Consider the following 144179-nt stretch of genomic DNA (forward strand, 5'->3'; position numbering starts at 1 on the left):
AAGCCAAAGTGTTTTGGTACCAGCATATTGAAGGACAATATAGCAGCCAGAACAAAAACAGAGTTTATGTTTAATGTTTCAGGTTCAACTCAGTAATGTGGTTGTATTGACACACTTGTATTGATATCAAAGCAAACATATAATAGCTGGGAAAATTTATAAAAACTAAAATAATGTTTTAAAAGCACATATTGATAAATGCAGATTACAGTGTTACAAGCAGCCTTCATGTTGTCCTTGGATTATGTTCACTTTTGTCTTTTTTAAAATGCCTAATTAAAAAACTAATCAAATATTGAAAGAAAGCAAAATACAATACAGACTGTTGTATTATGTAAGTCTTTACTATGTCATAATTCAATGAAAAACAAATGAGAGCAGCTTAAACCTGCCATGACTAAATGCAAAGCACTGCGATTAGTTGTCCCAAACTATCACATGCAAACACACACAGGTCTTTTAACAATAATGAAAACACACTACACTCACACCTTTTACACACTTCTTATTATGTGCATATGTTAATGTAGATTATCAAAAAGATGAAGGCTTGTGTGAACAAACGAATGAATAAATGATAAAGCTGAGTTGATGTGTGTACATAGTGGAACCATAGCCAATATTCTTTTCCAGGACTGTTGCCCTGATTGTGTCGAAAGAGGAAAGGTTGGAAGATCACACAAAACATTAAGATACTCCTCTGAGCACCATGAATTTCCACTACAGATTCAATGTAAATGCCGCCATTGGTTGTTGAAAATGGCGGCAAGAATTGCACATGATAAATTGCTGGTAAATCTTTTCAAGCAGAAAAGAGTGCACTGAATGATATGTTTGGGTGATTTCAAGCATTTAATGGATCTTTGTGAGAGGAGGAAGGATGATAATAACAAGGGGATAAATGTTAGAGGACTGTGTGCCATTCAACATCCAGCTTCAAAATGGAAGCTATTAAATGGATTCGATAAGTAGAGGAGGAGGAGGAGGAGGAGGGGAGGAAGGACAGATGATGAAAACTATAAAGAAAAGGTTGTTTGGAAAAATACCTGGAGCTGATTCGAGGGACTGGATGTGCTGTTTGGATAGACCAGAGGATTTATTTAATGGATGTTTGGAAGAAAAAGCAGGAGGCATGGGTTGTGGGATCAGGGTTGGTAGCTGCTTAGATGTAGTGAATGAGAGGAATAAAAGGAGGAGATGGAGTCTGATGTGACATAGATGGTGGTGCAAAAAGTGCCTCAGAGTGAATGGTAAATTATGTTTGGATTAAGGCTACAGCTGATTGACAAGAAGAATAAAGGCGAGTGACTGAAGAGGGCAGGAGGAGAAGGAGAGTTAAAGATGTTTGGAGGAAAAATACAACCGCAATGCATTTTCTGTTCTCTTTTAGTTTTGACAATGAAAGTGAAGCATTTTGAAAAGCTGGGACATTCATTCCTATTGGGAATTTAGATGAAAGAGAAAATCTGTTTGTTTCCATCATATTGGTGATAGAACTTTATTTTTTCACAATGATTTGTAATGGATGGAAAGTGGAGAAAAAGTATGTTATCCTGAAGAAAGGGGCGTCAGAGGGGAAAACGCACCTCTTGACAATGAAATGACCTCTTAGAAGTACGTTTCTAAGAGGGACTCTTAGAAGGTTGCACTTTGTCATTTCATTGGGAGGACTCATTGCATAAGTATAGTGCAGACACAAAAGGACATGTGTTTGTGCCTGCATTCAATACAGGCACAAACACATGTCTGTTCACATTGCAGGGACTCACCATCTGTTTGGGACAAAAACACTGTTGACAGTAAACTATTTTTCAATGCTTAAAGTGGTTATGCGAAAGGATTTTGGATAGACGTGGATGTATACTGCAACTTGAATGGTGGGCAGAGGCATACAACCAAGAGTCCTAAATTCTAGTTTCATAATAAAATCAAAAGAAATTGAATAGTCTACTAATTATGAATAGCCTGCTCTGATCTCTGGTGTTCTGGGCACAATGTATCAGGAAATTGTGTTTCTTTTATTATTCTTTAGAAAGAACAGAAGGTTTGAAAACTGTTTTTGTGCCAGTTTGCATGGCTTTCTGGTCTGAGAGATGATGTAACATTTTGAATAAATGTGTTTACATTCTGACATTTAGAAAAATTCAAAGATGTCTTTCAGGATAAAGCAGCTTTTGAAAATATGAGATGAAAGTGACATTTATTATTGTGTTTTTTGTTTTGATTAAGCCGTGCTGTGATTCATTCCCAGTTGCAAACATTGTATGTGTTTTATTATTATTACACAACGACAAATTTACATATCAACCACACTGTCCTTTAATGCTTCTCAAACTTGTTTAACCTAAGGCCCACTCTGAATTGTTGAAACATTTGCAAAGGACCACTGTTCTAAATAAAGAGAAAAACACATATAATGACCAAAAAAAGAAAAACATATATTGGGCTGTAAATATGTGTTGTGTAATGACCAAGACCTTCAGCCTATATCACTGCCTGCCATTATGAACCCAAATTCAATGCATTCAGGTTAATAATTCCTTACCATGCGCTTTGCTGCTTTTACTGGCACATGGTTGTCTACAAAATCACTTTTTCACTTTTATAAAACGATCCTTTTTGTGGCAAAACACAATTGAATTATGTGTCATGGTGATATTCAAAAGTAACTAGTCATTGAAATCATGTTTTGTTTGAATTACTATGTTGTTGTTTTTTACGTGAATTCTTGAGCAGATTTAGATCTGAAAAAAACATCCTCACTAACCATTTGGCATAAACCATTTGGTTGTTTAGAATAGCTCTTTTAATGTGTTTCATATATGCATCCTTTGATTAAATTTTTATTTCTTTGTATATTCATATAGTTGTGATGAGTAGCTCCAAACATCTACAGTAGCAAGTCCCCTTTGAACCACAAATTGCAGGCCCTGTTAAGTGAATATCAGGTCTGCTGGTGGTCTCATTTAATGATGTCGTATCTTTCATGCGACAGTGCTGTTGAAGTGATGAGGAAGGATGCTCCGCGGACACTGTTCTTGCTGGTATAATAAAGTTTATTACAAACAAGCAACACATGTCATGACGGACGTCTAGAGCGCCCGGAGGTCTCGAGTCGAATCTGTGAGCCCTGCCTTTCGGGCTCTTGCACCCCCTTATATAGGGTACATGTTTATCAACATTTGGGCGGGAGTCAAGACAATTTATGTGACTCCCTCATTCTACACATTTGACCTTTTGGCCCCTCGTATCCTGTCCATCTGCTTCCTGTATCCTATGTAAGACAGAAACACTTGGGGCCTTTGTTGTATTGTGCAAGAGCTGAAAATATACCACAATGACCATTAGTTTATTTGTTGTTGTGTGACTGTGACATTTTGTTTCAAAATTAAATGGATTTTTTAGCTTAAAAAAAATGATGGTGATTACCAAATGAAGCATGTGTTTGTCAAAAATAGACTTGGTCCAACACAGTTCTCATTATGCCCCTAGCAATGTAATTTTTGTTGTTTGGGAAATGAACTAAATTCCATTTTGTTAATGGAAAACGGGTAGGTGTAATCTGAAGTGTTTACCCCTCTGAACATACAGTTAGTCATCCTGACACATCCTGTATTGGTCACAAAATTTCACCCTGAAACTACTGTACCCAATGGTTACACACAACCACAGTGAAATCATCATTTAGAGCATACCTTCAGCTGAGGCCCCCAGCTTACATCATACGAGTCTTGTTTGTGTCTCCAGGCAATATAGTTGGTCAGAAGTGCGGTACGTTCGGTCATTGTGCCTGAGGCCTGATGATTCACAGAACTGCAGCTCAGCAACCGCTTCATTGCACTCATTTATTTCTACTTTGTAATATTACAGCAACAACCTCCTGCAGCCTTACTCCTGGTGCAGTGTTGTGAAGACGTGCAGGATGAATGAAGTGTATAAAGCAAAGCTCGTCTCACACTGACAGACTCTGAAGTGTTGCTTATGAGCTGTGTGTCGCTACGCATTGGTACAATGGATTTTTCCCAAGGCAAAGTTTTTTGTTTTTTTTCAGGGTGATGCAGCAGACTGAAATATTTGTACAGGATTATAAAGAGATATTTCAGTTTGGACCACACTAGTGCACTGACCAGCTGACAGACAGACCATCATTGCCCTCCTTAGAGCCTCCTTAGAGCTTAAAACCTAAATTGTTTAGCCTACCTTTCTCCCACAGGTCTGAAAAATGTTGCAAATTTTATAATAAATGCTTTTTGGCCAACAGAACTTTTTTCTTTTTTTTGAAGTAAGTTAGATGTTGTTACTATAGCAATCGAAGGCCGAGCATAGTTGAAGTCTATCTATATAACATGAAAGAAACATCAAAACACTATGTAATGCTCAACACTTTTGCCGACTTAATTGGGAGAAACATAGGATAATTTAGTCAGAATGTCCTCAGAACAAAGGAGATACCAGAAGGTTTTATGCTTTTAATGCAGCCAACAATAAAGGGAATATAAATCTTTGGGAACTTCCAACTAACAAGCAAAGACTGGAGTTGTGGTGTCTCTGAGAGTGTTTTGAGACCGGTCTTGGACTTCAAAATGTTTGTGTTGACAACAAAAGGACTGGTCTTTAGTGAGCTCATCAGATTCCATCAAAGCTGTTTTGTTTTGAAAATAACTTTATTCAAGTTTTATTTTTCAGATGTGAAATATGTCAGAACCATCACACTGGAGGTTTCTCTGTGTTTGCGCAGAAATATTTCACTGAAGTAAAAACTTTCTTCGTCCTCAGTGAAGCCTATAATGCCTCCTCCATCCTCCTCTCCCATCCTCCTCCCCCTCTTCCTCCTTCTGAGTCCCGAGGTGTGGAGCTACGAGGCTCCTGAGGATAAGCAGGATGTGTTTGCTAGAAAAGCCTGTCCTGCTTTCTTGACCTTCATCAATGCTGCCTACCTGGCTGGAGTCACAGTGGAGTTGCCCTGCCACTGCAAACCACAACAGGTAACTGGACCAACCATAAAGTAAACACGTTTGATAATATATATATAATATATATATATATATATATATATATATATATATATATATATATATATATATATATATATATATATATAAATATTATGGGACTGCATCTATGTATCTGTATTTTTTTTTCATCTTTAACCCTTGTCCATCCCTTTTATATAGTGCTCTGCTATCCTTGGAGGACAAAAATGTCATAAAATAATACGTAACAGTAATATAATCTTCTGCTTTAACTTATGCATAACTGCATAGCTGCCAAATATTAATTTATTTTATGAATGTATTCATTAACAGTCGATATGTATTAATAATTTCAAGGTTTTTATTTAGATTTTGGATTTCTACTTCAACATGACAAGCATTTATGTTTAAGGGTCTGTATTTACTTTCTGTCAGTTGATGGTATTCACAGACACTGCAACCAAGGTATAAATAGGAGAAGGAAGGTTCTTTGCAACTGTAAAACAGTTCAGTGTTTGCTTTCAGTCTGAGGACAATAGTCAGATATTGTTTTATGTTATATATAATTTATGTAGAATAAGCATCAGTTATGTTAGAGATTGCCAGTTATTAACCAAAAAAAGGAATACCATGATGGAAGTTTGCCTTTTCAAGGGTTTATATAGCAAAATGGCACTATTTATTTAATTAACTGAATTTTCTTTTAATGCAAGCATATTGCTGAGGTGCCAATCAGAATTACCACATTGTTGGGTCCCAAGATGTACGCCCTTGTTCAGATATCATTGGTCCAAAACACAGTATTCTATTGTTTGTTGAATGATGACTGTTCTGGAAAAAAAATCCAAATAAAAATCGGTATGGTGAACTGCAGGTCAAAGGATGAATCATACAGTAGCTCAACAACAACTTAATCCTCCTTCTGGGATACATTTAATCCAGTTTTCATGACAATACATATCATGGTCTATTATTAAATGGCACAAAGGGTGGATGTGATAATGAGAAGTTATAACATTGTTAAGTGAGTTATACCAATCAGAAACAAGTATTTGATTGATTTAATTAGCACAACATAACAGTGTAGGAAAACATGTCCAATCTTGTTTCCTTGTACAATACAAGCTGTGTAAATCAAAGCTGCTCTGCTGCTGCAATCCACAGCCGCTCAACAGCTTAACCAATAAGTAGGATTTGACAAATATGCAGAGGAAGAAATCAAGCAGTTAAATGGAGCTGGGTAAAAAACAGAAGAGAAAAAAAGAGAATGAGAGAATGTGTTGGACTTTATCCACAGCATCTGCTGAAGTAATTTGAGTTTCTGGTATTGATCAACTGAACAACATTATCGACTGTGAGAAGATATATTTTAGTTATTAAGTTCTCTGTGTGTTTCAGATCCAATCAGTTGTGTGGTTCTTCAGGAAGCATCTGGACGGCTCCAAGGAGACTAGAGCTCTGACCGATCACCATGGCAACAGGCTGCTGGACCCTAATTATGTCCCTCATAGTGGCGAGCTGCGGAGTCGATTCTCCATCCGTCTCTTCAGCCTGCTGATCTTTAGAGCGGGGCCCGACGACTCCGGCATCTATATCTGCGGTTCAGTCCACAAAGACTTTTTCTATGGTTACGACCTAGACATCCAGGAGGCACGTATGCTCAGCTTCATTACCAGGTGACAAGACGGACGCATAGTCAATAACTGTGACTTAATTGGAAATTGGATATTTAAGCTGTCAAATTTTTGGCATTGATGGTGAATGTGCTAATTTAATAAAAAGTACAATTAACTCCCTGCTGTCCAATGAACAAGAACCAACACCCAAGTCAATTCTAGTTTGGACATCCTTAGTGTGTTTCTGCAAACCTTATGGTTACATCCCATTACCACTGGAGACAAGATACATTTTTCATTCAGTTCACTGTTAACTGTTTCACATTTTACCTCGCATATGATCATGCCGATGGGCGAAAGATGGCGATAAGAGAGGCTTATGAACAACCAATGATCAGAAATTGGACAGCGTTATAGTGAAAATGTGTGTCCTATTTCTGTCTTAGTGAATGACAAACCCATGATGAACCACTGATTTAAGTGACTCCAATTCAAATGTGACACCCCTAGGCTCCCTTCTAAAAGTATAAGCAAGAAAAGGAAAGACAGAAAAGGACTCGGCACTACAAAGCCGCTGTACCGAGTCTACACCAGCTTCAGGCCCTGGTCAGTCTGCGATCGCTGTGGAGTAGCTGGAGAGCAGGTCCGTGTGGGACTCTGCTATGTCCACTCTCACTACCTGCATGTACGCTACAGACGGGCCAATCAGACAGTCGCTTCATGCGGCTCAGGGGCGGTGCCCAGGGCGTTTGGACAACTGAAGTGGAGCACCGTCGGAGCCAAGCTGGAGGTCAAAAGCTGTCAAGTAGCTTGTCAAACAGAAGCTCCTCCATCCTCCAAAATCTCTGCTCTGATGGCATTTCTTGGATACAAGTAAGCAAGTAAATAACTATATAAAGGTTCACATTAAATCAGGATATGGAGCGGGTCGTCCACATGTCCACATATTGAAGTGAACAAATGGCTCCCGAGGGTCAGGCCAGCTGCTATTGGTGTGAATGGGTGATTGAGCAGCTAATTGTAAAGTACTCTGGATAAAAGCATTTTATAAATGCAGCCATGTTATTTAGGAAAATGGCTGCAATCTAAGGGTACTGGGTTTTCTAAATTTTCAATAGTGTTGGTACTAAATTAGTCCATATTTAAGCCTCAAATTGTAAAGAAGCAAATCTATTACACCATAAAAAAGTTTTGTAGAGCCTTACCAATAGGGTTCAACATGTAAAGCTTGTCCTAAAAAATGCCATGAAGGGGTCAGTCAATTTAATGGCAAGGAATATGATCTGAAGAGTGTTCATTAACTGGAGAGCATTAATGTTCGCAATAAATGTCAGAAAAATCGATACATTATATTTACATATTTACATTTATTTGGCGTAAATCCATCCATCCATTTTCCATTAACTTGTCATGTCACTAAGAGTTGTTTGCTTAGAAATTTGACCTGATAAAAGGTAAATTGGGCACCAAAATCAACAGGAATTATACTCTGGGGACCATGAATCTGTCCAGATATTTTGTTCTTCACCCAAGTTTGTTGGAGTGACAAATTTTACTGCCAGCATTGTTAAAGTTGATTAGTGCTAGTAGGTCAAGAATGTGATTAATGATACATCCACCACCCAATGCCTGTTAAGACCTTATCATCAATATTTGCTTAAAAATAATGATCTATTATAAATAAATTGAGATTTCCTGTTTAATTCACTCTGTGTAATTACAGTTTGCAGAAGCAGTAAAACCTTTCTCCTATTCACATGATCTTGGTTTCTGTGTTTTAGTTCTGCCTCATTGCCAGTGTTTTACCTGAACCACCCTGCGGACCGTATCTTGACCCTGGGCTGTCCTGGGGCCCGACCTAACATGGCCGTGGCCTGGGACAGAGGCTTTGAACCCATCTACCGATCTGAACACGGGGCAGGTCGTAACCACAGCGCCACGCCCCCCAGGCTGCTGATAGACAAGGGACACCACTTGGTGTTTCAACCTGCAAAAACTGAGGACTCGGGTATCAGCTAATGTTTACTGTAATGAATTACACCTGTGTCACACAGTCAGGAAGTTTAGTGATTTATTTGTGTAAATCTTTCTCTATATATATTCTATTTTGCTGCTTTTCTCACAAGCTTCTTTGCAAATTACATTTTGAAGCAGTCAAACTATACCCCTTTGGCACAAAATGGCACCCTCTTCTCTTTTTTGTTTTATTCAAAGTTTTTTCATTAAACTAAGATACCCTTTTTTTTGTTAACTAGGTGTCTACTACTGCTGGCTGCAGGGTCACCGTGCTGCTGAGATACGTCTGCTGGTCTACGCCCATTTGGGGCGGCGACAGTCCGTGACATCACATCCTGACTTCTGGACAGCTCTCGAAACTGTGTTAAGGTCATATGTTGTCATGACAGCTGTATTTTGCCTGCTGCTGTTCGGCAGAGCTGGAGTTAGACATCTCAGAGACACCAGAGAAGCACATGAGGATTAAACTCATTTAAATATTATTACTGTGGTAAATGCTTTAAACTTGTCTTAATCAAATTCCCATTTAAAGTGAAATTTAGACTTCAAAAATTACATTCTAATGTAATTAAATTCACTTATTTTAACTTAAAGCTTGTAGATAATCCTTTAAGAACCCTTAATAAAGAACCCTTAATAAAGAAGGTTTACTGTATAGTCAATAATATACAGGTGAAGGTCATCAGTCTGCAAACTAAAACACTAGTGATAACAAGAGAAGCCAAAATGTTAATAACTAAAGTGATTTACATATATCTTTCATTATCACACAATGTCAGACCTTAATGCAGTTCTTGAGCATAATACTTAATTCTGCTGCATCAAGTTTAAAGTTTAAGAGCACCAATTATTACAAATATTTTTTCACTGGGAACCCAGACATTGAATTTACTGACAAAGACATAATTTATTGGATTTCTATCCTGTTCTAGATCTTAATGGACCTTTAGAATGTTAGAGACAAAAAATAGGCATTGAGAGTGCATTGAGTTGTAAAATAAATATAATGACTTTTCAGAAAGAGTAATTTTCTGCCTGCCTCTCTTACCTTATATGCAGCAATTTTTGAAATTATGTTTTTATATTCTCCATACAAAGAAGTAGGTGGCATGAGATTGGTCCATTTTATTGGATTGCGCACAGAGCCTTTGGAGGAAAACCTGGGCTAAGGGTTGATAAACACTGTCATAGTACCCGTTATCTCTGACTGGGGCTTTAGGCTTTGCCGAACTAGCTTTGTCGCACACATCTCTGATGCATCCTCTACATCAGTGTGTGAAGTGCTCTTAGGTGCACAGTTTCAGTAGCCCAAATTTGAGATGGCTCATTTGGTGTGAGGAAAGATAGATGTGCATTTCTATCCAGTTATTTTTGTGCAAATTAGATCCACCCGAAATACAGACAGAATTGCAAATGTTTGTTATTTTCCTCAATAGTTGATATTTGAATGTTTGTGTTTAGGTTGTTTTGTCAACCTTTTTAATTTGCTTTTCATATTCATTTTTATCTGAACTTTTATAACTTTCAACTTTATTTTCTCTGAAAGTGAAATATATAAGATTATAATGTGTGTGGCAGAACAGTTCAATGCAGCTTGACGATAAGCAGACTCAACTTGTTTGTAATAACTCTGGAGTTGTGTAGCACCTGCAGGTGTTGAAGTGTCTCTTGAATAACTTGGCGCTGCGATGAATAGAGGCAGAGAAATGAACAGAATCAGAGACAAGATATCTGGGTTCTTGCTGTTAGACAGAGGGGGCATCATATGTGTCCTCATTAAGACTTCTCTCCACCCTGAGAGCCAGAGGGATGAATACAAAGACACTTGTTCCTCCACAGCTGGAGCCTCCACTACAATCCCTGTCAGTTCACTTTCTTTTATTCCCCAATCCCCTCTCCATTTTCCCACCTAAGCCAATCTGAATTGAGTAATAAATCCCAATACGACTTTTTTTCAGCCTAAAACCAATGCATATGGGTATTTAGTACTGCTGTTGATTGATTCAGGTCGTAATCTTAACATTTTAGTGCAAAGTGTTTAAATACATACTTGTTTAAAAAATTGCATAGCGACTGCCCTCTACTGGTTGAAATCTGACAATTGCAATCAAATATTGCTATTGGCTGATCTGGAGGCAGGTGACGTATATGAAGGCAGCTCTTGTCACCAATCAACGCCCCTCCTATAAAACAAACGTATCCCAGCATTACAGTCTATGGAGAGAAGAGTAGTTGTTACTCTTTCAATTGGCCTGTGAATTGCTTATATTAATGGCTAGCAACCATATAGCTAGCGCTGATGCTAATAGCTAGCTCACACATCCCAGCCTGGCACGTCAACTCAAATTCACAAAAAGAGTTTACTGTTTTTTGTCACTTTAATCCTTTTACAGCACGCTCACCTACCCAAAATCCTAATAATAGTAAAAATGCCAGCAGTAAGCAATAAGCATTAGCTCTAAAAAATGAGCACAAGCTAACTAAATGGGTAACGACAATAATTTCATTTTAAAACATTAAAGGGCTGCTTTGATTCACAAGAGGAGAAATATCAAGTTCAGAGCCGTTTACACCAAATACAGCTATTAACCCATCTGTGGCTGTAGATAGTCGTCAATTGTGTATGAATTTTAGCCATGTCTTTAGGGTTGCAAAGCCGCTGTCAAACCGCTGTCAAGCGTTTTCTGCTGTTGTCTTCTGTGCAACGGAACTGAACTCAACAACAGAAACTGCTACAGACAACATTGATGCTGCTATTGAGGCTGTTCTAAATCGCTTATAAGTATCGAACGACACTGTGCTTCGATGTTTGGGAATGTCTGTTATACCTCTGCAACATGCTGGGTTGAGGGTCTTTGTTGGCTTACCAGGGCCCCTCTTCCCTTTTGATTCTTAAGCCTTCCTCATTGTGTCCATAACTACAATGTTCAGCTCCTACTGCCTCCTCTTTAGAATACATTTAAATCTTTAACCTTTACAAATAATCTAAAACATTTACAAAAATCCTCCCAGAATAGACGACGTGTCTATATGGGAACATTAACCCGACATCTCTGAATTGTTCCCTCATTGGCCTCTCTTTCGTGTTTGTTGAATTCTAGTTTATTTTATCTTTATATATATCAGTTTTAAAAATAGTCTTAAAATATATATATGACTTGTATGTTTGTGGGGTTTGCAACTCTATAGGCCCAGATATGCATAAACTGATTTAAATGATTTTTTTAAACGCAGCAATAAAAAAAAGTTGTCTAATCACTCTGTGAATGATTCTATTATCCATTCTACTAATTATTACAATTAATTTTCCACTGGGAACCCAGACATTGAATTTACTGACAAAGACATCATTTAATTGGATTTTTACCCTGTTCAAGATCTGAATAGGCCTTTAGAAATGGTAAATTAATACCATTGTCAGATGATAGTAATTGTACATCAGAAACTGGAGAATCCCTTTAGGTGGAGAAACTGTCTCTTCCTCTGACTGTTCACAGTTATTATCTTCTCATGTTTGATTCTATCCATACTCCAGATTCTTTCAGTTTATTAATCCTCCTCAATTTCTTTCCAATGTTTATGAATTATTTTGGTTTTACAGTAACCATACAATAAATCAGGGACTGATATACATCTGGGTTGAAATGGAACACCAGTTAACAGGCTCTGAAGAGAGAAATCCAATAGGACTCTGGGCCTCAAGTAACAGGTGTTAGAAGCCCTGCTTTTAAGGATTCTTAAATTAAGGTAATTATAATAAAATTAAATGTATCATCTGGGGGGCATGAATATGCTCAGATTCCATGGAAATTATATTATAAAATATATCAAAACTATGAGACATAAGACATAAGAGGTTTTTATTGCCATTGTAGTGATACAACGGAATTTTGTTTGGTAGCTCTCAACTAGCCAGCAGCAGTGAATAATAGAGGAGTTATCCTCTGGGGAGGTTGATTATCTATACCAGATTACATGACAATCTAGCTTGTAGATGTTGAGATATCTTGCTTTAAATGTTGGTCATCAGGAGAAAACCTGCTGGATCAACGTGATCACATGACCAACTTCTCCAAATTTGGCCAACAGGTAGCCAGAGCAGTTTCTGCCCTTGGCTTTATTGGCTTAAGAGGAAGATATTGCATCCCCTTGCCTGCCCTCTCAGGCCCCAGTAGTCTTCATGGTGCCCGAAGGCTCCTGAACGTTCCTATGATCCCCAGTCTCACAGGGAGCAAGGCAGGGAAAAAAAGAAAGAAAGGGATAAGGGAATTATTTAGGAATTGATATCAAATCATAGAGGACTGACAAGTGAGAAAATAAGGAAAACATTTTTTGAATGTTTGCATTACCTGCAAACATTCAAAAAAAATGTTGAGCTGTGGGTTGATCAGAAAACAACTTCAAAGGTACTTTAGTAATGCTCTTCAAGAGCCTTACTGGGACGGCATCTACTGCTAATTCAAAGCGACCCCTTTGTGCAGCTTTTGTGTATCACATGGAGGCCATGTTTTTGAAGCAAATTCAGGACTTTTCTTTGTCTTAGAGGTTAGCGCCAACTGATATTGTTTGCTGGAATGTATTAATTAATAATTTTCCAAATGCCTTTTTTATTGATCTTTTGAAATATCGCAGGCTGGAATGTTACAAAGGGAAACGGCCACAGTGCATTGATAAGAAGAATAGCTGAAATTCACAGGCTAGCATTGATGTTTGTGATCACCATTATACCTCCAAAACATCTTAGAGATAAACTATTCTTTGACTATGGATTAAAAATGGCCCATGACATGCTTTAAGAAAACGGAATTTTGTTGCTCATAGCACAGCATGGCGCAACTGTATCCACGTCAATGTTCACCTATTTTCTTGAGCATTTCTTCACATGTCCATCAGTCACATTTGAAGGTTTGTCTTCTCGAGGTGTTCATATGTTAAAAACAACACATTCTTACTACGAACTCTTCAAATACACAGGCTTAGTCAGTGGCCCAATGCTTTAAATTATGATGCTCTACGTACCACTCTAGCTTAAGTTTTGGACGTGTAAGAAACAGCGTGTCAATATATGCTCTACACATGCTTAGTGTCTTTTCAAAATAAAGTATCATCTGGAAGATAGGTTTAGGTAACACGACCACTTAAACAGGGCTTGGAAACAATCATCTTATATTGAAGTACCACCACTCTGCTGTATTGCAGCCTCTCTTAACTCGCTGTACTCTCCTGCTAGGCCGCTCTCTCTGCAGGACTGTTTCATATGCACCTTGCCTCGGAATATTTTCTCATTTGTATGGAGATGCCGTTCACAGCACTTTCTGTCTAGTCAAACTCTGAATAAAGCCGGAGGTCGAAGCTTTCAATTTACCAACAGATATGCATAGAAACCTTCACTTATGAGCTCTGGGTAGCATCCAGAACAAGGAGGCAAAACACGTTTTATTTCATTGCCCATCTTAGCTCACCCGCATGCATTGAATTTTGACACGACAGTGATGTGGTCAGGACCGAGGCCCTTCAGCAAAGCTCAACCCCTCGTATATTATCGCTTAATCCAGTCTGAGCAAGGCAAGCCTTGGTATCTCCCAGGAGAAGCTTGAAGAAGCAGGGAGGGTGAAGGGTGTCACTGGGATACTTTGCTAAGCCTACTGCCACCACAAACAGGAGTAGAATAAGAGGGAGGATGGAGCCTGGACATTTAAACATTTTAATGTTTTTCTAAATAGATGTGCTGATACAGACAGACAAATAGCCACAGAACACTAACCATAAAAACCTTTACTGTACTTCCAACATCATTTCAATCACCAACAATATGACAAGAAAGCTTACATTAATTGCTTATGTGCAGAGATGGAAAGAAAAAATGCTGTAAATGGGGGATGCTGCACTTCTGATGTAGAGACATTTAGGACACAATAGACTATATACTGTGTATAAACTGATTATTTATTGCTTACAATATTGCACCTAATGTACCTTTTCTCGCCACATGTCTCTAATCTAATCCTGTGTGAAGAAATATAACTGCTCATATGTGTTGGAGATGAATGAGACGCCGCCATCTCCCTCAGCAGCACCACACTGCTTTATTTGCTCCTGTAAGGTAACTTTCCTTTGAGCCGATTGTAGCTGGCAGATGGATGATGGAAAGAAGGCAAAGGAGACAAATTTGGACCACACACCACAGCCATTAATCAACTGGTTAGTGCATCCAGGCCAGCATTGTAGGATGCCGGATGTCTGCAGGATGATAAATGAATAAAGACAAGTGTCGTAACCTTGTTATGCCTCAGGAATACAGACAGAATATTTAAAGCCTACTGCAGCAACAGTATCTGCCGGCTAGTTTGCTGCTCCACCAAAACAAGGAGAAAGAATTCCACTTATTTCTCATCTGCTGCCACCATGTTGATTGTAGTAATTGGGATTAAATGTGAACACACTCATCGTAGCACTCTGTGGTATCTCTCAGTTAGCAAGAATAGCTTCCAGTTTGTTCAATTCAAACAATTACACTGTGTAGGGTTTAGCTGAAATTAGGGAAGCTGTGTATATATAATTAATTAAAAAAAAATCCTTGAAGAGTTACATTTAGCCCATACCACATCCTCATCCCTAAAAGACATGATCTGATGCCCCTACCGGCAGGACAACAGTTTGTCAAAATCTTTTTGAACGTTATTATCCCATTAAATAACATTTATCAGCTGTTATCACTACCATTATTATTATTCAAAATGGGTAAACTTCACATACCCACACATGGTTAAGGTTGTGAATTTAAGTACTTGATCATGATTTGGGTTAGAACAAGTATGTTTGTTAATTAACGTAAGTAAGTTAAGTACTCAATTTATGTTACATGAGTTAAGTACATTATTTAATTTAACTTATGTACATAACTTTAAAAAGTCAACAACATAAGTCCTCCGCTCTTGTCATTATTACCAAGGCCACTAACAATTTTGAACCTTCCTGCCTTACCAATAGATGACAATGCCCACCTGAGTCAAATAGGAGATAGTGTAGGGCCCTACCTCTTCAAATCTATGCTCCCAATGATAACTGATAACTGCCATCCGCTGATGGTGATGATGAAAATTCAAAACGGGTGTTGTTACCGCCTTCTAAAACAACCAATATGGCCCTTAAAACTTCTTGGGTAATGTAAGGGAAAGATGGTGGTAAAGTTTTAAAGAAGCCTTTGTTGATTTGGGGACGGGATGTGAACAGTGATCTCTCATGTTGTTGATCCAATCACTTAACCTAACCTCTTCCCCAGTACTACAGCGTTGTAAATAGAATAGAGTCGTATTCAGATGCATCAACATGGACCATTCAGTCCGGTTCCCCATGAAGATGTGAAGTTTTGGCCCAGGTTTATTGAGCTGCTTTATTGCTGTAGAACAATTATTTGCCACATCAATCTAATGGTCTAACATTGAGGGGTAAAAGGAATACAATACATTTATACTACTGGTCCTTTCAACTGAAACGACATGAAGAAGAGACGTAATTATCACAACGAAGAATTCAGAGGCGATATGCGTATCCTTCATTGAGAGGGTATCATAAGCCTGTTCGGTGGAAACATTCTTCTATAGAAAGCAATATATGCTGTATCTTCACAGTCACACAGAGTCTGACACAGAGTGCAATGCTACTAGTTTTCCCTTGGTGCATTGTACACTACTTTCAGCTTTTGCTGTTGTGACAGTATAACAAATGCGCCTGTACATGCACCTGTCCTTTGAGAGGCATTAGGTGATAACCTAATGCCTCTCATTACCCTAGGACCTAGGGTAATGAGAGGTTCTCCCTCAGTGACACTGTTAGCACCTAGGGCCTAGGTGCTAACAGTGTCACTGAGGGAGAACCTAACAGTAAGAGCTGCGCTTGCGAAACGATGCCCCTCCATTACTATGGAGGTAAATGCAATTTAGGTTTCTGTGGTGCTCACGGCAATAAAAAAAGTGCAGCATTAATGTCTTTCGGATAAACACTATCAACAATTTCCATGGGGACTACTGCCAAGGTGCTAATTCAAAACTTGTGACAGTGAGGTCTGTGTGCATCCAAAACAACTGGGACTGGGATTTTACCTCCAGTGGCAGACAATTCAAAACATGACCTACAGTACAAGTGCTTCTTTATAAGAACAGACAGTTGAAGTGGATCATCGTACAGCTCCTACAGAGCGCAGGGAAACCGAAAACACATACAGTCCCATAGTCCCATTTGTAATGATTGTTCATAATCTGCTCTGTATGCAATTTATTTGAATGTGGCCCCAGGTATTCATATTGATCATCAGCCTCCAGTTTATCTCTGCCCAACACGGTAACATCATAACAGCATTGAAAGTGCTACTTTACATAATCCAAGATCATTCATTAGATATAATACATATTGTAAAATGGTCCACTGTGTTGTGTAAATCACTAGCAGATACAGATATACACAGTTATATATATTCTTTTTTTTTTTTTAACAATTGATGACAATTAGTAAAAATGAGGACCTTATAGTCCTGTATTTGATATGTGATACCCTCTTCATGGATGCGTGATAAGGTGCTAAAATTAAAAGTCTGTATGCCAACAGGCCAGTGTCAAATAAATCCTCCGCAGAGACAATGAATGTCATGGACTTTCTTATTGCCCTGGAGTAATAACGAATCCTCCTTTAAGCTTATCTGTAGGAGCTTTCCTTTTAAAATCTAATCAGTGGCCCAGCTCTTGCTGTTTCATCACCCCCATATGATTGTCAGCACCTTTAATTTCCTGTCTGTCATTCCCTCTCTCCCTTCAGTTAACCTTGGCACCATCTCCTATTCATTTGCATTTCCTGTCTTTTCCTTCGTTCATCTGGCCAATCATTTATTCCCCTTCCTGTTTTCCAAGAAATGTTTTATTTAATGTATTTGATATTGTCTATGCTCCTTATTTTGTCCTTTCACCCCGGTGATGCTGCAGAGTAACCGGATTTGTCCAACATTAACAGGCAAAATATATATTTTTTTAAGCACAGTGAGAAAGTGTTTCAACAATTTAAGATGATGGGAAATTAATATTTCTGGATAATGAAGATGTATAAATTTGAACTTTTCAATCGATAATTTACTTTAGAATTCCTGACTCACTTAAAGTGGGTTTCTCTTATTCTTTTTAGGAAGTGAGATAATACAATTCTGGAGACAGAGTCTCTTTCCAAAGATGTATTCTATTTCAATATTATTCTCTGTAATTTGTTGTCTTTTCTCCAGCAGTTGTCTCCCTGCTGAGCTGCAGCACTAAAGTCAGACAATAAAAAACAAAGGGAAGCACAGCTCAGCGGCAGTATCGAAGGCAGTTTAAAAAAGAGATAAATTACTGGAGGAGGAAAATGCTTTATTGTCTCCCTCTCTCACATGGTTTCATCTGTTGTACTGGGCTTAAACACGGCATTTAAAAAATAAAACGTGTTTTCACATTTTTTGTTCTCCATTATATGCTTTTCTGACATTCTTTGTCTACTGTTTTCTTGTGATGTCTTCTGTAATACTTGAAGACATTTTAAAATGACATAAATCTTTTCATTCTGTTCTCTTTTTGTGTTTTCTCTTGACATCACATTCATTTTTCTCTCATTCCTTCGCTGTGTCACTTTATTTTCTGTCTGAGGTGTCTCAGTCCTTTTTCTGCCTCCATTTCTTTCCACCCTCATCTTTTCTCTGTCATTTCTTTCTCCATCACTTTCCTTGTTTTGCCTCTGCCTGCAGACATTTACAGCTCATTCATTATTTTTACCTAAACGTGATTCAAAGTCCAGTTTAAGAAAAAATATCAATCAAACATGTCTCTCCTGTTTGGCCCTCCATCTTCTTTCTACTTAATTTTTATTGTTAATGGTCAACCGTGGGCGTTGTCAATGATATTTAAGTGTTTCCTCTGGGCATTTATTTCCTTCTGCTTCCTGAGAATTTGCATCTAAATTAAACATTCTGACCGAACACAAAGGAGTCATTGATTATGCTGCTGTTATTTGAGGGGATTATTAAACAGGCAGAACAGAATGGGGGCTGAGGGGACAACTGTGTTGAACTGATTTTGAACGTAGCTTTGTTGTGGATGTTTTCAGGCTTATTTGATTTGTTTATTTTCTTCAACACAGAAATAGATTTTGCCCCTGCTTTACATTAATGGTGCACCACTTGGCAGATGTTTACCCACAAAGTGATAAAGCAGGTATACTCGTTCTGTATGCCAGGCTGTATGCTGAGAGATAATTTCGAAAAATCTATTGACCTTTACATTTGCTGTGAGATTTAACCCTAGCCGCTCCTCTTTACACATTTGGTAACAAAATTGATGCCGTCCCTGACACGTCCAAAACCGATGCTAGAGGGTTACCTAGAGTATCATAGTATATAGTATTTAAGTGCAGGCCACTGACCAAACGGCAGTTTTTAATGCCTTGGGGGTGAGAATGTGTTAGTGTAGCGTACATAGCAACATGCATGAAGGATTCTTACTGGTTCAGGGAATGAGAAGTGCGTGTGTGTCTGTGTGTGGGCGTTGGGTTTGCTTTGAAATGTTTTTCCTTTAATGTTGGGAAGTAAATAATGCAATTTAACTGTGTATTGATTTTTGGAAATTGACTGAAGCATTGTACAACAACAGCGAGGCTGTTCAACACACCCACACGCATCTTTATTCCCCAAGCCAATTATCCTGTATAGTTCCTGTTCTCTCACACACACAAATAAGACCATGCTTACTTATATTTTATTGGCTGACAGCACTGATGGTCGGCTGCAGGTCCTCCATAGATTTAATGTGATGGTTTAAGAATAACGAAGTATTCGCAGAATTTGGGGAGTAATTGATCCAGTGGGACATTGTTTATTAAAGACAGTACGATAAATTCTCGACCTGAAATGACCCTACACGCAAGGAAATGTGATTTATTACCATTTTGTACTGCTCACAATGACCCCATCAGGAGGTATTCTGGATATTTCCAAGTGGGAGGATATCCCAGTGTCAGCCCTAGAGCTGGAGGGATTATATATCCCATCTGGCCTTGCAATACCTCAGGATCCCCCAGAGAGAGCTAGTGGATGTGGCCGGAGAAAATGTTTGGGGTCATTGCTAAGCCTACTGCTACTAAAGCACAAACCATTATAAGTTCAAAAATGTATGGATGGATGGATAGAAGGATTGGTAGAGTGCCTAAGTACATTCATGCTCCCCGGAGGATGTACCAGTTCTATTTTGGGAGATATGGTTCCACCTACCATATACATATTGCATTGACTGAATGGATATTTTATCTGTTGTAGAGTCATGAACTCTGCTTTTTTGTAATTATCCACATGTCTGATTAACTTTGATTAAAATGACTTTTAATTAACTTTTGTCTTGTGTTGATTTTGATGGAACCTGTGGACGAAAGTGGTAGTGTTTCCATGTTCACTACGTCCTCATATATTCACTTACAAAACGATAATTTCACAGTCCGACCCGCAGTGTCCTGGTTCTGGTTCTCCCGTGCCTCCCTTCCCTCCAGCGACCCAGCTATATGACCTTGGCCACCAGCAGGGCTACACACGCAAATAATACATGAACACAATAGCACAAGGCAACCCACAACCACACACGTATTTTGCCTTGAAATTTGTTATTGTAACATATCAAATTACTGCCATTTGTGGCCTTTGTGGTAGTTCTATACATGTCATGTGCAGCAAAATATATCTTTAAGTGTCTTTAAAGTGTCTTTAAATCTAAATAAAACCACCAACATAAAACGTGAAGGAATGAATATCAGATGAAGTACAGAGCAACAGCTACGACGGAGAAACTCAAGTCGTCACTACATAACTATGCCACTATGTCACTACGACATAACTTGATTTAATTGGCTGATTTAAAAAAACATTTAAACTATTTCCAAATCATACTAGATGTTCAAAAACCATTCACTCCATCATTTTAAAAACAAAAATACTTCATATTAAAAAACACAATCAAGGACCTCAAGGGCCTCGCATTGGCTCAGGTTCCTTGGAACGTGCCCACTTTTCCCAGTGATCCATCTGTTAGTGGAGCTTCCCGCTGAAGTCCTTGTGGTAACTTTATTCTAAGCCAAGACCCAAATAATTGTGTTATGTTTGAGGTGGAGGTATCAAACCACTCAATTGCTCCTTTGCCATGTTTCTCTCCGTCCTGTTCATCCCTGTATCTGTCTTTCTGTCTGTCCTTCCATGTATGTCTCTCTCCCCTTATCTTCCTCTATCAGTCATTGTGCTGTCTGGCGCCCTGTTTAGTATTCCCCTCAGTCATGTCTGTCGGCTTACACTCAATCACACAAACAGACAGACACACACACACACACACACACACACACACACACACACACACACACACACACACACACACACACACACACACACACACACACACACACACACACACACACACACACACACACACACACACACACAGGCTGAAAGTCCCATTGGTAATGACTTGTGTTTTGTTTTCCCACACAGGCTACAAATTAGACGAACAAATAGATACAGACATGCAGTCGCATACCCTCACACACAGCTGAGCAGTTTGTCCTTGGCTCCATGGTTTAATGTGCAAGAGGACACATGTTATGGTCATGCCGGACCAATGTCACAGTCACTCTATATTAAGAGAAAGGCTTTTGCCGTCATACCGCAAGGCATCTGGGTCATTTGCACCAAGGACGTCTCTTTGAAAGGATGTGGCGTTCTGAATGAAGATTCAGATGGCCAGCCTTTCACTCTCACTCTCCTGCCAATTTTAAGATAGCATACAAATATTTTCACATCCAACAGATAATAATTTGGACAACTTATGAACTTTATTAACAGTAATTCACTGTACTTGTTAAAATATTATCAGATACAATAAAATAATTATCTGCAAGCCTATCATGTGCTGATCATCTAAGACTAAAGGTGACGAAGCTGGATGTCATCACTAAAAACTAAAGAATTTTGACTGACTGAACAATTAAACTAAAGCTCTCAAAAACAAAATTCAAAAAAGATCATTTGAATCTTTACTATTGCCACAACAGTAACAATTTTCCAGCACAGAAGAACTGATTAGGAAAAATTCTAGCTAACCGTTTGCCAACCATATGCAGTTAAGGAGCCTGACGTGAAGGATTATGACCGTTTTGTGCCGGTTGGTTTGCTGCTCCACATCATCAGATTTAACTGGGTTTCTGTTACATAAAGATGCAGTTTCAATATTTATGTAGCGTAATACAGCAAAGGATTAGGGAGTAAGAGGAGAGGAGATAAAGAAGGGGGGGTGAGGAGAGGAGGGAATGGGAGGTCAAGGAGGTTAGAGCTGTTGAAGAGGAGATGACAGGTGAGGAGTTAAAAGAAGGAGAGGTGATGAGTGTAATGGATTTTTGTTGGGGAGAAATAGAGGAGGAAGTGAAAGCACAGCGGTAGAATGATACAGTGAGATGACAGCATTAAGCCATGTTCAGAAATCATCAAGGTTAGTTGTGTGCGTACTGGTAAAGGATTTTGAATAATACAGTACATCTATAAGTGAGAAAGTAATCTTTCTTTATCTCTCTCTCTCTCTTTCCATTGACTTTTCTTTCCTGTCTTGGCCTCTGCCTTCTTCTCTGTACACCATAGATCGATGACAACATGTTGAACCAACAGAGAAGAAGAAGCGGGGAGGAAAGAGAGGCATTGATTTCTCAGCTAATTTAAGCAAGGTCTCAATAGGCAATACAGTTACAGTGTCTATAGGTTTATTTATCTCTTATTTCAGAACTATACACACACACATTTAAACTCCCAACTGGTCAAATAACGATGCTTCAGACATGTCAGCAACCCTGCATATCAAACTGTGGCGCTTTAGGTACCCCTCTAGTGTCAGCGTGGGACGTGTCAGGGACGGTGGGACAATATTTCGCTCGTTCGATGCATAGTGTCTTTTCAAATTAAGCCTTTGTGTTTTCAGGAAACATGGCTTACAAAAACTGCTTGGTTAGGGTTAAGAAAAGAACATGGTTAATATTAACTTCAATGCTTAACGACTCATTTGTCTAACAATACTAACGAGTCACGTAACTAAACATGACAAAATAAGTTTGTGTTGAGTGAAAGTCCTGTGTTTGTTTGACCTGTCGATCCTCTCCTCCCGCCCGCTCTACGCAGACTTCTGGGAGTAGGCTGAAAGCCTGGTGCAGCTCATACTGTCGGGATTTGGGACTGAAATCGGAGTGGCGATACATGGTCATAACACTTCTTTTTACATTTCCTTACAACAATGTCTCGACATGTTTAAACAAGATGCTAATACTTGGATAGATCCTTTTTTTTTTTTTAAACCCTATATGATTATTGACAGGCCTAAGTGGACTATTGCGCACTTTATACTATTTCAGTAGCCCTGAGCATCTAATAATGACATGAGTGGCTTTACATTGGAGTTAGTTGATAGCCTTGCGAGCACATACAGACGCTAAAAGGTGCCTCTGTGCATCTGCATCAGATGCTGAGGGCTACTGACCACGTGTCTGTATTTGCAGAGTTGGTAAATATAGTGAGCATAGGTTTGTTTGTCATGCCAATCATGTCACAAGCAAGAGATAAGAGAGAGCCTCCTGCTGAGACAGACTGATAGCATTACTGGACAATAATGGTGTGATGACAGTGTCCTGACAGAACGGATCACCCAGACTTGTGGTTTGTCACAAACCCCACTGTCAGTTGTCGAGTTCCTGTCAATCAAGTGTTCGGGCTGAACTAACTGACACACCCCGCCCTTCTAGCGCAGATAGATATTTTTAGATTTCTGCTTTCACCCTAATGCAAACTTAATATTAGCCAGCTAATGCCTGGAGTAACTGAGATTTCACTCACAATACAATACAACTGGGTAACTCAAAGTCCCAGTGAAATGGAAGTTAGAGCATTTTAGCTTCTGTACTGTGACATGTTTCACAGAGTACAGAATGGTTGGAGGGTGTACAATTACAAGAGGGATTTAAATCAAATCCTTCACACTTAATTGGACAACTAAGAAGTTGGCAATCTAAGAGGTTAGCATGATACGGAGCTACAAAGGATTGTTGACTCCACACACAAACCTGTTGTTAGATCAGGAGGAGGGCCTCCCTCCATGCGGCTATAGCGCTCTAGCTCTCCACTCACGCGCTGGCAAAATTCTGCAGGTTGTCTGGCGGATGTTCATCTGCATATACTACCCGCGCTGCAGTGAAACACAGACAGGGTTGAAAAGTTTAACTTGAATGAATTAGACGTCAGCCACATTGTTTTGGAAGTCAAAAACGTTAACTTTTTTTCCAAATACACATCTCTTCCATATCTCACCATATAAGTCTTTTTGCTACATTGATCCACAAATGGTGGAGTGCAGTTTTATATGCAAGACGTGGCTAGCTAATCACCCAAAGTCTCATTTGATTGGATTCTTTTTTGTAAATGCCCCTGAGTGCTGGATGAGTCATCGTACATTTGAAACTGTAACAGAAGCTGGAGACGCTATAACTTCCATTTCATTTGGCCTTCAATTAGACAAAAATAAATCATCACTTATGATTCACTGGAAGTGTGTGGCAGTGTCTGTATCTGCAGAGACCTTGCCCTCTGCCTGTATTTTTCAAATTTTTTGTGTTCAATATGTTTCTTGACTGCAACTTCTATTAAAACGTGGTGGCCATTTGCCAGATCTTAAGCATACATCAAACAGGAAGCCACAAAAATGGCGGACACAGCACAGAAAAAAAATGAAAATATGGTGAGGCGAAATAGCTCATTCCAAAAATGAGATTGAATCTGGGGTTGGCTTTCACCCGCTGACAGGGGGGCATGATTCTCTGACGTCGTTCAGCCGGGGAGGAGGGGCTAATCATGAATGTTGGGTTTACAACCCACCATTGACAAATACTCATTCTGTCTTTAAAAGACAATTGGCTAAATAAATCTAAAACAAAACCAACCAAATAAACCAACTTCTCAGTTAACATTATTTTGGCCTGAGCCATTAAGAGATACGTTAACTAAATGGAAAAGTCCTAATAACTTTCAGAATTTCCCATAACCAGAATCACATTCATTTAATTAAAAACACATCATAACTTCATCAGTCTGGTGGTCAGAGCCACTAGCCTTCTGTAAAGCTCATCACTGCTCCACAGGAAGAGGGGCAGAGCTGATGATTAGGTTTTGCTGTGTATCTGCCGGATTTTTATAGCTTGTCTTCCCCGGGATGGCAGAAATGTGATTAATGCAGCTTTAGAGTTATGTTAATATGAAATAATGTATGCTGAAATCACTTCGCCAAAAGGCAGTGTACAACCTTTCTTCCTAAAATAGTGATCCCTTCTGTTCCTACGGTTTTGGCCTCTTCTTTCCCGTTTTAATGTTTTTCGTGAAGAGTTTCATTATCAGGATAAAAGGGCTACGGGTGGAGTGAGTGAAATTAATGATTCCAATCAATATAAATAAAATTGACTTGGCTTCACTACTCACAACTGTTTTTAAATTTGAAAATAGCTCTTTTAAGTATCAAATTAAAAGCTATAACAACCACTCACTAAATGTTCCCCCTTACTCTGATCTGTGGGAGTTATTTGTACTAAATACTGAACCATGTTGCACTGACTGACTTTAAAGGTCTATTAAGTTCTTTCCCTTTTGGTAGCTGTCTGCATTGTCTGTCAATCAGCGTCCAGTTTGCCACAGTAATTAACTTTCTCTCTCTGTCTCTATTTCTTCTCTCACTCCTCTTCTCTCACTTCTCTCTCTCTTTCTCTCCCGCTCTCTTGAGACAGAAACTGGAGGAGAAACTGGAGGATCAACACAAAGGACTGACATCGATTTATAGCTGAGACCTGATGATGGACACTCACATCCACGCAAGTACACACACAGTGATTTGGTCTGAGTGAGTCATGCTGATAGCACTTAGAGCTTATGTGCTCTCCATGGTAAGGCTGTTAAAAGTAATACATGTTCAGGTCCGACAGACAAGAGAAGCAAATACATACAGAAGACATTCTTGAATGTATTCTAAACATTTTGAGGCTTTGAATGCTGAATTTCATGTAGTAATAAAGGAAGACATTATTCAGCTTAAATGGGCATCAAAAGATTAAGCACAACTAAACAGCAAGAAAAATTGGCCTTGCACAATAGCTAGATTTTTCATGGTTTACATTCTCCTGTTTTTCTTGAGGTAGTTTTATAACCAATTGTCTTATGAATCCCCTCCAAGGTCAAATCAATAATTCATGGTCATAAATCTGAAAGCAGGACTGTTTCTGGGCTCCAGAGAGGCTGACATTTCAGGGATACAGTAACGGCATATCTTCACTTGGATCCTCTAACATGTGGGTAGGATTTAGTGGCAACTATAGCCGTGTGACTGCAGAATGCAACCAACTGTCCGCTCACTCCTCCTTTTCCGAGACTGAGATAACGTGAGCCGCTGAGTCCAGCCACGGTTTTGTACTCAGTACTCAGACCACTGGTTGGTGCTCATTCAAAATTCATTAGGAATGAGATTTGATTTTATTGTATATCTGTATATATTTTTTTATGTCACCTATGCTGCCTTTGTAACTCTAGATATAAAGCAAAAGTATAGAGGATATATGTGGGTGTTGATTTGTCATTGATGTGTCATTTTGTCCACATCATTAACTCCATTCAGAGGGGACTAGTGTTGGGGGCTCAGTTCATTTCATTTCAACAGTCGTGTTGTTATACCAGTCCAGATCAGCCATGTCACCTTCAACCTTCAAGACACTTCAGCCCCAAAACCCCTGCTTTGTGCAGACAAACTCAAAGGCTGCTGTGATTAAACCTGCTTTCATAACAGCCAAAGACAAGACCTCAATGTTTTTCAAAGTTTGTGGTCTTTACTTGACTTAAACTGAGCAACCTCCAGACTCCAGATCAAGCTGATCTACGACCACCATTTGCTAATCTGCCATTTGTCAATTTGTCAAAGTCAAAAGGAATGAGGTTCATGAAATAACCAGAATCTGCTCCTCAGACAGTATTCATGTTGCAGCACTGCCACAAACACACTGGATTCTCCTTTCGACTATTCTGAGCTGGCTGTGGAAGGATAGGTTATACAGAAGGGATAAGGAAGAATATGATGGTGGAGTGGTCTAATGTCAGATTCAGATATTCACCTTTCTAGTTGGTTGTTTTTATAGGCCAACTGGTTCTAATGCAGAGTTTTGGTTAGAATATGTGAAACTCTGGTTATAATGACAGGCAAAAACCTTCCTTCTAGTTGACCTGAATATTGTCTGGTTTTCAAAAAAAACGTCCTTTATGTAAAAAGTTGATTCCTATAGCGGATGATCACTGATGATTCATACGGTTGATATGATTCCCCACATTACCCAGAGAAGTTGATCGTGTTTAATGGGATCAGACACGCACTCGGTATTCCTGTAAATTTTCTAATTTGACATTCATTTAAACTGAGTATCAAAGAGTTTCAGTTGTAAGGAGAGTTCATGCTACAGCTCTTTCAACTGCTTGATCAAAAGAAATCTTATGAAAACTTGCATTTAAAATGAATGTTTGTTATAGTGTGTTCTTCTCTGCCTACCGTACATGACTGTGTGTTATCTATCTATATATATATATATATATATATATATATATAAACATGCAGTATAGGCCTGTCAGTACAGTATACGTGTTATGGCATGCCTGTGCTTGAAGCACAATACATTATGTCCACGTGCATTATACGTGACACACTGTCGACCTGATTCTATAGTTCAACATTTGAATTCATCCCTTGCCATATACTAACCCTCCTGTGCCAGATTGTCTCATATGTTTTCAATTTAGCATCCCATCCATCATGATTCCTGCCTGCTTTTTTGTCCCTTTGCCTGGTGATACTTAGACATTACAACGTATATGTATCCTTTGAACATGTCTTTTTAATGTCTTTTATTTTGGCTTAATTGCCTATGAAGACAAGCAGCTGTTTGTACATAACCTGCTGCTCTCTCTTCCTCGACTTTACACCAAATGCGGCCCATGAATAAACAGCCGCATTTATGCCTGTAGTCCAGTAAGTTTGAACAGATGACAAGATTTAATTTGAAATTGAGCAGCACCTGTAAATGAGCTAATTCTCACCCTGTAAGGATTTTTGTAAAAAGATTTAGTCTCTTGTGATTTCGGTCAAAATGGTTTCTTCTAAGTCATGATTAAATTCCTTAATGAAAAAAACTACTTCTTTTTCTCATACTGTCGCATTCACCCTCTGTATGAAATGCTCCGTTTCAGCGCCTGCCTCTTAAAGCCCCCTTCCTGAAAAATCCCAGTCTGCTCTGATTTGCTTGCCCAAAAAATATGCTGCAACTTTGCAAAAGTTGTTCTCAAGCTGTGGGTGGAAAAACTCAGATGGGAGTGGTATATGCTAATGAGCATACCTAATGAGCCTAGGAAGGGGTGCATAATCTCAATGGCTTGTTGAATCACATTTCTGATCGAGGCAGCCCACAAAAAAACTGCCTGGGTTGTCTTTTGTCATAGTTTGTGTATTGTTATACACTCCAGATCCCCCAAATGTATGTGCACATCATTGAAAAAGTTAGTTTTTCCTGATATGTCCTCTTTAAATAAAAACTACAAAGCTTTAGGTGCAAAACTGCATTCATTCAATCCTTTGCCACCAGGGGGCAGCAGAACTCCACAACAAGCTGTGGCGATAGCGTTGGTAAGGATAAGAACTTAGCAAACCTAGAATGTTGTCTACCTAATAAATGTAACATATTCAGTCTCTTTTTTGTCCTGGTTTGGTTCTCCGTCAACTTTCGATAAAAACGCGTGGCTCTTCTTCACTTTCTGCACCAGCTACTTGCTAACTTTGTCTCTCTGTGGTTTGGTGCTGGTCAGGAAGTGTTCAGTGGTTTTGCCAGAGCTAGTTTGCTGAAAAATAGCTGCCTGCTGCTTGAAGCAGGGTTGGTGAGAGTGCTGAGACTGAACCATGATTTAAAAGGGCCCCAAAAAAGAGCTGCACAGGTTGTGGTATTCACCTGTTGGATACTAGATAGTGACACCTTTCCTTCTAGAAGCATTTGAATCAATGTCACTCAAAACATTGATTGCTGGGATCTGATTGTGTGCACAAGACTGCAGTTGAGTAAGTTAGTATATGACATCTGTCTGTGTTATTACACTCTCTCTCTCTCTCTCTCTCTCTCTCTCTCTCTCTCTCTCTAGGGCTGTGTGCTTAGCTGCCTCAAGTGTGAACAATTATCAGCAATCTGTGCCTCCAGTCTTTATCCAAACTCAACAGGGGACTTGCTGCATAAAGTTGTGCCACAGAAAATGTATTTAACACAACAGGAACAACAGAAATAAACAATCATTAAGTTAAAAAGGTTATTAGGAACACAATAGGAAAGGGCAGAGAGGAGTAAAGGCGTTTAAAAAGCAGAGAGTTGTGTGTATGTGTGTGGGTGTTGCGTTTCCTTTTTTGCAGAGAGCAAAACTTTCAAGCCGACAAAATCTGCAGGTCTGGGTAAAAAAAGACAAACTCTCATCTTTACATTGTTGCATTCAATTTCTTTGCCGGTCTGATATTACTAGTTTAAAGATAGATAACACGGGTAGGTTAGAAGTTTTTCATCATCAATATTAGCTTACTAATCTTGAAAACTGTTATTGAGTGATGAATGCTCAGCTGACAAATCTGCTACATTTGAATAAAAATGCCAAAATAATCAGGGCTGCTCGAATTGCAAATGAAAGGATCCCCAATAACACCAACGTACAATTTGATTTGAACATTCTCCTTTCCTCCTCTTTTCGTCCTAAATTCTCTAACTCCCTTAGCTCCATTCATTTATCCTTTGAAAAAAAACAAACTACCTCTTGTCCATTGTCCATATGCTACTTAGCGAGCTCGCTATCTAACAAGCTTGCTCACTGAGGTGACACGACTGAGTGAAACACGACACACACAAGACAACAACCCCCCCATTACAATGTTACAGTGAATTTAGAGCGAGATAGTCCCTCAGTAATAGGACTTTTGCTCCACTCAATTGCCAATCCAGCAAGAGGGGTCGGGGTTTGATGTGTGGAGTTTGTATGTTCTACCCGTGTCAGCGTGAACTCACTATGGATTTTCTGGCTTCCTCTCACAGTCCAAAGACATGTAGCTCCGGTTGATTGAAGACTCTAAATTGCCTGTAGGTGTGAGTGTGAGCGTGTATGGTTGTCTGTCTGTATATGTCATCACTGCGATAGTGTCTTGACCTGTCCAGGCTGAAACCTGCCTTCTCCCAATGACAGCTGGGATCGACTCCAGCCCATGCACTACGCTGAATAGCATAAGCACTTAAGATAATGAATGGATGGATGGATGGATGGATGGATGGATGGATTTGCCAATCCAGTCAGAGAGACTGCGGGGGAAAAACACAAAGATTACGTAGTGATGTCACTCATAGACTAATGGCATTTTCTTTACATGTAAACTAAAGTACTGGTTGGAGGTGAATTGCTGGCAATCGTTCCTTCTTTCTACCTCGTGTTTGTCAAATACAAATACAATTCTACATTCATTGTCCCAATACAAAACATTGATTTGTTTTGTCACACCACCTACTGAATATTGTTGGAAATACATCTTTGAATTGGATTGCTGTGCTTGGGTGTTTTTAAGTTTGACTTCATATAATGCATTTTTTTCGAGCAGTTTGTGTTTCCCTCCTTTCGTTTGATTCAGTTTCAGAGTCCTCAGCATCACCTGGTTTGTTATGACATGACTACTGGTTCTCTGTAGGCTCTTTCTCTGTGATGTCATCTGAGACAAGAGAGAAATTAACTGGGCATGGAACTTAATGAGACACATTTAGGGTCCCCTCAAGAATGACTAGACCTCCCCTGAAGTACAGCAATTAATCCCTTAATCCTGCAGTGAAACTAATCACTAAGGCAGCACTAAGGTTGTAATTTCGGGTAATGTGAAAGTGAAAAGTGGATCAGGGTGCTGCTAGATATCACAGGCTCTGTTGACCCTACCTGGATCGCACAGTTATAAAAACAACACAAACTGCTCTCGGTTTAGGTTCAAAATTCAGTGTATTGATATGCAGCTTTAGTGCTCCCCTGTGGTGACATAAAGCACTGCACAGGACATTCAACAAGTGGCAGGTTTAGTGTATTTAGTGGAAACAGCAAGGGCAGCCACATGTTCTACATTTTATAGCTTTTTAGCATCAGTAAGGCCTATTATAGACAAACTAACATACAAGACATTACTCCCATTTTGTCAAAATGTTCCACTATGTTGTGTTTTTGCCCTGTGTTGTTGTATTAATGAGATTTACGATACATCAAGGTCTTTCTAAATGTTTTCATGTCACCTACGCACTGGGCAGCTGACATGCTTTCGGCAGCTGGAATGTGTTTGATAAGACTTCACACCCTGTTCACATATCGGAGGAGATTTGTGCCACCAGATATGATTCAGAATTGTATAACCGATCAAAGGTCAACCTCTGATAACATACGCTGGTGGAGACTAAAGCAACTCCGGTCAGTGTCAGCAACAGTGTTCCTGCAGGGGGCCCTCGACTGAGAAGAAAAAGTCAGCTCCTATATTTCTTTAAACAGCTGACTCAAAGGAGGTGAAATGTTGATGGCTACAGCACGTTCTGACTGTTCATGTTACCCTGGGACAATGACTTAAGATAGATATGCCTTTGGAAAAGAATGATTGAGGACAGCTTCTGTGTGCTAATATAAGTATCAGGTACTTATACCACTGCAGGACGTTTCATTTTACAACACCAGAATTATAGGACATGTCATTTTATTAGAATTTAAAATCTCAAATGCAAATGTCTAGAGGGGAAATTCTATTCTCAAGGCTCTTTTTTAGATAATTTGTCCGTCCCTGATCCCCCCCCCCCCCCCAATCATCATCATCCTCCCCCTTTTCTCTCTCTCTTTCTCTCCCTTCACTTCTGCTTGGTGCATGGCGCCCCCTCCTGTTGCTCTTGGTCTGCTGGGTCTCACTTCATCTGAAATCACATCACTCACAAAAAAAAAACTCACCAAAGGTCTCCTGTAGAAAGCTCAACAAATTTCACATTTAAATTAAGAAAATGCTTCACCCCAAAAGACTCCTTTTAAGTAACATTAAACTAACTAAATATTTCAATACGCATCCATATAAATGTTAAACAAATATTATTAGCCTTTATGTATTAAAAAAAAAAAAAGTGTAGGTAAGTAAAGTAAGTTCGTGGTAAAATAGTGTATGAATTATTCACTTAAACGATCTGTAATGAAGTGTAGTAAAATGTACAACAAATAAAAGTTAATATATAGCCTACAGTATATAAAGTTTTATTATAGAGAACTCCGCTTAGATGGACGTGAATCCGCGCATGCGCTCTGCATGTCCGCCAGGGCGGTGATCTCTCTCCCTCCCTCTACACACACACACACACACACACACACACACACACACACACACACACACACACACACACACACACACTCTTTTTTATGTCTCTCTATCACTCTCTCTCTGGGAAAAACCCGAGCAGGAGGAGAGCAGCAGAAGGGGGAGGAGGCGGACTCCTTCTTCTTCTTCCGATACAGCGGCGGCGGCGGCGGCAGGATATTTAGAAAAATAAATATAAAAAAAAAAAAAAAAAAAAAAAAATCCACGCACCAACCCCCCCCCCCCCCCCACCTGGTGCGGAGCGGCGGGGCAAGAAAAAAAAAAAAGAAAAACCACACGGATGTGCCTCCGAAAGAGCAGCGGATACCGCCCTCCGGACCTTATTAATGCCAAGATTGTGAGTATCTGTTCGGCTGCAGAAACCCGCCTGAGCGCGGGGAGGGGAGGGCTGCTGCTGTCGGTTGTATTCCCCCTTTCCCTCGGCTCCGGTCGGCGGCGGAGCTTTTCCTCGCTCTGCGGTGTTGAGGAAAAAGGTCGGTCTCCGTGATTCCTTCCCTCCCTCCCTCCTTTCCTTCTACTTACCTGCTCGTTTCCTTCTCTCAAGAACGGGAAGAAGACAGGGAATCTTTTTTTTTTTTTTTTTTTGGGGGGGGGGGGGGTAAAGGAGGAGAAGAAGGGGTCTATTCTTTTGAAGGGGGGTTCTTTATGACACTAGCGGAGGTGTTTCAGTCTCTTATCATAAAACGCAGCTTATTGGTGGAAGAACTGAGGAACCATTAAAAGTCATTAAGTTGTCTTCCTTTGTATGTCCTTCTTCCAGTTCATGTGCTTAAGTAAGTTTGGAGAGAAACCCCAGACTACAGTACAGAGACTGTGAAGGTTTCTGCTGCTGATAACCATGGAGCCTTCCAGGCATGGTTCACAGGGTAGAACGGGTTCAGCTGCAGCACAGGTCAGCCATGACAAACCAGCATGCGTGACTTTATTTGGAATAAAACTTCATTCATTGAAAATAAAATATGGTTTTCCCCCCCCTCTCTTCTGTCAACCCAATAGAAAGTTCACTTAACTGTACAAATGGATTGAAGCTTTCCCAGCTGTTTTTTTTATTTATTTTTAAATTTTTTATATATATATATATATATATATATTATATTATATTTTATAATTATATTATATAATATATAATTATATTATATTATATTCCCTATATATATATTATATTATATATACATATATATATATATAAAGCTAATTATGTTTGGTCAAATTTGGCACAATATAAATTGCATTGGTAAGGAATGGTGGTCTAAGTTGTGATACAGGTTCAGTGATTTGGTAGATTAAGAGGAACCGTCTGGTGCTGGCTGCTAACTTCAACAACGTGCAGAGGGTTCTTGTTCTGTTGATTGCTGGGATGGCCTGACTCTTAACGGGCCGTGTCCACCAAAGTCTTTTCTATGCGGTGCATATTTACAATACACAAATAGCCTGCCACAAGGACATGAACAAATGTGTTTTTATTATGAGTTTGTTGTGAAATTGTTGTGGCTTCATCCTGCTAGCAAGCCTGAATGGAATTAGCAATTACTGATTATTTATGGATGGATTTATTGTGTATGTTTTATTATTGTTTTTATTGTTTTTATTGTGGACCAAACAAATTTCCACCGTGTGGGATAATAAAGTTGATCTAAATCTGAACAAAACAATAGTTAGTTACTCACCTTGATGTTTCCTCACCCACAATATCTCATTGGTCACACAGACGATCAGGTCTGTTCTTTCTCCCTTCGTGCTTCATCCAGAGCAACTAGGCCTGGATCGCATGTATTCAAATATTTTCTTATTTGTATAACTGTAGAATAACAGACTCCTTTAAAAAACAAATGCCTTTAATTAATCGGAAAGGTAGGAGTTGCGGCCCTATGCCAACCATCTCAGGCGAGAACGGATGAATGTCTGGAGTCCTTCCCGTGGCATGTCATTGGAGATGTGCAAAGTCAGAGCCCTTGCCACTGTAGCTTATGTCGAAGCGTAAAGTAACCCATGGAGGGCTCAAGCCGAAAGGGCGGAGCCTAAGCCTCTGCAGGTGTCATTAAAGAACAAGGCTTGCAGCTGGACACTACTGGAGAGACGGTGCGGAGACAGAAGACTCAAAAGCAGCTGTTTAGGGGTCGAGCACACGCAGAGAGATGAGGAGGGGAGACGCTGAGGCGTGCGTGCACCGTCCAATCGAGGTGTAAAAGCAGCACCCATGGGCTCATCATGACACATTTTGTTCGAAAAAACATGTGGAGGACGCCTCTGAATGTGTGATAGAGGAAACTTCTTTAATGACACAAGTCCGTGCTGCCTACTTACACGAGAGATTAAAGAACTCAGGCCGAAGCTTTGAATATTCACTGTTGATTGCTACCGAAGCTCTGGAGCCCAAAATATGGTATTTGGGACGGGCCTAGCAGCCATGTGCAACCAAAGTGTCTCAGCGGGAAAAAACTCTGTGCCTCCAAAGGGCTCTCAAGCACTCTCAGCTGAAAGCTGAAAAAAAACAAAAAACTTTTCGGTGGACACGTTCCTTAATGTTTTCCGAACAAAATGCAAGCGTTGTGTGAAAAACTCAATGGCTGCATTCCATAAAGTTGCATCATTTGACGCTGTAGTACACAGCACATTTTATAAACTCAATATCATCATATTCAGAACAGCGACTTCCCATTGGACGCAGTGAGCACTTGCTCATATATTACAGACAGAGCCTGTTGCGTGAACAGAATGAGGAAATGTACATTGTTTGCACAATGGTGCAACAGATCCTTAAACTCAGGGTTCTGATCGTATCACATATGTGAGTCATGGATCAGATCAGCGCAACCAAAAAAAAATAACTTTTACAGATCCATGAACATTTTTTTTTTTTTTTTTGCTGCCAATGCTAATTGACGAGCATTGATGATTCATATCCCTTTTTGTTTGGGTTGATTTCGGCAGCTGGTCTACAAGGCTCCAGAATATCATACCTCATCATTTTACTACAAAAACCTAAATAAAGTGTCAGCTGGTTGCAGGGAGAGTTTCATACTTGTTGTTGGTTGTATTGTATGTCATTTCCAGTTCATGTCACAATATATTGCGTGATTTTTCTTGTTAAAAAGGACAATTGTCGGAAGGTAGCATGTACTTCTCCCCCATTATTTTGGTGTTTTTTTTTTCTCCAGTCTGATCTTGAGCACACAGCTGATAGGTACGTGGTTTGTTTACATTTTGACGTAACATAACACTTGCTGTTAGGACACTGTGTCAATCTCTCTGCGGCCAAGTTCTCTGCCATTGATTAAGGTTGTTCTTTAATTATTCCCTGTTCAACTTCACTAAACGTTACATTTTTTTTTTCAATCAATGAAGGTGACGTGTGACTCCCGTCATGTGGTGCATTCATTGCATGTGAGGCAGATGGCCGCGGTAGTGCTCCTTTTTTTTCACATTCGCGTATACATTTTTGTATTTGAATACACAGCCCTATCAGCTGACCTTTGGGACAGTTAAGACAAAGAAATCACTGTGAGACTCCTTCTCTTTTCCTACAGTGTCTTTGTGCTTTGTGAGTTCATAGTGACCTTGCTGTACTTGATGGTATGTTTATGTATAAACTGACACTATGAAGCTCCTACATGCTACTCCTACAGCAGGCCAGGCGTAGTCTTGTTGTATACATTATCGTGTATAGCACAATCTTAGTATGAAGTATAACTTCAATATTCATATCGGGACTTATGGTTCTTAATAATTATCATATAAGGTGTCGCCTCTGGATAGTCGCTTTTAGATGGAGACACAGAAAAGCAGAAATGAGTGTGTTGTGTTCATGTATAGTTCCTTTGAGCAGAAATGGTATTTTACAACCTTTCTGTCAGTCTCTTCATCTCTTCTTTTTGCAGTAAATGTCTTTTCATGAATCATACTGAACAAATTTGTTTGAAAGTATTGCACAGGAAGGTGCGTAGCAGACCTGTCAGCTTTTAAAAGAAAGACTTTTCGCATTTCCTCCCTGTTTTCTATTTGGTGTGTCCGTGCATGTGGAACTGCTGGCCATCAAACCTGCTAAATCTTTGTGTTTTGAACAAGTTTTATCTTGAAGCGAGTTTGAAAACGCTGTAAAAAAAAAAAAAAATCCTCTTGAAAAAGAAGTGATATTTCTTTTAAGGTAAGGTTTGTTGGTGTATAAAGCAATTTTTTCTGGGTGACTGATCGAACCAAGTTGAAGGAGGAAAGTTGAAGGAGGAAAGGAAGGAGGACCGTTTCAAACACAAGTGTGAAAACGCCCTCAGAAATCAAAGGCATGCTCTCTGCTATATGATTTGTAATTTATTACACCATGAACATAAACAGGATCAACAGTATCAGCTCACAATAAGATAAATCTCTTGACTAATTTGGGGGTCCCAAACCTGAGATTAAAATACACACCACCTCTCAGATACTGACTTATACCCAGTCAGGAGTCTAGAGTTTTTTTAATTTGTGTGTTGCCAGTTGGTACACACTTCCTCTTCCTGCGTCTTTCTTCATTGTGTCTGTTGCTTACTTCCTCTATTTCATTTTAGCTGTTTTTTTTAAGTTGACTTCTCTTCCTTAGTCTCTTTCTCTCTCTCACATTTTCTGTCTCCCCCCCATTCAATTAGTTTGTTTTTGTCTTTTTGTCCACCTTTCATGTAGTGATGTGTGTGTGTTTTGTCTGTGGTTGCCATTCTCTGAGGTGTGTATGTCTCCATCATCATCTCGTGCCACGAGTGGTCTGGTGGTCACTCTTTTTTACTGTTGCTGTTGTTGTTTGATGTTTTGATTCGATTAAAAATTCACACAAACATAGCATTTCCATGTCATCACTGATGTCAAATTAAAACCTTACATCTCCGGAATGCAACATATTTGTCCGGAAACCTTATTTTTAGTTTGACCACCACACATTTTTGAAGTCATCCAGTGGGGATTTTGAAAGGATCGAATCAGGAGGTCGGAGAGTTTTCTCAGGCCATAGAGGACCATGTCATTCCTCTAATCATTTGAAATCATTTGACAAAAAGTCACCCAAAATGAATGAAGAAGTGATATGCTAATCCTGAGGCTGTAGATCATTTAAAAACAGGCTGCACATTTTTCTTGGTAAATCTCGGGCTCTAACTAACAATTACTTTCGATATTGATTAATCCGCTAATTAGTTCTCTATGAATCATTTGGCCTATAAAATGCCCATCAGCATGTTCAGAAGCCCAATTTGATCAAATTGTTTTTTTCCATTTCAACCTGTAACCAATTCATGTTTGCCGCTGATTTGGGTTTATATTTTCATATCGTCCAGTTGTTACTCAAAATCTTTGATAAGTCGATCTGATAGCCTTCCATTTAATAGTAACTCCTCTATTCAAACATGGCTCTCTTTTAAAAGTCTGTGTGTCTGTGCTTATCTTAAATATCGCAGTAAAAATCATTGCGTGCAGTTGTCAACCTTCCACCTTCTCTCTGTCTGTCGCTCACTGTCTCTCTCACAGCAAACGATGTGGCGCTCAGTCGTCTCTCTAACTGTCTGTCCTCAGTCCAAAAGTTACAATTCATTGAAAAAAGATAGATGTAGTCATTTCCAAAATTAGTTAGTTTTTTTCTAACAAAATACTCTGCTTGGTGTTTAGTTTTTCAAAAACAGCATTTTCACAGCGGTCAAAAAACACACAAAGGGAGGGACGCACCTTAATGGTGTGGTCTAGCAGCAATCTAACAGCACCATAAATTACATTTATATAACCACAGTAATAAAAAATAAAAGATTGTATGTGAAAATATCATAAAATATGATGACAGACATTCAAAGCCGTGTTTAAAAACCTCAGACAAAGCTTCAAATGTAAAAAGTGACATTCTATACAGACCTTTCCATGTTAAATACTCTCTTGGAGCACAGAGCAACGTTTTGGTGAGCAGGCATATAGAGAACAGAGATATGGGGTGTCTGATGCATAGAAACAGTTTGTAATTAGGTATTTCAGGATCATCACAATAGTTGCAGATTACTTTGTCGATCAATTAACAGTAACACTGAATTTTGAAATCTTGTCTATTTGCCGCACTAATAAGGTTCAACGCCAAACTAAATTTGTCATTTCTGCTTCTCTAAAGCATCAACTTTTCTTAATGAAATTGAATTAAGCCCTGTTTTTTTGGTGGTGTTTTAGCCTTGCTTTGGTCCGGTAATCACTTGAGTTTTTCTCCTGGTTTAGTCCAATATTTCCTGTTTTTTAAGCCATGGGTTGGTATAATATTTACTACTTATTTTGCCTAGTTTGGTCCTGTAGTTGGTCTTTTAGCCCTGGTTTTGTCAAGAGTGTATGCAACAAATAATCAGAACAGGCGACAAAAATGAATACCAAAATGTGCCAACAAATGTAATTATTAGTTAAATTGAGTCGAGTATTTAATTCCATCTTTGGAAGGGAGGGGAATCTGCCTGTAGTGAAACTAGCAAGCTCACAGACAGACTAAGAGTCTTAAACACTGTATGTAGATACGGTTAATAACTTCAAAACACATATTTGTGTGATTCAAACAGTTTTCATCTATGCTGTCACTAAACTTGACTTGAAGCGTGAAAATAACACCATGGGTCTGCATCAGACGCAGTTGGGATTGAGTACCTGATTCACTGTTAATATTAGCCTAAGCATTGGCTTAATGGAGTTTAAATGTGTGAATGTAACACTCGTCATCTTTGATGGGAATAGCAGTGACCTTCCATTATGTGCCAAGAGAAGACTTTCTGTTGCTCTTTATTAAATCATCTTGTTAGGACATCCTCCAAATGTTTGCATAAGAGAAGTTCATGGAAACACAAACTGGTTCATTGAGCTTTTGAAATTTAAAACTTTTTTGAAAATGTGTTCCTTGCTCAGAGCCTTGTTTAATAGACTGATGTTTCACCTTTGATAGATCCTTAAGGTGACAGGTGAATGATTGGTACATACACACTCACTATGGCTTCTTTTCTCTCCTTGTGTGTGTGTGTGTGTGTGTGTGTGTGTGTGTGTGTGTGTGTGTGTGTGTGTGTGTGTGTGTGTGTGTGTGTGTGTGTGTGTGTGTGTGTGTGTGTGTGTGTGTGTGTGTTCATCATTCATGTTTTTCTGGTTAAATGTACCTTCCCCTGGATTGTTGGTGCATTTTGTGGGCGTTAAATGCTGTGTGTCCTTCTACATGTTGTAAATTGTGTTTTTGGAATTTCACCAATATTCATGAATGACTATGTATGGTTTTGTTATCCATTTGTATTGTGCTTGGGTGTGGCATATCATATGCATTTGCACGTACATTTGTGCATTCCGTATGTGTGTGTGTGTGTGTATGTATGTGTCTGTGTATTTATAAAGGAGAGGTCCGAGGCAGAAAGGGGGATGACATGCATGTGTCCGGACTGCTAACATCGCTGACGACTCACACACTAACCGACAGCCCGCCCTCGCGACATGACGGACGTACTGGTAAACCAACTGCATCGCTTCCTCCCTCTCTGTCTCCCAGATTCATTTTCTTGCTTTTTCTCTCTTTGTTGTCTCAAGAAATGTATTTGTTTCCCCGTCTTGGCAATCATTATTACACTCTGAATTTCTACAGTGACTAAAATATACTAGATAACACTAGGTTTAGCAGCCCTCCCCCAAGAAATGTGTAACTTTTTGCACTTAAAACTATATTAAAACTATAATTTTGTACAATAACTATAAAGTGCTTCATAGATTTATATAAACCTAACTGGATGTTAGCATAGCACTGGTTCTCTCAACTAAGAGCAAATGGGATTTTTCCATTGGAACAAACATTTCCGATACTTCCACCTTTTCTTCAGGTATATAATGTTAAAAAATGAATACCACTTTTTTATTAAATCGCATTACTTCACAACACCACCACTGAGCAAAAGCGGACTGGTGTTTGGCGTGATAATGGTTAGTCGTCTTATTTAGCCACTTGTTAGCAATTTCCTTTTTTAGAAATATAAAACATTCAATATTCTCATATTTGATGTCGCCACCAGTGGAAAAGTTAGTCTGGAGCCTTGCTACCTGATCAAAAAACTGGAGGTCTTGGTTCAAAAACTGTTTTTTAAGCTTAAATTATAACGATATGAATGGCACATAAATCAGTAGGTTCCGACTCCTGAAATTGACATGACACAGTGTGCCAGAGAAAATACGTATTACTCTTGAGGAAATTATTAGGCATTACTTTTATGATACAATCTAAATGGCTAATGTCTTGTTTGAACACGTCTCAAAATGTAATCGGCTGCTGACCCAATAACGATAATTAGCTAAATCAAACAAATATATAGCCTATTTGTATCCTTCAAATATTGACATCGGTATAAACCTGAACAATCCAGTATTTGTTGGGCTCTATTGTAGTTCTCATTTCAGTGTTTTCTTTACCTTTTGTCTCCTCCTCTTCATCATTCTCTTAAATGTAACTGTCATTTCATTTCCACATGTTGCTTCCAATGTTGACTATATACAACTGCTGTCCCTCGTATCTGCTTGCCATTTCTTTTCCTCACACTTTTTCTCTCTCTCTCTCTCCCATTCCCTCCACTCTTTTTTCTTTTGTTATCTCTGCCTCTCACCCACTTTCCCTCTAAATATCCCCCCTCACTTTCTCTAATTCTTCTACCTTTCCCCCAAATTCATTCGCTCTCAACCCATTCCCGCCAAATCTTTCCATTATACTTGCCTGTTTCTTCTCTCTCTCTCTCTCTCTCTCTCTCTTTACTTTCCTATTATCCTTCATTTGAATGTATACTTATGCAAGGATGCTTGAAAGGGAATTATATACATGTTGGTTATGAAGAGCACTGGAGATGTGTGTAGACTTTAATCAGCGGGTGGCATGCCAGCCACAGGAGTTTGAGCATTTAGTCCGTGACAAATAACCTAAACGTATAGGCCACCTTTTTGATATGAGATGCTATTTTGAATATTTCTTGTTAATCAGTGGGTCATTCAACAATAAGGTTAACATCAAGGATCCGTATTTTTTTGCCATCTTTATGTTTTTTTCCGCTGTACCGAACCTGCACCAAACCGCCTCTCCTAAACCGTGGTATGAACTGTACCGTGACTCCTGTGTAGCGTTACACCCCTATGATGTAGCATTAAGACTTACCGTCTTTGAAATTTGTGTGCCCAAAAGTATGCGGAAAAGGGTGTCTACTTTTGGCAATGCAATGTACACCTTTATTTAATCATGGGAAAATCAGGGAAACAGCAAAACTTTTTTTTAGCAGCTGGCCTCTTTTCTTGTCTCCTTCCTTTCATAGAATAAGGGATAAAGACACAGTGGAGCTGTGAAGAGACATTCCTATCTCATGCATTAATGCCTGGGGTATTTATGTAGCTTTAGGGATACATAGTCAGATTTGTAAAGTTTGGTGTTCTTGTGAAAGAGAGACGTTGACAAGTCCAGACTGGACTCCAGGGGTGTCCAAGGTTAGAGGGAGAAAGAATGTAAATGTTGGGTTTTAGCAGCATTTTTTTTCACCTTTAAGCCATCTTGGCATGAATGGGCCCATGCAGTCATGACGGGTTGGGTTGTTCTGTGTGGGTGTGCGTGTGTAGACACCAGGTCTGATTCATCAAGTTTCAGAAAGAAACCAAGAAGCCCTGTGTGTCACAATACCTCTGACTCTGTTTCCTGCCTCTCTCTCTTTCTCTCTCTCTCTTTTCCTGTTGCATTGGGCTGGCTTTCGTCTCTCTTCCTCCTTTACTGGAGTGAATGCGTGTTGATTGATGGAAACGTCGTAGCTTTCGGCAAAAGAGTGCGAGAAAATAAAAAGAAGAACCCGTTAGTTCTTTCATTCAGTCCTCCATCCTTGATCCGCCATTGAATCGACTCGTCCCTGGTGAGCTTTGCTGCTGAATGGTGTCTGTGTGCTGCTGGTTGAATGTGCCTGTTACTGAATGGAGTTTGGTTATTTTGTACACTCTTGAAAGTCTTGACTTTATAGCTCAACCGCTAGAGCAAGGCATTATGGGGTAAGTGGTTTGATTCCCTCTCTTGCTGCCCATGCAGATGATAAGAGTGCCTACCAAAGAGAATGCGGCTTCATTGCTCGAATGTATGTGATTTTATCAACGCCTCTGTGGGTTTTTGAGAACATTCTCGGTTTTCTCTTTGATGAAACTTTTTCAACGCCCTGTTAGATAACTTGAAAATGCATCGTCATCAAGCTTTAAACAAGACAGTTTGTCTCATTTCCTGAAAAGTAGTCATCTCGGGGATATGCAGTTTTGCTTTTATTTATTTTTTTTGCTGATAAACAACAAATAACCTGCATGTTTTTTAAATAACAAAGTTTCAGATAGATTTCACACTTTTAAGGCATTGGCTTATTCTTGTTCATTGTTTATCGTTTATCGTTATCTAAAAAATCTAGGTCAAATGTTCACATTTATACGCTTACAATACAACTAACTACAACACCATTCAATTCAACAAACTCTAAACGTTTTTAAAAATCAGTTAATTTCAGTATGCAATGAAACGTGACATGCAGATGCCAGCAGGGAGTTTTGGATGCACCATCATCTGAGATTGAAAAGTTGGATTTGGCAGCTTTGCAAGAAATTACGAAAGTCGCATGACAGTTTTAATGTTCATTTTTTACTTTTTGAAAGGCTGCAGCTAACAATTACTTTCACAATTACTTTTTTAGACTTTTTTTGGTCTAATAGCTCTAAAAGCTTTTTGGGTCCAGCTAGAACACAAAGATAAATATCTCATAAAACCAATCTCTGAAGTTGCTCAACTAGTAATATTGTCAAATAAATGCAATGAAATTAAAAATACAATATTTCCAAATGAGATGTTGTTTTTGTGTTATGTAAAAAGTTACATAAAGTGGCTTGGAAGTACTCAAGTAAAGTACAAATACCTCAACATCTTACATAAAAATGGTACTGAAGTAGTCTTATTGTACTTAGTTACATTCCACCACTGCTAGAGTAAGAGCACAACGTTATATACAAGAGCACCAAGTTCTTCATAGCTCTAACCTCTTGTTTATGCTCTTCAAGTGCACCATTGATGCATTTAACATTAAAATGTACAGAGTTTTCGTATGGGGGAGCATGCCCTCGGACCACTTAGAGGGTCCAAGGTCCACCAACCATAGTCTAACAAATCCTGTGTGCAAAGATCAGAGTACTCCGTTTAACCCTTCAGCTGGTCCAGAGATACAGAGAATGAACATGTCGACCTTCAGTGTCTAAAGAAAGGATGGCTGTTGATGGACACATTCTTGTAATCCGCTTCAGGGATCAAACCTTTGAGTTGAAAACAAAAATACTAAGCTTTTAAAGGATCAGTTCACCCAAATGACAAAAGAGCTGAAGATGGAGTTTTTTGTTTTGATTGTCTCTGTGCTGTGGGCTTTCACTCGTATGACAATGGAGGTATAGCATTGAAAATGGCCTTTGGTGGTTTTGTCACATTGTGTATTTAATGGGATGTAAACATCCTGTTGTTTAGTAAAGGGAGATCCTCTTCGAATGGGCGTTTAGCTGTTGTGATTGAAGTGAAGCGTGTGTGTGTGTGTGTGTGTGTGTGTGTGTGTGTGTGTGTGTGTGTGTGTGGTTGTGGTGTGATTATAAGTGGACATGTGTATTACAGTGCGTTTGTGTAATGCAACTCTGAATGCACATGGGAGCAGTTGTAGCTTGATTGTGTGTATCTAGTGTGTGTGTGTGTGTGTGTGTGTGTGTGTGTGTGTGTGTGTGTGTGCGTGTGCGTGTGTGTGCGTGTGTTTAGCCAGGCTTGTCCATATAAGGTGAGGAGAGGAGATGAATTTTGGAGCTTGTCGCCGCAGCCCTCTGGTGAAAAACCTTGAATCTGTCACCACAGAGCGCTGCTACGCTGGATTTATAGACCCACTTACTGTGTGTGTGTTTTTGTTGTTAAGTAAGAGGGAGTAGTGTGAAAGCCAACGTGTGTGTGTGTGTGTGTGTGTGTGATTTTCAAAGAAAGTAAATGAAGTGAGACAGATCAAGAGCAAGAGGAGAGGAGCACACTGTACAAAGAGCGTGTGTGTGTGTGTGTGTGTGTGTGTGTGTGTGTGTGTGTGTGTGTGTGTGTGTGTGTGTGTGTGTGTGTGTGTGTGTGTGTGTGTGTGTGTGTGTGTGTGTGTGTGTGCATTGTGTGTGTGTGTGTGTGTGCGCGCATTAGTGAAGCTTTAGCAGTGTTTAACATGTCAGGGCAGGAGCTCCTCTCCTCCATAAAACATTTTTCTGTCTTCCTGAACCGAATCTGGGGTTAAGACTTGAAGATTTGTGCACCTCTGTTTTTCTCTCCACTTTTTTTGTCAATATAAAGAGGAGAGCCATTCATCCTGTGAATGTCCTAAGTCTGTAGTTCGTGGTTGTAAAGTCATTTTATATATTTCAAGTTAGGTCATTTTACTCATCTAATGCTAAGATGTTGGCCAAGCAAAGGTGATAGACTTCAATTAAACATAGTAGGTATAAGTGTCAACAGAGTGAAGCGACATACGTGTGTTGTGGATATGTTGTGTTATGCATTAAAATCAGAACCAAAACAGTTGAATATATGCAACATGTTTGATTGTTAGTTGTTTGTGCAGCAGAAATGTCAAACATTTGCTGCTTTTTTGTGCTTTTAGGTATTATTATTTTTTTTTTGGGGCTAGACTTTAGACTTTTGGGTTGTGGCTTGTTTTAGTCTCACCTTAAATCTAAGGAGATCTAATTTGAATTAATAACTTCCAAACTTGCCAAACTTGCCTCTCACTTCCAGCTGTGAGGTAATAATGCCTAAAGGTGTAAGCGTGTTGCATAAGTCAAGAAAATTATTAGCCAATGTGTACTAAAGATGAGATCTTCATCCATAATTAAGTGTTACGTATGAGGGGAGTGAGATAATTTTTTTGACTATATATGACTTCATAGTTCTCCAGAATTTCGACAGGATCACGCTTGCTTCAGAGCAATGAGTGTTTCAGTTTAAAGTATAACCGTGTTGACGTGTGACTTTCAGCTGAATAGGGCCGTGGTTGCTCGTAATAATTTACGAAAATGGTTGCCGTAGATACGGCTTGATTGAAGCGGTGTAAGAGGACATCTAAATGTTCTGTTTTAGTTTTGATCAGCTGCCGTCACTACGAGTAACCACGGACGCATTATAACATATAAAGAAACGCATGGGATGCTATTAGTCGTTAAGTGTTGAAGTGATAGTGTAGACAGTAATGCTTTGTAAAATACTTAATTAAAGATAATTCTTAAAAAAAATTATAAATGATAAAATATCATTGTAATTTTAACCCAATATTATAAAACTGAAAACAGAAAAACACTGAAAATAACAATTGTTTTGCATGTCAGCACTTAAATGTGTGCTCTTAAGTGTGCATATATTTTGTTTTACCAAAGAACAAATCCCAAATAAGATAACATTGGTGAATGTTAGAACATTTTTTTGAAAATTGCATAAGTGGGTTTAAGAATAGATTTCTTGTCAAGAAGATTTGGTGAATGAGGCCCATTGTTTTAGAAAAAATACAAAGGATCACACATCTGTAGAGTGTGTTTTTAGTTTCCTTAAAATACATCTGAGAACATGATACATGAGAATACTGATATAAGCTAATAACTCAAATTAGGGTGGAAAATAATCCAAATAAATTATAAAAAAAAAGGATAAACTGTCTCATAAAAGTGTCTTTTGAGAGAGAGGATTGTTTAAGATACAATAATTTCTTTTGACAGTATACCAGTATATCATATTGTATGTCATATTTTTATTCTCAAACATAGCCTAACCTTGTCATGTGATATGTCACTTCAGTACACAGGAACAAATATAACCATATACCCATATGATTCTCATAATAGACACTAACACAGACTATCCCGGTAACAACTTGCCCCCAATTTAGCACTCTGACCAAACAGGGTCCAGGACGGTAGACATGCATGTGTGTGCTCATGATCAGGATGGTACCACGTCCTCGTTTGAGCAAGGTAAACCCTAAAAGCAGCATCGCTGGTTGCGGAGCAGCATTCAAAATGCAGTCATAGAAGAATAAACAACACAAGTATGCAGAATTAAATACAACAAACCCAGTTTACACTTTTATTTTACTCTTTTTATTTATTGAAAACATGTGGCGGGTCCCCTCCTTTCCTCACCAGTGCGTCCTGTGTCCTCCATGACACAGCAGAGTGCCCTGTTAGTATTCAGCAAAAAATATGCTACAGTTAACAAAACGTTTACATTTTAGCATTCTATAGCGTAAAATATTTAACCTCAAATACACACATACACGTGCACGGACGAGCAGTGACAGTAAACAAAAACACAGCAGTTGTTGCAGAGGTCACATGCATGTTGGCACGTGTTCTTTTAAAATGCAGACCCCTTTACTTCCATTGCCTGTGGATGGCGCCTCTTGCTATATTGTGAAGCTCCTCCCACTGTCTCGGAGGCTGTCCTGTCCAACCTCAACAACAGGCAGTCGGCTGACAGTGGAGGGTCGTTAGCTGATTAGACTCACCTGGGTCTTCAGGCTATAAAAGCTGGACCGTTTGTTTAATCTGTCTCACTCTGTTCCTGCAGCAGACATCCATAACGCAGCACCTTCTTTTGGTGTTACACCTTCAAACACTGCAACAAAACACACGTCACACTTCCATGCACAGCTTTCTTTTCTCCATTGAGTTAATCTTAGTTCAAAAGATTGTGTTTGTTTTCTGTTTATCTTGTGTTTGCTCCCTTCTTGTCACATCCCTCGTGCCAGCTTGTGACAATATCTACATCGACTGCAAGTCAAACGGCCGCTGTTGCTCTCAGCTTCCATTCAATTCACAGCAACCACTTGATTCAATCTTTATGTTTTATTGTATATTTGTTTATAAGTACAAATGTTGGCCTGATTGAGGCACTAGAGAAAGGGTTAATAGGAGTATTTCTCTTGCTACCATCACTCTCATGGCGTTTTCTTTTCCAGTGATTGTTTAAAATGTCTTGCTTTGAAAGATGTGTTTAACAGACCGACCAACTGACTGATGATGGCCACCCTCATTCAGTTTAATTAAATCACAACAATACATTAGTTTCAGTCATATATCTCCTTTTCATTTCATCTTCCTTTCTCTCGATCTATCAAAGTGACCCCCACCACTCTGTAAAACACAAACGCACACACACACACACACACACACACACACACACACACACACTCACAGAGGGCTGTTGGCGATCAGGTGGTGAGCAGTAATCTCTCAGATTAATACTTAAAATTAATGTTTAATTACTTAAACCCTGCTGGCAGGTGCAGATGCGTGTGTGTATTTGAGTGTGTGCGCACATTACACAAATGACTGGCAGTGGCTCTCTCTGAATTTAAATGTCATCTTGCTTTATTGGCATGTTATGTGAGTCCATCTGTGCTGCCAAAGCATGCAGAGATGGCAAACAAATTTGTACAGTACAAAAGAGAAGATCGCAGCGCAGTGGACCAATAGATTTTTCATGGACGCGCACATTAATGCATGCATTTAGCCTTAAATACACAGTATACAATTGCTTTTTTCTTTTCTTATTAATACAATTAATGTTAGCAACGATTCAAAATTTAAATATTAATTGTATGTCTCAACAGTTGCCTTGACGCGTTTGATGTGCTTTCTCACTGGCTTCAAGGGCTTAACTGTTTTTGCCGCAACGATAATCACGATAACTTTGATCAATATGATTATTTACCAAGATTATTCCTTTGATTTTAGTGACAAAAAATGTATATGCACTTTCACATGCAAAGTGATTGTAATTTAAAGTACTGTTACTGCTACATTCCTGCTAACGTACAAATGTGTCAAAAGAAGACTGGGACTTATCCACGGTGCATTTCCTGGAAGCAAAACTTTTGATCTAAAATAAAATCAACAGAGGACTGCTTTCACTTTCACGTTGAACTGCATATTTTGCTAATTAACAAATCTCAGCATTAAAATAAGACTTAATATAAGGTCCTCTTCACCTGAGTTCAGGGCATTTTGTTATACAAAATGGGAGCCAAATGTTCTACTCTGAACTGCAGCCACAACATTCTGGAACGTTTGTAACACGACCACTCCCCGAAAGTGAAACCACAACATCGCCCCCTGGTGACTCGCTGTTAGTTTAAGAAGTAATCTTCTTTTACATTTTTCAACGTCATTGTCGTAATAGATCATGTTCGTGTCATTGTGGAAAGCCAAAATTGTGACCGCGATTAGTACTTGATTGACTGTGCAGCCCTGCTTCAAGTTTTCTAGTTTGAATTTCTCCATAGCACAATGTGACGAAGTAAATTACATTAAAAACTGTCTGCTTTCTTAGCCTGAGCACTCAAGCAAGGCATTAATACACCTAACTGGTCCATTTAAGTGTCTTATTTGCCAGTGTGTTTGTTGCGTAGCAGGACGGTGCAGGAAATCAGCATGTGTGCTCTGTCAACCTTACCAGGATAAATACAGGTTAAAAAAATATTTACAGAGATGGAGTTAAGATGAGGAGGAAGTCAACCACCTCGTGTGTGTGTGTGTGTGTGCGTGTGTGTGTGTGTGTGTGTGTGTGTGTGTGTGTGTGTGTGTGTGTGTGTGAGAGAGTGTGTGTGTGCGTGCGTGTGTGTGGTTTCTAGGCATTTTAATATGATCTAGTTTAATCAGATTAACACTCCGACCTGAATCCTGTTAAACACACAAACACGCACACACACACACACACACACACACACTGAAATTCACGTGGGGCAAGAGGAAGTGAGACATCTGCTCAAAAGGAACTGTGCACATAATCTTTCTTTCTTCATGTCCTTCTCTACATAGTCTTTCTTTCTTTTGTTCTTGCTTTCTTCTAAACTGGTAATGAACCTTCTCATGTTCAGTCATCACCTCCGGGAAAACATGAATTTACACACATACACTTTCCGTACAGACTTGCCTTTTCACACACACACAAACACAAACACACACACACGAAGGCAGAAATGTGATAGCTCTGTGTTATAAAAGATGTGGTGGTGATAAAAGAGAGGAAGGGAGTGTTCCTGTCTTTGCTCTGACAGTGCAGGTAAACTGTGACACTAGTGAAAGTGTGTGGTGTATTTTGTGTGTGGTGTATTTTGTGTGTGTTTCAGCAGTGAGCACACCCGGTTAGCAGCACCACAGCTGACTACCTTTCTCAAACACATTAACAGAGAAATATACCAGTTAACTTAATATTCATGAGTCAGGTTTCTTTTCACGTTGGCAATGTTGTGGTCACTTTACAGCCTGACGCCCTGCCCCCCCCCCCTTTTTATTAGTTAGCCTCTGACTGACTAGCATCTGTAACTCAGTGGGTTTTCTCTGTGGGTGTAGTAAGAGCTGGATACGCTGTGGTGTGTCAGCCTTGCTGCCACGTTGCTCTCCGATGGTCAACCACAGTACTGCAGGTAAAACGTTTTCATAAAATAAACATTTGTAAAATTGTCGAAAGGATACCTCCAAACTAAAACTGGATTAAAATTTGTAAAACATTTCCGATATGCACCCATATGAGTGAGAAACTTTCATTGGAATAAATGGGCACCGTCTTGAAGAATAGTATCCAGATGTGATTATACATCAATGGTTTCATCACAAAGGCTTTCTCTCATCTTTCTTAACTGGCTTGAAACAAGATAAATAATATATTATTTCAAGTTACCGGGTCCTGATTGGTTCTCCCTGATGTAATGATTCTGTCTGTCACTACTTTTTCATTGCTCCGGCCAGCAATCAATCAGTCCTCCACAACAGGCAGGACATACAAATGGTGCAGGTTACTGCTTTCATTCACTAATCCACAGTATTTCCTGCATCACCATTCTGCCACATTCACCCGCTCTGAGTGTTGGCATCAAGCACACACACACACACACACAAACACACACACACACATAGATCAGCTGCCCACTTCTGTCCCTGTGCTGGCAGACACACACACACACACACACACACACACACACACACACACACACACACACACACACACACACACACACACACACAGAGTCGACAGCTGGAGGCTAATGTTAGCTGAGCTATAGCTTCACCATTTTAGAGAAATGGAAAAATAACAAAAGCACCCAATCTGATGATGGCATCTACATGGAATTATGTACACACACACACATACTGTTGGTGTGTATGTGTGTGTATTGGCTTGCTTTTCTTTTACGTCCGAATGCACCTTTTATGTGTGCATATTGATGTAACTTGTGTCATTTCACAATGAGAGTGTGCGCATACTTGCTGTCTTTTTTTGTGCATGTGTTTGTGAGCACATGATGAACACTGCGAGCTGGACAGTGTGCACATATGGCCACGTTTCTTAACTCTTTCTGGCCCATGCGAAGTACCGTGACATTCTTTGAACTTTTTTAGACGATGGAGGGAGATTTAAGTAGAATGTCATAAATAAAGCAATTCAAGAAGTTTGGTGTCCTTAGTCCAGAACCTAAAGTTGAAAAACCTGTATTTGTGTTTGTGTGATCCTCTGTGTGTATTTTTGTGTGTGATCACAGCTCAATCACATGATGCATCACATTGCCTGGTCTGTCTCCATACCCGCTCTCTTTCACTTCCTCTATTCTACATGGTGCCTCTCTCTTCCTCCATACCCTCTCTAAATGTGTACATCTATTGTTTCCCTCTTTCTCTCTGCCTCCTGTACTGTATAGTCTATAATCTTGCAATCTTTCGACATCTCTCACCCTTTTTATCTGCCAATCCGTTTATTTATTCCCCCTTTTCTTGCTCTCACATCATATAACTTTTTTATTCTTTCCTCTTCAATCCCCGCCCTTCCCCATCACACTCTCTGTTGGAGAAGAAAAGAGTGTGTTTTGTTCATCTTAATCTAAACCAGCAGCGTTATGCTTTTTTAAAGCCTCATATAGTGCTCATGCCCTCAAGTCACTGAAATGTGCTTCTTCCTCGAACTGACAAAACTCTCTTTCTTCTCCAGTTCTCTCTCTCCCGCCTTTATTTACAATTCAATTATTACCACTATTAGTCTGTTTCACAGAGGCAGTTGTGTGGTAGAGCCTGTCCAGCAGAAAAGACACTAATGTAATCAAAGACGATTTTATTGAAAAAATAAGTTGTTCTGTTATTGTTTGACTTCAGATCCTTCACTGTGAACTCATACTTATCAATCATCTCTAAAGGCAAACTTGCTATGTGTAGCATTTGAAAACACTGACACACATATAAACTGTGCTACCTTGACCATTTTTAGACCGTTCTTAGCTTTTGTCTTACATAAATGGTGTTGTTAAAGCTCAAGTTTCTCAATATTCAAACTCATTTCTATATGTTTGAACTTCAGAAATATCTTAAAAATTCCTTTCTGTTCCATCTCTGTATGCTGTTGAGCAGAAATTCCTTAAACCTTTCTAGCCACTGGATGCTGCTTTGTTGCATCCCGATTGATCGTGCTGGTCTCAGCTCCACAAATGCAACAATGCAGCTAGAGGCTGACTGAATTCTTTGGAATGTCTTTTAAGCCCCTAAATTAACTGAGCATCGATTGATTTATACTTAAATGCCACCTCACTTCAAACAAGAGACATAGTATAAAAAAAACACGATCAAAAACAAGTATTATAAATAAGCAAATAAGCAATAAAAACAGTAAAGAATCCACAATAACTGAAATATTATATATACAGACAGAATAACTATTATAGCTATTATTACAAGTACATATGATTGAGAATAAAAATGAATTGGTGGTCCCTGTGGACAAAAGCGGAAGTGTTCCTGAGCACCAGAGAATACCTGCTTGTACAGCAGCAGGGTCTGACAGCCCTATGCAGTCCTGGTTCGGGTTCTCCCATGCCTCCCTTTCCTCCAGCAGGGAGGTGTAGGTGTTGGCTCCCTGCGCTGACCAGCACAGCATTAAGACAAAACTGTGAAGCCACTGCTGTAATGCACACTCTGTGTTAATGTAATATATAAAAAAAAGTACCTTTAATTTGTATACTTGATGTACATTTGTTGATATTACTTTGGAGCTTTTACGTACATAAATAGGATTTGGAATTTTAAGTATTCTTAAGATTGTGATATTGGTGCTTTTACTTTGGTAATTAAAGGAAAGCACTGCTTCCACCACTATAAATGACAATTAAGAAGAAATCATAACATTTCTCTTTCTCTCCCTCTCTCTCTGTGTCTCTGCAGTACACTGGTCCAATCCCGGCCGAGCGAGGGGGCGAGCTGGCCATGGGGGAGGTCGCAGCGAGACCTCTGCACTGAGCGGGACGGGAGGGGGCGGGGCATGACCACTACCCAGAATTCCCAACGGCCCAACGCCTGCTGCTTCTGCTGGTGCTGCTGTTGCAGCTGCTCATGGTAGGAGACGAGAACACACACACTGCATTTACACAGAGAAACACACACACACACACACACACACACACACACACACACACACACACACACACACACACACACACACACACCTGGCCCACATGTTAAACCTCTTATGTAAGCAGATACTGTTCTGTCCTGCAGGACTGTACCCAATGTCATGTTGTACATTCTTTTATTGAGGTTTTAAATGAAGATTCAAATGTCTGTCCTAATATTGTATTACATCATCACCTTGAAAAGATCCTTAAATAATATCCTCGATTTGATCAAATTGAATGAGTTAGTTAATTCTAGCAGTGCCTAATTCCCAATGCGATGCATATCTGTGATCGAGGGATAACCGCCGCACGACTCTCATCACGGCGACGGCCGAGCCGCTAAAGGTGATAACAGAGCCAACAGTGCTAACAGAGCTAACAGTGTTAAATGATCAGCTGGGCATGAGCAGTTGCTGTGAGCCTCTATATCGGTGTCGAAGTGTTACTTGAAAGCCCAGTGCGTCTCACAGACGTTAAAGGGTGCCTTGTGCGTCGGTATCAGACCCAGAGGGCCGTGACGATGCGTCGGTATTTCACGACCCGGGAATGAGACCGGTCTGTGTTCCGTTGAAAAGTTGTGTCGTGCTCCGGTGCTCGCACATGTTTGTGTAGTTGCAGAGAGTTAAGTTCTGTTTCCTTTTAAAGGCTAAGCGGTCGTCAACCATACAGGCACAACTCAGCTCGCTAACCAAAAACCTTCTTTAAAACCGCGAAAGAATCGGCGTCAGTTAAAAAGTTTCAGTTTCTGGTATGTTTCTGTGGTTCTAGTTAACAGCTGTCCTGCTGTAGATCATTGCACAACTTTTTTAGTAGCTTCGTCTGCCTTGTCTGTCTACTGAACAGTTACTTGACAATCTCTGCAGGCATCAGACACTGCAAGCACAGCAGCCCAATCTGACCAATCAAAGTTTTTTGCGGTTTCCTCTCCGTATACTTTCAGCCTCCGAAGCATCGACACATACTTATATTTTTTTAGGAGGTACGGGTCAGCTTTGGTGGAGCCTTTGGTGTTTTTTGGCTGCCAAGGAGGGAGAGGACAGTTACTTCTAGTAAATATTGTCTTCTGATCCCAAAAAAAGTTTTAAACTTATTCACCTCAGAGTCTAAGGTGAATAAGTTTAAAACTTTTTTGTAGGGCATAGATGGTCTAAGACCTCCACCAGAGCCTGTCATGTCTGTGTTGAACTCTAGTGTGGCTTTATTCACACACACACACTAAAACACACAGGAAGACATCGGACGGAACTGTTCACCATTAAACACAGTGAGTCTCCAGACATTAGTCAGACAGTAGCTGTACAGTGATTAGGTCTCTTTAGTTCCCACAGGGGAACTCATTATTTATAGCTCTCTTTTCCTCTCTCTCTCTCTGTGTTACACACACACACACACACACACACACACACACACACACACACACACACACACACACACACACACACACACACAGACACACACACACACACACACACACACACTGAAGTTGTTGACACCTGTAGCTGCTGCTCTACCCTGCTCTTAACATAGCTTTGGTTAGTGTCATTAAATGGGGCAGTAACATCATTGTAGGTGATTGTACATGTGTTTATAGTTCTGAGAGCAATTACTCTTCTGTCAGCTGTGGTTTAGTGTGTGTGCAGTTTTATCATGTCAGTCTCATCGTCAGGAATGAAGAGGAGAGGCGGAGGAGGAGGAAGAGAATATCACAGGGCACCAAGATGGAAACCATACCAAACTGTGAATCTTGGTGAGTCTGCAGCACTAACTCACAATCATTTTGTTTGGTATAAACATTTTGTGATTAGGTTAAACAAGAAAGGATTAATTTTATGCCTCCCATCAGCTATAGCTGTGGCTGCAGGCATTTGGTTTCAGTTGTACTGATACTCATACTCAAGGATGAAGTGATTAGAATTTGATGGTCAAAGGTCAAGATCACTGTGAACTCACAAAACACATTTTGGCCACAACTCTAAAATGTAAATGCTAATTATGACAATTTTGGATAGACTTGGAAACTCATAGTCACCTGGACATCACCCATTGGTCGTGGACTCTGGATTTGAAGCCTCGAGTTCAGCAATTTGGCTGTCGACATCTTGGTTTTTGGGACATTTTTAAGCTACCCACAATGTTGCAGTTATCTTTCATGAACTGAAAACACACTGTGAAAGGGTTGTAAGATTCCCAGACCGGACCATGCATTCAGTCATTTACCGACTAGCCACGCCCTAAAGCATACCCTATCGTCTATTTTACTCAAAATGGGACCATGATTTACTAAATGTACATCATGCTGTATTGAAAAATGACTTGAAAATAGCAATTAAAACAATAAACCCACGTATACAATGTTTACTGAGGAAATAAATCAAATCAGAAGTAACACAACCAGAAGAGTTACCCCCTGATGGCCATTGAAAAAAAATTAAAAAGGCACTTCCTCTTTGGCTTCCCTTTTCATAACTGAAGGTTGCTGCCTGATATATACAAAGCCTACTAATATCCTAACAGTTTCACTGACATTCAAATTAGCATGGTTCCAATGGTGACATGTAGCACTCACAGTTCCATCATGGACTCTAGAGACCATGAGAATAAACACACTTGTATCCCCTGATGTCCTGGCACTGTGTGTATTTTGGTAGATCAGATTAGATTCAGAAAACAAAGTACTTTAATACAATATAGAGGACAGTCTAGCTTTATTGGTGGTGTATGCTCTATTGAGTGCTTTCTAATTTTAGTTCTGAATGCAGCATTCATCAGATATTTCACATTCATAAACAATACGGACACACAGGTTTGGTACATATTGAAAAGACAAAATAGCAGTTACCAGAAATGAAACACAAGGCAGCAACAGAATCCAAAACATCCAAAGCACTACAAACTGTAATGCAGTTATTAGCGAGATAGAACATCTGTACCAATTTCTCCTTTTAAACAGCTAGCTGCGTACAGGGCATGAGCTTTGGACCACGACCATTACTCAACAACGAATGAATGAAGAAATGAACCATCTTTTAACTCTTCTTTCGTCAGCACCAGACCCTCAGCGGAAGAGATCCGTCTGTGGTCTCAGTCTTTCGACAAGCTGATGAAGAACCCTGCGGGTCGAAATGTTTTTCGTGAGTTCCTGCGGACGGAGTACAGTGAGGAGAACATGCTGTTCTGGTTGGCCTGCGAAGACATCAAACAAGAAATCAACAAGAGCGCCATTGAGGAGAAGGCACGCTCCATCTACGAGGACTACATTTCCGTACTGTCGCCAAAAGAGGTATGAGTGCTGTGAGGTCATTGCAGTTACACACCTCTGTTTCTAACTTTACGGTCAGAAGGAGCATCATGTTGGGTTTGCCAGTTTTAGCTGCTATGACAGCATCCTTCAAACTGAACGTTCTTAGCATCCAGAACACTCTTATCTTTTAGATTTGATTTGTTTTCATGACGTAGCTCACAAATGCAATGCTCTCTGGAATCTTAGGGTCAAATCCTGGACATTTTCAGACTGTTTAAGGGAATAAAGATTTAAGGTTTGTGTCATTGTTTAAATTTCAAGAGATTATTGCAAGTTAGTAACTTCAGGATGATCAAAACATGTTTTTTTGAGGTCAGGTTTTTTGTTTATGGAACAACAATGTTTTGAAAATGTTTTCTTTGGTAGGATCTGGCTTCCATATTCATTTTGTTTTCCAGTGTGTTTGTTGCGTAATCTGTGCCCGACATACAGTTTGTCGGTCTGTCCAAAATTTTGATTCACAGCATCTCAACAACTTTTTCCGTACAACATGCTCCAGTGATTTATATGGACCACAGAGCTAATGATTTCCAGTAGAGGCATCGTCAGGCAGGAGTTCCTGTTTGGGAAATGGATTGACACCATGCTATAAAATTTACTGAGCATGTCTCTGCTCCCCAGATCATGAACCCTTTGTTTTTGTATACCTCCGTGCCAGCGTTAGCCATGGCATTATATTATTGTGTTGGCAGTCCTTCCCTTTTTTGTGAATACAATATCTCCAGAACCCCTAGAGGGAACTTCTTCATATTTGGCACAAAGGTCCACTTGACCTCAAAGATGAACTGATTTATAATTTGCTAGTCAAATGTCACTGTGAGTTCTTTTGTTAAAATGATCCCTGTTCCTTGCTGTCTTGTAATACCACTTGTACCTTGAGAGGCAATAGTGAGGCACTGTAGCGTCCAGTCTGACCTCAGTCCAACATGAGAGGACAAAGAAGTAGAGCTGACCTGAATGCTTGTCAATCACTCTGCAGGTACAGGGTCCTTGTTCATTTTGATATCTCGTAATTGGATTAAATCCAAAGTGGCAGAAAAAGAGAAAAAAATCGCTCCAATGTTTTCAAATGCTGACCCCTATTTATTTTAAACATGAGGCTACATGTTACACACCGCACATTTTCAATTGTTTCATGCTGCACATGAAACAATTCCTGCTGGTGATAAACTCACACACGCTGAATGTGTTAAAGTTGTTTTTTTTTGCTGGTGAGAAATGGGGGAAGCACTGCCGGCTTTACTGCTATTTTTAACTGACTGTGTGTGTGTGTGTGTGTGTGTGTGTGTGTGTGTGTGTGTGTGTGTGTGTGTGTGTGTGTGTGTGTGTGTGTGTGTGTGTGTGTGTGTGTGTGTGTGTGTGTGTGTGTGTGTGTGTGTGTGTGTGTGTGTGGTTAACAGTGGTTGCTTTATTAAGTTGGAGCGCTGGAGGCGTTGCTTCACCGGTTCTATCACAAGCGTGTGTGTGTGTGTGTGTGTGTGTGTGTGTGTGTGTGTGTGTGTGTTGGCATGTTTAGACACGGGTGTGTCAGGCAGTAGAGGCTTTTTATAGACACATACATACATATTAGAATACAGAGATATATCCAGGCGTGTGAGTGGCAGAGAAGATGCATGCCTGGCTGTCTGACTGCATGTGTGACCTTGGTAGGATGCCTGTCTCTCTTGTGTGTGTGTGTGTGTGTGTGTGTGTGTGTGTGTGTGTGTGTGTGTGTGTGTGTGTGTGTGTGTGTGTGTGTGTGTGTGTGTGTGTGTGTGTGTGTGTGTGTGTGTGTGTGTGTGTGTGTGTGTGTGTGTGTGTGTGTGTGTGTGTGTGTGTCCTAAATAAGAGCAGAGAGAAAACATAGGAGACTGCTTGTCGTGCTATAAATATCTGCTGGTGCCGTGTCTGTGGGGCCCTTGTGAGTGTGTGTGTTCCAGTGCTGATAACTGTATGTGTTCAGGCGTCTATGGAAGATAATAACAAAGCTACAGAGCACAAAACAACTTCAAACTTTATTCAGCCAGCGAGTCCACATCTGAGAGTTCAGAGACAGGTTCTTAGGTGCAGTATGAGTTTGAAACCAGATCTCACTTATTTTCTGCAGGTGTTTCAAGCACTTTTTAAAACCTCCTTTCTCCCCAACTGTGTATGTCAAAACTACAAACCGTGAAACAATGAGTCTATCAACAGAAAATAGATTTGCATGTCCTTTTAATGTCTTGTTTTAGCTCTAAACTAAACTGAATGTCCCACCAGGTGAGTCTGGACGCCCGAGTTCGAGAGGTGATCAACAGAAAGATTCAGGACCCGACGCCTCACTCGTTCGAAGACGCCCAGCTACAGATCTACACGCTGATGCACAGGGACTCCTACCCACGATTCCTCTCCTCCAGCATCTACAAGTCGCTCCTTCACGGCGGCTCGCGTACCTCCTCTGAATCCTAGTCCCTCACCACCTCCCTTGATGCCAGACCATTTCATCACTTCTCCAGCACAAAACTTTCCCAAAAATGATCAGACAGCTCCTCGCCTCCTCAGTTCACTTCTGAGAATCTCAAATCTCTCCGATTACTGCCAAGACTGTCCTCTTTTCTTTTTTTTTTCTTCTCCATACCCTCAACGTTAAGTATTGTTACCAAGACCTTCCTTCCTCCTCTCAGCTTTCATCCCCGGTTGACTCCTCTCTCCTTTATTTCCCCTCTTCTCTCTTTGTTCTCATTAAATCTTTATTTTTTTGCACTCCGATCCCACTTTTTCTCCCCCCACTCTTCCCACATTTCACTAGTAAACTCATCAACATAATATACAAGTATTTGTCAGGTAATAGTTGCATTTTTTTTTTTATTTGATTGAAAAAATTTTGTGTTATTTGAACAATATCTTCTTTTATTTTTTGTCAGGAGGGAAATATTCATAAATAATTTTGTCAAATTTAAATTAACTCTTTGTAATTATTTTCTATTTTAATTAACACGGCCGATGACAATATTTGACACATAGCCCAATATTGTTTTTTAAAATGAACTCCCCCACAGCCTTACAAACAAACATTTGTTATTAATAGTTTGACAGTGTCAAACAAGGGTCCACTTACTATCTTCTCTCTGGAGCTTTTAACCACATCTCAGTCTTCCTCAGTGGATGGTTTTGCACAATCTGAAAGGTCTGAGCAAATTCTGTCTTGAAGGATGTGGTTGGAATGTCTGGAAAAAGCTAAGTAAGTAGACCTTGAATAAGCCTGACAAATATTGGATTTTTTTAAATTTTATTTTAATCTTCCATCCTCTCCTGTCGACTCCTAAAGCTACTGAACACTTCCATCCTTCTATCCTTTCAACCAATTTCCTACCTGTGAACCTCTTCTTTTCCCTCGTCTCCTCACCTTTTTGTGTTTTTCACCTCGAGGAGAGAAGGAAGTCATCCGGATGTTGAAGTATTCCTTTGGGATATTATTTACTTGGGAGATTTGAATGCATTTCAATGGGAGAAGTATACACCTGTGCCACGGATTCTTATTGGATTTTTACTAATTTGCCCCTCAGTTGTTCGATGAAGAGCCAATTAAAAGGTGTTTATCCCTGACATCCGCCCACTCCATCACCTTGTTTTTCATCCTCAAGTTCTCCACTTTGAGAAATGATGGAAAGTCAAAAGGAAAAAGATGGATGCTGTCATATTCCTTCTCTTTCTCTTTCTTTTTGTTCTTTCAACTGGAAAACACAAGGTGCTCCCTCCATCCCCTGCTACAAACCACAAGATCTTTTTCACTCTTGTTTGCTGGATCAATCATTTCACTCCTGTGATAAACAAACGGACAAATGGATGGACGTCACCTCCTTCTGACTACTGATTTACAAACAGACAAGGTCTATTTTTTAAGAGAAAACTATATGAAACATTTCAAATATGTTGATTATTCTTGGTTTTGTTTATTTGGTTTACCCCACTCTCTCCCCTTCCTGGACTTTTTGCAAGAGACTGTACTGATCTCGACCCAACTCAACACCACAAACACCACTGGTGCAATAAACACTGGAGTTTGGAAGAATACACACATTTACACACATTTACAAAATTTGTGTTACTATACAATTGGATAATCCATACTTTAATATTTGATTAGCTGATCAAAAGCCTCTCAAATGTGAAAATTGGCTTTTTGCTATTCTGTATTATTTTAGATTGAATATCTTTGCGATTTGGTTCAACAGAGAACGTTTGAAAAACTATCTTTTGGTTCTTGGAAGTTGTGTAAGTCCAGAAAGTGTCATAGAAAATGAAGAGGTCAGAGTGAGGGGTCGCTAAGGTTCAAAATTGAAAACTGCAGTTTTATTGGTCAGGAAGGACCAAAGAAGATTAAATGGTCTCTCTTCTCTAAAGATCAAGTTCTAAAACTAAAGATCATAGTTATCCTAGTAAGTATAGTAATACAAATCTACACACACTATACATCCCTCTAAACACACACCAGGGTGGCCTACCTGGGCACTGCTGCTGCTGACCGCTGCCTCCATGACCTCTCACCTTTGACCTCACCACTGTTTGATGCCCACTCGGACGCCTGCTCCTGATTGGCTGCAGGAGGTTGTTGGGCTGAACTGTGGTTGGTCAATTCAGGAAGGGGGGGTGGGAGGAAATCCCAGGTGCAAAAAATATATAAATAGATATATTAATGAAAAAAAGCTTATAAAAATGATATGTAGAAAAAAAGATGTTATGTGAGATGGGATGCTTACACCCTTCATGGGAAATGTAGTTTGAAGAAAATAAATATTTGTAGTTGTCTGCGGAGGCTGGAACAACAGATTTAAAAAAAGAGATGCCTAGGACAATTACTCAGAATGCATTCATCTTAGTATTGTTAATGTTATTTATTTTATATTTTGTTAAAACTGTGATTTTAATTGTATATATATATATATATATAAACAAAAACCCTTGAACATCCAATGAGAAGCAGCTTCGTTTGTTCAGTGTTTGTGGAATTGATTTTCTCCCGGTGTCTTGTCTGAGTGAGATGGACTGGTACTGAGTCTTGTCAGTACCAGTGTATCTGCTGGGAATAAAGCCCTCTACCTTGCCACCTTCACTTCTTTGATATGATAAATGATTTATAAAATGTATTGGGGTATAGAATATTTTTTTCCACGCTCAGAATGAAGTAAGTTATTATGTTGTTTGACGACTCTGGTCTTATTTTTACAGCCTGATCGATATTTTGGGGGGGGTTTGGAGCTTAAAGGATCTGATAAGGACATACAAACACATAGTTTTTTGCACTTTTGTTTTAAACATTCAGTAAATGATCAACATAAACAATCTTGAGACGCATCCTTTTTAAATAAACAAGGGTTCTAAACGGACACTTTTTTTAAGTGAAAATCCTGTTTGACTTGATTGTTTGAACTGAAAGTGAACATGAACTGAGCAGAAACAGACAGAGCTCTTGACTTCCTCTGTTGATACTCCCAACACTCAGTTCCTAAAGGAAACCAACACACACACCCAACCTGTGAAGCAGTCCATTTGTAGTGTGTGTGTATGGATTTCTGGTCTTTTTCCACAGTTCACTGTAACCTGAGACATTTGTGTTTGGGAGTAATTCTCTATGGGACACACACACACACACACACACACACATACACACACACACACACACACACACACATACCCACACAGTATAAAGACACACACTGTCTCATACCTCCATATTCTCACACAAACGCTCACTCACTGGCAATTCTTTATCTGTCCATCAATGTTTCTTTCCCAGCATTCCACTCTCGTTTTCTGTTGATGAAAACTGATAATCTTAATTTCTCCTGCTTATCACTTTCAGAGCTGTGTGTTCTAGTCAACCGGCAACAATATTTTGTTACTCTAATATGCGACAAGTAGGGCTGTGTATTGGCAAGAATCTAGCGATGCGATACCTTTCGTGATACAGGGATTACGATTCAATATATTGCGATAAATAAGTCAATATATATATATATTTTTTTTTAATTAGGAAAACTATCATATTAAAAAAAACACAGCAAAATATGCTTATAAATTAGTTTTGAAAAAAACGTTTTGAAGGCAATTAGAACAATGGGTTCTGCATTCCCACTCCTACTTGTAGTGCTATATATCTGCCACAAATCTTTGGATGTAAACTATTCATACATATTTGAGTTCTTTGAGTATCGATACAGTATAACGAAACATAATATTGCAACACTCAACAAGTGTACCGATCTTTTCTAACACATGCAATTTTTAAAGTAAATTCCTTTAGCAATTAACTGCTTATAAAATTAACAAGCTTTTATTTTTACCCTATAAAGTACCAATTACACAGCTCTTTCCAGGATATTGGAAATAATGACCCTGTAAAAGTTGGCGAATTGGATGCAATTCCTTTTAGCTTAGCTAGCAACCATGATTACTTTCGGTAGCCTACCGTATCTGATTAACATAGTTTCTGACAAGAGTAATTGCTGGGATCTGAGAACATGGTGATGTTATTCACAGTGCATTCATACAATGGTGACTACAAGTACTGCAACCTGAGTGTGAGTTGGAGAGAGGAGGGCCGGTGTGGTCAGAGTTTGTTGTGTTGGAGTAAAGAAAGCGTAGCTTATTGTTGTCTAGAGCAGTGGTTCTCAACCTTTTTTCAGTGATGTTCCCCCTGTGAGATACTTTTTTAGCCAAGTACCCCCTAACCAGCGCAAAGCATTTTTGGTTGAAAAAAAGATGTAACACACAGCGCTCTGCCATCAATGTCTGATTTATTAAACTGTCAACACTGAAGATTGCATTGTTGCATTAAATTCAGTTTTTGAACTTACACTTATATTTTATTGAATATTTATTAAATACATTTTTTTAAAGGATTTTTGAATGGATGCTAATTTTAAATATATTTTTTAAAAATCTCACGTACCCCCTGGAGTGCCTTCACGTACCCCCAGGAGTACACGTACCCCCATTTGAGAACCACTGGTCTAAAAGATGTTCAATGCCATTGCTGAATATTTAGATGATTATGACAATGATGATGCAACTCAAGATTTCTCACCGCAACTTCTCCGAGTGAGACACACAACAACAAATAGACCTGATCAAGCGAAAGGTTTGGCAAAATGTTTTAAATCTGTCCACTTCTAGTAGTTGTGAATAAATGATGAGGCGTTGTTCCAAGCGACTGCAGCCCGTTCGTAGCGGCCGCCTGCTCCCTCCCTCAATACTGGACCCTTTTTCAATAATTGTTGTCCCTTTTATTCACACAAAAACATAGGAAAATCGGTTCCTGGTTGAAATATACCGAATTTACCCATTTAATATTCAACTAGAATTTTCCTTAGCTTTATAGACAAAATGGCTGTGACGTTAACTTTTAGATGATTCCTCGTCCCAACCATGCCGTAAACCAAATATGGTGAAAATAAATAAATAGTCAGTTAGGAACAATTACATGGTCCGTTTGTAATCCGTTCACTAAGTAACCACTTCTCTGTACTGCGTTCTGTCTGAACCACATGACTTCAGTCTGTTTTCCATCCAGGAAGAAGACACCTAACAGATCTCTCTCTCTCTCTCTCTCTCTCTCTCTCAGCAGTGTTGTCACAACAAACACAACCGGTGCTGTGTTTTCTCACCACTTTTCATCGCCTATGTCAACATGCTCGCACCAATAGCTTCATTTATAAAACACCTCACGGCTGTTAGCATGATGAAGAATTCTGTCGACAGAGATCATAGTTTATTTTCTGTCATAGTTCGCCGATGTGATGGTGCTAGAAGATTTTTAAGGAAGAAAAGAACAGATTGTCTACAATTAAGTCAGACACACAGCTGACTTTTCAGGAAGTGTAATAGGGAATACTTTGATAAAGTCTTTACTTTAAAGAGCAATTTAAAGTACTTAGACTTTGTTTTTATTTTTGGCTGTCCCTGTGAACTTTTAGAAAACCTCTCATTTGACTGAAGCAGGGTCTGTTAATCTGCCCACCTCAGTCCTGGTTCTGGTTCTCCTGTGCCTCCTGGTCTCGTCTACTTATGTAGGTCTTATAGAGGCATCAGTGTAACATTGAGACGGATTCACAACTAGTTAAAAGTTCTTAATGGTAACCTAAATATCACTTTAAAATGATGATTTTACTGAGCATGAGTGGTTTAATAACTTATCTTGCTGAAGTGTTGTAGTGTGTACTGCAGGGTGCATCATTAGAGGGTGTGGTTACTGGTTCAACAGACTCCACACTGTTGACCAGAACTAGCATTGATGCTGGTTGTTGCATTATTATCACATATATATGTCAGTGGATGTAAAGTTAACCAGACTTACAGTATAAATAGTACAGTATACGTTTTTTTTCAAATCTGTTAAAAAGGCAGTTGAGATATTATGACTTCAAAATCCAAACAAGCAAGACAAAAAAGAAGAAAGTGCAGTAAAGTGATCTTAATCCAAGAGCAACTTTAATAGAAATGGAAATGGAAAAACATTGTGGCAGCACAACATGGCAAAGAAAGGCACATTCGCTATTTCCATAAGGCTTGAATGTGATTTCAATCTGGCTTAAAGCTTCATCTAGAAATAAATAAATTCTAAGTGCTCAAAACAAATGAAACCAAATACACAACATGAACTGGCATCTTCTTCTCTAAATATATTACAGCTTTCACTTTTATATAAAAATAATAAAACAAAAAAAACTTAATTAATTTTTTTAAATCTATTCACTTTAGTCAGTTTGCTTCATGATAGAAACACACACACACACACACACACACACACACACACACACACACACACACACACACACACACACACACACACACACACACACACACACACACACACACTCTTCAACAGAACTGTAAAAAAAGAGAAAAAAAGACTGATTAAAGATTCTTTCAAGATTCATCAACTCTCAACTTATAATTAAAGCTAAATTTGCAGCAGATTCCATTGAATTTTTTTATTTTTATGTTGAAAACCTTAAGTTTAAAAGGTGCACTATGGAGTTTACCCTTTGTAAACAGACATTTGCGTTTCCATACAGTGTTACTTTACATCTTTGAGGTGTGTGTACAAACGTCTTAGATGCATTTCCTTCCTCAAACATTTGCAAACCCACACATTGAAAGATTTTAAATTCAAGGTGACAAGTTTGCATGGCTGTTTATTTTAAACAATGGAGCACCAATTCTTTGTAATATGAAAGTTGTAGCTCACATTTACAGAGAATTATCACCTACGCTGTACCTCTATATATGGAGCGTTTAAGGTTTTGCTTTTACAGATCATTTTCTGTTCAGTTTCAGGCTCTCCGCATTCTCATCAAGCTGCTTTCAGCAGAAGCCTTACTTAAATTCACAGTACAATAAGCAACATAGATCTGGTAACTTAAATCTTAAAATATACTGCCATAAATTTGCTCCTTAAATAGCTTCAAACCTTAATCAAGTAGTACTTTTTTTAAGTGGTTTGTGTGTTATTGGGTTCTAACCCTGAAACTCTAAAATGTATAATTTCCAATCCATCCATATCATAAACAAAAAAGTTAATAGCCATGATAAAAAATAATAAAAACAGCCTTGCAACAGCCACCATATACTGGTTTTGTGTCTGGTCTTCATTAAAGCAAAATCAAAAGTTACACTGAGTGTGATTTCACGATACAAATTTTTCACTCTTGAATAAAATAACATTAAATAAAATATCTAGAGGTTCTGTGTGTCATTTTGACGAATAGAGCATTTTGGATGCTGATTCCTGAGTTTAGGGAGGTAATACAACTTAATGTAGTTTTTAAAAAAACATTTAAAAAAATATATATATATATTAGAGCCTCACGCCAGATTCTCAAAGTGATGAAACAACAACAGAAACTTCCCACAAACCATAAGCGTATCAAACTAGTGGCTTCAACTTGACCTCGAGCCAGGAGTTAAATAAGGGGGGAGGGGAGGGCCCGGGAAAACTTTGAGCAGAGGAAGGAAGGAGTAAATGTGCTAAAGAAAGGAGAGGGATGAGATTGAGGGAGGAGCGTGAAAAGAACGACAGGAAGGTATGCGATGTAAACAAGAGGGGGAGGGCAAGGACAAAATCTGAGGGAAATGAGAAAGAAAGACAAGCTCAAGGGGAAAGTAGAGAGAGAAGTGAAGAAGACATGGAACAAAAGTAAGACGAATAAATGTAGTGTATAAAAGATATAAAAGTTGGGAAAGAAGAGAATCAGGTGGGAGAGACAGTAAGGAGGACATACAAAGGTAAACGGAGTCAACACTGAAGGTGAGGAGAGCGGTACCACAGAGCCTGGTCTCTGCTGCCATCTTGTGGTGAGAGTCTGTTACATGTCAACCCTTCAACCTTATACACAGTTACAGATGTGTTGTAATACAGTTATTTAGAGAAGCTACTTAACTCGCCCTACATACACTTCAGTAAATCATCTATACATAACAGAACGCCTTTCAACATCAAAGTGTCAATATTTGAATTAAGATTTTAGATTGTTGTAGATTTTGTAATTTGTATTTTGTATGCGGATGTACATACATGTAGGAACTTCTGTCTATCATATGAAGCATCTGTGTACTTTATTGTTGTTGGTTTAGCCTTAAAAGGTGCTAACCTCCAAATTGATGGCATTCATATAGTAGCTAACTATTTGCTATGTAGGTAAATGGAGGAGAAATGTCTACCTGAGCAGAGCATGAAGTCACTCCCCCTCTGTGTGTGTTTTAATCCAAACTTTAATCCACGCTTTGTTTCGGCAGCGTGTTTTAATGCATGCGAGTCCTAGTGTGTTCACCCCACTGGATAGCTCATAGCATTGTTGAGGAAGCGTAGCGCCAACCCTCCGGTTCCCAATCGGCAATCCCTCAATCATAGATATAGTCTGAATTTCCTAATTTAGCACCTTTAAACATTCAGCTGTTTTGTTAATACTATTCCATACTTCACTTTATTTCTATTTGTTTAGTTACCTTCCATCGGTTGCCGCAGCTATTACACAACACAAAGGTGGTCATCGGCTCATCAGCACTGCGGATCTGCACCTTTAAACACACAAACACACACCAAACATCTTAGTGAAGTATTTTCCTTAAAACTGTGTCCAAACACATTTCTGTGCGTGCGCTTACCTGCGTGTACGAGCAGCTCTTTCCGTGACACTTATTGCAGATGAACATGTCCGTCTCAGTTCCCCCGACCTTCGACAGCTGATGCTCTCTGATGGACTCTTTAGTCAGAGCCTCTCTCATCTGCTTCATCTCTGCACTTGCCATCTCCTGCACACATACACATGTTTGTTCAGCACCAGCCTTCATTCAAGTAATAGCATTCCTTGTCCCTGACCCTTATGGAACCTTAAACCTAAACCCTCCCTCAACCTAAACCTTAAACCGTCAACAGGTGAGGATGAGACTCAATGTCTCCATGACTGACCTCAGCAGTCATGGAGGCGATGCGTTGAGCAGAGATGTGTCCACACAGCACCTTACGCCGCAGGTCCGGATTCTTTTGGTCCTTGAGGTTGGAGATGCGGCTTCGTAGACGAGTTTTATATTTTATATCCGTCGTTTTAAACTCCTGGAAGATCTGTGGGCACGAGGAGCCGTCAAGGACTAAAACACGTAAATTACATCAGGGAAATAAATTTGTCAACTATTTAGCAAGCTCATTTTAATGGGGTGGACAAAATGCTGAGCGGACAGAGTCACACTCTTAGATAAAATCTTGAGCGACGTTATCAAAGTGAAACACGCGCCGTCACGCAGTACTCTCAGATTAAGATCTCTCAGTCAGGTGTGAAGTCTTGTTCCGTTTGTTCATGTGGAACATTGCGGTAATTAAAGTTGTTGATGACACAAAAGGATATCCTCTTCAATTTGTGCTGCAAGATGCTCACAGTGAACTCCAATGGTCTTGTGATCATCTGGAAAACACACACGCACACACATACTTGTTTAGCTTTATGCACGTAAAAAGCCACACACACACACACACACACACACACACGAGTTGACTTTTAACAAAACTACAAAGCAAAATGGACAGATAAGAAAATGCAGAATGTGATTAACTAATATGAATGTATTGGCTTGGAGTTGATCTACACCTTAGTAGTGCACAGAGATTCTTTCTTCATGATATCCTAAACTCAAGGATCACTTACTTTTTTTTTTTACCTTCATCCCATGCCATTCTTCAGCAAATGGTACTGGTTTTTAATCAGTACCAAGTTCTATACTTAGGTCACATGATGCTACCTGAGTAAGTTTTAATTGCAGACGGTGGCTGCAGACTGTCCAAAGCTCTAGTAAGTGAACCTTGACTTTAGGAAAATGTATGTTACATACTGAGCTAGTTGAACATCAAAGTTAATTTTTGACCTTAAACTGTGTTGACAGAACATTCTCACCTCAGGGGTCTTTTAGTAACTGCTCTGCAGCTTTTGATTTACATGATTTTGATCAAATCACAAGGTCATGGGAATGTAGAGTTTTTTCTTAGCATGATAAAGCTTTGAGAAAAAGATTAATGTGCTCTAGCATATCATGTGATATGATTTAAAGCCCAGAACAGTTTCTAAATGAACTTTGGGGTGAGAATGTTTTTTTATATTTCAGCCTTTAGATTGTAACATTTCTTAACTAGAACAAGTGTAAAGATGGAAGAAGTGTGAATGTTCAGTTTGTTATAGTATAAACATTTAAATACATTTGTGGATAAAAAAAATAAAATAATAATCTTCTCACCATCAGTCTGCAGCGCTGCCACCAGCAACTCTCGACACTTGTTGCGCACACTGCTGGTGGTGACGGGTGCAGGGGGGAATAAGGTGACCTGAGAGGGTAGGGTCGAGGTAGTGGGGGAGGTGGGTGTGGTGGGTGTAGTGGGCATGGAGGGTGAGGTGGGTGTGGAGGGGGACTCCCCTGACTTCTTACTGCTGATTCACAGGAGGAGAAGTTATGCAAAAAGTGTAGTAGTGTTTGGATTTAGAGAAACAGCACATTAAATCCTCTTGTCAATAAAAGACACTGATACACTTCTGTCTTCAACAGAGACCTCATCTTCATCTAACAGTTAGAGTAACAAAAACATGACGCCATCCCTGTGCGACAGACCTTTTCTCGTTCATGCCAGAGTCCTTGGAGGTGGACGATGACCTCACAGGAGAGCCTTCTTTCTTCTTCTCCTTCTCCTTCTCATCCGACTTTCCCTCTGAACCGTCTGCAGGACGGGACACAAAACATATCCACGAGAAGAAGCTGTTACGACCCATCTGTAGCATACAGTCTGATGCCTGTCAAAATATCTGCACCCTTTGTTTTAAATCTAAGCCCATACAGATGACGCAACCCTCTTCATTTAGATTTTGTAGGCACAAGAGTGCCTTAAAATTGAATTCCTTCTAATGGCCAGCAGGGGGCGACTCCTCTGGTTTCCATAAGAAGTCCGATTGTATAGAAGTCTATAAGAAAATGACCTTACTTCTCTATTGATTTATTACCTCAGTAAAAATTGTAAACTTGAGTATATGGTCTCCATTGCTAGTTTCAAAACAGCATGATGTTAATTTAGTAAATTATGGTCTCATCCAGGGTAAGATAGATGTTTCAGAGTGTGGCTACCTTGTGATTGACAGGTTGCTACTACTACAGTGTCCTATCTGGGAGTTGTCTGTGTTTTCATCTCAGAACTTTAACCCTTAAACAGTGTGTTTACAGTTCATTAAAGTCAATTGTAACATTTTGGTCGCCTAAAAATGTCTTATTCAGCATTCGGTTGTACCTCTCGTCTCACTTCGGGTTGCAAAAAAACCAAGATGGTGGACTGGCAAATAGAGACATTTGTCGTAGACTCTGGAAACACATAATCTTGTAGGTCTATATCAGTACTATTCATTGACATAATACCCACCACAACTGTAAGGCTGTCCTCTCCTGGACTGAAAATCTTATGGGTCCTCACAAAGACAGAAGAACAAGAACACACAACACACACCCTCACTTACCCAGCAGTTTCTTCCAGGACTTGATGAGAACTTTGGCCAAAGTCTGAACTTCTTCATCTGAACTGTGTTTCCTCACCGCGTTCACCGACATCCCAACTCTGGTGGACTACACACACACACACACAGACAGAGAGAGAGAGACAGAGACACAGACAGAGAGAGACAGAGAGCGAGAGCGAGAGAGTCAGTCAATGGTTGGAGCTAGATGCCTGAAATAAGGTCTGTGGTTAACACAAGCTTACAAAATGTGTATATGTATATACATTTGTCAGTATATACCCCTCGTGGATTTTAAAGATTTTGAATGTCTTTAAAAAGTCGGCTGCTAACAAGTGGCTAAATTTCACTACTAAATGTCATCATGCTTAGCACTAGACCACCTTTAGCTTAATGGTTGTGATAGTCATGTGACTGTGGTGTAGCAAGTTCATAGCCTTTAAGCATTAAAAGTCAAAAAATGGTGTGCATTGGTGAAGATTATCTTGCTGAACAAAATTCTTTCCGATTGTCGAACCTCGAATTCAGGAGGAGCAATGCGGATTCCGTCCTGGACGTGGAACAGCGGACCAACTCTTTACCCTTGCAGGTCTGTTGGAGGGTGCATGGGAGTTTGCTCATCCAGTCTACATGTGTTTTGTGGACTTGGAGAAGGCCTTCGACAGTGTCCCTCGGAGAGTCCTGTGGGGGGTACTGCGGGAATATGGGGTACCTGGTTCGTTACTACGAGCCATTCGGTCCTTGTATGACCAAAGTGAGAGCTGTGTCCGGATACTCGGCACAAAGTCGAGCTTGTTCCCAGTGCGTGTTGGCCTCCGCCAGGGCTGCCCATTGTCACCAATCCTGTTTGTGATTTTCATGGACAGGATTTCAAGGCGCAGCCGGGGGGAGGAGAGTTTCCGGTTTGGGGACCTCAGAATCACATCCCTGCTTTTTGCAGATGATGTGGTTCTGTTGGCTTCTTCAGAACGTGACCTTCAGCACGCACTGGGGCGGTTCACAGCCGAGGGTGAAGCGGTCGGGATGAGAGTCAGTACCTCCAAGTCTGAGGCCATGGTTCTCTTCCGGAAAACGGTGGATTGCACCCTCTGGGTTGGGAGTGAGTCACTGCCCCAAGCGAGGGAGTTCAAGTATCTCGGGATCTTATTCACGAGTGAGGGTAAAATGGAGCGGGAGATGGACAGGCGGTTCGGTGCAGCGTCAGCAGTGATGCGGGCGTTGTACCGGACCGTTTTGGTGAAGAAGGAGCTGAGCCGAAAGGCAACGCTCTCGATTTACCAGTCCATCTACGTTCCAACCCTCACCTATGGTCATGAGCTTTGGGTAGTGACCGAAAGAATGAGATCGCGAATACAAGCGGCCGAAATGAGCTTCCTTCGTAGGGTGGCTGGGCTCAGCCTTAGAGATAGGGTGAGGAGCTCAGACATCCGGAGGGAGCTCGGAGTAGAGCCTCTGCTCCTTCGCGTCGAAAGGGGCCAGCTGAGGTGGCTCGGGCATCTGATCAGGATGCCTCCTGGACGCCTCCCTTTAGAGGTTTTCCAGGCACGTCCAACTGGTAAGAGGCCCCGGGGTAGACCCAGAACACGCTGGAGAGATTATATATCTCGTCTGGCCTGGGAACGCCTCGGGGTTCCCCAGGAGGAGCTGGAAAGTGTTGCTGGGGAGAAGGACGTCTGGAGGACCCTCCTTAGCTTGCTGCCCCCGCGACCCGGCCCCGGATAAGCGGAAGGAAATGGATGGATGGACAAAAATTTTAACTCTATTGTGCCCCCCTGCATTACTGTTATCCAGCCTACGGTCATTGTTTTGGTCTATCTTTGTAGACAGACACTAAACTACAGTTCCAACAACCAACAGACGTTACCTTTTACCGTCGGTCCCATCTATGATTTGAGCACCTCATACTCTAATCCATGACTTAGTCTGGACATGTAGGAACAATTGTTTTGTTCTGCACCAGCATACGATTTCTGCACTCACAATTGTCCAAACCAGCCGCAGCAGGGATTGAACTGCGTCCAGTCTGATTAAAACTGAATAAAGAATGGCTTGTGAAACGGCCCTTAATATAGTTTTAGTCAATAAAATGTGTGTTTCTAAGTCATCAGATTTTATTGAACATTTCAATCAGTCATTCTGTCATTGATTAATTAATTAACCCTGAGTCCTCCTGTCTGTGCTGCCCAAGGTTTGGCTCGTTCTGATATTGTGTGCACAGCACAAGAAAAAAATAATAATTTTAGCATGTTAGAAAGCCTGTTTAAAAGTATAAGCTTCCTCCTCAGAGGAATCCTGATGTGCCTGTTGTGGTTGATGTGCCTGCATTACTTAAAGAGACTTGTGCAGTAATAATTAATCTTGTGTCAGTTCATTACCTGCAGGGTCTCCAGAGACATCTTGATGTTCTTTAGTTCCGTTAGCATGTCGAGAGCTCCTTCCTGTAGACAGAACAATCAATGGAAACCTTCACATTAGCTTCTTAGCCAGTACATGCGGTGAGATCGACTCACCACATTTACAGCTCAGTGATTGAACACCTGGAGGATTAATCTGGAAATGATGTGCGTCTGTCAAAGTTTCTGCTAAGTTTTTGTCCATTTAATGCACAGAAATGTTCACAGATTTGTTTACGTCGACTCTCACTTAACCAATAAAGTCAAGGTGGTCTTTTGTATTACATTTGAAGATTCATAGTTCTTGCCACACACAGCTGAACAGCTATCCACCACAAACCCTGAGACAGTTCAATGTATACTAAAGGTCACCAAGAGAATGATGGAACCACAAGACTGAATTTTAGCGAGTGGAGCTTTCTTTGTGTGGAGCTCATGCTCACTTTTGGCCAGGAGAGTTTCACTTTATTTTGTCACTTAATGAGGACGTTTAAGAGCCCATACATGACACCAGGAATTCCAAATGTATTCGATACCCAGAAGCGAACAGCTAGCAGTGAACAGAAGCCGTCTCTGTGTCCCACTGGCTAGCTGATTGCCACGGCCGCCGCTCTGCACTGCGCTTATACCGCTGCTAACGTTGCCCCATTCCCGGCGACTGGACAGTGTTGTTGTGGAATGGTTCCCCCTGAGGTTAACACCATTAGCTAGGTCTGCGCTGTCGCCTTTGGTAGCACTGTTTTTGCTTGTAGTACCATTAGCTGGTAGCAGCCGGCTCAACAATATCTTTGTTAAGAGCCGTGTTCAGGTAATCCTGGCTGAATGCGTTTTAGCTGCTGCAGTATTTGGCAAATCACATGTCGCCTGAAATCAAAGGATGCTTGCAGTGATTAGCTGCAAACAAAATGATAAAGTCTTTTTTTTATCTAGATATAGGAACAAAAGCGATAGAATGTAGGTACCAAGTAGGAAACAAGTTACGATACAACCTGGTACATGATCTTTTTTCAGTCGATACCTTAAAAAAGGTATTTAGTACCAATAGCCAGTCCTAAAACCTCCCATATAAACCACAGCTAGCTGCTAGCTGTTGAATACATTAGAACATTTATTATAGCAGTTATAGAACAAGATATTTCCCTCAGGAGTTGGTGGAGACCAAACCAGAGCATCATCTTTTTTTCGGGCTTTTTCGTTGTGTGGTGTCTTTTCACCACTTGTGGTCAAAAAAATATGCACTCAAATATATGTTCATTTTAATCTAATGTAAGAGTATTTGCTAGGACCCCTTACATTATGGATTCCCCACTATGAACACCTTGAGCAAATGTTCTAATCATGACCATACAATTCAGATGAACTGTAGTTAGCGGGACATTTTGCTTTTCATGAATGCTGACGTGATTTGGCCTCAGGGTGTGGTGGTCATGTTGAGGGACAATGAGCATTAAACTTTACTCTTATAAATGACTAGTTTTAGTTTAGTATAAACTCGGTTGGATCAAGTTTTGTATTTCCAGTTGTTTTGTATTGATGTAGTGCTTTTTTTTTTAAATTTATTTTTACAGCTAATGTGTTGACAGTTAGTCAGGACCCTTTCCTGATTTAATCAATTAAAAGGAAAATAAAAATGAAAGTTCACATGCACTGAAAATGTTCTACTTTTGATTTGTTGGGGGGGGGGGGTTCTTTTAAATTAGGTAAACGTTTTTTTAAATATCACTGACATTGTTGCTAGTGATTATTAATTCAACAAAAGATGAATGTGACATTTATCAGCTTTACGACAGAACTGCCCAAAGCTTACAAGTGCTATGAGATACATTTTCAAAATATAATTCTGCATTCTTTTTACATTATTTTATTACTTCACTTTTGTTTTCCAATAAAATATTTACATGTTGAAGAATTAACAATCCACTTTGCTAGTATGTAAAATGTGACCACTATTTAAAAATTTAAATAATAATAATAATAATATATTTCCTAAATATGTTTTAATTCCACACTCAATCTAGCCACCATGTGATTTCAATAATCCCTGAAGCTATTTAGATAACAAGCTCAGCAGTGAGTTGACAAGATAATTACCTCAAGGTGCGGGTGATATAATTGGCAGCTTTTTGACCAATGGCTGCAGTGATTTATGGACAAACTTTTCCCCCAAAATCATCAAAAACAAAAGCAGCAACCTTGTAATGTGTGAAATGATCAGCAGAAATGTGGAAATCCTCTTCAACAGAGCAGCGATCAGAGTTTATCACTCGCTGTTTCCAGAATGTTCCCCTCTCAGCTGTTCAGGTAGAGCCCATCACCTGATCGCCTGTTTTCTGCGGATGCTGCAACTGTTTTTTGCACTCACCGTGTTCTTCTTGTGCACCATTTTATCCAGCTTTTTAGCGATGCGTTCCACCTCCTGGTTTATAGCCATTTTGAGCAGATTTCTCTCCGTCAGTTGTCCTCCTCTGCTGCGGAGAAAACCCCCATTTAAGTAAGGAAACCTCTCCCAGTCTCTCTCTCTATTTCCTCCACTTCACGCAGTCTGTCTCCTTCTCTCCCAGCTGCTGCCTCCCTCTCGTTTGTTGTTGTGTGTCGCTGTGGGACGCTGGGAGTTGTAGTTTTCTTTTTACTAATTCAGCCTGGAGTAGCTTGAACAAAACTATTTTTTTTTTTTTTTTTTTTTTTTTTTTTAAAGGGGACTCTCCAGAAAAAGGGGATTTGAACTGATTGGTCAAGGTGGGCCCTTCATCAATCATTAAACCTGATTATGGGACAATATAGAGAAGTAAATAGTCTATTGCAGGCTGTTTGTTGGATGCAATTCAGGTAGGAATTCATCACGGTTATTGCATCATGATCCATAGCCTTACCTGTAGACTCACAATATCTTTTTTTTAATGCAATGTTTTCTTAATGTATGCATCTCACCTGGTGTTGTCCATTCAGCAGCCTCAGCATCTCTCCCGCATCTGTGTCTGGGTGACGTCACCTGAGGACCCGCTGAGGCACACCTGCATTATTCACTCAAGAGATGGATGAAGAGGTTTTTATTGGCATTGTAGTGATACAACGAAATTCCGTTTGGCAGCTCGCAGATAGCCAGCAGCAGTGTATAATAATAATATTAATGACAATATACAAGATAAAAATATACAAAACGTTACTATGTACAGCATTTAAAATGTGTGCAAACAGTGCAGTATAAACATTTGTTGGCAGTGCATTGGTGGGGGGCTAGCATATACCGTGTCCAGAGTCGGGAGCTTGGTTCCTACGATCCTCTGCCCTGTTTTAACTATCAAGTCTCTCCGGTCCTCTGCTGTGCAGCTGGTGTACCACACGGTGGCGCAGTGGCAGAGAACTGTCTCTATGGTGCTCCTGTAGAAGTTGACCAGGAGCTGAGAGGGGAGTTTGGCTTTTTTGGAGTTTCCTCAAGAACAACAGCCTCTGTTGGGCTTTCTTCACCAGGTGGGAGGTGTTAAGGGCCCATGTCAGATCCTTTTGTGATGTGGATTCCCAAGAATTTGAGGTCACTTACACTCTCGACCTCACTACTGTTTATGTGGAGAGGGGGAGGTGTGATCTTCCTGGTTCTCCTGAAACCCATGATGAGGTTTTTATAGTGTTAAGGACCAGGTTATCGTCAGTACACCACTCAACCAGATGTCTGTAGTGCGCCTCCTCGTTGTCTGATAGCAATCCTACTATAGTGGTGTCATCAGCGAACTTCACTATAGTGTTAGAGGAGTGGATGGGTGTGCAGTCATGGGTGTAAAGGGTGAAAAGGGCAGGACTGAGCACACAGCCCCGCGGTGCTCCTGTGTCCAGGGTGAGGGTGGAGGATGTGCGGTTGCCCATTTTGATGGTTTGTGGTCTGTTTGTGAGGAAATCCATAATCCATGAGCAGAGTGTAGTGGATAATCCAAGGTTATTGAGTTTGTTTACCAGTTTATGGGGGACTATTGTGTTGAAAGCGGAGCTGAAATCAACAAATGGCTTCCTGGCGTAAGTGTTTGGATGCTCCAGATGGGACAGGGATGTGTGAAGTGCTATTGAGACGGCATCCTCCGTAGATCTGTTTCCCCCGGTAGGCAAACTGGTGGCTGTCCAGATCAGTGGGGATGTTGGCCTTGATGTGGGATAGTACAAGTCTCTCAAAGCACTTCATAGCAATTGGTGTCAGGGCTATTGGGCGATAGTCATTGAGACCTCTGACTGTTTGTTTTTTGGGCACGGGGGTAATGCTAGTGGATTTGAGGCATGTGGGGACCACAGACTGTTGCAGGGAGAGGTTAAAGATGTTGGTAAACACCCCTGCTAGTTGGTCGGCACATGACTTCAGTGTGCGGCCTGATACCCTGTCTGGTCCTGCTGCTTTGGTGATGTCAATCTTCATCAGAGTGGATCTCACCTGGTGGCGCTGTAGGACGAGTACAGGCTCCTCCCTTGGTGGTGTTGTTTTAGTTCTCACTCTGTTGGTGTGGTTGTCAAAGCGAGCAAAGAACTGGTTCAGGACATCCGGAAGCGTGGCGTCATGGCTGGTCTGTGAGGTGCCGTTTTTGTAGTCTGTTAAGACTTTAATGCCTCTCCACATGCTGCGGGGGTCGTTGTTTTCAAAATGCCCCATGATACGCTGCTGGTATCTGCTCTTGGCTTCTCTAATGCCCTTCTCTAGTTCTCTGCGGGCATTACTGTAAGCCAGGCTGTCTCCTGACCTGTAGGCAGCATCTCGTGCTCTGAGCTGAGACCGTACGTTCCTGTCCAGCCATGGTTTCTGGTTTGGGAACACCTTGATGGTTTTGGTGGTAAGCACGGTCTCAGTACAGAAGGCTATGTAAGCCAAGACAGATGAGCTGTATTCCTCCAGGTCTGAGCTCTGTGTTTTCAAAACAGTCCTGCAGCAGTGAAGTGGACGCTTCCCTCCAGACTTGGACAGTTTTAACAGCTGGGGACAGTTTAAACATTTGGATGATGACTGCTGAAAACTTTACTTAACATTCACAATGCACATAGAGTAATTGTTCATCAGTCTAACATTTTTGTTTGTACAATTGTAAATTCATTTTTGGGAGGTTGAAGCAAGCCAGTGAATCAGAGCAGATGAGTTGCTTGTAGTGCTCTGCTTTATTTACTTATTTTACCATGTATTTTCTATTTGACATTTTTATTTATACTTTGGTCCATTACATTTTTTTAAGAGTTTTTTATACTTGGAATGACGTTTTAGACCATTAACTTTTTATTTATCTATAATTCACACAGCACATGCTTTGTAACGCACAGCATAACTATACCTCTATTTGCAGTAATGACGGACTCAGCTTTATAATGTAGAGCTACATGGATGTGATGTCAGAGCAGTTTAAGAAATAACTGTATGACGTTTTCTCTGATAAAGGTGGTATACACACTGTTGAGAAATGACTGGGAACTTTTTTTTTTAACCATTTAAATTCCTCTGAAGTGAGAACCCTATTTTGATAAACACTGAAAGACCATTACTAGCAGCCTAAGTAATAGCCTTATTGTACTTACTGTGTCCTTCCTCTAGATGACAGTGTTGCTAAGTTATTTTGTACTTGGTGTCCAGTGTAAAAACGTTGATAAAGTGTATGTTCCTCGAAGAGACCAAAATCATTAAACACAGCATCATTTGGAAACTATTTTGATTTGGTGTCTCAATGTTTATTTAACTTATCTTTCAGTCAGTAAGTGAAAAGAAGGCTTTCATGTCCTGTGCAAGTATGTAATGAATAAGCCATCATGGGATCCTACTACTAGGTCTAGTGACTGAAGGCCTGACTTTGTCACTTAATCTTGCAATGGACCTCACTGTACACTGCAGGGATGTTTTTCCTCTATTTGATTTGGTTGGCCTTCCCTTCCTTCACATAGAGGGAGAGCAACTTAATTCTCTGCTCAGACAGACATTACTCCATTACATCTTTACAAAACAAATGGTTGTTTGCTGCTATGGTAATGCACTGAATGTCAAATGGAGAACCTCTAAAAAAACATAAATAAAATGAGGATGAGCTCTTCAACAAAATCATAAAAGGTGCATAAAGGTAGACAGAGGATTTAATTGTATAGCAAGGAATATACAATAGAAATGTCCCGTATTTGTCATGTAATGTAGATTATAGATAACATGACATATTCTGGATTCTGGAACCAATTACACTCTCAACAAACTTTCCCAAGCGTGCCTGCCAGCTAAAACTCAACAGATAGGGGTCCTGTCACTCTCTCGTTCTCTAAATTTAAATCAGACCCTCTGCTCTGCATTCCATACAAGTAAATAATTCTTGGAGAAACTTTTTATTTTATTTTTTCTTCATATAAATTCCTGCTGCTTGATGTCTGCAGCCAAAAACCTCCTCCAGCTTTGGATCTGCAGAGCAGCGCTGGCAGCGACATCAACAGCTGCTGGGTGCGATAGCTGCCAGTCTGAGTGTGTGTGTGTGCGTGTGTGTGTGTGTGTTTGTGTGTGTGTGTGCGCGTGTGTGTGTGCGTGTGTTTACTACAGAAGACCTGAAGAGCTCGGAGGTCTGCAGCGAGGCAGAAAAAGATGCAGAGGAGCGAAGCTCATCCAAGAGCTGATTGAAAGAAACTAAAGCGGCTTCTCCATCCTCCGCTTTTCTCCTTCTTCCACCAATCCTCTACCCATCTTCAATGAGCTCTTCACCCACTCTCCTCCTTTTTCAACTTTGCTTTCCCTCTTTATCTTCTCTGCTTTCCTACCCTTTACTGTCTCCTTTCATCTCCTTACATTGGTATTTTCCTTTCCTCCTTTTTCCTGTCATCACCTTTTTCTGCTGACCTCATCTCTGATCTTTACAGTCCTTCCACTTTCATCCTTTGTTTTGATCTTCTCTTACCTATCATCTTCTTTTCCTCTCTTTCTCATTCCTTCTTTCCGGCTCTTTCTTAGCAACCCTCTTTTCTCGATTTTTCATCTCTTCCCTTATGTCGTTGCCTCAAATTCTCATCCTTTTCACTTCTCCTCTCCTGACCCCTTATGTCTCTCCTTCTTATATCACCGGTCTTTTCTTTTCCATCTTAGTTTTTGCTGCTTCTTTTTTATCATCATCCCTTCTTCTTGTCATTTATATTGTCTATTCCTTCCTTCCCCACTTTTTTCCCCTCTCATCTTTTCCTCTACTTATTTTTCATCCTCTTTTCTAACTTCTCTACCTCTCTACTCCCTTTAATTTCTCCTTGCTTCCCTTTTCTGCTCCCTTTCCTACTTCTTTTCTTCTTTTCATCAGTCCTTGCATCTAATCACTTTTCATTTCTTACTTCATTTCTTCTGCAGTTCAACAACATTTTTTGTTGATGACGCTGCCAACTTTTTTATCTTACAGACCCGTAACTTCCAGTAAAGTTTATTCATCAAGTATTTGATTTCCTGCAGAGGAAATGGATAATTGTGGGGATCAAAATCCAGGACTTTTTTCACCTGACCTTCCCCAACTCACCTATTTTCACTTTCTCTCATCAGCCCTGCAGTGCATATAGCAGCCCCCAGTCAGTTGCCAGTTTGTCAATGTTGCTTTGTCTCATTGCTTTGGAGCCTCTGTTACATGAACCTGGTCATGCACCTTATCATTTTTCCCTGCCCTACTCCTGTTATCCCCTCGACTTAAACTACCGCTGTTGGAACATGCCAATAAAATCCTTAATGTTTGCTGTCGGCCTGCATTTTCTGCATTTAGGCCCTTCCCTTGTTGCCTCACTTTCACCTGCGTGACACCAATTCAACAGCATTACTAACTTGGAGGTTGAACTCAAAGTTGTACCAGTAAACTCAATCTGTTATAATAATGCTAAGCTTTTTGGTTGTTGTAATAATAACAATGGTATTCTTGGTTAACTTTAACATTATTGCATTAGGAAAGTGCCCTCTGAGCAATGGATTCTTTTGGATGAACTTTGACAGCAGCAACTGTTCATGCTACGTGGAGTAGATCAATGTCCAGCAATGTCTGTGGTGCGTGCAATTGATCAATGAAACGTGCTATCAACGGCTGAATTCAGGAAGTGCCCTCTTCTGGTAATCTACGGACTCATTCAAAGTAACCCCTGACGCCAGGAAGTGTGGGACTTTGGAGTCTCAGTTATTGACCATCTGAAGCAGGAAGTGCCCACTCTCCTTGATCTGTAGCTGTTCATTTTGACCCCTCGGCACCAGGAAGTGTCCTTTCTACTTACAGTGGATCTATGGAGCCACTGCAAGTTATGACCTCACGCAGGAAGTGTCCTCTCTGTTGGATGGATGGAGCTATTCTTATTTCCTTCAGAGAGTAGGCCAAGTATTGTTTGGAGTTGACTCCTTTTTCCTCTCTGATGGTAAATGAGTCCGCCGAAACGTCGTCAGAACTGAGGCTGCTTTTTCACTTTAGATGTGAGTAACATGCCTTTTCAGATTTGGTAATTGAAGATACAACTAGTCATGATGGTATCCAGAGATTTACAGGAAGTTAGCTATCTGTTTCTGGGGAAAAATGAAGCTGCCATCAGAAAGATGAATGTTTTTTTCAGGACTAAATGGGACTGGAAGAGCAAAGTTTACCATCATCAGCAGTTTCTGTAACACTTATTGGTCTGACGTGTAGAGAGTAGTCTTCTCTGCCGACAGTAACCCACTTGGTCCTTGTTTATAAAGACCAAGTGGGTTCACAGTCTTGCGTGCAATACAATAAAGACTCAAGTATTCATAATAGAAAAAATCAGAAATGATAAAAGATTATTGATAGTATTCTGTAACGTGGGATTGTATTTGGAGTTCTTCCACAGCTTATTTAAGTATTCGTTGTCTTTTTGGATCTCTAATCCTGCACTCATTTTCTGTCAGAAAAGACTTCCCTGTGATTAAGCTTTGGTCAAACACATCGCAGCTGTCTTTTGTTGCATGTTTATCCCTTAATGTATCTCATCTGAACATTTTACCTTCGCTGTGCGTGAATGTTCATTTGTGCATGTGTGCAAGCGTGTGTATGTGCTTGTTTGTTTCCCGGCCACTTGCCAACATTCCAGCCAGGCGTCCACACTAGGAGACAGGAAGCCATGAACAACGTGATGAAGTCATCATCCCCGGATGGAGAATTAGGCAGCCGGTCCTGTGTGGCACAGTTTGGGCACACTTCCAGTCATTCTCCGCCCCGCAGGGGCGCCAACATGTGGCGAGCCAGGGAACGAGATTCAACTTGAGACGAGGTGAGGAAATCATGATTAATGTCAGTCCATCTAATAAAGGCAGTAAGGCCAAAAAAAGGATACTACTCTTCATACTTGATCATCAATATATGTCAACCTTTATTTCAAATGTTCAAAAGTACATTTTTATTGTGTTACTGCTCTTCAGTGTAGAATGAATATTCAGATCCTTTACCTAAGCAAAAGTAGCAATACCAAAATTTAAACATACTCCATGACAAGTAAAAGTGGCATTAAAATTTACTGAAATAATTAAGTATTGACAGCAAAATTTACTAAAAGTGAAAAATTTGCCTTGTCAATATATGCCTTCAAACTGTTGTATTGGTCATGCTTACTTTTACACACAATGAAAATATTACACAGAAAACATTTTTCTGAGCTTTTGCTGCACAAATAAAAGCATAAACCATTGTGCAGCACAACATGACAAATCTGTCAAATATTCACCAAGACTAACTTTCAAATTATTAAACTCTCCCCCTTCTTCTCACGCGCTCTGCTTCCAATGTTCTTTTTTATTGTGAAATGATTTGTCCGTGTTTGCGTGAGTGTGTGTGATTTCCTCTTGTCCAGGTCACAGCAGGACTGAAGTCCAATGGTCTGCTGCTGTGTGTGTGTGTGTGTGTGTGTGTGTGTGTGTGTGTGTGTTTTAGTGGTGTTTTATGGAGTTTGTGTGTGTGTGGGAAGGCACTGGCAGCCCCACTCCCACACACATCCCTCTCACACCCCCTACCCCTCGTATACGTAGTGCAGTTCCACACACACACACACACACACACACACACACAGAGACACACACACACACACACACAGAGACAGACACACACACTGCTCATTAAGACTTAGAGCATGCAAAACGTTTGTAGCCATATTTTTGCGCATTTATTGTACATTTAGTGTTTCAGCATGGATTTATTTTTAATGAAACACTATATAAGATCAAGGACAAATAACAATTACTGTTGGTGAATCAGGCCTCTTGGTTTTGCTTCCTTCACTGCTCTATATGAACGTCAGACTACTTCCTGCTTTTGAAAATCATTCAGCATTGAAAATGGACATTAGACGTGAATCCAGGCCTTCACATTGGTCTAAAATAGACGTTATTCTAAAGAGACTTGATAGAATATTAGCAGGAAGGACTATGTGGTATCAGCATTGTTTTTCCAAAAAGTGAAACTGGTAATGTAAACGGTATTAAAAATAAACACATTTTAAAAAACTGCATACAGTGAATAAAAATCTAGGGGGCAAAATATAGATTTTATGTCTAAATGTGGAATCAAATTGTAGGTGTAAAAGAAAGAGTTAAATCTTTGTTAGTAAAATGTTAGAAGATAGACATGTATTTATTCATTGTCCTTTTTAGTTTAGTCGTCACTCTTGTTGTGCATGTGTCTTCATGTGTCATGTATTGTTTTACGTGTGTGTGTGTGTGTGCTGGGTTGCTCCTCAGGGATTAAAGACAGAAGAATAGCAGCAGCTCTGCAGTGGTGTGAAACTGAGAAAGTGTTTGCTCCCTGCTTCTTCTTCCTGTCCCTGTGTCCCCCACACATCCAACCCCATTTCCTCTCAATAGGACTCATAGGAGTTTAAAATGCCCATCTGTCCACCAGTCAGTTTGTCTGTCTCTGTTTGTTTGTTTTTTGTTTTTTAAAGAGAGGATCAGCATTTTCGGAAATACTTCCATTCCTTCTCTTGCCAGGAGTAAGATGAGTATAAATACCGTTCTCATGGGCAAATTCACTAAAGGATAACGTGGCTTTTGGGATGCTAAACCTGCTCGAATAGGAAAAGAAGAAATCATGTCTCAAAGTAGCGTGAAATGGTCCCTCACTGCACTGCCAAGCAAACAGCGTGCTGTCGGTTCTCATGTGCTATTTGCACATATTTAATTTAAGAAGTATTCAGGGTGCAAAAAGTGCCCATTTTCTATGCCAATGTGCCTAGATGCAAAATCGGTCCAATTCACAAAAGTTAAAGCTACATGCAGTTAGAGTGAAATTCTAAGCGTCTTCAGAGAGTTGATGGTAACTGAAGCACTGATAAATTAAATCTCAAATATTTCAATCCCTTTTTCTTTTTCTCTTTCTCTTTCTTTTTCTATTCATACTTTGCCACATGGATAATTGCAATCAGATGCAAACAAAGGGCCAATTACAATCCGCGGCAAAACTTGTGGCATTGTTTGTGCTGTAATATGATCGGTGCAATATCCTTTTCTAATCGAACCTTGAGACAGAGCAGACAGCAGTTGGAAGTGATGCGCAATTAATGTTGCTATCAGTGCATCACAGTACTATTGTCACTGCAAGGTTGCCAAGCAACCAGCATACACTGAGAACTCCTGGTTAAACCACAGTTTCCCATTGTTTCCAGTCTTTATGATGAGCCAAGCTAAATGTCAACAGCTTCATATTCAGCAGACAAACATGAAAGTGGTATAAATCTTCTCAACTCTCAACAAAACCAATTATATATTAAATCCAATTATTCTGGATTTGATTTGAGTAGTCCACAATAGAGGAAGCTTTCAATTCAGTAAATGAAAAACTACCCTTTTTTTCATAGCTATTGGCATCATAACATTGTACTCACCAAAGTAAAAGACCCTTTTCATGGCAGACATTTTAACTTGCCAAAGCTGGGAAAACACAGGTGTAAATAACAACATTGACAATGGCTCCGTTCCATGAATTATCCTAGTAAGTGACTATGTATCCTTGTACACTTATATTCCACTTTTATTCTGAATATACATTTTATACAGTTAATGTTAACAGCATATTCCGTTTGGATATTTCTGAATAAGGCCTTTATATTGTTAGGATATGTGGGAAATATTATTCGTTATTTAGGAGCATTCTCTCCACATGTTTACAGCACATTTTGGTATATGTGTCTCACTCAGCACATGAAAAGTATTGCTGTTTCCAAGGTCAATAGTATTAGTATTAGAATAGTATTCAGCAGGAGTTTTCCTTTTAATGATGTTGTACACTTCTTTTATGGTCAAATTAAACTTACAATGCAACAGGTTGACATCCAGCAGGTCAATGAGTGTCTTTCCATCAACACAATCACGAAGTAACAGGCTTTGTCCTGCTTTCAGCATGCCTGCCCCCATTATTCTGAGTGTGTCTGTGTGTGTGCATGTGTGTGTGTGTGTGTTTGCATGCAAAGTTGGATATGGGTCAGACCAGGGTGTATGCATGGCTTTGTGTGTGTGTGTGTGTGTGTGTGTGTGTGTGATTTTGAGTGTTGAAAAGGCGCACTAATCTTTATGCATGTAACAAGTGAAAACAATGAACACACACACACACACACACACACCCCGTCCACCCTCCTGCTGCTCTCAGCATCTCCCCACTATGGCAGCAGCACAATTCCCAGAAACTGCCTTCCATCCAGAACACACACACACACACACACACACACACACACACACACACACACACACACACACACACACACACACACACACACACACTATAGATTCCTATCTGCTGTGTGTGTATGAGGGAGTGCAACACGTTTTACACGTGTGTCGGCGTGTTTAAATTGTGTATGAACTAAGTGCAGCGGGACAATGGTGGGACGCAGTGGTTGTGGCATGGCTGTGTGTATGGACAATGACGACCACACACACACACACAGAGGGATGTATGTTTGTTTTTTCTGTAAACCTGTGTCTTTTGTTTGTCTCTGTTTGTTTTCGCCTGCACACAGAATGCACCATCAGCTGATTTTTAACTGTTTGTTTGTGTGTGTTGATGAGCATGTGACCTTGTATAATATATGTATGTGTATGTGTGTGTATGGGAAAAATCATTTCTTTTGTTGTTTTGCAGCCCCTTAGTAATGCCTGGGGCCTGTGCTTAATGTGTTCCACAGACCCAGGGTATCTTTTGGTTATCTGTCTCAATTAACCCTAACACCGATCTTCCTAAGCTGTTCTACGACTCACCTTGGTAAGTCAACCTAGGGTTTCTCTAGTAATAACACAACACTGAATCCAATGCCAGATGTGGACTGCACACCCAGCCTGACATAAAAAAAACCTGATCACTCCGCTCTGCACTTCAATAAAATAGGACCGTTACATTACATCGTCAACACGCAAACAGAGTTTTAGGTGATCGAAATGGATATTTTTGAAAACGCCCTGTAAGGTGTAGATTTAAAAAAACTCTGGTTACTTTGTATCTGTGTGGACATGTAAAATGGACCGTTTGCGAAACCACGACGTCATCTTCTCAATTCACGCTTGCCCATTGTTGCTTTGTGTATTTAGCAAGGGCCAGAAACGGTAACAAAGATGGCGGGCTAGCAGAATGTTAATGTTTTGTTGGCACTGCTCGGTCTAATGAACAATTTACATTTGAACTTAACATTGCTCCACCACTTTACAGACGACCCGAGGCGTGGAAAATAAACTCACTGTGCATGCTCAGAATCTTCTTTTCTGGTATTTGAGGTATCACTGACGTTGCGTTTATGGCTGCTTACTGGCCCGGCGAGCGTTTGGAGTTGTTTTTCCATTTTAGTATGGACGGAGATATTTTGTTTTTAAAGTAGGGGAAAATATCAGTTTAAAAAAAAAAACTGTAGGGCCTCAGTCTAATCCGGTCGGTGAGGGTCTGCATACTCTGTCTGATCACATGATATGTCATAATCATCCTGGAGAATTGATTTATTTGAAAGTCAAGATTGATACTAATAAAATATAGCTAGTTTGGGGAATTTGATTCAGATATTAGAAAATCTGTTATAATTTCTTTAACTGTTTTTATAGGCGTCTTTTAAGAAAATCTCTTATTAAATTATTTTTTTCATTTAACATCAGTCCATCCTGATGTCTCACATATTCAAAACTCCAAATGATGTTAAGTAGCAAATTTAAGGCAGGCTTTAGCTACTTTACATGGACTTCCACACACAGCACGCCATGTCAGCACCAAACTCGAGTGTTTCTTGAGTGTTTTACACAGACAGACATCCAGTCAATATAGAATACCACATGACCACAAACACATATACTGTTCATAGCCCACGACACACTGTGTACACATTTCCTAACTGTGCACGGTTATACATTCACACACAGAGAATTGCATGCAAGTGCTTAACAACCCCATAGACACACACACACACACACACACACACACACACACACACACACACACACACACACACACACACACACACACACACGATCAGTCTCTCTGCAGTCAGTGATCCCCTCCCTCAGTCTTTAACATTTTCTGAATAGTTGCAGCGACCACAGAATACTTTCCCAACTTCTGTGGCCGACTAAACTGGAGGCTCTGAGTTTGCTCACTATCACTCCTTCCTCTCATCTCTTCCTTCTCTTCTAAATCTGTCACATATATATTTCGTTCCATCCGTCCCAAGTCCACTGCTCTTTCTTCCTTTCTTCTGTTTCTTTCCTTTACTGTGTTTGGACATTTTTTTCTCTTAAACATTTTCTTCTGCTTCTCATTTCTCAGTGTGTCTGTCTTTTTCTGTTGCTTGCAACCACTCTGTTTCCATTCAGTCAGTATAAAATTGTTGATGTAGAATTTTACTGATCTTTACAAACCCAGTACAGGTTTGAAGGGCTAAGTAAAAAATAAAATCCTTTCCTCATCCTAAAGTGCTTGATGTTGTGGTTACTGTGCTACATTCAATGTCTTGGCGTTGTGACGGCCCCTCTGCTTGGTTCGCCCTGCTGTTGCTCTGTTTGATGCCTCCAGGGCTGCAGACCTGTTGGAGGTTAATCAGTGGTACGGGACACACCTGGTGCCCGGTGATCCTCATGCATATAAACTAGAGCAGCAGTCAGTCTTTTGGAGGAGCTCTGCCCATACACATCTGAGTTGTGGAGCTGTTGCCTTTTCTTTGCTTTTAACACAATATCCATGCGGAGCATTTCCACTTATGCACTCCCTGATAAATTACCTTTTCTTTAGTTTATCTGTGTGTCTCCAAGAGCAATATAAAGTCTTGTGGGAGTCTTTTACACAGAGACATTCTGAAAATGAACTGACAGAAACTTGAGACACCAATGAGATTGCTAATCCGTGACAGTGAACTCTTTGCTGACTATTTTTACCTAAAATGTATTCCCATGAATTCATTTTAAACCACATGTTGCTATTGGATGTTCAGGTGGTGCAATTATGTGTTAGGGGTAAGCACTGACAGCTGAGGTACGCAAGTCTGCTTTCAAAAATATTTGCATTTACAAACACAGACGTTACCTGTCAACATCAGAAAGCAGCATCAGAAAAGACTGTTGCTGACAAAAAGAAAAACAAGGAATATAAATGCTGACTGTGTTGAATTAGATGTCTGCAGCAAGCAGAGTCTCTACAAATAGACTTTTTATAGAAATAAAGTGAAACCACATGCTGCCTGGAAAGGCGGAAATCAAAATATAAACTTACTGTACGCTTTGGAAATTGGTAGGCAGTATTTCAAAGTACACATAATTTGTATTAAATTAGGTAAAACATGCAAGGACACCACTATAATCCTTTTAGGTCCTTTAAGGCGACCTACCACACTGTGGAAACTATGGGACACACTTCACTGACTCACTTAATCCACCAAACATAACTGACCAATTAAATAAAAAACAATAAGTATCTGCCAAGAAAAATGTGATTGGCTGAATTCCTCCCGTCTCTCTGCTGTGTTCCAGCAGTGATGGGAGGCTCTGCTGAATTATTGTGTTTTCAAACCACACAGTAGTGTAGCAGTTGCTCTGCCTCTTACTCCCTCTCCTCCAAAATACCATCCCACCATCCCACTTCACATCTAAATCATATCAAAGTGCTAGCCACACTAAAAGCAATTGAGTTGCAACTAAGAACCCTGGATAGATTGGAGTTCAACAGACAAAGGCCACTGTACATTCGCCTGCAATACGCTCAAATATTTCACTCAAGAAACATTTTCAAATCTTAGCCACTGCAGCTTTGCATTTTGTCTGATCACACAGACTTATTTTAAATGCAAACAAAACGTATAAAATGCTCAGAATAATATTTACAAAAATATTTAAATGCTACATTGGCAATAAGCTTTCAGTGCAAGTGAAATATTCTACCATTACCCCTAAAAACATTTTTCTGTTAAGTATCTATTGCACGCTAACATAGCCTACCATGTAGATGCTGGCATGCTAACATGGCAACCTATCCTCGTACAAAAAATTGTACGATGTCTTATGAAATCAAACTAGCTGGTACCACTTCGGAAAAAAGATTGTGGTTTGGGTTATAATAAGAACGGGCGGAATGTCAGATCACTTTCATTCATTTGAATATGGCTTTGTAATGTTAAATAATGATTGGATAAAATAAAAGACGCCATATTCCTAGACATCATTGCTAATGTTCTATGACCATTATACCTGTCTTTGATGTTAACCCTTCATTGACATAACACCTGAAAGTGGTAATTTTATCCATTATGTAGATGTCCTTCTGGACTGGCAATCCCCTTTAAATTAGAAAAATCATACAATATTTTATGTCTAGCTACAGGAAAGCAGAGATTTATAATACTGATTCTTGCCCTATAGTTTGTGAAATGGCAGGATTTCACAGTTTTTGGTGAACCTACTTTCAATGTTTTCTCTGTACCTCAGCTTGTTCAGCTAAACATCATCTTTATGTAGCTGGATGTAGCTGGGGCTACTGACAGTATGTGGATGAAGACAGATACAGCACTCGAAAAAAACTTAATGGACTTAAAAATGAAATGTAGAAATGTGTTCAGTGAGATTATTTCAAATAACACCAAAAAAAACAGATACCGGTGTCAAAATCCTGACAGCATAACACTTATAATTATGATTTAGCAGGGCTTGTTGGCCTGCTCTGCCTGCTTTAATAACAGATATTTAAATCAACAGCCCTGATTTAAATAAGGATGTTTGTTTGCCTCAGAAATAACTAGAATGAACATAATCATTATACCTCACCTCTAAATCACTTTCTCTCCACTGAACCACATTCAAAACAGCTGCATTCTCTGGAAAGAGCCAAAACTGTTTATATTGGCTTTATTGAAGGAATGAGTTTGAGCTTATTTAACAAATGGCTGGGCCAACAGTTTTGGGTGGGACAGAGGGTCGGGGACATACAGACTTTTACTGTTAGTATACAGGAAACACACACACACACACACACACACACACACACACACACACACACACACACACACACACACACACACACACACACACACACACACACACACACACACACACACATCAATCAGGGGTGATTTGTTTACTACCAGTTTAAAATTTAAAAACTGAACAAGAAGAAAGAAAGAAAGATTTAATACTTTTATTTTGTGTTTTGTGAGATCCTAATGGAGTTTAACCACTGTCAAGAATTTGTTCAATTTTTTTCCATCTGTGAGCTACTCTTCCATTTCTGTTATACTTTGCATGGGGGGACAACAACTCAATCGAACTTTCTCTGGATATTGATCTATGAGTTCTTCTTAAATCATGTTAAGCTGGTAAGAATTTTAATATAGAATAGATCTGGGGCACAATTCAAGTTTTGTAGAAAACACATAGCTAGATTACATTTTCTTGTTTTCCCACTAAATCACTTTCTCTTTCAAAACAACCAAACACACTGGCCTAGAGAATGGATAGCATTTAAGTTTTAAATTAGTGGTTTGTGATGCTTTCACACACAGCTCAGGGCTGATCAGAGAAAACACTCATGCATCCATAAACTTCATTCTCATTATCCCACTGTATAGCTAAATTATGGTCTGTCTGCTCAGACACTAAAAGATATGAATATTTTTTGTCATAAAGTCATAAAATTGTGAGAAAAAAATGTACAAAACCGTGGTGATGCCATCCGCCGACTGAATGTCATTTTTTCCCAAAGTACTGTTCGTTTACAAGTTTTCTTTCGAAATACTCACATTGCATTGTCCTTTATCCTCATGTTAGGCTTGTTGTTCAAAGTATGGGTTGGCATCTGTGATGATGATGTTGATTCAACCTTGCAAAGTAAGAAACTAAAGTAAAAGTATTACAACTTTTATTTTCTTGTAAATTTGTAAAAACTTTAAAAGAATTACAGACTTTTTTTCTCATTTGTGACTTTATGACTTCATAAATTTAGTGAATAATCAAGTTGTTTTTGTAAATTCTGAGTTTTTTTTCTCAGAATTTTAACCCCCACTGTCTGCTCCATATCTTTTTATAATTTTTTTACATGGACCTAATACGCTGTCACATGGAATTAACTTTAGTGCAAACCTTCAGTTACCTGTTATTAGTGCTGTTGAACATAAATTGAAAAAAACACAAAGCTTTTCCACTGATTTATACAATAAATACACACATAGGTGAGATTACTGTTGTTTCAAAACAGCTGTAGCCCTGAGCTCCAGTTAACAAAATACACAGAGACTGAACACAGTGTTTAGCTGGATTTTAAATTAGTGCCTATATGGGATGGAGGTGGTGTTGTTTTAGTGCTGAGCAGACAAAAGGCATACCATGGAGCAGTGTACTGTTTTTTTTTTTTATCATCATAGATACTTGGCTGTGCTTTAATTAATGATCATGGTAAACCACTAACGACTAGAACAAACATTATAATTATGTCACTTCACAGTTAAATCATTTTCTGTTCTCCCAACTACACTCAAAACAACTGCAGCCCAGAGCACTGGCTTACTAAGTGGATAGTGGTAGAGTAGATGGTCCTTAAGTTTTAAATTAGCGGCTTTGCTCTAGGACTGAGGTTGTGTTGGTGTTTGAGCACTTTGCAGGACTCAAGCTCCAGTTTCTGTAAACCTGTTGTTGCTCCACAGATGTTGGGCTTAAAAAAATGAAAGATTTTCATGAGCAATACCTAAACTAGAAAAAGACAATTCTGGTTGAATTGTTCAACCAAGTCACCAGAAGAAAAAAAAAAAATGGCATAATATGTTTCTTAAAACCACAAGATACATTGAACGTCTATATTTCTGAACCGAAAATAGATTTCATACATACCTTACAGCTTTGTATAATGCTTGCAGAAACATATATAATTATATAATGTAAGCGTAAAGTCACAGCGTTAACGTACAATGCCAACATCATTTACAGGCGACTGGGCTGAATTGCTTCAATAATACTAAAGAGCTTTCAAAATTCACTGTGCAAAGTACTTGTTGGTACCTTTTTTATATTAACGTTTCTTAATTCAGCTGCAATAAAAGTATACTAAATAGAATAAAAAGGTTCTATATTGACTGGAGAACATCTAGTCTGGTGAGCTTTTGTCAATAATGTTCTGTTGGTTGAAGCATCTAAATGTTCAGAGTCACTACCCTTGAGTCTAAGGCCCTGGTGCTCTAATGGAAAACAGTGTATTGTCTAGCTTTAAGGTTGAGAACTAATAGGCTTGAAGTGGTTTAAATATCCCTAGGTCTTGTTTGTGAGCCTGAAATTACTTCTCCCGTCATCCTCCAAACCAGCGGTTCAGTGTGAAGTCATAATCTGAACCTATAGGATCTGTAAAGAAAGTGGGGATCCAAATGTGATGGGTTGTGTTCTTCTTTTCGTTATATCTTGGAGAAAGAGAAATGCTGATCAGTGTCTCTCCTCCCTTCCCAACACATTATCTCACAGACTACAATAATAAGTCAGCCTTGAATGCTAAACCCACTAATCTAAATCTAAACACTGTGTTGCCCTTCACTTGTCAGGCTGTGTTGTTCTCAGTGCGGTTAACTGGAGGCTGATTTAGCTTAGCAGCTGCCAACCTTTCTTCTAAGGACACATGGTCTTTAAAATAAGTATTCACTCTAGTAGAGTACAGATGTTGGAGATGAAGAAAAGTGTTTAGTAACGAGTAGAAAGTTTCAATTAAGCAGAACAGGTATATTTACTGTATAGTAGTTTTCTGTGGTGGCAGAAATCGGTTACTGGTTATATGGAGTGGCTGGGTTAGATCAGTGGCTATGCTGTCTATTTGTTTTGACATATCTTGTTCTAGACAAAAGGATGGACAAACAGACTGACCAAATCACTTAGTGTGCCGCCAAATTCAAAAACAATGTCTGAAAGCCTCAAAGCCCAGAAAAGTACTCTTCTATAAGATATAGTGACAACCGCATGCTAATGTATTCAATATGGAGATTCCTTTGGGAAAGTTTTGTTTTGTTTTCTCACGAACACACAATCTTTATTTTGTCGTCATGTCACAATGAGTTTATTGTCTTGAGTTTTTTTTTTTCGTTTGTTTTTTTTACTTGTTGCAACAAATGATTAATCCATGATAAATATGTTAATGTGCTGCCAAAAAGGAGCAAAAAAATGCTCCCAAGCTAATTTTTTTGTCAACTCAACATGATGTCAGAGTATACGCGGTCGAACTTAATTTTGTGATGACAAGAAAATAAAATCCCAGAAATAATTGAATGCATGTCTCCTGTTTTTTTTCTGAGGGACTGGCAGATGGGGCATTCGATTTTGAAGTTAGAACTATGAGACACACAGTCTGCTCAAAGCTTTGAACCCAGGTCAGATTTTGCGCTTATCTTTCCTAAACTCTACATTTATTTTTCTGATTGTCTTTCTTCTTTTGTATTGGTTTAGTTTGGTATCAAGATCAAATTCCATGCAGTTTTTTAGGCCCGATCCCCTTCCTTAACACCCTCAGGCCACTATCGGCCCCATCCCAATCCTTATCCTCCCCCCACCTCCCCTTTGAACCAGGGCCAGTGTTTGAGTGTGTCTGAGGCTGATAGCATTGACTTCAGGAATCACTCCATCTCACTCAGCAGTTCCCACAAGTTCACCACAAAAGGAAAAAAAAAAAAAAAAAACTTTACCCACACCACAAAAGAAAAAAATAGACTTCACTTGCACACCACATTAAAAAAAAAACCTTTATCTCCCACCAAACTCCTCTTACTGTGCCAAACAATCCATAGTCCCACTTGTTTCACCCCCTCCCTCCTTTAGTTTTGTTCCAGTGTACATTGTAGTCCTGCTTTCCCTCCTTCTCTTGTTCAGAAATACATGTCTGATGGGCAGAAGATATTCGGTTGGTGCCGGAAATGAACACAAGTCAGAAAAATGTGGGGAGTTTACATAAAGTCGTTGTTAGAATTGTAAAAAGGAGAAAAAAATTGAAATAAAGATAAGTTGCAATGTACAGACTAAACAGGGCCCACAGTCTGTTTGGGAAACAAAGGGAGAATACGTGAAATATTGCACGGACTCTCTGCTTCTGTTTGAATGTGTACGTGTGAAAGTAAAGCTGAGGATTCTTGACCAACTAGCTGAACGTTTCTTAACAGGACATCTTTATATTAAGCCGTTTATCAGGTGATCATTTACAATATGGTTACGCATTTATGATTATATTAAAGAATGTTTTATCACTGACTTTTTTAACAAAATGTCATACAGAATTCGTTTTTTCCACACAGATGATTAACATGACCAACATTATTTGTTGAGTCAAACAAACCTAAAGACCTCTGTTGGCGTCCTGTGTGAAAACAAATATAGACTATTTTACCTTACTTGTGTTACTTAACTTAAGTACTTAACTCACGCCACTTATATGTAACAAAACAAGCATACTTATCTCAACCCAAACCATGATCTTGCCCTCATCCTCATCAAGTTTTTTGTTGCCTTAACCCAAAACATTTTTTGTGTCAATTCACAACGTTCATTTTCACTTTCACAACGGGAGAGTTGCAATTTGGCTCATCTGAAGCATTAGAATGGCCAATAACGCCCATTAAATTGGCTGACGACATTCAAAATGGGTACCCCGACATGGTTTCCTCTTCCAACAGCCAACGTATGTTTCCTTAAACCATGACTGCTACCTATTTGGTAAAAGCTTATGTGCCTTAACCTCTCTGAACCTTAACAATTGGATATCAGATCAGTAAACTAGTTATATGAATAATTTTTTAATGGACGTATTTAACTGTTGACGGAATTTTTTGCTGTTGGTTAATTGATGATAGATTGCATGTCAAAAAATAATTAAGGCTATCACACAGCCAGAGGTGCTCTACAGATAAGTCGTTAACCATTGTCAAAAAAGTTGTTCAACATCTCAAGTTGTTGTAAATTCTTGTTTCCAGAATTTAATTGCTATATATTTTTGGAAAGCAAAAGATGAATTATCTCACCCCATTGTCTTTCAGGATGAAACTCAGCTTTTAATAATAATCATGAACTTTATAACATTCCAAATAATCAAGTTTATAAGTGCTTTGCTCAAATCCAAAGCAGCAGTTAATTAAGTGACACTCCCACTCTGCAAAACATGTACTGAGATTCAAACTGGCAGCCTTTATGTTTTCTCTTAATGCTTTAAAGCTGAAGCTGTTCCAAGGACACATACAACAATCTACAAAACACAAAATAGAGAACTGATGTGGTTCCATATGGAGTGATAAATAAACAACAAACATGCTGGGACATGCATCGATCAGAGAAACTCATTCTGTTATGAGAGTTGCCAGTTTGAATCCCGGGGCGCATACAAACTTGAAAACATAACAGTAAATAAAAAAATGATAAATGGTGTTACCACAACAGGCAATATGAATCAACACAAATTGAAAGTCACAGCAATGGTAGGAAGCGGGGAAAGGAGCATTGCCCTCCCCAAACACACACTTTACATCCAAGGCCCGATTTGGCAGTGTGGCTGTTGGGGTCCCATCGCAAGGGGCTCTCAAGTTCATCAATATTTTAGAATGCAAATCGTCAGTGTTACTATATCCTTGTATTGGTTGGAACCCCTGGTAGAAACCTTTCGATACCGGACGTTTCTGTGCGGAATACGTCTTCTGTTCGGTATGTCCTGTGACTCAAACTGTCAAAATAATCTATTAATGTCTAGTACTGACACATGCAGAAAACAAATTCTGGGGTGTGAGTTTTTAAACTTTTGTTTTAAAGTTTTGGCAGTGCACGAGTTGTTGTCAGCTGTATTAGCTAATCTTTTCCGAAACCTAAGCAATTGGTTTTGCTGCCTTAACCTAAAGCCGCTTTGTTTGAATTCACAACATTAAGTTTCACCTTCACAACGTGGGACGTGCGGTGTGAACCGTCTGAAGCATTCGAATGGTGATAACCGCTGATAATGCCTATTCGATTGACTGACGACATTTGAAATGGGTAATATACTGTTTGAACCGTTTTTGATCAAAGACAAATTTAAGCCAACTCCTGACTCGTTGCCTTTCTGAATCCTCGGGTGCTTCTCTTGAAAAAATAAAATAAATTTCTAGAAGGTGTAAATGTGAGTGTGAATGATTTTCTGTCTAAATGCATAACATGGTTCTTTGTCTTGTTTGCAGGTCATCAAGATTCCACTGGGAGACTTTACTGTGATAACTTGGGCCTCACAGTGGTTATTAAAGAAAGAAGAGGGTTAATTATTTCTTCACACAGTCAGATTTTCCCAGACAGCGCAAAGATCTGAATCTTTATCTTTTAACTTGTTATTAGGCAGAGATAGACAGTTTGACAGGGTTGACTTAAATTCAGCTCATGTGGCTGGTGCGGTTGGTAAAGCAGGAAAACTTTTCATGAAGTTATTCTAATGTATAAGTAAAGCGCTCAGCAGAGGCTTGTAATTTTAAGATGTTGGTGAGTTTAAACTCAAACACTTCCTGTCCGTAAATGTCTCAGTGTCTTTGGTGGATTGAGGACTACCAGCAGGCCCAATGACGTACAAGTACCGGAATGTGAATCCATAAAAAAGTATACCCAACTATACACTCTATGTTGAAAATGACAGCAGCATTTACTATATATAACCCCCCAATTTTACTGCTTCATGTTTTTCTTGTTGCCACCACATTTTTGGCGCCACATACACTTGTAATTAGGAGGAATGGTATGCAATGACTTTTGGCAGTGAAGTATACACCAATACTTAATGTTCTTTTCCCATAGAGAGCAATGTGAAAGGGTTGCAAGGAAGCTGAAGCATTCGTAGAACTATGTCATACTGGAAAATGTATTAAAACTTCCAACCGGTCACCTCCTTCATTTCTTTAAAGGTTTAACATTTTAAAAACGATTTTTGTCTTGTTTCACTCTCCTCCTTTTAATTGGCTAATTACACAATCAGAGATCAGTAGATATACATCCAAGATCTGAATGTATAAGGAGCAAGATTTTATGATTTACAAACTGCTATTGCTAGAAAGAGTAAGTAGCAGCTTTAGATTAGACAATGTCTCAAAGAAATTTGTTGCACAGCTTTGTCTCCTTCCAAATGTGAAAAATCTGAACAACACATGAAACCCTGTTGATTAAAAAAGGACCATGCACAAAATCTTAACCCAGAACCTCCTATCTATAAGGTCAAAACCCGAACCACTGAGTCACTGATCACAAAAGATCACTCATATAGTCCTGATCATGACATCACATGGCCCACAGGTCACTTTCCCATGATGCATCATGCCATTATCTCTCGACCTTTGCTGCTAGCTTCCTGTACCTCTGTGTGAGCACGTCTAATTTGGAGAAAAATGAATTGGGGGTTTCCAGATTTGACTAAAACTTTGATATGAAATGGAAGCACATTCTGCTGATTTGGGAGAGAGATAGGTGAAAGAAGATGCATCGAGAGGAATGAAGTATAAAGAATGGATTTAAGATCTGAAAACGAAAAACAAATTAGATAAAAACTACAGATTAGAGTACATCTGTCAAGGAGGCAGTTTTGTGAGAGTACTAGCGTGAGAGTCCGTAAAAGAAAGACAGAAAATGACAGGGACGAGAAGGAAATAGATGACAACAGGACATAAGGGATGAGAGACAAAAACAAGTGTTCGACTTGAGAACAGAGGCGTTGTGTTCAGAAGGGAAAGGTCGTATATTGTCCTGCGGTGCTGCATTGCATTAATTACAGGATGAGAAATGATAAGCTCTGCTGCAATGGCTATGAATAGACAGACAGAGAGACAGACAGATAGCTGACAGTGCACCCGGATGCTGACTGTCTCTGGGTTCATTACAGTTTGCAAAAAAAAGCCTAATTAAATGAGGTGGCAATTTCTCCCCCTTTGCTTTCACCTCCGACCACATCTATAATGTTAAAGTTAGGAGGGGCTGATTCAGCACTGCTCCGTTCTTTAGATCTTTAGGATAGCGTTAAGCTGAAGCTACTCTCCGTGTTCGTGAGGAAGCACGTTTTGTTTGACATAATTACAACTGCAGAGGGTGTATGCGTGGACAGAACCGGCCCTAAACGACTAAAGACCATAGAGGAGAAGGCTAGGTGCCTATTCATCCATAGGGGTGCCCCAAATTAGGTTAGAAAAAAAATGTCCAAACTTAACATTTTTCTTTTAATACTATTATTTTAATCCACACTGCAGGTCTTTATGAGTGCAAGCTTGCATGCAGGGTGCATAACCAACAGGTAAATCTTTTTTTGTGTAAAATCTTACACCAATCTTAATATTTCTTTTTTACAGCTTTTGAAATTCTCAGACTATAAAATAAGCAGTGATGATTTTGCATTGTTGCTGTGTTTCCAAGAGAAGAAAAAACAATTAAGTTGTTCACCAGGCTTTACAGCAGTTTGGAAAACATCTGTGTAGTTTTCACACTTGTGCTCGCATTTATGAAATTATTCAATCACAGTTTGGAGTGACTTTCATCGACTCAGCATGAAAAGCTTTGTATAAACCTCAAGTTCAAGGGCAGTAAGGAAAAAACACTTCTTCTCAATCCCGCCCATGTATTTTTAGATCATAAAACATCACACATAAACACATAAATGACCATGCAGACATCTAACACAAGCAAAACTGAGAAAAACAGACTTATTTTCTCATTGTGCAGCATCTTTTGAATTGTACAGTGGGTTCTAAATGAGTTTCATAAGATCATGAAACTCCTTTTGCGACCACTCAGCATGGCAAAGAAGTGGGAAAAAATAGCAACAACACAATAACCAAAATAGAAAGAAGTGTCAGCAGGGTGCACCTGCATTTTGGTTTAGTATTTTGGTTTATGACCAAGACTAATGACGTTCCCATCAACCTTAGCTGTACTTTTTGTTTGTGCTAATAAGCTAATGTTAGGATGCTAACAAACATGGGGGGTGAACATACGGGGGATAGCCCTAGCTCCAAGCTAAGCATCACTGGTGAAAACCAACTCGTACGTCATAGGTGTCTGGTTACTGAAAGTTAAGCCTGACTTACCAACCAATCACAATTAAGAACTGGCACAGATAGTTGTTGTTTGGATCATCTTAGCTTAAAAAATGAACACTGAAATTGTTTTTCACTCTGATATTAGGGCTCATGTAGGATTGTTGAGTCCAATTTCTATTGGTCAATTTTATACAAGTTTTGTGTGTGTCTGTTTCTGTTGTGTATCTTGTGCATTATGCAAGTGTGTGAGTGTGTGTGAGTGGATGATAGAGGTGGGGGATTCCCGTAGCGACCATTTAACGGTGTATGTGTGTGTGTGTGTGTCTCCAATCCATCATCACACACACTTCCCTGCTTCAGCACGTTCAAAAATAGAACGTTGTGTGAACATGACCTCTCCCACACATAAACACACACCTACACACACACACACACACACACACACACACACACACACACACACACACACACACACACACACACACACACACACACACACAAACACACACCCTAGTAAACACACCCATTACGATGCCATTGTGTCTTGGCTTCTTGTCCAGAATGTTGGTGTGTGTTTTGTTTGTGTGCCTGTATGTGTGTTTGTGTGTGTTATTATGTGTGTTTATTATCAGGAGTTATAAGAAAAAATGTCCCTCTTGCCGTGTACTCCCTCCTTCTTTCTCTCTCTGTCTCTCTTTTTCTTTCTCGCCACAAAGTCTGGAGCTGCTGCCAAATTTCCTTTGTGGCGAAGGTGTGGTGCCATGACACTGTCTCTCTCACACACACACACACACACACACACACACACACACACACACACACACACACACACACACACACACACACACACACACACACACACATTACTCCTTATTTTGTTATAGACACATTTACACTGTACGCGACATTAAGTGATAATGAACTCTATGGTATCCGGATAAAATAACATTAGAGGTGGAAATGAACTTGTGGCAAGCGATGTTGATGCTTTGTCTGATCATTTCCAGATCATTATTTCCAAGCACACCTCCGATTACATAAACATATATGAAAGCAAACATGGATTTAGAAAGGGAGGCTGCTACTTTTAGGGCAAGGGACGATTTATACAGAGAGTCATGGTCCCCAGAGGATAATACCTGGTGGATACATCAAGAGGTCTAAAAGTCCACTTATGCTGTACTGGTTCATGATATGATACCTTTGCTTCTGCAAAATGTTTGTATGTTAAAATAGAATTCTAGATGTAGGAGTTAAAAATATATAAAACAGCTAGCCTTGTCGAAATCGATCTACCTCCAATTCTTAAGCTGCTATTTAAATGTTGGATGGCACATCTTTTTCAACTCAATAACTCAAAATCAGAAATCATACTAGTCCATTCGATCCCATTGAAAGTGGCCTTGTTCCCCAATCTGTTAACATGAAGTCAACTGCAAGAAATTCTTACTTACTTACTTGATTCAGATTCAACCTTCCAACCACAAATCACACAACCAATTTCAAAATCAAACCAATTCTCTCTCACTTTGACCTGGAAATATCTATTTATCTTTTCAAGACTTGACTACTGGAACTCCCTCCTCTCTGGCATCAACCAACAGTCACTCTCTCATCTCCAACTAGTTCAGAATACAGCAGTTAGGCTTCTCACTGGTTTTAACAGAGGACATCACATCAAACCCAATCCTCACTCCTCTTCATTGGCTCCCTTTCGTTTTAGAAATGATTTTAAGATTTTACTGATCACTTTTAAAGCATGTCTGGGTCTGGCCCCAAAATAAAGGTAGAAGAAATGTTGACCCCTTATGAGCCAGCAGACAGCCGTAGATCTTCAGGCTCAAATCTTAAGGTGACGGTGCTTTTGCCATCTGGGCCCCTCGGCTTACGAACGACCTGCCTGAAGAGAAAAGGCTTGCAGAATCAGTAATCGCTTTTAAATCACTTCTTAAAACCCATTTTTACAGACTGGCTTTTATGTGACGTCGTCGCATTACTGTTTTCAAAGTGCCATATAAATAAAATTATGTTAAAGATCCCAAATTAACAAGTTATATCTCCTTTTCTTTAAAGAACCTATACAAAAACAGAAATGTAATTACAACAATTTAAGCAGGGGAACTTCATGCTGAAACAGAATCTTGAAAAAAATAGTTAATTCATCCGCACTGGGACAATGGCTCCATTGCAGGTTGCATGAATTAGTTTTTACTCCCTCTACAGCCACAATGGTACAATCCCTTTTTGTTCTTTTTTTCACCAAGAAAGATTTTCACGATAGAAGTCCCTCTGAATTCAGTAATCTCAAAAGAATGGCATTAATCGTCACGTCCCACTGATGGGAAGGAGACAAATAAGTTTATATAACTATTCTTTTAAATGTGTTGAATTAAGTGACTGTAGATCTACACAATTAACAAGTCCTTTACCCCATATTGTTGTATTTGTATTAATTTATTGCCAGTGTGATGCCTTATTTTATCATTTCCAATTTTACAACTTATATTTAGATTTAGTTGCAGTTAAGCATGTTTTAAGTAATGTCTTTATATGTACTTTTATCGAAATAAAATGTCCTGTTTTTTTTTATCTTGTGTACACAGTGTGTCCATGCAGAAAAGAAAAAAGAACTCTGTGGACTAGATGCACAACTTACACTATTTCCATAGTATTAACTATGATTTACACAATAATACAAGACACTATAATACATACTCAAAGGGGCATACATTCCATAAAGAAGGTAAAGCAGAAGTTGAGACTCTCAGCTGCTCAATTATGAACTTAAATGTGTATTGTTTCTAGGCGTACAAATACACACACCTTGATACATTTACTATTTTTACTAACAATTACATGAAGATGCAGCAGATACACACAAACACACACACACACACACACACACACACACACACACACACACACACACACACACACACACACACACACACACACACACACACACACACACACACACATGAGGAGCCTGGGACAGCAGTGATAAGTGGGAGTAGTTCCTGGCTGGTAGAGCAGGAGGCTCTGAGACGCCGCAGCAGTCTCCCCTGGAGCTGGGCGTGGGGAGGAAAGTAAGTGTGTATACTGTGCGTACGTGTGTGTGTGTGTGTGTGTGTGTGTGTGTGTGTGTGTGTGTGTGTGTGTGTGTGTGTGTGTGCAGGGGGTCATTATATTGCGGTGGAGGGAGGGGGTTGGGGGGCATGTCCTTGGCAGACAGACAGACACACCACATACAATATTCATCTTAAGAGGTTGTTTAGTTGAGGGAAGAAGTTGAAAATAACATAAAACATGAAAGCAACTTTTTCCTCTCATATTCACTTAGTAGACAGAAGTTGTATCAGTTGTATCAGATTATTGCAGCAAGATATAAAACATACATTGATAAAGTGTTGCAACAACACGGTGAATTAAATTCAACAAGCTGTCAACTTTTCACCATGCCCAGTTTTGTTTCATCATCTTTCTGGATTTATTTTCTCACATTGCAACACTGTTCTGTGACTGATTTTCTGTCAGATTCTGTAAACCAGCACATAAAAGCTCTACTACATATCAATGTATTGACTTCTTTTCTTTTCTATTTTCTGAAACATCAAAATAGTAACTTTGCCCAATTATCTCACGTTCTCTATCAAGTTTGATAGAGAATGTGCATCTGATCATGCAACTCATTCTCATTCCGAATTTGTCACATACATATGCTTTGTCAGGCGTCACTTAGGTTTAGGCAACAAAACCTCTTGGTTGGGATTTGGGTAATAAAGTAAGTTTTGTTCCATAACTTCAGTTACGTAGCCAACGTTGTATATGTTTCATGAGTCAAAGTGACACAAAGTGTTTGTTAAAGCAGACTATCAACCCTGTTTTCCTTCCTACTATTTCATCGCTTTTGGACTAAGTTGTCTTACTTCAGGAGAAGTTTCTCTGAGCATCTCATATTTAGCAGATGGTTTTACTTTGGAATAACTTGAAAGCCCGCTGCGTCTCATGCAGATGCTAAGGGTGCCTTGTTCTTTGGTATCAGACACCAAAGGCTGTGACAAAATGTTGGTACTGATGCCTTTGGAGTGAGACTGAGCTGGTTCATGTTAATGCATGTCTTGTACATTTACTTTGTAATAAATGGCACACCTTAAGTTGTTATTGCCTTCACCCTCAGAGAGCTGATGCTATTTAGGGCTACATATGTACTCATAGAATCTAGGGTTATGATACGTAACTAATATATGTGATGCAGAACAGCAGTATCGTGGTGTTATCTGATGTTGCTATGTTTTACAAAGTACACCAATTTCTTTCTTTGTGCTTGCAGTCCAAAAGTGAAAGGTATCCATTCACAGTTCTTCTAATCTAAAAAAAAAAAGGCAATAGATGAAGACAGAAAATAAGTTTGCAATGAATCCTCCAAATCTTTAATCAAATATCAATATCGATTGTTTTTGGCGTTTGAGTTATTGAATAATCAACCAACTGTTTAATCACTACATGCCTATATTTCATGTAATGAGTTACAGCGCAGTTCAGTATCTTGTGGGAGCAACTGGCTGCTGCTGCATCAATCAAACCTGGAACCCTTACTGTTGCAGCACAATATGCCCCGAACCACCATCAACTTCACCACCCAATCCCAGACCCAGACCGCCTGACTGCCCCTCTTCTTCTTCTTTCTCTCTCTCTCTCTCTCTCTCTCTTTCCCTCTCTCAGTGAGTTGTTGTTAGACTCAGCCACTAATCGCCTTGGTTGGGACTGTGGTTGACTGTGTTACCACTGCCCTGCCCTCAAGTATATACACACACACACACACACACACACACACACACACACACAACACATACTATCTGTGTGCCTTTTCATGTTTTGTCTCTCATTCATTTGCAAATTTAATTATAAATGTGTTGTCTTGTTGTCTTGGTCTCATCTTGTTTCACGTAAGTGTTTCAGAGAGTTTATCTGTGCCGATATGTATGTATGCATGTGTGTGTGCAAATCGATGTGTGTGTGTGTGTGGGTGTGTGTGTGTGTGTGTGTGTGGGTGTGTGTGCACTATAGTTTTTTTATGTGGGCCTTGAATGAGTATGTGAGAAGCTTCATTCTCAGTTGGGCAGAAACAATGGAACCTCTCTGATTACATCTCCCTGTACAGGCGGACACGGCGTGTGTGTGTGTGTGTGTGTGTGTGTGTGTGTGTGTGTGTGTGTGTGTGTGTGTGTGTGTGTGTGTGTGTGTGTGTGTGTGTGTGTGTGTGTGTGTGTGTGTGTGTGTGTGTGTGTGTGTGAAGCTTCAGGGGGAGAAAAGGGTGGCGGTCGTGGAGGAGGAAAGAGGGGGAGGCAACACTTGGACCTGCCCCCCTCCCTTCTTTGCTCTCCCACACACTGGTCTCTTCCTCTTGTGTCTGCCTGGCGTCTCATTGGTGCAGTCCCCCAGCTATATATTTATGTGATTGGTCAGGGCGGGGTATATAAACTCAGCATGGGTCGGTTAAATCTGGCCACAAGTTTCAAAACTTTCAAACAGGGCAGGCAGACAGAGAGACAGAGAGACAGAGAGTCGGACGTGACAGAGGAGAATCAAGCTTTGGACAAACCGCTGCACCACACACTCCAAACAAGAACTGTTGTCTTTTGAGGGAAAAAAAGAGTGAAGAAAAGAGAGGCAGAGTCATTGTGGATCCTTTTCAGGGGGAATATCCTGCACCACAACTTGTTTGTTTTCTCTTTCGTTCTCGTATCCCCACTCCTTTTAGATCTCGATGCTTTGCTTTGGGATTTGTGCTCCAAATCCATCAAATTCCTCTCTTGATCTTTCTCTTTGTCGTCTGAAACCTTTTGAGCAACATTTTTTTTCCAGAACTTTGCAACCCAAAAAACTGAGACAGACGTTTTGCTCACTCCCACTTGGACTAAGAGTTGAATCAAGCCCGGTTCTGGAATGAATTTAGCCGAGCCCAGCTTGTCTAGAGAGACTCTTTTGCACGCCAGCCGGATGTCTCTTGGGGGCCACTGGGCCTCAGGGACCCCGAGCCCTGCTTCTGATTCTGAGCTTGGTTTTGAGCAGAACATCTCTGGGGACTGCAGTTCTAACGATGACCTTGGAAGCGGGAACATGAGGAGAACAGAACCGAGGATTTCTCTGACACCAAGTTCAGGGGGCCAGAGTCCGGACCTGATCCAGGCAGGAGGTGTTTCGCCAGGCACAGCTGATGGGAAGGCTGCAGGGGGAGAGCAGAGGATCCGCAGGCCTATGAATGCCTTCATGGTCTGGGCCAAAGATGAGAGGAAGCGACTGGCCGTGCAGAACCCTGACCTGCACAACGCCGTGCTCAGCAAGATGCTAGGTAAGACGGGGGACAAAAACCCCAATCAGGGCAATATAAAACTGTTACTGAAACTATGTAGAGCATTAAAACTTTCCAGCAAAACCAGACTGGTAAAATCTAGTGAGGAATGACAGCTTTTAAAAAGTTCAATAGAAAGAAATCTGAGAATCATCAGACTATGATCAACTACTTTCTTGGCATTTATTCTGACCTTTGTTGAGGTGTGAAATTTACCAAATCAGGATACAGGTCCTGAAAGCATCTCAACGCTAAGATGATCCTTGCCACATTCTATGATCACAGTGTTACATTTTTTTGGGAAACTGGGCCCTGACCAATTTATATGCCTAAACTAACTTATGTAATTGCATGTCAATATTTTAGCAGTTTTTCTTTTACCAGTATTTATAGCTCAGTGTAATAACCCCACCCTTCTGAGTCGTTGTAGTCTCAATAGGGCTAAAAATACCAATATATAGAACACCATTTAAGAAGAATGGTCAAACTGTCTGACTCACAAATATACACATTTATATGATTACAAAAAATGAATATTGCATTCTTCTTTTGACAAAACTGTCACAAATCATTCATCATTTAAATATGACTTAATAGTGATACAGATTTGGTTCTATGATATTCATATTTGTATGTACAGTATATATGAGAGCAAATGTACAGTTTCATACTAGATATCCACATTAGAGTGGAAAACTCAAACCCCTCCTAAAGCATAAATCCATCCTCCGCTGTCCATCATGTGGTTGTTATACAGTATATTAAACTCCATACTTATGTAAAAATATGGAATCCATTGTGGCAACAACCACTGTTCTCCTCCGCTGAGGAAATTACAAAACTTTCATGGCCACTTTCTGACTGTGCAGCGGATAATGATTCTATAAAAATAAATAAATACTCCATCCAAAATCTTTTCTTACAATTAGTATAATTGAGAATAAATTCAAGAGGATTCAATCAAATGGAGTCATGGGTCAGGGCTTACAGTGCATTTTTGTTGTTGACAGGATTGTGCAAGGACTTTTTTTGTAGTAAGTAAAACGTTCACTTATTTTTTACTTAATGCATTTTCATTTGGGTACAAAGTTAGCATAGACTGAATAATTTTAAGTTTTCTAACTCTAAAGGTGTTAATGAAATTGAACATTTTAACCGTTATACTAAAATTCTTCATATTGATGTCAGGAATAGCACAATTTTTATAGCCATTGAGATTCAAAGCAGAAAGTGTCTGTAAGGAAGCATTTGCCTCAAACCTCTCGGCTGCTGGTGTCTAAAAAGACAATTGGGAATGTCAGCACTGAGTGCAATGTAAGCTATAAGAACATCAGATAAATGTCATTGTGGGAGATTCCTTTAAGTTTCCTTCACTGCTGTTTGGTTTAAATTAGCCCCAACACCCAGAGATCTCCAGGTCACTTTGGCATCGTGGAACCACAAATGCAAATACATTTAGGTAGGTTAATTCTAACACGAAATAATGTGAATGCCAACAACACCAACTGCCCGACTGATTTGGATAATCACTTCCAAGTTATTTCAACGCAAAAATGTTGGCATTTCACTGTTTCCAATTCCTCAAATATGAATGTTTGCTGAGGGTTTGGCTTCTAGGATAGTGATCTAAATGCCTCTGGGTTTTGGGTAGTTTGTTGGACATAATAAGCAGTTTGACTATGTCAGCATGTTTTTTTGAAAATAGTGACGAACATTTTTCACTTTCATGATATTGCGTAGGCCAAGCAATTGGGTTCATACACTTACACAAAAACTGCTTAAGTCTTTGTCTTTAAGGTTCTTGATCGTTCGTGCAGCACGCTTAAAAGAAAAAAAAGTGTATTTCTCAAAACTAGGGTTTTAGCTTATTCCTCAAACACCTGAATAGTCTTTCCAACTTCCCTAATGGATTTAAGTTGGGAGTAAGTGACGTTAACTGTAGCCTCTTTATTACTTTCATCCAAAGTAAGCTTGTATGGCACTCTGCTCCAAGGGTAACTACATTGCAATATAACTATTCTCAAAGTATGTCGTTGTGGGCTTTTTTTGGTTGATGAAGACTTTTGATTAAGATAATGGTTATCAGTGAGATTAATAGCAGTTCTTTTGTTGAGAAACCTCTTTCTCTGCTCAAGAAGCTAAGAGGATGAAAATATAGTGTTCTTTTGTACCTTTCAGGTCAGTCATGGAAGGCCCTGAGTGCAACAGACAAGCGACCATTTGTGGAGGAAGCAGAACGTCTCCGTGTCCAGCACCTCCAGGATCACCCAAACTACAAGTACAGGCCTCGCCGTAAAAAGACCACCAAAAAACTCAAGCGGGTTGAACCGGGGCTTCTGCTGCATAGTTTAGCCCAGGGAGGGGCAACAGGCCTCGGATTAGGACCCGGTATCAGCCCCTTGGGTGCAGAAAGTGTCTCTGGAGGTTCTGCTTATGGACATCATCATCACTCACACCACCTGCTGCATCCTCTTGGGCACTTCAGGGACTTCCAAGGACACCCAGAGCTGGAGAGCTATGGCCTGCCCACTCCAGAGATGTCCCCTCTGGATGTTCTGGAAGACGGAGCTGGGGAATCTGTGTTTTTCCCCCAACATATGCAAGAGGAGGCAGGGATGGGAGGTTGGAGTGGTTACCACCAGCACCTTCACCATCATAACCAACATTACAGCCACAATTACAACAACCACACTCACCACAACACCATGAATGGTGAAGCAACACATAGTCAGGGTTCAGGAATGAGTGTTAGTGCCAGTTTAAACACCTGTTTGAATTCCAGTCTGAGTCCAAGTAGAGATTCCAGAGTTGATTCTAGAATGAGTTCTGTTGAGTCAAATATTACCTTGAGCATGAGCTCTAGGTTAAATCACCCCTCTAATCACCACATTGCCTTAAGGAGTCCTGTAAAGTGCCCACCACCTCTGTCTGACTCCTCCCCTGTTCCCTACTCCCAGCCCTCCATCAGCCTCCCTGAGCTGATAAAATCCCACCAAATTCCACATCAACCCACCGCTCCTGTCAGCTACTTCGGCCAAATGTATGGGAACAACGCTCCGAATGCAGCATACTACATGCCTTCTCACCTGGGGCAGCTTTCACCTCCTCCTGAAACTTCTCCTTCTTCCTGTCCATCCTCTTCCATCCCCACATCAACCTTCCCTCCTCCTTTGCACTTAGAGTCTTCAAATCCAGAGCCCTCTTGCCATTTGGGGTCTTCTTCTGCTGAGTTTTGGTCGGAGGTGGACAGGCATGAATTTGACCAGTATGTAAATCTCGGAAGGAATCGAGAGGAGGCCTACGGACGTGGTGGGGGCTGTGGTGGTGGGTCCAAACCCCTGACTGGGCGCATTAGCAGTAGTGTAGGTAGTAGCATGAATAGCAGTTTAGTTAACAGCGATGTCAGTAGCATTTTGAGTGGTGCTGGTGGATGTGAGGAAGGGAGCAGCCCTCTTATATCTGCTCTTTCTGATGCCAGCAGTGCTGTCTATTACAGTGCCTGTATCACTGGATAAATACTCCATGATCTCATTCCTTATATGTGTTCTTGCATACTGCACACTTTGCTTTGGTTCATTTGAACCATTGTAACACGATCGGTAAGAAGTATTTTGGAAAGAATAGTTTTGGCTCATATTCTTAGTCTTTGCCATGCCATGGTTATCTCTCATAGATTCCAACTGTAAATGTTAAACGTTTTCGAAATGAGGAAAAGAAAAGTGAGCGTTTTCATCATACCAACTCTTAACTGAGCCAGCGCTGGGTAGACCGTAGACCAATTGGCTGGCTAGTTAAGCAGCTTCCCCTTATAGCTACAGCCTAGTGTGGCTCGATGGTAACTTATGACCCATGGAATTGTTTGCAGGATTTGTGGGGAAATGCACAAATTGCAAGCTCATGGCATCTTTAAAGGCAGAAGCTCTAGCAGAAAGCTTTGGGCTTTTGCTAAGCAATTGAAAAATCAGCTACTGTCAGTCAATTAGCTCGCATAGCAGATGAAACTCACCATTTCTGTAGCATTAATCCAAGCTTGATGCATTTTATCAAGAGATTGCCTGTTGATCCAAATGAATAGTATAGAAAAAAGTATGCTGACCTAGTGCATTGTCCTGCATAGGTTATATTTTCACTTTAGTCACTCAAGGTGCTTCTTAGAAAAAGAAATACTGTAAATGCTGGGCATATCAACAAAAGGACAGCTGGAGAGAACCTTAAAATACAATTGTATTTTTTAGTAACTTATCACCTGGAAGTTTTTCTGGTGGCTAATTCTAGGGTTTTAGTTTATCAACTAGCGCTTGCTTTAGTTTAGGTGCCTACCTGCTCGAGCCTGTTTCATATGTTTTGTTTCTCTGCACTCTAACCCGTTCTGGTGACGGACAGTACTTATAAGAAGATATACAAATAAAATCCTTTCTTTAATTGCACTGTATGTAATCTGCTCATCAGAAAAATCCCAAACTACAACAAATAGGAATAACAATATCATCTCATCTCATTTTTGACATTTCATCTCAGGATCAGACAAATACTCATTTCCACTGAATTTCATAAAGTTTAGGTCAATTATTTTGTTCTTTAAATGGGACTTGAAGGACAATGGAGGAGAAACTCTGTGGATTAGCAAGAGAAAAAGACTGGATGGGAGAGGCTTGATCCCACCTACACAAATCTCTGTTTTGTCGGGAAAGCCTTGGCAACAGTCCCAGAGTAGACCACTGATGTCTCCCACAAACTATCAGGATGTTTTACAAGCCGAGTCGGGGTTTTCTGACCGTGATACATGCCATTCCATCTCTGTCTCAGTCCCTGACAGGGCCTCATGTCAAATTCCATGCCAAAATGTGGAAGTTTTAGTTGTTTTACGTACTGGAAAACAAAGATATGTCAATGATTCAAAGGTCATTCTTTTCAACCAGTAAGCCTCTGTAGTATAACAAGCATATCATTTGTTTCAACAAAAATGTATTTTTAAAGTTTAAAAAGAGTAATTGAGTCCTACAAATAACATTAAATTGGGTTCTACAATGCATGTGTCATTGGAACATGTCTTATGTGGTATATGAGAATAGCTACACTTTTTACTTTAAAATCCATCATATCTATTTGTAGCTTTATACAAACCACATAAATATTGATGAGCTGTTTGACCAATCTAATTACACTTTGTTGCAGTTTTAATTTCATTTAAAAATTCAAGGATAATGTTTCATGTGTTGAGTCTTATACTTTTTGGAAATCTTGTTTTGATGTAGCCTTTTAATATATATAGATCACGGATTCTGTCTATTGGCAGAATGTGAAGGAGAAATTGAGACTATGAAATGTTCTTTTTGCACTGGGTTTTAGAAGCAACACTACTTATTATAGATCAAATGTCCATAATTTTGAATATGTATTTGTACAGATAGCACTGTGTTTGTTTTGTAGATTTTGTTTTATACATTTCTTTTCTCAAATGAATAGATCAACATTTTAGGAAATGATTTGCTCTCTTGCTAAGAGTTAGATGAGAAGATCGATTGCGTGCCTCACACCGGCTTCGTTTACGCGAGTATAAACTTATTTTCTTACTTACTTATGCCACAGACAACAAAGTGATAATGATATTCACGCTCTTGGCAAGAAAGGGAGTGAGTATATTTCCCCAAATGTGGAACTATTCATTTCAAAATTATTTGAATATTAAAGCATTGGAGCCGTGAGTTTCCACTTGCCATCCAAAATGTTGTTAATTGTGTTTGTGTAAACTTGCCTTCAAAATAAAATCTTGAATCGTAAAGATCTCTTGTTGATCTATATTGTTCTTTAATGGGTTACATGTAACACTTTGCTATTCCAGTCACATTAGCAAAACAGAAACAGTTCCCTCCCAGACCAATGTTATTTACCTTAGTGCTGGAAATGAAAATGAGAATTTGTGGTTTTGTTTGTGTTGAGAAAAAAAAAAAAAAAAAAAAAAAATCAACAGGTGTAGATTCTGTGGAGGTCTCACTGTATGTGTTTATGTAGCATCTATCCTGTAATATTTGTGTATACAGCTCTTTTACCAAGAGCAGAAGTCTCTCTTCAAGGATTTATCCTGCATCTGTTCTTCATTAGTCCTACAGACAATACTTTTTTTGTACTTGAAACAGAAGAACAAAATGGTCTATCTTGTACAGTGAAACCAGTTATATTTACCACACCGTTCCTTGTGGCTAACATTGGCTGAAAACAGAGCAATAGTAGATTTTTCCTGACATTTTCTCTACAGGATGGAGCCGCAGAGAAGCAGCAGTTCAAGCAAAATATTTAACAAATACTTCTACATCTGCATTTGACATTCTTTTCTGTTGACACCAACAGAGTCTTGTTTCCATTTTAATTTACTGTGACACACAAAGAACATCAGAGAGACAGGCGTTTTTCTTTGGAGTACAATAACTCTGGGGCTTTTGGTAATAATTATCTGAAGAAAAAAAAAAAGAAAAAACACCCAAGATTTTGGAATTAAAACAAAGGACATTTTCTCAGCAGTCGTATAAAGACAAATTAAAACCAGGGTTTTCCAGTGACTGTGATGCTTTTAAATCCGTCGGACAGGGATGATTTTAAAATTTTCTGTAGAAAATGGTTTGTTTGTGTCTTTAAATTCTGCTTAATGAAATAATGTTACAAAGTAAACTGTACCTAATGTAAACTGACTTAAACTAATTTGGCTGAAATAACAAAACAAATCTACATTTTGTTATGTTTTTGATCCAAAGCGAGTTTAATCTTAACACCTGAGAGCTGGCCAAGACAACGGCACCCGAACAGCAACATTTCATTCACTTTTGTCTGCTGAAAAAAAAAATACATGTTGGTTATGCAGCTGGGCAAACCCATGAAGCATTTTGCAACATTAGTGGAGATCCCAGATTTTCAAAAGAAATCAGGCTGACCTTTGGGGATATGAGCATAATATGGTACACAAGGCATCCAGAATGTAGCCATTCCATGCACAATAAGTATACTGTACAGTACAACCATGTGCATTGGTGTTATTCTGGGTGCCGCCACTAGCCCAAAGCGTGTCCGAGAGCTGCTAACTGAAGCTGCTGAACAGCCCTCACTGGCTGAGATCTGCACCCCCATACTTGTCGGATCTAGAAGCCGTACTGTACACGGGCCAGATTGTGAGAAAAGATTGTGGTTCGGGTCAAAATAAGTACATTTGTTACAAAAAATGACTACGCTTGTTAGGTAACTTACGTATGCAGTATAAGTCAAGCACATAAGTAACGTAACAGAAGTAAGGTTAAATAAGTCAATGTTGACTTGGTTTCACACAAACAGCGTTCTCCTGGTTGAGAGTGTTGAAACAATCCCCCCCAACCTCCTCCTCTAGCGGACTTTCTTCCTTTTTTTACTAAGTCAGTTTCTCTGACCATCTTATAATGTTGCAAATTAGTTTACATTGGAGTTAGTTGAAGTCCCGGAGCGACTCATAAATAGGCTTAAGGGTGCCTCAGTATGACAGTATCAGATGACGAATGTCATTTTGATGAGGGACTGAGAATGGTTTGTTATAGCAAATTGCTAAGAGCGGTTCAAATTCTATACTTTTTCCTCTTATTTAAGCTTGTCGCAATTTTTCTGTGGCATCCTCCAGAACAAACATAGTAATTGCAGTGTACACAAGTTGTATTTCTCAATGTCCACTGTGAAAGCTGTTGATGTCAGTTCTCATGTCTCCTGGTCTCCGGATGGAAAAGAGGCAGACAAGACGAAGGAAGGGCGGGAAAAGGAGGAGAAGAGGAGAATACAGGGGGGAATCAGAAAGACAATCAACTCAGTGTTTGTGCAGCACTGTAATCCTCTGTGATCTGCTCTGATTCTGTCCTCTCCAGCTTCAGATCCGACGCTAAACTAGTTTGGCTCAGCAAGACAGTTTTTCCCTAAACTAATCGCTGACGGACTAAAAAGAAAACATTTGGAACAAGGAAAATCTGTTTTCTCATTCTGATAGACTTTTTTCATCCTTTTTTTGTGTCAGTTATCGGCCTATTATTCCCTCTCAGCCCCTCAGTCACTATAATTTTCTTTTTTTCTTTTGTTTCCCATGAGTTGAATTCCTCCCTCTTGTTTCCTTATGTCTTTGTAATCTACTACATTTCTTTCTTCCACTTTTGTATTTTTCATCTATTCTTCCTTTCTCTGTCCTTACCTTTACCTACTTCCCCCATAACATTATATCTCCTTTATCTCTATTACGACTGTCTTCTTCTCTCCCACCATTTTGATACATTCCCTTTTACCAACATTTATTTATTTTCCTGCTTTTTCACTTTTGTTATTTTGTTAACTTATATATTTTACTTTGTTCACGTATATATTTTAAGTCCGCGATGAAGTGTTTTTTTTTGCGGAAAGCCTTCTCACAACCTTAACCCCGTGGTGTATAATTTATAATGCCATGTTAAAATCTTAAAATGCGTTCTGATGACATGCAGAAAGGTCAGGAAATGTCGTGCCATTTATACACCTTCCCATGAGATCTGGTCTTTCTATCCTTCTTCTTTTTTGTCCTGTTGTTCCACATCTTTCACGTTCTGTCTTATTTTTACCACATTCACTCTGTTTCACCCCATTTAACCCTTTTTTCACCTCAGTCCCCCGCTCACTCTCGCACTCCTTGTCTTTCTCTCTCTTTTTGTCTGACGTGCAACTTTTTTGTATTAACATTTCCATAGGATTCAATTATCTTTTGGTGGAGAAGAGAAGGATGTAGATGACTTAACTTGGCTGTCATTTATTGTAGTCAGTGTGTGTGTGAGGGTTTTTAACAGTGTTTGTGTGTGTGTATGTGTGTTACTGCGGTAATGACAGGAATGTGAGCAACGAGGAGGAAACTCCTGTGGAAGTTTGGGATGTTTGGAAAGGGTGTGTGTGTTTTGGTGTGTGTGTGTGTGTGTGTGTGTGTGTGTGTGTGTGTGTGTGTGTGTGTGTGTGTGTGTGTGTGTGTGTGTGTGTGTGTGTGTGTGTGTGTGTGTGTGTGTGTGTGTGTGTGTGTGGGTGTGTAGAGAGAGAGAGGAAGAGGTGTATATTTTTGTGGGAACACCTCACCCCGCTGCTCATTACCGTGACTGGAAAAGATAACACAAGGCTGGATTCCCCTTCTCCAGCTGGAAATGAACACACGTGAGCTTCCAAGGTGTGTTCATGGCATGTGTGTAAAACTATTCATGTATGGTTTCAAAGGAAATCTGCCAACAACTTCGTAGAAAATGAGTACATGATTGGTGATTTCTATATTATTGTGCTCACAGTGTGAATTTGTAGTGAATAAGAACCAGAGACAGACATTTAAGATACATATGGAGATAGATGCTGGGCAAAAGACAGGGGGAGAGGCAAAGAGAATAACATTTGTACATACATTTGTGAGAAAGAGAGAGAGAGAGAGAGAGAGAGAGAGACTGATTAAGAGAGAGATATTTTGCAAGAGAGTTAGAGAGAGAGAGAGCGATCAAGAGAGAGATACTTTGCAAGAGAGTTAGAGAGAGAGAGAGAGAGAGAGAGAGAGAGAAAGAGAGAGATTTTCCCGTCTCTTTCTGTCTCTGTGGTGTTTTATTGGCCACATGTGGTTAGGATGTCAGATCAGTCACCACAACTACACACTGACTGTGTGTGTGTGTGTGTGTCTGTGTTTGCATGTGTGTGTCTGCGGTCGCCCATATGTGCGTGATTTCTGACTGATGTGAGATGACAGCTGGTTTACACTGCAAATGTGTTTGTTTGTGAGTTTCTGCAATTTGCAGCTTCTTTGTGTGCACTGTGATGTTCTTGCTTGGAAGTTTGTGTATCTGTTGTGTGTATGTGTGTCCAGTATATGCATGTATGTGTGGCTGTGTGAGTGTGTACGTGTAATTATACTGTGCGTGTGTGTTAATGACCAAAACTTTCTATTTAATGTCCATATGGTTTTGAATTTCCAGTCTGACTCTAACCACTGAACATGAAATAATGACGTGTGTGTGTGTGTGTGTGTGTGTGTGTGTGTGTGTGTGTGTGTGTGTGTGTGTGTGTGTGTGTGTGTGTGTGTGTGTGTGTGTGTGTGTGTGTGTGTGTGTGTGTGTGTGTGTGTGTGTGTGTGTATTAAATAGGAATTGATGACAGATACAGCCGAGACTAAAAGTCTCTCCTTGGGATTTTGTGTGCAGATATGTGAGTTGTCTGTGAATGTCTTTTGATATTTTCTTTTTTATCTTTAAATCTATGTACATATCTACTGTATCCATCTGACCATCTGTTTATCGGTGGGATTTGACAGAATGATTTAAGTATGTTCATGGAGGCTCTTGTATGGAGACCCTAGTTGAAACTGTAGCTAGATGGAATCATATAGTAATCTCCATATTAATATAAAACAGAAGATCATTTGGTTGCAGAGCAGTGAGTCTTCAAGCCTCAAGATGTGTTGCTTTGGTCTGTTTCACTTTAAAGCAAACTTGACCAAAGACAGAAAATATATTTTAACTTTTCTTTCTGTCTTGATGGATAAACACTTTGGAGGGTTGTGTCTCTACTTTCTCCGATCGAAAATAAAAAATACAAAAGGGGCAACAAATTAATAACTTTTGATATATTCATACTATTATTTCGAACTGTTAAAATGCCACAATAACAATATTGTGGCCTTGATTATATTGGCCAATATAGCCTATGAAAAGACCCTAATATCTGGGTCTCCAACAGCATCACCCTAATAGCTAGTAAATAGCAACAGTTATCAGTTACTTCCACCTCTAAGTAATTAGTGAAAACTGGAAAGACTATTCAAGTGTTTGGGGAATAGCCCACAACATCATTTTGAAAAATCAAAGACATTCTTAAAGACATAAAGCTAAAGAGTTTCTGTGTGAGTGTATTAACACATGATTGATGGTGGAGTTTGCTGCAATAAAAGGGGCACCAAATTGGTCAGGGTTGGCTCCTGGCCAAATATAAACTGCTATTTACCCTTAAGTTAGCAGCTCTGTCCCACTTTTTATTTGTTTATCAAGGATAACTTTGACTCATTCATTTGTTCACAACCTCAAATCTTTTACTCTTTTAAAAGTGAAAAGTAAAAAAAGAAATAAATCCTTCCTCTGTGTTTATTGTCTCGGTAAGTTAAAGGCATTTTTATTGTATTCAATTAAACAGCATTGTGTTGAAATAACTATTAACATTCTTAAATGAAAAGGCATGATATAATTTATGTTATCTAAAAACCTTTTGCAGGTTAGCCAGAAACATTAGTCGGAGGCAGTTTTAGACAGTTTGGATTTACAGTTAATTAGCTACCTAGCAATAGTTGATAAGGCTGATAAAGTTTCTTATAATCTAGATGGAACCAAACTCATTTTATTTGGTTGTGTGCATGCCTGGTGATCAGCTCCATTGTTTGTACTTCGCCTGCTTTATGGTTCTGGGTGGACTAGATGATGTCATGGGGGGGTTCTCTCTTTCCCTCCATGCAGCAGGATATCAGGCTCCCCTCCATACCCCCACTGCTTCCTGTTTCCTGTCTCTGTAGGAAGTAGCTCTGCATTCACTTCCTGTCAGAGGGGCTGATGGGGACAGGAATGGAGTGAAGGTTTAACAGCTTGTAATAATATTGACCGTAGCAGGTCACAGAAAAACTCTTTGTCTTTCTACATAAATCATAAAGCACTTTTTTAGGAACTGTAAAGAATTGAAGCAGTTTCAAAGATTTAAAAAAACAACACTTCAAGTAATACAATAGTATTAAAAGTGCAGAACATGAAACATCAAACAATGAGGTCAAGGAAAGTAACTATACGATTATTCCAGCCTCTGTTTTGGATTAAAACTGTCAACCCAATTGGGAGGAAGCTGAATTGTGTTTTTAGCAACTGTAACCTGGTGCCAGTTGTTCTGGAAAGAGAACTCAAAGAAAGAGAGAATGACCCCTGACCCTGCCTTTACTTTTAATAGACATAAGGGCCTGACACTAACTGAACTTCCCTCCTCCCACTGCCCTTTATCTTTCTCTCCACCATATCCTCATCTCCTCTTCTTCTTTTGTTGTCTTCTCTCTCTGTGTCACTTATTCTTTTGGTCTGTCCTTGTCCTTTCTTCAGTCACTTCCTCTATTGCTGGCATCGCCAAAAAGAGGGCAGCGGTCCAGACCAAAATTCATAGTTCTATCTTGACCTTTACCAATTTCTGATAAATTAATAAGAATGAATAATCATCTTTAAGGAGCGTTGTTGTTTTGGCTATATATCGTGCTGGGCAGCTAATCCAATTAAAACAGCAATATCTTCACTCAATCAAGCCAATCAAATAAATTGCTTATTGTTTGCTTGAGATAACATCAGCGTATGAGAGATGAGGGAGAGACGACAGCATGGAGCATGAAGCAACTGATCTGCTCTGGTTATGACTGTTTTTTCCTGGTCTACCCAAAGTAGCATTTCACACCTTGACCATGATTGGAGCTGTGAGTAAGCTTTCTGAACTTTAATTAAACCAAGTATTGTTCCAGCCTCATCCAATGAGCACATGCATCAGAGTGACACCAACTCCATTCAAGACATATTAAAACTACTGGCAAGCAGTCACAGTTGATTTATTACAACAAAAGCTGTCTAGGTTAGAGAGACCGAGCATCCCACTCTCACCAATAAACAGCTGAATGAGACAACAAGATGTAAGTCATTTTGTTCTTTTTGCATAAGATCGCCTTTCTTGCTTTTTGCTTATCATCTTCATGAATATGTTACGCTCTGAACAAGTGACACAGCATGAAATGTGAGGGAGATCACTTAAAGTGGGTTTGCGGGGAGGTCGATGGGTCAAACAAACCAAGGACTGGTTGACCAGTGGAGGTTCTCCTCTATTTTCTTCCTCCTTCCTCCTTCCTCCACCATCTCTCCTCTCTTCCTCCCTCCCCCTCTCGTCAATGGGAGCCAAGGTGTGGGTGTTAAACCTCTGAGGTCTGCTGGTTTGGTGGCCTTGGCTTTGAAGGGCTTGTGGGTTGTGGGTTCAGATCCCGGGCATGCCGGACCGCTAACCTTGACTAGTGGAACCTATCTATCACCGTGGAAAAAGCAGCCAATCCGTGAGCCAGAATGTGAGTCAGCAGGAATCCAGAGAAACAGTTCAGTTTTATTTTATTCTAGTTAGTCAATTATCAGAGTCATGGATCCATTTTTAACTGATCTGCTCCATATTTAATTTATTCCTCAGAATTTTCCAATGTAATTTGGAAAGATTGACAGAATGTGCTAAAGATAAAGTGTAAAAACAATGGAGATAAAAATAAATTTTAAAAAACATGAGAAATTGAGAAACAAATATGCATAATAAAGTGTGTCAACATTCAATCTGGTATGAAATGAAAATGGCAAAAGTGAAGAAATATTTTAAAAGGCAGTAAACTGATAATAAAGAAGAAACCTAAAGAAAACCTAAAAAAAGTTTATTAAGAAATTAGAAAAGGTGAGAAAATGTGAAATTGGACAGAACATTGGGAGATTCAAAGACACTAAATAGAATGTCAGAAAAAAGGCTCATTATTTGGTTGACTGCACGTTTCAAACATTTTGTTTAAGGTGAAATTGAGATTTTAGTCAATGTGATTTTGCGGTGTTTGGAAGTAGAAGCGCTACAAGTAGCACTGTTACTAATCTAACCACATTTTTCAGTCGTGGTATCTCCATTGTTTCCGATTCAAATAGCTTCTCAGTAGTTTAGCTCTTTTATTGATTACATAGTGTGGTAGCATCCACTGCTATATTTTCCTAACCATGTCTGAAGCTCAAGCTCAGCGAATCTTTCTGCTGTGGTCTGAAATAAAACTGTTAAGGATCAGTGTGGCACCAATGTGGTTAAACAACTTTTGCTATGTTTTGCCTGTAGCTTAACTTGCTACATTTTTCTAGGGATAGCTTCAGTGTAGGGAATCTTCATTTAATATAGAGTAACTAGTAGCTTGGTTCACTATACTTTCCAAATAGACTTTCCAACACTTTCTTTATGTTTCACTTAAACTGGTTCAGACTTTCCTGAACAATGACCAAATAAAACCACTTTACTTGTCACCTATTCCAGTTTTTTAACATTATGTTAATTCATACTCATATCCCTCTTGCTCTTATTTTCTCTAGTTGTTTTCAATTTTTGAAAGTCTTGCCTTTTTCTGGTTCTATCTCTCTCCCTCTCTCCTTGTAATCCTCTTGTGTTTTATCCCTACATTTCCAAGCATATCACAACAAATCAAAAAAGCATGGGAAAAGCGGCATAAACAGAGAAAAACACAACCCAAATGAAAGACAACGGCCCGTGTGAGTACAGATGAGGACATTTATATGGATATCAGGCTCTCTGTGGTCTCAAACATCCATTTTTAAAACAGAAAAGTACCCGTGCTATTTGGGGATGAGTGGCTCCAAAACTTTCAGTTATAATTCAGTCTATTTATCTTTCTGGCTTCCCTGGTTCCCTAAACCTACATGCAAGTCTAAACACCGGGTTTATGAGAGCAGTGCTGATGTGGAAATCTTCTAAAATTAAACGGAATTTCAGCCCATTTTTATATATTTGTCTGTTGTTGGTTTTGTCCGCTGTGTTGTCACTATAACAGGCACTGACGCCGCGTGGGAGTGTGTGTGTGTGTGTGTGTGTGGCGTGGTGACCCAGCATGACGCCGTAGTAAGCATTGCACATGGCTGCCAGCAGACAGAGAGAAAAGCAGTGTGGGAAATTCAAAGAAAAAGACAAAAAGAGGGATGGTGAGAGTGAAAAAAGAGAGCAAGGAAGGAAGAGAGTGGAAATAAATGGAGAAAAAAAACTTAAGGGGCAAACATGACAGGAAAGAAAAAGAGAGGGAAATGCAAAGAAAAATAATTAGTGGACAAAAAAGTGAAAAAAGTGAAAATACACACAATATGTGTCCTAATCCTGAAAAATCTAATCGTGGTTTGCATTTGCAATTTATGAAAGATAACTTAAACAAGAAATGTGAAAACCTTAAAGATATGAAAGGCTCAAAGGCTCTTTGTTGACACCCAGAAGATGGCCGCCTTTCATCATACAGCAACATGGTTGAGAGATTGAGAGAAAAAGGCTTTAAAGATATGTATTTTATTTTTATTTTTTTTAATTAAGGAGAAATCTACAGACATAAATAGGCAAAGTGTAAGTAAACACCATAATGTGTATTTTGGATGTTTTCTGTCTGCTAGTCTGAAAGAAGACTTGTTATGGAGTCAAAATAGCCAAAAATCTCAAAATGTATAAAATTATGTTTTTGACTGTAGTGTCTCGCCTGTTTGTGCATGAATTGTATTCCTTGTATTTCCTGTTAGAGAAAATCTAAACATACCAATCAACGCTAGTACATATATACGTGATAGTGATAGTATACAGTGTGTACTATAAATAAGACTTGGCAACACAGAAAGAAGTATAAAAAAATACATCCGTCAATCTTTTCTGGTCATTCTTTTTATTGTTTTTCTTCTTCTGTCATTTTTTCCCTTCTCAGGTTTCCCCCTCACTATGTTTCCCAACATATCATTGGCCTCGGTGTGTTTGAGTGTGCGTGTGTGTTTATGTGTGTCTGGAGCCATGGGATGAAGTGTGTGGTTACCCACTGGTGTGACCAGGGACACAAGGGCACCTCGCTATGTCTGTCTCTCTCTCTCTCTCTCTTTCTCTCTCACACTCATTTTCTGCTGCCTCGACCTTCTCCATATGTGATCTGTAATATCTACGGAGGTAATCTGTACTCTGAATCCTGCAAAAACTGCTGTGTCCGAAATCTGGAAAGGAAAAAAGTCCACCATTACTCATCGTTTGGGTAAGAAAATATAACTATAATGTGAATAGTTTTTTGTAGTTTCTAAAGACTTTCTCACGTCTGAGTTAACTAAAAACATTGTTGAATGCTCCTTTACAAATTTCAACATTTGACACTGATTCCATCTAGAACATATTATTTATTATTTACCTACTAGGTCATTAGCAGTTCCTGCACACACTTTTCCACATGTTCCCAGATGGTGTAGGGATTCAAACCAGCAACCTTCCAAGTACAAGCATCCCTTGCTGAGCTTCCAAACCCTAAAAACCCAATCTGAACCTCTTAATCGTCATGTCTGAAGCCAGGAGAACCACCAGCGCAAACTGCTGTAATCCAATCTACTCCCAAGAGATCTCGAGCTCTCAGTGGTTCCGAGGAGCTTCCAGGTTTCTGGACAGTGACCACGTTTTCACAGGACTGATTTCTGCTGTGGCATCCAAGACCAGTACAGTAAGAACCAGACCTCCAGGTCAAGCTGGAAAGAACAGTAAATGGGAGAAAGGCCTTAGTTGTATTTTTGTGTTTGCAAACTATTTACCCAATAGTCATTATTTTTCCTTATTGTTATTTATGTCTGCTCTGTAAGAATGACATATCTTCTTTATGTGTTGGGCTACAGAAATTAAATTGACCTGACTCAATACTAAATAAAAAAACATTAAAGTAAAGTCGGGGGCCTGTGGCTCTTCTATTCCCTACCCTCCTACTTCTGGTGGCCGGACCACACCCTTCATTCGATCTCAACTACACACGTCCTAAAGTTTGTGGCTAAATTTTACATGGTTGTTACAAAATCTGTCCACAGAGAGACAGACACACACACACATATCCTGCAAAGTATTCAAAACTGATATTTGGTATTTCCTGCTATACAAGGTGTCCCAGGAAACCTGGTGTATTAATAATTAGGTTTGAATCAAAGTCAGCATAGTGAGGAGGCTGCGATGGATGGATAAGTATCAAATACAAAAAAAATGTATTACACTCATCTTCTAAAAGCCTACAGTGCTCTTTTATTGAGTCTGTTTGAATTGTGAGCTTAGATTAACTGTCACAATAAACACATATGATGAACTAGAGTTAAAGAAAAAGAGAAGTATCAAAATGTACAAAGCTTTTAAAACACTTCTGCAGAAAAATCTCTTCCCTGTTTCTCTGGCCTTCTGCTCAGTAGTCCAAAACTAATATTTCATATTAATGTGTGTGTTCATATTGTAAATGATGTAATTTCCTGTTTTCCTCTGAGATGTCATGTCCCCTAAGGTTATAGGCACACACACACACATACAGTAGGAGGAAGCAGTAGTAAGCAGCAGTGACGTCAGGTTGATGTGTGATCAACAGCCGGATGAGAAGACAAGTCATGGATAAGGTCAAGGTGTCCCTCACAAACACACACACACACACACACACACACACACACACACACACACACACACACACACACACACACACACACACACACACACACACACACACACACACACACACACACACACACACACACACACACACACGCACACACAAAACACACACACATCATGGATGCTGGAACAGAGCTGAGTATGGTGCTCCAGCTTTCCTTCCAAAGGAAAGACAGGGAAGAAGAATGAGGGAAGGAACAAAGAAAAATGTATTTTTAATTCATTTATTTTTCATATTTGTTTCAAGAAACAGGAAGTCCATATGTTTGTGTCCCAGGTCTCCTGTGTCTTAGCCAGAAAGTTGCACTTGAACACATTGTGAAGACTACAGCCAACGACTTGACTTTAGTCGTTTGCTTGCTTTCCTCACTTCTGTTTTTCTTAACGTGCACTGATTCACTTAGGCTGAACAGCCAATCAGAGTGATTTATCTCACTGAAGGGATCCGCTGCTGATTCAACAAGCTTAATCAGCCAAAAAGCTGCCGAAAGGGGCAGACTAGTGCCAACAGTGTGGGACACAGCAAAAAAACTGGAGCCACAGCGCTCACAGACAGCCCTATATTGGTGTGTCAGGGATTTAGGCAGTGATTGTTGATCCTTTAGTTCGATAGGAAGGTATTTGTTTTTCTTGTATTGGCTTTGGCTTTTTGCCAGCTGAACGGCTGCTAATTTAAGTTAGACGAGTAGGAATTGTTTGGCGACATTTTTTTGATTTTCTTTATGTGCCAGCCTCAGTTTATTAATCTCATATTGTGTACTTGTTTTCCTTGTTGTTGCTTATTTTCTGTGGTGCTTTGACAATAAATGGAATTCTAAGCCATGTACAACACTTTATGTTCTGTGCATAAACTGGTATAGAATTACTGCTTTTTTATTCTGAAATTGTGGAGAGGACCTGTGTATAAAACACAAGTGACCTGTTCTGTAACATCTGCTCTACTTCCGTTATCTGCTTTTTAGGCTAAACTAAAACAAACGAAGTACGCAACGGCAAACAATAGGTAGAGCAAACATAAAAGATGACAGAGAGGGAGAATATAAGTTGTTTGTTAGCAATATTACTTTGCTGTTTGTCTTTTTTATCATGTACATTTGGTTTGTGTACAGGTAGTCTTTTAACCCATAAACCTGGGTCTGACTTTCTGATGTTGTTCGACTGGAAAAAATGTTCTTGGTAGAAAAAGCAAACCTGAACCCATAAACCTGGGACACCTCCAGGAGCTTCTTGGAGCGGCTCTGATGTTGTTTCATTGAACATTACACATTGGAAGGAGCTTTTATCCAAAGGTTCTGAATGTGTGGTCTGCTGCTAGAGAAACTAGAAAAAATAGAAACTTGGATCTTTCTAGAAGCTTTTACGGCTAACACAGCGATTCAGCTGAGAACAAACAGCAGCTGCATACAAATAATTATCAGGTGTTTTATGGAATGCTTTGCGGAAAATAACTTAATCAGCCCAGTTTCATTGAACACACACTCACTTGTATCTTTTCAGCATAATGTTTTTTTAATTTTGCTGTCATATTCTTTTTCCACCGACTACGACAATATTAATCCGAGGTATCATCTGTTGTCTGTGTTTTTGCCTGCACTGCCAAATACAGTGCAAGCAAGCAGACTGTCTACTGTTGAATTGATTCCAAGTCATTTAGCAGGAGAATAAATACTGGATTCACAGCCCACTGCTTTCAGTAAGTCATTTTAATCTAATCATAAATTATAAGTGTTATAGCATTGCATTTTCTCACTGCACACCTCATCTGCAGGGCACCACCAGCCAACAGTCATTTGTATAGAGAAGGGGAGGTTAAGTCATTGATTTGCAAGAAGGCCTTCAGTACTGTACTGAAAAACTATGGTTTTGAGCGCTTAACAAGTCAGTGTGCACTCGTGTCTGACTCAAGTCCAAGTGATGTGACTTGAGTCCTCAACTCTAAAAGTTAGTATAACATCACCAGCAGCTGCTTCCTACATGAGGAAGCAAACATAAAATAAAATAACATCCTTATCTGTAAAGTCCATTCAGTTACAAAGAGTAAAAGTAAATGAACAGTAATTTGAAGCCACAATAGTAAACAAAATAACCACAAGGAAGAGGCTCCAGCCTTTCTTTAGTTTGGAGATCATCTCCGGTGATTTCACCCCTCTTAACCCGATGACTTAAACACTATTTGGTTTGGACAGTAGACAGTAAGAAATACAGTCTAAGTATCTAAAGTTATTTCAACTAGTATTTTGCTCAGGTTTGGTCCGATTCAAAGCTCTCGGTTTGAAGCCATAAGAGCTTCTAGAAAGATCCAGGTTTTTATTGCTAGTTTGCTGAGGCCAAGAGGTCCACCAAACCACAGAGTGTGACCTAGAGACTTGGTGGCAGTTTGTTTTAAAACTGCACAGTATGTGAGACTTTAGATGGACTCTTATGCAATGGTACAGTTATAAAATACAACATATGAGACTCTATCAGAGATAGAACGATAAGATTATATCAAACGTTGTCCCTGGTGTTTCAATGTCCATCAACCTCTAATAAGATGGAGACAGCAGTACTTAAGGAATACGTAAACCAAGAATTAATATAGCCAATATTGTGAAATATTTTTCCTACAGAGATTCAGCTCCAATTGGCAAAAAATATCCAATAAAGGGATAGTTCAGATGTTTTGAATTGGGTTGTATGAGACACTTGGTCAATGGCTTACTCTCAGTAGATGGCCATTGACAGGCAAAAGCGACAGGAGTACCAGCACGGGAGCAAAGCAATGTACAGCTGTGAAAGAGGGCAGCAGAAAAAAACATTTGAACCACCTAAAAGGCCACCCTGAGTGTATGCTATATTAAGAATATTTTTACAGCTTTACCTTGACAACAGACAACACTGCAGGTGGCTTATAAGAGAGAATAAATGGATATAACGGCTTCACTTCCCTGTTGGAAAGGGCTGTCTGACGGCAAGGTAAAGCAGTGAAAATATTCTGAATATAGCGTACACTTAAACTGCTACCAATTTGTCTTATGTAAACCTTTTTTGAGGTGGCTTAAATATGTTTTGTTTCTGCCCTGTCCACTGCAGTACATTGCTTTGCTCAAGTTTCTCCCGTTTCTCCCAACTGGGGGGCGTGCCGACCTACATCTACAGTTTGTAATACACTGATTATGGATTAGTACCTGATACAACTCCACTTCATAAATCCAAACTATCCCCTTGTGCTTTTTTAAGCATATAGTGCTGAGTACTGCAGATGAGTCTACAGCCAACCTTTCCCTCACCTTTTTTTGTTTCTTTTGATATTGTTTTTTGTTAGCATTTCAGTACATTGCCACAATCTCTGTCTTAGTTGTTTTTACTTAACTCATTCTGCCCCTTGGTCCCTGTCTTATTTCCCCAGGCCCCTGCGATGCCATTCTTCAGCCATCCACCAGATGCCCTCACAATTTCCCACCTTTCCCAGTCACCTGACTCACTCATTCACCTACTCAGCTGTCTCCACTTTCCCTCATAAACCATGCAGTATATAACCAGCCCGTTTCCACACCCTTCCTGTTTGATTGTCAAGGATTAATTCAAACCTTTGTTTTCCAGCCTCTAGAGTCCCGAACCCTGTAACCTGAACCACTTATCATGGAACCAGAACCTGTACTGGTATCTGTACCTGTTTTTCTCTCCGGTGAACTTCTTCCCTGATCCATGGACTAATTACCTCTGAAAGTAAGTTTGACTGTTTTGTGGTTTGGACCCAAGCCTATCGCTGTCTTTTCTGACTCATGTCTGTGTCTGCATTTGAGTTTTGCTTTTGGGGTCAGGCCTGCTGTTTTTCTGAGCCATGACAAAATATTTCTCAGACTTTTATCAGGCTCATCTCCCAGCATGGTGCAACTGTAACTTTTCAGAACAAGGACGGCAAACTTCAGAGGAAAATTGTACTTAAGAACACTGTTTGATTTTCAGCCTAGTGCAAACAGATCAATGTTACTGCGATGTCTTTATTTGTTAAAATGACTTTTGACCAAATTCTAACTATAAAGAAGTCACTAAACACTGATATATTTTAAGATTTCTTAAAGAATTTTGTAAACTCACTTTAACAAAAAGGCTGGATCTTCCATTGTGACAACCCAATAATGACAGTAAGCAGTTCTTAAGTTCTCATCCAAACCAAACAGAGCATGATGACTGTGTTTGAGTCATCTGCAGCTGGACGGAAAGAATGAACTTTGACAACCCTGACGCAAAGGGTTTATTTATATATCAAAGTGACAGTTACAAAATAAAAAGGCTCAAAAAAAACCAACAAAGGAAAAAAAGTGTAGGTAAAGACACACTCACATTCTGCTTGTATATGCTGAAATGTGAAAACAATGCTGGGATTTTTCTGTCACAGTGTCAGAGGTCAGGTATTGTTGACATGGTGGATGGGATGGGGGGAGCACAGTAGAGAAGGAGAAGGAAATGGAGAAAATGGTACAGAGAGATTTCAGACCTCCTGTTCTCAGCTCTAAACATCCTGTTGGAGGGAAACCCCCCTCTGCTTTATGACAGGTGTTTTACTTTGCTTCACACAGAGAGATAATAAGTGTGTAACATATGTTGATGTCTCGCACAATTTCCTCTTTTGCTGCATCATATTTCTTTTTTTTTTAGTGGAGGGTCACTCGGAGTCTGGTAACGATGCACAGAGCTTTCAACTAACTCCAATGTAAACCCACCCGTGTCATTATTAGTATAAAGAGCAACTACAGTCACTATATCTGTGTATGTGTATATATAACATTGAATTAAGTTGGTTAGTAGCATGGATGTAGTTATACTTTTACAGCTATCTTTGTGTGGGCCTTTTTTGGACGGTTAGGATATTTTGGCTGGTCCCCGCTTTAGGACAGACCTTCAAACGTCTGAGGGTTCAGACTTGATTCAGATTTGAAGAAATTACTCATTTTTACAACCCTTTTAGATCACATCCCCTAATTTACATTTACAAATGTAAATGAAATGAATTACTGTGTGTGAATGCCTTTGCAAATAGGGCTAATGAATTGCAGTATACATTTAATGTTCAAATGAAATGAATTTCCCTTAATCAAACAATGTCAAATACATCATATTTATATTAATCATAATACATAACATACTTTTTACAACGCTATGGGCGTAGTATCTAAACAAACAAAACAAACACATAGTCATTGGATCCAACCCAGATTATATAAACCGCAGTGAATACTGGACTTGATATTTATGTAATTCACAGTGGTGCTGGTTACAACAAGCCAAGACTCCCTTATGCCCCCTAATTTGATTTTATCCTTGTGCAACAGCTCAGGGTGTTAACCACAGAGACACTGAACGCACCAAGAGCCACAAAATGTAGAGCAAATTCAATAATCCACTTGGTGTATATCTGCCTGTTAGTACAGTATGAATGACAAAAGTGTGTACATATATACATCCAAATAAATAATAGTTTATATATAAACATTTTTATATTTAATGATAATTTATATATGTATGATGATCATTTATTTGGATTTACTTTCAGCACATCTTATCAGCTGAGGTTTTGTTTAGGGGTGTAAATACAAGGTATAGCCAGCAGGTGGAAGCAGAGCATCTGCCTCATCCAGATGCTGACAGTCTGAACACAGAAGTAAAAAGGATAGACAAGACAGATATAACACTGTGTCCTTTCTGTCTCTGTATTTTTACACTCACTTGTACGGGATACCAAAATTGTCCTGTAAGAGGACTGAGAGGCACTGTTTAGATGTGTTAGTGTCAATTCCTGGGTTCAATGACCTCAAATGACCTCAAATGACATCATTCTCCTTCAGACAAATCAATGCAGATAAAAAGTGCGAACATAGCTTCTGTATCACTGGGTTCCAAAGCTTTTGCAAGAGACTTTCAACCTCGAAAGGGTATAACATTCTGTGGTAAATCATATGTTTTGGCTCTGGATTGAAAAATAAATAACAGTTTGCATGCATGGATAATGGGGTGAAATGGAATGCACTGATTCTGAACTCGGGATTGGTGTGTTCACATGGCACTGCTTAAGACCAACGAGAGGGCAGAGAGGTGTTTCAGAAAGCAAACACACACACAGTAGGCTTCAAGCAAGGCTGCCAGTTAAAGAAGTGTGGTTCTTTAACAGTGGTACATTTTCTAGACCCACAGAACCCTTAAGCCCCCGGGTCCGTGCCTGGTAGGCCCAGTTCAAAAATCCATCCATGACTGTAGTGAATGAATTTAGACAATTATTAATGCCCGTCTTCATAAATCGCAACAGAGGACAATTAATAGCAGATTAAATGTCAGTGACTTTGTAAAACAGAAGTGTGTGCTCACAGTTTGTATTAGCAACAGATTATTTTTTACAGATTCAGATCTTTTTAAATAGAATTGTATTTTGTGCAGGTGTGGTCTGCAGTCACAGCAGCTCTGATCTGGAAAGCAGCTGTTTGCTCTACCTGTTCAGCTTCTGTGTCAGACATTACCTCACCGATCTCTGTGATGTCATCCCTTTCTCTCTCCCTCCCTGACGCCTTGCTCAATCTGTCGTCATTTTCCCTCTCTGTTTGGCTCCGTCTCTCAGCTCACCTCTCCTTCTCCTTCCTCTGTCTTGCTCTCTTTCTGTCTTCATTCTTTCTGTATCTGTCATCTTACGGTTACATTGCAGTGCACGACACATTTGTTAGCAAGCCTGGTTACAGTATTTTTATACAAATACAGTGTGCATGCACATGGGAATTCACATTGAAATACATATGCACAAACATGCAATGTGGAAATATGCACATGCAATCACTGAATGTTCCTTAAAGTCATCTCTGCGCATTCAGATTGAATATGGCAAAGTCAGGAAGACGCGAAGTGACGCAAACAGCGAGGGCATCGCTGTCTTTGATCTTTGGAAGAAAGCTCCTGGGAACTGCTGAAGATGCAACAACTAACAGTCTTCTCCAATGAGTGTGAAGTGTTCTTAATGACATACAATTCCATTGGGGAGAATACTGCATATGCTATATGTAAACCCTTTGGCACTCAACATGACATGCTCAAATGAACAGCGTGCTGAAAAACAAGCCTGATACAATAAATGTGATTCTGATTTTAAAAGGGACCAACATAAGAAAGAGACAATGGATTTAATTGGTTTGAATGAAAAAGATATGTGAGTAAATACATCACTATGTATGTGAATGGGTTGCTGATGGTTTCTGAGCACACACGTGTATATATAATAGTGTGTGTGTGTGTGTGTGTGTGTGTGTGTGTGTGTGTGTGTGTGTGTGTGTGTGTGTGTGTGTGTGTGTGTGTGTGTGTGTGTGTGTGTGTGTGTGTGTGTGTGTGTGTGTGTTCCCACATCCCCACACTACACACATCAATGACAAAGTGACTGAACACTTAATGTTGCTTCGTTAAATTGATTCATATTGCTTTAAAGAGTCGTGTGGTCTCCTGAATTTTTCCTTCCTTTGAGCCGTGACAGTAATTGAAAAAATATATACCATGTTTCACATGCAATATTGTATGTGATGTTGAATTTCCTTTAGGAATCTCAAAACTTTAGTCAATTAAAAGGACAAGTCTGGGGCTATATTATCTTTTTTTTAAACCATGAAATACTAAGAACAGCAATAAATTGTTTCTACCAACAATTACTTTGGTTTTCAAAGCCTGATATATGTTCTTTCTCTGTGCCACAGAGCTCCAGTGTTGTCCAGAAACTATTAAAACACATCAATGAGCCACACTGTTGCACCGGGTAACAAGTTACCTCAACACAGTCATTGCAATTTATTGCAACTGTTGCCTAGTTACAATAGAACATGATGGATGCTGCACTATTTATAGAAGATATACATGTGATACTATTTTGATAACATGGAGACTTCAGCTTCAGAATCTGTTCAAAAGTTTTGTTCAAAAAATCTAGAATAATTTTCATGTCAGTCTGAATGCTTAGTATCGCTACAAACTAGAATTTTCAAAAGCTTTCTAATAATCATGAAAGCACCTTGCATTGAAACATACAGCAGCCACTGAACTTCAAACTTCACATTTTGCAGTCACAATGGCATAAATCAATGTTCTTGTCAAAATATTTCACCAAGGCCTTTGTTGTTTTTTGCCAAAAAGGGCAAATTTAGTTACTTATACATGTCTGCAGTAATGAGAAACATCCAGAGAGTCACAGAGAGAAGACAGGCTGCTGTATTTTCTATAACTGCACTTCTGCTCCAAGCTAGCTCTGACTCTTACTACTTTGATGAAGCCACCAGTTGGCGACCGACCGCAACAAATATACAATATCATTGTAATCGCCTAAACCAGAAAAAAAACAATTAGACCTGTTTTAGCCCCTTGGGCCTTTACTCATTTATCTGTCTTATAGCATGGAGCTCTTCGGTCATATATTAATATCCATCAGTATTTATTGTTCTATTACTATTTCAATATCTTAGGGAGAATTATGTCATTTGTAACAAGGCTATATGTAAATTATTTTGTTTCGAAGCTAAATTTCTTGTAACCAGTCAACATGAAACAGTCAACATGGCATAAACAGTGTTAGTGTATCTTCATCCAATTTACAGTCCTAGTTGTAGTAAAGATTAATAAAAGACAACCAGTTGCATCTTTACCCATATAACTTGGTGCTAATGGTAATGTTGCTTTTGAAACTCAGATTATATAACAGAAAGGATAAAATATTATTTTCCCTTCATTGCACCTCCATCAACCTTAGAATAGTAATAGAAATAGGACTTACCTTCCAAAGGATGCCAGAAATATGAATATAAGCCATATGGTTGAGAAGCAATTACTGATTAATTTTGGGCCAATGTAAATGGTTCCCAATAAATGAACTATTTACTGTTTGATTCGTGTTTGCTAAAACTTAAAATGACCAGCTGTTACAAAACAAAACAATGTATTTGCGAGAAATGTATAACAAAAGAAAATACAGAGAATAACAAAATATCAGTCTTATTGTTTACATTTTATCAGGCTTATTCTACTTTTATCTTAGTTCACGTCTTTTTGAAATTGATATTAGCATATTACTTCTTGCTCTTTTTTGTCTTGTTTTTCAGATTATAATGTATTATTTTGTTGCAGTAATTTGAAACACTTAGCAAAGTGCTGTGAAAATAAACTTGAAATGACTCAACAGCAAACTGCATCAGAAAGAAAATAAGTAGCCGCAATGTTTGACTGACAACATCTCCAGGAAGTTCAGTGCAGAAACAGCAGTGAACCCCCTATCGCAGCAAAGATGGAGCCAAAATAAAAAATAACACAACTGACATAACCACTTTAAATGCAAATAAAAGAAGATGCAGAGTTATGAAAGACGGTGCACTTCCTGTCAATCGTTTTTTCCTGGGCATGCTCTTCCAAAGTTTAGAGTGTCCAACTGCAAATACTTAAGTCAAGGGGAAAAAAAGCGTCTCTCTTCTTTATTGATTGTGGACTCGGGCTTATGCTCTCCCTGAATCGCCCATTTCATTATGCTCTGCTCCCAGTTTATTGGTTTTTAAGGCAAGAGGCTCCGAGGGGAGACGTGTTTAGCTTATTGCTTTGGCGGCATGGAGCAGCGCTGGCTTATTGCTGGAGTCTCAAGGTCCGAACTGTTTCAGCAGCAGAGGTAGACAGACATCTGTACTGTGTAGAGACCAGTGAAACCATGAGTTACAGCAGGCAGTACTGGCCATAAAAAAAAACTCAAAACATTTTTGGTCTGTTTTTCTTTTAAAGTGGCCCTATTATGCTTTTCCACTTTTTCCCTCTTCTTTAGTGTGTTATATATATTATAACACACACAAAAAATAAAATACCCTCCCCCTCAGAAACACTGCTCCTGAGCTGCCTGCAACGGCTCGATTGAATTCTCTCCTTCACTTCCATAACTTTATGAGGTCACAATGTTACGGAAGTTATGTAAAACTCCTTCCAGCTAGTTTGACCAGCCCTCAAACAACAAAAGAGACAGACAGACAGACGAAAAACAAGGCGGATTATGAGCATTAACGCATGTAAACATGTTGTAAATGTAACTTGAGATAAAAATATGCACCTGGAAAATAGCATAATAGGGCCTTAAAGTTTGCAGTATGCATATACTCCATTAGAATCAGGGGTGAAAATAAATAGGGCTAGCTCTAGTGAATGCGGGTGAGTGAGAGCCAAATGCCCATCATAATTTCCTAAATCTGAAGGTGACATTTCAATTTTTCTTTTTTTGTGCTACCAACAGCTCAAAATCAAAATATATTCAATTTAATGCAAAATAAAAGAGAAAAGAAATCAACTTATTCATAACGTCACAAAGTTTGCAATTGTGTCTTTCCCTTCAGTCACATCTCACTTCCCTCTGTGACCTTTCCAACCAGTGCCGGATTTAAAGCCAATTTGGCCAAACCGTGGTTTTACAACATCTGGGTCCATCAAATGATGCACGATTAAGGGAAACGCTAATGAGCTTGCTCTATGGGCCAATAGATGCAGAAGATTTCCAGAAGATCCGGGTAATTTTATCACTCAGCAGTTGAGCCATTTTGTCTTAAGGTATGAGAAACATTCAATGGAATGAAAGTTGTTAGTCACAGCTCTAATTCTCTTTAGGTTCAGCACATTGTTTGAGTTGTATAGCACATTTTCTGTTTCGTTCACTCTCAGTGCTCTCATTAACCTTGTTTCCAGCACAGGCAAGCTGCTGTTTTCCTCAAAAAATAAATAAATAACTGTTTCCTTCCTGCCAAAGACCAGACTGCAGACAGACAAAGTCAGCGCCCAGCTTGTGAAGAAACTGGAACATCTAGATCCAGGTTTTGTTCTCAGTAGTTGCCGCTGGTTGTGCTGCCCCTGTTTGTCATTTTTTTATTCTATGCTCTACATGTAAGGATTTCATTTATAGATGATCTTTCTTCATTGCATTTATATGAATGGTGTAAAGTCAGCAATTGTGGGCATGCTGCAGACACACCACTTAAAATGTTGAGCTCAAATCTCCCATTTTTAAATGAAGTGTATTGTGATACATCATTTAATGCAAACAACAAGTCCATCTGAAGGAGATACATATTTTGCACAATATCATTATCAAACAAATGTAATCAAACATGAGGGCATTACATCTTATTTAGTATAATGTTATTCCACTAGCTGGAGTCTCAAACCAACCAGATTTGTTTAATTGATGAAGATTCTGTGATTATAATGATCATCATCCACTCACCATGTAATTATGCTAATCTTTAAAAGCATCATAATGCCTCTTCATTTTCCTCTATTTTTTTCTTCTTATAGTCAAATGCAATTGTCTTTTCATGCCCTGATTCCATCTCTCACTTTCATTCCCCCTTACAATTTTCTTTACGCCTTTATTCTCCCTCACTTCATTTCTCGCTTCTGTCTCCAGCCCCTCCATCAGTGATTACACATAACCCTGAAGTAATTAAGCTAAGAACACAAACGGGGATGCAGGTCATAAATAAACAACTGTAAGTGATATTAAACTATCGGGCAGAGCGTTGGCAAGGGGAAACACATCGTCAGGAGTTTTTCAATGAGTAGCACTTCTGACTTTCCACAAATCGTCTCTGTGGCTCACAACAGCCTTAGAAAGCCTTTCTCATATTACGCTGAGCATTGTCAAGCATTAGATGATATAGAGTACTTTGTATCCTAACAATCTTACTGGTTTTATGCTTAATATTTTCAAGAAGAACATAAATGCATCCACATGCATGACTTGCAGATGCCAGCTTCTAAAATAGAAAATAAAGAGCTTTTAAAATGATCTTATGTAAGATCTAGAATAACAGCAATGTGTTCCAATGCTCCGTAATTCGCAGATGTCCGACAAAATTATTTTGTATGTTATCGTAACAGCAGTCTTTCAGCCAGGAGGCCACTTTTCTTTCCTCATGTGAAATGAGAAGTCAATGTTTATTTATTCTCATGTAACTAGTGTACTTCATTAACGGGACTTTCGTAGTTATTTTGACCCAAACAACGATCAATTCCTAAACCTAACTACGTAATTTTGTTGCCTAAATTAAGAATTCCACAACCTTTTTTCTAAACCGTTTTGTTGCTTAAAAACCCAACTTGGTTGTTTCCTTTGAAGACAACGGTTTATTTTGAAAAGACTGTATGCATGTAACAAGCAGAAATGAACACGTTTTGCTGGCTTTCGTAGGAAAATGCACAAAAAATCAGGGGTAACTTTTCGTAAGGTATCATACAAACTGTTGCATAACCTTTTAAAATGACTTCACTCTAATTTAATCATTTTATTAGAGTATGGTTCCAAATTGTGGATTTGAACCCAAACAGTGGATGAGAAAAAATCCCAAAAGAAGCAAAAAATATCTATCAAAGTATGTGTGAAAGTAAAAATAGCCTCCCATCCATCCAATTCTCCATCATCTTCCTCTTCTCCCTCATCCTTCTTGTAGCGGGTCCATTAAAATCATAATGAGACTGTTGCCATTTTTGGAGACTGAGATTCGGAGAGTAATTCATCCAATTTACTGAAAGCTAAATAATTGAAGAGATGAGGGAGTTTTGGGAAGAAGGCTGTGGTTGGTGGGCTTCAGATGGTATGTATCATTTCTTAAGTTGAGAGAGGACAGCTATTGTCATTCAAAACTGACACTGATGTCAAAATTGTAATCTGTTAAAAGCTAAAGTTTTTGGAAAGAGTGCCAACACTTTCAAAGAAAGTTTTGCAAATGGTTTCGGAAAGGAATTATATTAAGACAATGTTACCAAGGGTGTTAATCCTTAACCCTAAAGGAAACGTACTTTGAGAAAAAAAAAAGAGGGTGTAACTAGCAGAGGGGGAGGTCCACCTGCTCCCTTAATGGCAGTCTATATACTTTTGTTTACTGTGTAGCAGTCTTGTCAGGTGTGAGGTGGATGGGACTTGCTTGAATTCACATGAGAGCTCTACAGAGGGATTCACCAGAGCCAGGCTTTCAGACAGATTGACACTGAATGATGATGTGTATTATAGCATCATTGCTTTGAGACTGTAGCTTCAATGTCAGCGTCAAGCTAACTAAAACAGCTTGATCAGTCTCTGAAACAAGCTTCCCCAAGAAAGAAAAAGAGATCATACAATTCCATCTTTTTCATTAGATCGCCACACCTGACGAGGCATTCCCACTCCACACTCATCAAATGCAGACGCCTGGTCAGTTGCCCCATAATTCAAGCTTTATTTTAATTTAAGCTTACCATCTAGTGTGAGTTTTGGATGTGTCAGAGATGGCTTCTCTATTTCTGCTTGTTAGAAGTATAGCGCGTTTTGAAAATAAACTATTAATAATAATAATATAACTAATAATAAAACTATTTGGTTAGTCTTAGGAAAAGATAGTAGTTTGAGTTAAAATAAGTTTTTGTTACATGAAATAACACTTGTTACATATCTTATGTACGAAAGTTACATAACAAAAGAAAGTAACGTTTGCTCACGTCAACTTTTGGGTTCACATTGGACACTAACAGCCGTCTCCTGGGCGACAGGTCTGTTTCTTTGAACCAACCACACGGTCCTACATCCTGAAGTGGACTTTCTCACTCTTTATGCTTCGTCAGTCTCTGACGTAGCAAAAAAAACAAAAAACTTAAATAAGCCCACAAGCTAGTTAACTACCAAACATTGTTTTGGAAAAAAGGACAAGACCTCCATGCTGGCCTCAGTCTGGCACAACTGATTTGATAGATATATCTGACATTGTGGCATTCTGTCTTATCTTATCATTCCCTCTCTTTTCTTACATCTCATTTCATTTTAAGGAGTACATGAAGTGCTGTTGATAAAGGAGTGGGACTTAAATAATTTATAGTGCAGCGCAACAGAGTTCGCAGAGTGTAATACGGGATCAGTGCTGTGAGCCAGCGGTGGCTCTCAATCACAGAGTCCCCGGTGGAAATATCAATCAGGCCTCAGACAGTGAGTGATGGATTTACTGAGAGTTTAGACTGTTTAGACAGACAAGCCAGGCCCAGATTTATTGAGCGATAAGACAAAAGTTGCAGAGAAGGGATATACTTGAATCTGGCCCTCTTTCACTTCAGTGGAATTTGTGAACCGTAAACAGCAGAAGACTGGTGTTAGTGGACAGCTAAATTATATTTGTAACGAAATGTGTGAAAGCACACTTTTGTCTCCATTTCCATCTCTTACAAATCACTAGAGATAAGCGAATGATACTGAAGCTCTGGAGCTTGTTTGACTCCTGTGAAGCGCTTTTTTTCAATACATGTGTTTGAGCTTGTTAGAAATATTGAGAGATATGGCAATGTAAGTTATATAATCATAAGTAGACTATAAGAACATTTACATCAGCTACCGAGTAATAGGAAAAAATAATTTCAAAGCTAGTTTAATGAATAACATTCTCACATCACGTCAAATTGTGACTTATATGAAATATTACATAAATATCAACCATGAAGTCAAAACCCATGACCCCTCAGTGGTCACTGGGCCTAAATTGCACTAATATGGTACATCAAGGTATTGTGTCAGTGAAAATATTCTACGTAGATTTTTTTTATTTAAGATATTGCACAATATCATTGACATTCAATGCAGCACTTCTTCTCATAACTGTAAGTTCCAGACCATTTGTTTTCTTCCAGATACTGATATGATACCTGAATTTGCTGAAAACATGATGCATATATAACTGGTGTGATTTTCCAGTGTGAAACAGCCAGATTTATTGCATATTTCTAACTCTCGCTAACGATACACACCAGCACTACAAGTCCCATAAATAACCATGTTTGTTCACCATAATTTAATCTAACAGGATGTTTTTTTTGTTTTTCAGTTTAGTTAAGTTCAGAGTTTCCCTTGTTCTAATGAACCTGTACCTGTATGTCCAGATGGAAGGGGGAGGAGCCAAACACTTCCTGTGTTTATGCCCTTGCTGATGTCATGGGATAGACCACGTTTGACAGGTAGGCTTGTATTATGGTGAAGATACTGGTTATGATTTGGATGACTTTCTAAACTTTGCATGCAAGGTGGAAATATATGTTGAGACAATGTTGCTTACACTGATGGTGTTAAATGGTACAAGTGACTCACTGTCACCTGCCTGTTTGAAGTAAGAAAGTTGTACAACCCTAAGTAAAGCATGGTCTTGCTTCAACAAACTTTTCTCTATTTTGAAAATCCTTAAGCAGTTATAGTGTGCCCCTCGGTGTAAACCTTTGTCAGTGTAACTTTGCAAATGGTGTGTTAATTTGATGCTGATGAGTTCTAATTTTCTTTTACAAATATGACTAAAACCTACATTGATTGATATTTTTGGGTATACTTTATCATTCCCTTGGAGAGGAGCTTCTTATTAATGTAAGTCTAATATTTCCTTCCTTTTACTACTTGTTGGTCTCCACCAACTACTGAGTAACATCTCTGGCTGCTTGATGTTTTACGCTCTTCTTCAGCTAGTTGCCAACTTTGCATCTTTGCTGTTTGGTGATGTGCATGGAGAGTATTTGAGGGTTTTTAAGAGCTTGTTTGTTGAAAACAACTGTGCTGATGCTGGCAACAATGGTTTTAGTGCTCATCTGGGTCTGGTTCAGTGTCTGTCCTTTGATCAACCCTAAGAGCTAAGGGAGACTAAAAAGCTCCATACAACTGAGGGATACTACAGCGGGGGTAAAAAGTAGGCCGGTAAGTCTAGATTCAGTGCCAGGAAGAGGGGACAGCAGCTGCACCAAGAAAACACATCTGTCAACCAACAGTCATTACCTCTGTCAACCAGGGGGTCATGATTTCGGCTGTGCGTTTGTTGAAAGTTTGCAATTAAACTTGGGGTATTAGTACCAGCATGCACTTCAATCTACTACTTGCAACTTTGATCTCAACCACAGCACAGGGAACTGCTTTTCTTGTCTCTCATGAGGGGACGCTGATTTCTGCTGAAATGTTGAGATTAATGTCCATTTATTTATTATGCATATAGGCACACATACATGTATTTCTACATAGGTCTGTCTGTCATAACATAACAATGTCTATCTATGTGGTATAAGGTTTCATTTTTTTCTGTCTTTAATAGATCAGGTTTACAGGTTTATTTCGATGATTTATATCAAACTATTTGGTATCGTTTTGCAGCTGAGATAGCACCGTGTTCAAATATAGAAGACTTAAAAATCTATTTAGATAGATTGATTCCTAGCTCTTATTTACCCACTGCTCTGTTTCATTGTAAAAAAAGACGTTTCCTTGATACGTTTACTTAAGTCTCCCTTATCTTTCCTTTATGTCATTTTCATGCACAAGGTATATTTGCATGCTGCAAAATGTAAAAATAAATCCATAATTCCCTGAGTGTGTTGTAAACACAGCAGTTGTTTTGTTTGTAGGGATGACTGCAGCTCTGCTCTTCAGTCCCTTCAGCCCTCCAGCGAGTCTCCGTAAGAACAAAATCCTAATGAAGGGTTGAATAATTACTACTCTTAATATAAACTTTATAATGGGATTAAAACGATCCCACATCCTCCCACTGCCCTCCCCCCCAACCCTTCCTCTCTAGACTCCCAGTCGTACTCTTCTCTGGAAGTCTCTCTCACTCTCCTTCCCTCTCTCTCTCTCCCTCCCTCTCTCTGTATGTCTCTCTACCTCGCTCTATCCTCTGTGTTTATTATTTATTTCAGACTGTCTTTATGAATCAATTGTTGAGACACTGAGCTCTCGAGGGCCAGTCAGCTGGACAATATACTTTGTGTGTATGTATGTGTGCTTGTGTGTATGTGTGTGTGTACACTTGTACCAGACAGTATGTGTAGAGTTTGTACAGTAGGTGATTGTACTTGAATGTTTCTTTTTTTTTTTTTTTTCTGTGTGTGCGTGTGTGTGTGTGTGTGTGTGTGTGTTTGTGTGTGTGTGTGTGTGTGTGTGTGCGTGCGCTCACACTCTGAACAGCATGTGACTAAACAACAGAAAGTGAACATGACAGCTGCCATGCTGCACAAACTCCCTCTCCTTAGATGAATCCCTACACACACACACACACACACACACACACACACACACACACACACACACACACACACACACACACACACACACACACACACACACACACACACACACACACACTAACTTGGCCCGCTATACTTATGAGGACAAACAAAGAAATATATTTTGATAATTGATTAGTGGTTGAAGACGTTTTCTCATTAAAATCCCAAAGAGAAACACGAATTAACTGGGCTGTGAAATTCAGCAGTAATAGTTACATTAGGCTTCGGTAAATTTCATATTCTTATTTCATAGGATTTTTCACAATTTGTGGACATTTTGTCAAAAACAATCTTTGATATATATTTATTTATCAAAATCAAATCATATATATATATTGATTTGATATTTGAAATCAGAAATAAATATATTAAAAAAAAAAAATACATTTTTGGAGAAAATTAGAGTGGAAAACAATTTGCTGATAAATCCATAGAAATGAATTATCAATTTTTCAAGAAAAATGACCAAACATTACTTGGTGTCAGACAAAATGTGTATAAAGGTCTTGAATGTTTTGATAACTTTAAAGAACTGAGGACTGGATAAATGCCCAAACTTTCCAAAATTTAACTCCAAAACACTCTTAAGGACTATAACTAAAACTTGGACATGCATCAATGCACACATACCCAAGCATTCAGAGGCTTGTACGTAACACTATCTTGTGAGGACATTTCTGTTCTGTACAGTCAGCTTGCCTAACCCGCATGTCTAACCTTAACATTAACACTGTGTTACTGGCCTTTCTGTTCTCTTCTCATTTCCAGCCGAGCATAATGAGCAGTGAAAGACTGCAGTTGTCACTTACACAAATTAACAACAACAAAAAACATAGAAACTGGAGAGAGACGTCTATTTTGCGGCCATCTCCACTTTTATGGTGGCGAGTCTGGTTAAACGTCATTGCTTTAATGAAAAATAACTTTCTGGTGAAACAGCCGTGACAGAAACTCCTGCTTTCTTTTATTCCCATCGGATGTGTGCTGAGAAGAAAAACTTTAATTGTTCATCATCTTCCAGATGCAATACAAAAAAAAATGGCTGGTTCCAGAATTACAGATGCAAGTTGCTTAGCAAAGGTTTGCTCAAACCAGCAGAAGTTTTTTGGAGAAGGATTTTGGATGGAGTGCAGAGGGTTTTTTCAAGTTGGAGTGTAGCCTTTTGTCCTGCTTTAATTTCCCTCCAGTACCACTCACATCATGAGTCAGAAGCATGTCTGAGCAAACTCAACCCATAATATATCTGTTCGTTGTGCACAACTGTGCAGGATTGTTTCAGATTTGTGCATTCCAAACAACTGACAAGTTATATACTCGCGTCAATAGAAGCTTCAAATGTAGTGGTAGCCTTCAGCTGCAACTTAAATACAACTCAGCTTGTTTCTTTTTTAGAGTGAGCGCAAGAGTGATTTCAGTCGAGCGGGTTGAAATCTGAAATTAGCGAGGAGCGATATTGAGCAGAGCAGCTTTGAATGGGGAAGTGGAGCAAACATCTCCTTGAGCAAGTTATGTCAATTCTCATATCTCCACTCTGCTTTGTGACCTGCTCTCCAGATTTCCAATAAGTTTTTCTGTGAATATTCATGGTCACCAGAAGATGAATTCAACTGTTTTGGTGACCTCAAATGTCAATAAAACTTATTGTTTAAACTTTTGGTTCATCATAAGGAATCTCAAAAAAGCAATGATTTGAGTTCCAACACAAATTGAATAGCAAGTATTATTTTTCTACTGCCACGATCTTAGCAAAATATTCACTAGTTCAACACTTTAATATTGTGGTGTGTAATCACCATAGCAGCTTTTAGAGAGGCTTGAGACTCATAATTCACACTAAAATATTGACTTATATTCATGTTAATATGACTTTCAAGCAATAAAAGCCAATGATCATGAAAACAGAAATAACAATCTCTCATATCAGAAATAAATTTGCTGTAATTAAAACTAGATGTTTTACAATTTTAGTCAACAAGTACCACCGGGGAGCTCGTTGTTAAAGGCTTCATTTGCATTATGATTATGCAAGTCTTAAACAAAAGGCTTATTGAATACTCCATGTTTTATTTTGCTAAAATGGATTATTCACTGTTTGTTGAATTAACAGTGACAACAGGTGGTGAACACCAATTCCTGGGGATTGAGCAGATTCCTGAAATCCATCTGTGTTCCCAGTATTGTTCTAGACTAAACAAATCACAGAATTGTCTGTCTGTCTGTCTGTCTGTCTGTCTGTCTTATCTATCCTATCTATCTTATTTATCCTATCTCATCTATCTATTTTAATTATCTATCTTATCTATCGAAGTCTGAGAGATAATCTTCACACTGCTGTTTGCTGTGTTGATTAATCCACCTACAGCCCTCTGGTGTGAGAAATCATATTTATAACTGTGTTAAAATATTAAACGTTATTGCCTCCAGGACGCTGTGTGTCCGTGAGCATTAGTGTGCATGCCTAATTGCAATCCTGCAGCATCCGCGTACATGTTAACAATTTTACTCCCCTTTAATTGCAATATATACAGTCCATGCTTGCATATACTGTATTTACACAGAGCAACAACCTCTGTAGATGAGAAGTGAAGCAAATGCAGAAGTGCCAAAAACTGCATTTCTTTAATCCCCATTTAAGGCTGGCTCCAAAAGGGAGTCAATGCCCCCAAAACATGTTTTGGTCTCTACATCTAATTTACCAATCCACATACAAGTTAAAAAAGCATTTTATGTTTGCTTTCCAGAACTCTCTATCTACCACTTTGAACACCATTTTTTTTTTTTGATTTAGCTTGATTCAGGAGTTTGATTTCATATTCCCCACAAGCTAATTTTGTTAAAATGAAACAAAACATGTTTAGACATCTGTTTAAATCAGAGAAGCTAACATTTAAATACAATCACACAAAATCACCATGTGACAATTCTTCAGACAATCTTAAAACAATTAATTCCCCAGATTAGCTCCTGTATGAAGGAAAATGAAAGACTGTCTACTTGGCATTTGGAAAATGGGTAACTGAATATGACTTGATTCATGCAAAAATAGAGGAGACCAAAAAACACAACACTAATTTAAAAAAAAGAATGAAAAAAGCTTACTGCTTGTGTTTGTTAGACCCAATTTAATAACATAAACACTATAAGAAGGAGCCAGGAGCCTCCAGCCTGCTCAGCCTGGATGTTCTCTGATGAGGAGGCAGAAAAGTCTGCTGGATGGATTTATGAGGGTGAAGGGGCAGTAATGAGCTAAGCTAGCTGATGGGGCCGAGCTAATGGACAGCTCTCCACTCAGCAGTTTGGATGCCATTCACATACAGCTGTTGGCTGGAGCTCACATAACTGCACAATTGTTTGGCTGCTGGTGAAACAAAGACTGAGATTTCTTTATCAATTCATAAAATATTTGATAATTCACATATGAGACTTGTATGATACTTAAGGAGTTGAAATAAAGCTAGGGTTTCATAATCACTTTTTCTCGTTCAACTGAAGTTGACAAAGAGAAAATGTGGACTTTAATTTAACGTTCATTCACATTCAGTTAAAATGTGATCGTTTATCTTAATACATTCAAGAAATATCCCTGACAGCAGCATCATTGTGTGTATATTTTTAGTTTGGATCTATAAGCCACATAGTGAGTCTCTTTCTCTTTACTTTAAAAGGCCAGTTAATTTTGATCATGACTTATTTAGTAGAACCATGGAGCCAAAATGGACCCAAGAGCAAACTTAGTTTCTGTATTCAAGGGGCCCAACCAACAACCTGTGGGGGACCAACAGTGGGTGAATGATCTGAACTTATTCTTTAACAGATTCTGTTAAAGATCCCGCAGACCAGCTGCCGCTGCAGGATAGTGGAGCACATCTTTACCCCCTGTGGATTACCCCTATGGAAGACGTCCTGCGTGTTACCTTCTTCCTCCTCCTCAAAGACCCGGGGCCTCCCCTCCACACTCCTCAAACACTGACTTCCACCAACACCCCCACTCCAACAATCAGCTGTCATCTCCCATCCCCAAAGATGTCCTTTCTCAACCAGGTGAGAAAAGAACTGAGGAAGATAACTGTGAGAAAAGTCATGTTCCGGACGGCATCAGCTCCAGTGCTCCTCAGATCCACCATCCAGCTTTGCAGGATGAGGGACAATCTGGAGCAGAGCTTGAAGCTGGGGACCACCACCTCACTGCATGGATCCTGGACCAGTCCCAAACTGTCCACAGTATGTGAGGAAGGACTTCAGTCAGATCTGTCATGTCCTACAAAGATGCCTTTCCACCTGGAAAAGGAACCACTGAGTCATGTTCTTCTTCTCCAGTGCACATCAGACTTCACATCCAGCCTTTGCTCTGAGGGACAAGCTGGAGCCACCTGCAAACCACCACCTCTGATGACTCTGATATGGACGGCCTCATCTCCACAGTATGTGATGAGAGGGAGTGAGAACTGAACCGGGTGACCTGCAGGATGGGGCCCCACAAGGAACCGTTCTGGCTCCAGATCAACTCTTCTGGTAAAACCAAGAGCTGGTGGTGGACTTGCCACCTGGAAAAGTTCTCTGACGACTCTGAACCAGTGAACATCCAGGGACAGGACATTGAGATTGTGAATCTTATAAGAGAACCTGAACCAGGACAATAAACTGGACTGGACTAATCATTCAAAGGCACTCTGGTAAAACCAAAGAGCTGGTGGTGGACTGTATCTGAACCAGTGAACATCCAGGGACAGACATTGAGATTGTGCAATCTTATAAGTA

At 39.5% G+C, this 144179-nt stretch overlaps 4 protein-coding genes across 6 annotated transcripts; 3 read left to right on the forward strand and 1 right to left on the reverse strand.

Annotated features, from left to right (window-relative positions):
* The first annotated feature begins 4787 nt into the window (after nt 1-4787).
* On the forward strand, nt 4788-9071 carry LOC129100414 (Ig-like V-type domain-containing protein FAM187A). The gene is made up of 5 exons (XM_054610033.1): nt 4788-4985; nt 6372-6641; nt 7092-7462; nt 8371-8597; nt 8845-9071. The coding sequence occupies exons 1-5, from the start codon at nt 4788-4790 to the stop codon at nt 9069-9071; spliced, it is 1293 nt and encodes a 430-aa protein (XP_054466008.1).
* Nucleotides 9072-32428: 23357 nt separating this feature from the next.
* Nucleotides 32429-60855, forward strand: rgs19 (regulator of G protein signaling 19). Its single transcript, XM_054609480.1, is given in 7 exon segments — nt 32429-32485; nt 52393-52432; nt 52435-52482; nt 52485-52563; nt 54289-54369; nt 55668-55902; nt 58162-60855. Coding segments are annotated over 7 exon segments (729 nt in total). The 3' UTR covers nt 58351-60855.
* Nucleotides 60856-64405: 3550 nt separating this feature from the next.
* tcea2 (transcription elongation factor A (SII), 2) lies at nt 64406-74937 on the reverse strand. Of its 3 annotated transcripts, none has more exons than XM_054609651.1 (10): nt 74676-74937; nt 72296-72358; nt 69924-70029; nt 69034-69139; nt 68665-68855; nt 67784-67841; nt 67352-67505; nt 67048-67194; nt 66889-66960; nt 64406-64770 (listed from the first exon to the last, which is right to left on the reverse strand). In XM_054609651.1, exons 1-10 carry the CDS (start codon nt 74742-74744, stop codon nt 64762-64764), a joined length of 975 nt encoding a protein of 324 aa, XP_054465626.1. In that variant the 5' UTR covers nt 74745-74937; the 3' UTR covers nt 64406-64761. The 3 variants fall into 3 exon arrangements, with proteins under 3 accessions (XP_054465626.1, XP_054465627.1, XP_054465628.1); XM_054609652.1 differs by having other exon boundaries at nt 68665-68852; nt 74676-74933; XM_054609653.1 differs by lacking the exon at nt 74676-74937 and adding an exon at nt 74405-74660.
* Nucleotides 74938-104261: 29324 nt separating this feature from the next.
* On the forward strand, nt 104262-110864 carry sox18 (SRY-box transcription factor 18). The gene is made up of 2 exons (XM_054608908.1): nt 104262-105089; nt 107268-110864. The coding sequence occupies exons 1-2, from the start codon at nt 104684-104686 to the stop codon at nt 108602-108604; spliced, it is 1743 nt and encodes a 580-aa protein (XP_054464883.1). The 5' UTR covers nt 104262-104683; the 3' UTR covers nt 108605-110864.
* The last annotated feature ends 33315 nt before the right edge of the window (nt 110865-144179 follow it).

This window comes from Anoplopoma fimbria, chromosome 12, assembly GCF_027596085.1.
Source record: "Anoplopoma fimbria isolate UVic2021 breed Golden Eagle Sablefish chromosome 12, Afim_UVic_2022, whole genome shotgun sequence".
In the NCBI taxonomy this organism is placed as follows: Eukaryota; Metazoa; Chordata; class Actinopteri; order Perciformes; family Anoplopomatidae; genus Anoplopoma; species Anoplopoma fimbria.

Coding starts and splice junctions, on each gene's coding strand:
- LOC129100414 (XM_054610033.1), top strand. CDS start 4,788: ATGCCTCCTCCATCCTCCTCTCCCATCCTCCTCCCCCTCTTCCTCCTT. Junction 6,642..7,091: donor AGGCACGTATGCTCAGCTTC/ATTACCAGGTGA, acceptor TTCAAATGTGAC/ACCCCTAGGCTCCCTTCTAA. Junction 7,463..8,370: donor ATGGCATTTCTTGGATACAA/GTAAGCAAGTAA, acceptor TCTGTGTTTTAG/TTCTGCCTCATTGCCAGTGT.
- tcea2 (XM_054609651.1), bottom strand. CDS start 74,744: ATGGCTATAAACCAGGAGGTGGAACGCATCGCTAAAAAGCTGGATAAA. Junction 70,030..72,295: donor TGTCTCTGGAGACCCTGCAG/GTAATGAACTGA, acceptor GTGTGTGTGTAG/TCCACCAGAGTTGGGATGTC. Junction 68,856..69,033: donor TCTGGCATGAACGAGAAAAG/GTCTGTCGCACA, acceptor CCTGTGAATCAG/CAGTAAGAAGTCAGGGGAGT.
- sox18 (XM_054608908.1), top strand. CDS start 104,684: ATGAATTTAGCCGAGCCCAGCTTGTCTAGAGAGACTCTTTTGCACGCC. Junction 105,090..107,267: donor CGTGCTCAGCAAGATGCTAG/GTAAGACGGGGG, acceptor TGTACCTTTCAG/GTCAGTCATGGAAGGCCCTG.